This window comes from Amblyomma mixtum, chromosome 5 (genome assembly GCF_055824585.1).
Source record: "Amblyomma mixtum isolate Tamu chromosome 5, ASM5582458v1, whole genome shotgun sequence".
Classification (NCBI taxonomy): Eukaryota; Metazoa; Arthropoda; class Arachnida; order Ixodida; family Ixodidae; genus Amblyomma; species Amblyomma mixtum.
The window spans coordinates 147,131,887-147,264,763 of record NC_143016.1 but is presented as its reverse complement, the minus strand read 5'-3'; the positions used below and the strand labels follow the sequence as shown (position 1 = coordinate 147,264,763).

At 49.6% G+C, this 132,877-nt stretch overlaps 4 protein-coding genes, 24 non-coding genes and 3 pseudogenes across 28 annotated transcripts in view; all 31 read right to left on the bottom strand.

The window, feature by feature from the left end:
- LOC149344061 (uncharacterized) overlaps positions 1–512 on the bottom strand; it is a 13,590-nt gene extending 13,078 nt beyond the window's left edge. The window contains exon 1 of the mRNA XM_089547133.1: positions 1–512. This exon is cut by the window's left edge and continues 500 nt beyond it. Coding sequence (XP_089403259.1) covers positions 1–461 — 461 coding nt within the window. The 5' untranslated portion in view covers positions 462–512.
- A 136-nt stretch (positions 513–648) lies between these two features.
- TRNAL-AAG (transfer RNA leucine (anticodon AAG)) lies at positions 649–730 on the bottom strand. Its single transcript has one exon. It is a non-coding gene; the product is annotated as a tRNA-Leu (tRNA).
- Positions 731–861: 131 nt separating this feature from the next.
- Positions 862–943, bottom strand: TRNAL-AAG (transfer RNA leucine (anticodon AAG)). Its single transcript has one exon. It is a non-coding gene; the product is annotated as a tRNA-Leu (tRNA).
- Positions 944–1,077: 134 nt separating this feature from the next.
- On the bottom strand, positions 1,078–1,159 carry TRNAL-AAG (transfer RNA leucine (anticodon AAG)). Its single transcript has one exon. It is a non-coding gene; the product is annotated as a tRNA-Leu (tRNA).
- Positions 1,160–1,290: 131 nt separating this feature from the next.
- Positions 1,291–1,372, bottom strand: TRNAL-AAG (transfer RNA leucine (anticodon AAG)). Its single transcript has one exon. It is a non-coding gene; the product is annotated as a tRNA-Leu (tRNA).
- A 7,217-nt stretch (positions 1,373–8,589) lies between these two features.
- TRNAL-AAG (transfer RNA leucine (anticodon AAG)) lies at positions 8,590–8,671 on the bottom strand. The gene has a single exon. It is a non-coding gene; the product is annotated as a tRNA-Leu (tRNA).
- Positions 8,672–8,768: 97 nt separating this feature from the next.
- LOC149344055 (uncharacterized) lies at positions 8,769–9,776 on the bottom strand (annotated as a pseudogene).
- A 5,678-nt stretch (positions 9,777–15,454) lies between these two features.
- On the bottom strand, positions 15,455–21,569 carry LOC149344052 (uncharacterized). The gene is made up of 2 exons (XM_089547132.1): positions 20,457–21,569; positions 15,455–15,463 (listed from the first exon to the last, which is right to left on the bottom strand). Exons 1-2 carry the CDS (start codon positions 21,516–21,518, stop codon positions 15,455–15,457), a joined length of 1,071 nt encoding a protein of 356 aa, XP_089403258.1. The 5' UTR covers positions 21,519–21,569.
- Positions 16,429–16,510, bottom strand: TRNAL-AAG (transfer RNA leucine (anticodon AAG)). Its single transcript has one exon. It is a non-coding gene; the product is annotated as a tRNA-Leu (tRNA).
- TRNAL-AAG (transfer RNA leucine (anticodon AAG)) lies at positions 16,642–16,723 on the bottom strand. The gene has a single exon. It is a non-coding gene; the product is annotated as a tRNA-Leu (tRNA).
- A 135-nt stretch (positions 21,570–21,704) lies between the features above and the next one.
- On the bottom strand, positions 21,705–21,786 carry TRNAL-AAG (transfer RNA leucine (anticodon AAG)). Its single transcript has one exon. It is a non-coding gene; the product is annotated as a tRNA-Leu (tRNA).
- Positions 21,787–21,914: 128 nt separating this feature from the next.
- TRNAL-AAG (transfer RNA leucine (anticodon AAG)) lies at positions 21,915–21,996 on the bottom strand. The gene has a single exon. It is a non-coding gene; the product is annotated as a tRNA-Leu (tRNA).
- Positions 21,997–32,106: 10,110 nt separating this feature from the next.
- On the bottom strand, positions 32,107–32,188 carry TRNAL-AAG (transfer RNA leucine (anticodon AAG)). Its single transcript has one exon. It is a non-coding gene; the product is annotated as a tRNA-Leu (tRNA).
- A 14,766-nt stretch (positions 32,189–46,954) lies between these two features.
- On the bottom strand, positions 46,955–47,036 carry TRNAL-AAG (transfer RNA leucine (anticodon AAG)). The gene has a single exon. It is a non-coding gene; the product is annotated as a tRNA-Leu (tRNA).
- Positions 47,037–55,567: 8,531 nt separating this feature from the next.
- On the bottom strand, positions 55,568–63,218 carry LOC149344047 (uncharacterized; annotated as a pseudogene).
- Positions 63,219–70,845: 7,627 nt separating this feature from the next.
- LOC149344046 (uncharacterized) lies at positions 70,846–72,036 on the bottom strand. The gene has a single exon (XM_089542544.1). The coding sequence runs from the start codon at positions 72,034–72,036 to the stop codon at positions 70,846–70,848; it is 1,191 nt and encodes a 396-aa protein (XP_089398670.1).
- Positions 72,037–72,228: 192 nt separating this feature from the next.
- On the bottom strand, positions 72,229–72,310 carry TRNAL-AAG (transfer RNA leucine (anticodon AAG)). The gene has a single exon. It is a non-coding gene; the product is annotated as a tRNA-Leu (tRNA).
- Positions 72,311–77,844: 5,534 nt separating this feature from the next.
- TRNAQ-UUG (transfer RNA glutamine (anticodon UUG)) lies at positions 77,845–77,926 on the bottom strand. The gene has a single exon. It is a non-coding gene; the product is annotated as a tRNA-Gln (tRNA).
- Positions 77,927–88,456: 10,530 nt separating this feature from the next.
- TRNAL-AAG (transfer RNA leucine (anticodon AAG)) lies at positions 88,457–88,538 on the bottom strand. Its single transcript has one exon. It is a non-coding gene; the product is annotated as a tRNA-Leu (tRNA).
- Positions 88,539–88,669: 131 nt separating this feature from the next.
- Positions 88,670–88,751, bottom strand: TRNAL-AAG (transfer RNA leucine (anticodon AAG)). Its single transcript has one exon. It is a non-coding gene; the product is annotated as a tRNA-Leu (tRNA).
- A 5,012-nt stretch (positions 88,752–93,763) lies between these two features.
- TRNAL-AAG (transfer RNA leucine (anticodon AAG)) lies at positions 93,764–93,845 on the bottom strand. Its single transcript has one exon. It is a non-coding gene; the product is annotated as a tRNA-Leu (tRNA).
- A 125-nt stretch (positions 93,846–93,970) lies between these two features.
- TRNAL-AAG (transfer RNA leucine (anticodon AAG)) lies at positions 93,971–94,052 on the bottom strand. Its single transcript has one exon. It is a non-coding gene; the product is annotated as a tRNA-Leu (tRNA).
- A 128-nt stretch (positions 94,053–94,180) lies between these two features.
- On the bottom strand, positions 94,181–94,262 carry TRNAL-AAG (transfer RNA leucine (anticodon AAG)). Its single transcript has one exon. It is a non-coding gene; the product is annotated as a tRNA-Leu (tRNA).
- A 131-nt stretch (positions 94,263–94,393) lies between these two features.
- TRNAL-AAG (transfer RNA leucine (anticodon AAG)) lies at positions 94,394–94,475 on the bottom strand. Its single transcript has one exon. It is a non-coding gene; the product is annotated as a tRNA-Leu (tRNA).
- Positions 94,476–94,605: 130 nt separating this feature from the next.
- On the bottom strand, positions 94,606–94,687 carry TRNAL-AAG (transfer RNA leucine (anticodon AAG)). The gene has a single exon. It is a non-coding gene; the product is annotated as a tRNA-Leu (tRNA).
- A 5,031-nt stretch (positions 94,688–99,718) lies between these two features.
- Positions 99,719–99,801, bottom strand: TRNAL-AAG (transfer RNA leucine (anticodon AAG)). The gene has a single exon. It is a non-coding gene; the product is annotated as a tRNA-Leu (tRNA).
- Positions 99,802–99,926: 125 nt separating this feature from the next.
- On the bottom strand, positions 99,927–100,008 carry TRNAL-AAG (transfer RNA leucine (anticodon AAG)). Its single transcript has one exon. It is a non-coding gene; the product is annotated as a tRNA-Leu (tRNA).
- A 3,804-nt stretch (positions 100,009–103,812) lies between these two features.
- On the bottom strand, positions 103,813–105,096 carry LOC149344034 (uncharacterized). The gene has a single exon (XM_089547131.1). The coding sequence runs from the start codon at positions 105,094–105,096 to the stop codon at positions 103,906–103,908; it is 1,191 nt and encodes a 396-aa protein (XP_089403257.1). The 3' UTR covers positions 103,813–103,905.
- Positions 105,097–105,278: 182 nt separating this feature from the next.
- On the bottom strand, positions 105,279–105,360 carry TRNAL-AAG (transfer RNA leucine (anticodon AAG)). Its single transcript has one exon. It is a non-coding gene; the product is annotated as a tRNA-Leu (tRNA).
- A 131-nt stretch (positions 105,361–105,491) lies between these two features.
- On the bottom strand, positions 105,492–105,573 carry TRNAL-AAG (transfer RNA leucine (anticodon AAG)). Its single transcript has one exon. It is a non-coding gene; the product is annotated as a tRNA-Leu (tRNA).
- A 4,041-nt stretch (positions 105,574–109,614) lies between these two features.
- LOC149344031 (uncharacterized) lies at positions 109,615–110,524 on the bottom strand (annotated as a pseudogene).
- Between the last annotated feature and the right edge of the window lie 22,353 nt (positions 110,525–132,877).

The following is a 132,877-nucleotide window of genomic DNA, read 5'->3' as shown; positions in this document are numbered from 1 at the left end:
CACTGCTCGCGGTTGACGTCTGCCACCTCTCCAAATTCTTCAAAAGCCTTCTGCACAGATTCATTCGACACGTAGAAGGGCACCCAGTGCACCCTGAAGGCCAACTCACGTTTGTTGGGGTCTATGACCGCACAATAGCGTTTTTTCACTTCAAGTGCTCCTTCTTTCAGCAGTCGTTCCTTCGCTTCCGCAGTTTTCAGCTTCAACATCCACACATGCGACATTTGAAAGGCCCCAATGCCAGCCACGAAAGGTAGAACACCGGCAGTTTCCAAAGGCTCACGAAAATCCTGTATGCGATAAGGCCGCCCGGCAATATCGCAGTGAAGGAAAACCGCTGTCTTCATTGCGTCTCCCGAAGGCAGCGTAGGCAAAACTAAGCGATAGCCCACTGGTGGGCGTCGCTCACCGAAACCTCGGCCAGACATGACCGATAACGAAGCGCGCTCAGAGCTTCCCATCACACGACCGTCTCCCACGGAAGCCGGAAGTGGAATGACCGCTCGGCCACGCTACCGATACTCCGGCTGCTAACTTCCTCTCCGCGCAATTGCTCTTCTGCGCTGGGACTACAAGAAGAAGGAGGAGGAGGGTGCGCACCTGGCCACTCAACAGGGCAGGGACACAAAAAGCATAAGGAAAAAATCATGGCAGCGGTGGGATTCGAACCCACGCCCCCGAAGAGACTGGTGCCTTAAACCAGCGCCTTAGACCGCTCGGCCACGCTACCGATACTCCGGCTGCTAACTTCCTCTCCGCGCAATTGCTCTTCTGCGCTCTGATTACAAGAAGAAGGAGAAGGAGGGTGCGCAGCTGGCCACTCAACAGGGCAGGGACACAAAAAGCATAAGGAAAAAATCATGGCAGCGGTGGGATTCGAACCCACGCCCCCGAAGAGACTGGTGCCTTAAACCAGCGCCTTAGACCGCTCGGCCACGCTACCGATACTCCGGCTGCTAACTTCCTCTCCGCGCAATTGCTCTTCTGCGCTGGGACTACAAGAAGAAGGAGGAGGAGGAGGGTGCGCACCTGGCCACACAACAGGGCAGGGACACAAAAAGCATAAGGAAAAAATCATGGCAGCGGTGGGATTCGAACCCACGCCCCCGAAGAGACTGGTGCCTTAAACCAGCGCCTTAGACCGCTCGGCCACGCTACCGATACTCCGGCTGCTAACTTCCTCTCCGCGCAATTGCTCTTCTGCGCTGGGACTACAAGAAGAAGGAGGAGGAGGGTGCGCACCTGGCCACTGAACAGGGCAGGGACACAAAAAGCATAAGGAAAAAATCATGGCAGCGGTGGGATTCGAACCCACGCCCCCGAAGAGACTGGTGCCTTAAACCAGCGCCTTAGACAGCTCGGCCACGCTACTTTTTTTTTCTTTATTGCCGATTTTGACGTACAAATCAAGAGGTTACAAGAAATAAAACATGGCGGCCACACTTCGGCCCACACGACTTTGAAATGTTTTGAGCGACATTAATCCATCTTGTACAGTTATCCATTGTGGTGGATCAGGCAGTGCGTTGTACACATTTCTTAAGCGCACAACGCTCTCAATGAAATGTTCGCGAACCGGGCGAACAACCAAGTCCGCGTGTTCGAACTGCATTCGTGTTTTCCACACCGCGTGCAGGCCCAGGACCATAATGAGGTCATAAGGTATTTCCTCTGAGGTATTCACAGGCAAGAAACGTATGCCGTACGGATCCAGGGGTAACTGTTTTTTTAAAGTTCTTTGGAGTACATCGCAATGAAAGATCGGGTCCCAGCAGTCTAGAAATACGTGTTCTATTGTTTCGGGTTTCTTGCATGAAAAGCAGTCAGTGTTCCAGGGAATGAAGAGTCCTTTATCGTGAAGCCAGGTCTTAACTGGGAAGGTGTTTGTATGTAACTTGAAAAAGAACGATTTGGCGGAGGGTAGTATAGGCATTTTCTTCACTCTTTTTAGGACGTCCTGTCCTGGGCCACCGCGATGTGGAGAACGGTACAAAGGTACAGGGAGCATGACATCTACAAGGTCACTGTAGAGTTTTTTCTTTGTAACGGTTGACAGGTACTGCTGGGAAAAACGTACATTCAACAGCCTATACGATGAGACAACTTCATGCAGGTATCCAGTCACCCTTCCGCACATATTTTGAACAGACGAGACTACGAATCCAGGCAGAAGTCTATAGAGTCTTACTTGTATAACTGTGCGCAGAAAGATATCATTCTGATCCCGTAAAAAAACAAAGCGGGCCACAATTTGTCGCAGAAACAAGTGAGCCAGGCCAAGACCTGCTTTCTTTACCGGCAAAAACAAATTCGTTCGACTGCACCGCTCCCAAGTCGAGGCCCAAATAAAAATAGTGTGACGAAGACGAAGCTGGCAGTGGCGCGGGACGGAGCGCTCGCGCTAGGCCAGCGGCCATTAAATCATCTCATAGCCATCGTTCACCACGCCTCATTCTTCGGCTGGCCGCCACGTTACATTTGGTGGAGGTGCTGGGGTCTCTTCATCGCCATCCTGGTCACGGAGCTTCGGCGTCCTGGGCCTGCCGTGGACGTCGGCCGTGAGTACCTGGTCAGCGCCGCACGGCCGCGCCCCAGCCCGCCCGACCTGAACCGCCCTCGACACTCACCCCTGCTCCGTCCCGCGCCACTGCCAGCTTCGTCGCTGGCAGTGGCTGGCATCGCACGTCTCCTCACCGACCTCCTTAAGAAAGACAGCCCTTTTACCTGGGGCCCTGCCCAAGGAGAGGCCTTTTCTTCCTTAATCCAATTGCTCACTTCCCCTCCTATATTGGCCCATTTCGACCCGTCGGCACCAACTGAAGTTCGCACAGACGCCAGCGGATATGGTATCGGTGCTGTGCTCGCCCAACGTCACCAAGGTCAAGACTGTGTCATTGCATACGCCAGCCGTCTTCTTTCCACCGCCGAGCGCAATTACTCCATAATGGAGCGCGAGTGCCTCGCCCTTGTTTGGGCGGTCGCTAAATTTCGACCCTACCTGTTTGGCCGCCTTTTCTCAGTTGTGACGGACCACCACGCTCTTTGCTGGCTTTCTTCGCTGAAGGACCCCACAGGCCGGCTTGGTCGTTGGGCATTGCGCCTGCAAGAGTACTCTTACACCGTTGTTTACAAGTCCGGGCGCCTACATCAAGACGCTGACTGCCTGTCTCGTCACCCTGTGGAGCCGCCAGATCCTGGAGACAATGACCTCGGCCCGTGCTTATTCGCTATCTCTGATCTGCTTAACATCGCGGCCGAGCAACGGCAAGATTCCTCCTTGCGTCCCCTTATTGACCGCCTCACCTGTGCCAACCCCGATCCTTCGCTCCAACTCTTTGTCCTTCAGGATGACATCCTCTACCGCCGCAACCTTCGCCCTGACGGCCCTCCGCTCCTGCTCGTCGTTCCTCAGCGTCTCCGCTCGTCTGTCCTCGCGGAACTACACGACCTGCCCACCGCGGGACACCTCGGTGTCTCCCGCACGTACGATCGGGTCCGACGCCGCTTCTTTTGGCCCGGCCTTTACCGTAGTGTTCGCCGTTACGTTGCCAGCTGTGACCTCTGTCAACGAAGGAAGCGGCCCTCCACTTTGCCTGCCGGCCTTCTGCAGCCTATCGACGTACCTCTGGAACCCTTTCATCGTGTCGGACTAGACCTCCTCGGACCTTTTCCTACGTCCAGTTCCGGCAACCGTTGGATCGCCGTCGCTACTCACTACGCCACTCGGTACGCTATCACACGTGCCTTACCAACCAGTTGCGCCACCGATGTCGCCGATTTCCTGTTGCAAAATGTCATCCTTCATCACGGTGCCCCACGCCAATTGCTGACGGACCGCGGCCGCTACTTTTTGTCCCGGGTAGTTGACGACATACTCCGGTCCTGTTCCACGCAGCATAAACTCACTACAGCGTACCATCCTCAAACGAACGGGCTTACCGAGCGCCTGAATAGGACCCTCACTGACATGCTATCCATGTACGTCGCACCCACCATCGTGATTGGGACATTGCCTTGCCCTATGTAACATTTGCTTATAATTCATCGCGGCATGACACCACGGGCTATTCGCCTTTCTATCTTTTGTATGGCCGGCATCCTGCGTTGCCACTGGATACACTCCTGCCGCTTTCTTCGGCCTCGACCACGGAGTACGCACGTGACGCCATCGCTCAAGCAACCTCGGCCCGCGAAATCGCCCGCGACCGTCTCACCGCCTCCCAGGCCTACCAGAAGTCAGTTTACGACCGCCGACATCGCCCAGTCCACTACACGCCAGGATCACTCGTCCTCGTTTGGTATCCCTCTCGCCGTCGGGACGATCGCTCGGAGGCCCCGGGTAGTGTGACGAAGACGAAGCTGGCAGTGGCGCGGGACGGAGCGCTCGCGCTAGGCCAGCGGCCATTAAATCATCTCATAGCCATCGTTCACCACGCCTCATTCTTCGGCTGGCCGCCACGTTACAATAGCAAGAACCCGGTGCATTTTTTTAATGCTCATCCTCGCCGCACACAACACATTCATGACGTACCAGATTTTTGATATCAAAAAAAGGTTGCAGACAGTGGCTCTATAAAACATCGACAGTTGCTTGCCTCGCCACCCGTTCGCCTTTTCTTTAGCCATCAAGGCTTGATCCCTCCAGTACGGTTCAGGGTCGCGATAATTTCCGAGGGGCACACCAAGGTACTGCGTTGGCACCATTGACCAGGTGAGCCGACAAAAGGCTTCTGGTGTGTCCACCCAATCGCCATGCCAGAAGCCATGACTTTTATCCCAGTTTATCTGGGCTCCAGTCGCCTCACAGAACTTTTCGACGAAATTAGTTGCCTCTCTAATGCTATCTTTGCTGGCGCAGAACACCGCGATGTCATCCGCGTACGCCAGAATTTTGACTTCGGCAGCCTGTAGTCTGTAACCTGTTATGCGCGCATTATGTTTCATCGCAAGACAGAGTGGCTCGAGATAAGCGGCAAACAGCAGTGGTGAAAGGGGGCATCCCTGTCTCACCGACGAGAGCACGCACAAGCTATCAGTGAGCTCACCGTTAACAATAATACGCGTTGTACATTTTTTGTACGCCATCGTGACGCCTTCCGTAATCACACTGCCCACATTCGTGTGGTCAAGTAGGCAGAGCAATGCCTTGTGCGAGACACGGTTGAAGGCTTTTGCCAGGTCAAGCTGCATCATCGCGACGTGATCGCCCAGCGCATCGCAACACTCGAGCACGCTTCGAGCCACGTGCACATTCGTCGCGATAGTGCGGCCTTTAATGCCACAAGTCTGGTGTAGTCCAACCAACTTCTTAATAACGCCGTGCAGTCGCTTTGCTAGAACTTTGGTGAATATTTTATAGTCGACGTTAGCAAGAGTTATTGGGCGATATGAGCCTGGCAACAAACGTTTCTGAGCATCAGCACTCTTCGGGATTAGCACGATATGCGAGGTTGTGAAGGACAAGGGTAGTCTTTTGCGGTCATACGCTTCGCTAACAACGTGATAAAGAACTTGGGCAACCTCAGGCCGGAAGGTTTTATAGAAAATGGCCCCTAAGCCATCCGGCCCAGGTGCTTTCCTGACTGCCAGCTCATTTATTGCGCATTGTATCTCACTTGGTGTGATTGGTTGTTCTAGCTGTGTCTTTACTTCTTCGTCAAGCTTTGGCATCAACGGAAGGAATTATTTTTGGAAACAATCTTAAAGGTCCCGTGGATGGCTTAGAATTTCCTTAAAGTGCTCGGCAATCGCTTGCTTAATTTCATTTCTGTTAGACGTGATGTTTTCACCTATAGCTAGTTGGCGGATTTCTTTTTGACATGCGTATCTTTTTTCATCTGAGAGAGCCCGCTTGGTTGGCATTTCTCCCGCCCACAGCTTCTCGGACCATGATCTCCCTACTGCCGCCTTGTACTTCTCCGAATCTATCCGTTCAAGTTCAGTTTTCACTTCCTTTATTCCTCTAACACACAGACCAGGTTCGACATTCTCCATACTAACAAAGAACTGCAGTTGCTGGCGAAGCTTTGTCTCTGCTTCTTTCTGATTGCGTCGAATGACACTACTTCTTTCAATAGCCATTGTTTTTACTTTCTGCTTAAAATCTTCCCAACGAATGGCGTAACTTTCTGGCTCGCTTGCAGTCAAATTTTTCAGTTCTTTCGTTACAGCGTCGACAAAAGCTTCGTCATCCAACAGCTGCGCATTCATTTTCCACAAGTTCCAGCTAAAGATTCGTTTTCTCTGCGTCTTTCCAAAGGGTGCCGTTACCAAGCAGTGATCGCTGTATGCGATGGGTTTCACTTCGTACTCGCTACACAAGGGTATCAATTCGGCAGAGACATATAATCTGTCTAACCTTGCATGGCTGTCTTGCTGGAAGTGTGTAAACTGCGGACGAGTACCGCTGGCGAAAACGCTACCAATGTCTTCAAGGTCATATTCGTGCACAAGTGTATTAAGAAATTCTGCACTCTTGTCACGAACACGCGAATGTTTTGCGCGGTCATGAACATTGCAAACACAGTTAAAATCGCCTAGCAGTATTATCACTTTCTGACAATTTAGGTACGCCTCAAGGCTTTCAAAGAATGCCCGCCGTTCCATGTCAACATTCGGCGCGTATACACAGATGACGCGACACTCCAATTCGCCAAAGACGATATCAGCGATTAAGAGGCGTCCACTGTCACATGAAAATACTGACTGCACGCAGATTTCAAAGTTGTTGCGTATGAATATGGCGCAACCACCTGATCCACCAATCGCGTGAGAAATACACACATCGAAATGAGCACGAAAATTGGACACCATTCGGTCGGTGAGCTCCTGGCTCTCAATTTTTGTCTCTTGGACTCCCACTATATGTAAGTCATTATCTAAGAGAAGGCGACTAAGCTGACATTGTCGTCATCTTGCTCCAAGGCCCCGTACGTTTAACGTCGCTACGCGGCGTAGCGCTCTTTCGATATTAACCGCCATGGCTACACGGTAGAATGGTGCCCATTACAATAGCCCAAGGGTCTGTGCTCATGATAATGTGGCGATAAGCGCGTTGAAGGCCAGGAGAAAAAAAATAAAACTCTAACCAACAAAAAAGGACACTCCAAGTAAACTTGGCACCTCTTTATAAGCCCGAACACGAAAAACGAACCGCTCAGGATGAGGGCCATGGCGTTTACGGAAACCCCTCCCAACCCACCTTAGCTAGACAAACTAAATTTACGGGGGCGGTTTACCCGCCTGCCGCGAATCGACCGGAATGGTCGGTCGCGGCTTCAAGGTAGACCTCCGCATACCTGGGGCATTGGTGGGTGGCTCGTCTCCGCCCCCGCCGTCCTCCTTCGTCCCAACGCTAAGGGTCTTGTCGTGTGGTCGTTTCCCCGCCAGCAGGCTGGCTGAAGCGCTAAGGATGTCCATAACCTCGGGTTCTAAGGTGCTGGGAGCCGCATCATAATCAACTGAGGTTTTCAGCTCGGCGCTCGGAGCTGTCGAAGAATCCTGCGAAGGCGGTTGCTGCTGCTCTGCAGTAACCGCTTCGGTTCCGGGTTGCTCCTGCTGCGGCAGTGGAATCGCCGTATTTTCGGCTACCTCCGTTCTTGCACTTGCCACCGATGCTGCATCCTCCATGTCCGCCTCGTCCATGAGCAGGTTTGAGGCGTCGTCGGTGGTTGTCAGTCCTGTTACGCTGGCATACGTCCGCTCGCACTGGCTGCTCTCATGACCAAAGCGTCGGCATGCACTGCACTTAGGGATGCGGCAGTCGCGACGAATGTGGCCCGTGCCACGGCACCGAAGGCAGAGTGGAGCCCTGCCTGGCACGACCACGAGGGCCAACTCTCCGGCGACGCTCACCTGGTGCGGCAGGTCGTCCAGCTTTACGCCCGGCTTCAACTTCAAGGTGACCAGTCTGGTAGTTGAGCCCTTGTCTGCTAGGCCATGCACCCGCCACCGCTCTCGGCCGACGTCTTTGACCTTCCCGTACAGCTCGAAGGCAAACCGTACGTCGTCGTCGGGCACGCTGTGCAGCAACCAATGCACTTTCATGCGAACGTTGGCAGGATCAATTACGATACAGCGGCACTTTTTCACCAGCAGCTCACCCATGCCGACAATCTTTTTCACCGCATCTTCGTCCTTGAAAGTCACCGCCCACACATGCCTCATGCGGTAGGCTCCGAGGGCAATCACTTCCGGCAGGAGCGATAACTCGGCGAGCGCATCGCGAAAATCTTCTGCCCGATACGGGCGGGCCCTAACATCACAGTGTAGAAAAACGGTGTTCAAAACAAAACGCCCTCTTGGCAAACTAGGCAAAACAACTTGGTAATCATTCTCTGAAGCAATATTCCTGTTACCGCGGCCCTGCTGGGCCGCTGAAGCCGCTCCTACGGAGCCCATGACACACACGTCCGTCACGCTCGGTGGCCGGAAATGGAATCCCCTCGGCCACGCTACCGATACTTCGGCTGCTAACTTCCTCTCCGCGCAATCGCTCTTCTGCGCTCGGACTACAAGAAGAAGGAGGAGGAGGGTGCGCAGCTGGCCACTTAACAGGGCAGGGACACAAAAAGCACAAGGAAAAAATCATGGCAGCGGTGGGATTCGAACCCACGCCCCCGAAGAGACTGGTGCCTTAAACCAGCGCCTTAGACCGCTCGGCCACGCTACCTTTTTTTTTCTTTATTGCCTGTTTTGACAACGATAACAAACAAGCACACCAACAAACCGCTAAAACACGTGAACCGGCCTACGGTCAACGTGGTTGTTTAAAACTTCTTAAGGGCTGCAAGCTCATCCAGCACGCCAAGCCATTCGGGTAACTCCCATTGGGCTCGGTAACATTCCCGCACACGCACAACACTTTCAATGAAATTTTCTCTCACAGGTCGAATGTTTACATCGGCATTTCGCACTGACATCCTGGTTTTCCATATGCTGTGGAGGCCCAGTAGCATGATGAGATCATAAGGAACATCTCGGTCATCGTCTACCGCTAAGAACCGGATTCCGTACGGCGTGATTGGCAGGTCTTTCTTTATTGTTCTTTGTAGAATGTCCCAATGGAATACCGGATCCCAACATTATATAAACACATGCTCGACTGTCTCAGGCTTTTTGCAGAGCATACAGTTAACCGTCCATGGTACAAAAATGCCTTTTTGTTCTAGCCAGGTTTTAACTGGCAGAGTGTTAGTATGGAGTTTGAAGAAAAAACTTTTCACGTTAGGATTTACTGGCATACGTTTCACCCTTTTCAGAACATCTTGCCCTGGGCCTCCGCAACCAAGCAGTCGATACACTGGTGCAGGCAGCATGACATCCAACAAATCTTTATGCAGTTTCTTTCTCGACACATAACTTAAATAATCTAAAGAAAAGCGCACTTTCAGCATGTTAAAAGCCGTGACAACTTCGCGCCAAAATCCTCTTACGGCTGTCGTTCTTTTATCAGAACAGGACACCAAAAACTCAGGCAAAGCATTGCGCAGGCGCACTTGCACAAAAGTACACAAAAAGGGATCATTCTGGTCTCGCAGAAAAATAAAACGCGACACAATCTGTCTGATAAACAAATGCACAAGCCCCACTCCCCCTTTTCGAACCGAAAGAAACAGATTTGCCCGACTCGTACGTTCCCATGTGCTTCCCCACACGAAAACAGCAAAGATTCGATGTATTTTTTGTATGGTTACGCGCGACATGAACAATACCTGCAAGACATACCACACTTTTGCAACCAAGAAAAGGCTGCAAACAGTTGCTCGTGTGAACATAGATAGGTTTCGGCCGTTCCATGCTTGCGTTTTCCTTCTGAGATTCTCTATTTCCCTATTCCAGTATTCTTCAGTGTCATTGTATTGGTCAAGTGGTACACCCAAGTACTTTGAGGGCAGCGCTGTCCATCGCACATTGGCAAACACTTCAGGCTTTTGATCCCACTCCCCGTGCCAGAATCCAGATGAGTTCTCCCAGTTAACACGGCACCCAGTTTTAGCGCAGAAATCAGCCACCACTCTAACAGTTTCTTGAACGCTTTCTTTGTCTCTACAAAAAATAGCGACATCATCTGCGTACGCAAGCATTTTTACCTCCGTTGCTTCCAGCGCGAAACCGCGTATCGTTTCGTTCTGTATCATTCTCAAGCATAACGGCTCTAGGTATAAAGCAAAAAGCAACGGGGACAATGGACAGCCCTGCCTCACAGACGATTTCACTGGCACTCTTTCGGTGAGATTCTTATTTATAATAATTCGCACTGCACAATCAGAGTAAGCCATTTTGACTCCCTCTGTAATAACACTTCCTATGTTCACAAATTCTAGGAGATTAAAAAGCACTTCATGGCACACTCGATCAAAAGCTTTTGCTAGGTCGAGCTGCATCATCGCAACTCGTCCATCAAAAGTATCGCAACACTCGAAAACACTTCTGGCCACATGTATATTGGTCGTAATACTTCGTCCTTGTATTCCACAAGTTTGGTGTGGTCCCACTAGGTCTTTAATGACGCTCTGTGTCCTTCTCGCTAAAACTTTCATAAGGATTTTGTAATCTACATTGGTGAGGCTTATCGGCCGATAAGACCCCACCAAAAGCAGCCTTGCTGAGTCCTCATACTTCGGAATCAATACAACGTGGGCAGCTTTGAAAGATGGCGGCAATCGTTTTGTTTCATAGCCTTCTTCGATTACTCTATGCAGGACCTGACTTAGTTCATCTTTAAAGGCTTTATAGAAAGCTGCACCCAGGCCGTCAGGCCCAGGGGACTTCCCGGCATTTAACTGGTCAATTGCTTTCTCTATTTCTGTTATACTGATTGGAGCTTCAAGTCTTTCCTTCTCACTCTCATCTAATTTGGGCATTAATCGCAAATAGTCACGTTCAAAGCCGTCCTTCTTCACTTGCTCCTGTCCTAGCAAAGCTTGATATTGCTCAAAAAAGGCGCGTTTTATCTTCTCTGGATCAGTGGTTTCTTCATTTCTGTGCATTCTTTTTTGTATTTCTTTTTTCGAGGCATAGCTCTTTTCACCGCTCAGTGACCGCTTAGTGGGCGCCTCACCCATCCATAATCGCTCAGTGCGTGCCCGCACAACGGCCCCTCGGTACTTATCTTCATTGGCCTGCTCTAGCTTTCTTTTAACTTCCTTTATCTGGTTCATGCATAAACCAGGCTGCGCAGATTCTATGTTCAGCAATAGTTTCAACTGGCTGTGCAATTCCTTTTCTTTCTGTTTTTCTTCGCATCTTAGTTTGCTTGCTCTCTCAATAGCTTTCATTTTTACGTCATTTTTTAAACCGTCCCACCTTTCCAACCAGCTTTCGGCTCCAGACACATGCAATGACTTCAGTAAATTATTTACCTCGCAAACGAAGCTGTTGTCCAGAAGTTTGGCATTAAATTTCCATAAATCCCAATTAAATTTCACTTCCTTTAATTTTGATCCTAAGGTGAAGGAAACCATGCAGTGGTCAGAGAAGGATACTGGAATGACTTCGTAGTTTTCGCAGAGCGGCGCCAGATGCACCGATATGTATATGCGATCGAGCCTGGCATGGCTTCCAACCTGGAAATGAGTAAACTGTTCCTGACTGCCGGGTGATAACATGCAGCCAACATCTATTAAGTCGTACTCCTCTACGAGCTCATCCAGAACCTGCACACTTTGATCCTTTAGAGTACGGACTTTAGCTCGGTCCTCTGCCCTGCAAACACAATTGAAGTCTCCCATAAATATAACATGTCGCTCTGTTTTCAAATACTGCTCGAGGTTTTCAAAAAAAATTCTGCGATCGGTTTCTTTGTTAGGCGCATAAAGACGCACAACACGCCACAATAAATCACAGAATGAAAAATCCAGGATAACAAAACGGCCACTTTCGCAAACAATGACTTGTTCCTCCAAAATCCCAATACTGTTACGTACAAAGAGCGCGCATCCCGCCTAAGTTCCAACCGCATGAGCTACACAAACATTGAAATGAGTTCTAAAGGGATGCACCATGCGGTCCGTTTGGTCCTCGCTGCTGACCTTCGTTTCTTGGACAGCAACGATGTCCAGCTCATTTTCGATAAGTAGCCTACTAACCTGGCACTGCCTTCGCCTACTTGCCAAGCCCCAAACATTCAACTTTGCTACACGGAGGGATTTTTTAAAGTTTGCTGCCATATTTACGCTAGGACACAAGGACCGCACGGGGCTTACCTCAACAATCTGAGGTACGGCGCTGGCGTTGAAAACCGCGGCTCTCGACTTTTCCGCCCCCGCAGCAAGATAGTAGTCCTCGTCGTTGTTTTGGCCCTTGATACAGCTCCATGATGCACGCTAATTGCAGTTTCGTGGGCAGGAACAAGACTGGCCCACGCTGCTACGAGGGCTCCGTGCCGCCCCCTCTGCGGTCGGGCGGAATGTTCGGCTTGGGCTTGAAACTCGGCCGCCGAGTAGCAGACGTCTTGGGAGGCGGTTCCACGTCGGCGTTGTCGCCCGCGACGACTGTTTCCTCGTGCACTCTTTTTCCTGGCACTGAACTTGTGGTGTCCATGGTTTGCTCACAATCCCACCAGCCTCCCGTCGACACTACTTCCAACTCCTTGCCGGAGTCTTCTTTCGCAGTCCCCGCCCCCGAGGGGGTGGTGTTGCCTTGATCTTGTTGGTCGCCTTTGCTGGCGGCGCCTTGAGTGTCCTCGGCGGCTTCAGCCTTGTCGCCCGTTGGAGACTGCACGGGCACATTCCCAGCCCCTCTTGAAGCCTCTTCAGCGTCTTCGTCATCCATAACGAGCTCGGTCACATCGTTCTTTTTCGGCTGACCGGTGATGGTTGCGTAGGTTTTAACGCAGTCCGTATCATTGTGACCAAAGCGCCGGCATCGGGAACCGCGCGGGACTTTGCAGTCACGCCGTATATGGCCCTTACTGTTGCAGCGCAAACACAAGAGTGCCCGATTCGGTACCACAACTAAGGTCAGCTCACCGCCCACACGCACCTGATGGGGCAGGTCTTCCACACTGACACCGGCCTTCAACTTCAGGGCGACGAGGCGCGTCGTCGACAACCTATCGGTAATGCCGTAGATACGCCACTTCTCCCTGGTCACATCGGTTACCTTGCCATAATTTGCCAGCGCAGCCTGCACATCATCGTCGCTGACTCCATGAAGGAGCCAGTGAAGCTTGAGCCTGACGTCTTGGTTTTTCGGGTTTATAACCAGACACCGACGCTCCTTCACCAGCATGTCGCCTTTAGCGAGCATGCTCTTCACCGCTTCCGCTGTCTTGAAAGTTACCGCCCATACATGGTTCATTTGGTACGCCCCCAGGGCGATAACAACTGGGAGTGCTCCCAGATTAGCAAGGGCGTCTCTGAAATCTTCGACGCGGAAAGGCCGCGCTCTCACATCGCCGTGCAAAAAAACTGTGTTCAAAACAATCTGACCTGATGGCAGTTGCGGCAGTATCACTTGATAACCCTGGTCAGCAGTGTCCAAAATCCTGTTACCGCGGCCCGACTGGGCCGCTGAACCCGCTCCAACGGAGCCCGTCATCACACGTCCGTTCGCTTCGGCGCCCGGAAGTGGAATACTCTCGGCCACGCTACCGATACTCCGGCTGCTAACTTCCTCTCCACGCAATTGCTCTTCTGCGCTCGGATTACAAGAAGGAGGAGGGTGCGCAGCTGGCCACTCAACAGGGCAGGGACACAAAAAGCATAAGGAAAAAATCATGGCAGTGGTGGGACTCGAACCCACGCCCCCGAAGAGACTGGTGCCTTAAACCAGCGCCTTAGACCGCTCGGCCACGTTTCCTTTTTTTTTCTTTATTGCCTGGCTTTGGCTCATGACATTGCACAAAAAATACACATAACGCTATATACATACGACACTGGCGTGGTCAGCCAGCACGAGACTGGCTTCGTGAGCTTAAAATTCCCGCAACGTACACAACGGCTCTAGTCTTGAAAGCCACTCGGGAGGCTCCGCAGCTGCTTTTTGGATTGCAAGAAACCAGTCCATGCTTTCCCGAAAATAAATTCGGGCTGGTCGTGCGTCTTTGTCACAATGGTAGCCTGCCATTCTGGAGCGCCATATACAGTGGAGGCCTAAGAGCATTATGAGATCAAAAGGTGCCACATCCTCATTATCAGTGCTTAAATAGCGAATTCCGTGCGCGTCAACTGGTAGCTCTTTCTTTATGGTCCTTTGTAACACGTCCCAAAAATAAACCCCTTCCCAGCAATGCAAAAAAACATGGTCTATTGTTTCAGGCTGTTTACAAATTAAGCAGTTCGATCCCCACGGTAAAAAGAAATCCTTTCCCTCTAGAAACTTTTTAACTGGTAACGTCCCGGTGTGTAACTTAAAAAAGAAAAGTCTTTACTCCTGGTGGCACCTGCATTTTCTTCACCCTTTTTAAAACATCCCCTCCCGGGCCTCCTCTGTACAAGGCCCTGTACATGGGCTCTGGGAAAACAATATCACAAATATCATTGTACAACTTTTTCCTTTTCCACAAATAATCGGTGGAAAAACGTGCCGAAAGAAACCGAACGCTTGCTACAATCTCTTTGTAGTAACGAAAAGCTCCACCAGAGAGCTCTTCTGTGGATACCACAAACTCCGGCAGCAATCGCCGCAGCTTCACTTGGCACACGGTGCGCAAGAACGGGTCTATGACGTCGCGAAAAAACAAAAAACGGTTCACCAGCTGCCTTAAAGAGAGGTGCCCCAGCCCTAGCCCCCCGTCTTTTACCCGCCGAAACAGGTTCGTTCTGCTACAACGTTCCCATTCGGACGCCCATATGAAAACTGCAAAAATCCTGTGAAGCTTCTGAACGTTCACGCGCGAGCAATGCAAAACCTGCATCACATACCAGAGTTTGCTAATAAAAAAAAAGATTGCAGACCGTAGCTCTGGCGAAAATTGAAAGGCTGGTGCCTTTCCATTCCCCAGCTCGGTCACGTGCGTCTTTAGTTTGCTCTTTCCAATACTCCTCGCTATCGCGATAAGCATCGAGCGGAACGCCCAAATACTTGCCCGGGGTCGTCGCCCACGGTACGTTGGCGAAATGGTCCGGGTGGGATGGCCACCATCCATGCCAGAGCCCAAGGCGCTTGGACCAGTTAACCCCGCTTACTGTGACTTCGCTGAACGCGCGTACACACCCGACAGCTTCACGTATGCTCCCCTGATCAACCGTAAATACTGCAACGTCATCTGCATAGGCCAGCAGCTTAACTTCAGCTGCTTGTAACCTATAGCCATTAATACTATTGTTTTCTAAGATTTTCATGCACAGCGTTTCGATGTTAATACAAAACAAGAGAGGGCTGAGGGGGCAGCCCTGACGCACCGAACGCTGCACGCTAATGGGGGCCCGCAGACTCTTGTTAACAATCAGTCTCGTCGTGCAGTTTCGATACGCCAGGGCTACACCCTTACGGATAACTGAACCGACGTTCAGATGGTCTAAAATGGTAAACGAAATTTCATGGGAAACACAATCAAATGCCTTTTCGAGATCAATCTGAAGCATCGCTACTCGCCCATTGATGTCGTCACAGCTTTCAAGCACACTGGAAAACAAAACAAAAGATAGAGCTTATGGAAGAACGGCGTTATCGCGGAGCACTAGTGAGGGCAAGGGCGGAAGACACAGCTGCTGGCGAAGCGCCATCGAAACGTGCTCTTGGTCTAGAAAAATCGCGCGCTGAAAGAAATCACATGGATAAAATAGAATGGGGGGGTATCTTATCGGCAGACACTGACCACATCAAAGAAGCCTTTAATGAATACTACCAGAGGCTTTTTTCATCGACTGCTGTAGACGCAGTAGCGTTTACGCATCAGTTTCTTGGTGCAATGCCACGGCTTGATGAAGAAAGCAAAAAGAAAATGGAACTAGCAATAACTCACAGCGAGGTAGAGCACGCGATAGATCACTTAAACCTAGGAAAATCACCAGGACCAGATGGATTCAGTGCGGCATTTTGTAAAGAATTTAAGCACGAAATTGCCCCAGTGCTGTGTACAATTTTCAATGAAGCCTATGAAATAAACGTATTGCCTCCGTCTGTTGGGATCTCCCATACAGTGCTCATACCTAAAACGGATGATATAGAGAAATTACAACTGGTTACAGCGTATCGACCCATAGCACTCACTAATGTGGACTACAAAATTTTTATGAAGGTATTGGCGCGTAGACTGCACACAGTGATATCGGATATTGTTGGACACCACCAGACATGTGGAATCAAAGGGCGCTCAATTTTTTTCCAACATTCGCTCGGCCACGCTACCGATACTCCGGCTACTAACTTCCTCTCCACGCAATTGCTCTTCTGCACTCGGATTACAAGAAGGAGGAGGAGGAGGGTGCGCAGCTGGCCACTCAACAGGGCAGGGACACAAAAAGCATAAGGAAAAAATCATGGCAGCGGTGGGATTCGAACCCACGCCCCCGAAGAGACTGGTGCCTTAAACCAGCGCCTTAGACCGCTCGGCCACGCTACCGATACTCCAGGTGCTAACTTCCTCTCCACGCAATTGCTCTTCTGCACTCTGATTACAAGAAGGAGGAGGAGGAGGGTGCGCAGCTGGCCACTCAACAGAGCAGGGACACAAAAAGCACAAGGAAAAAATAATGGCAGCGGTGGGATTCGAACCCACGCCCCCGAAGATACTGGTACCTTAAACCAGCGCCTTAGACCGCTCGGCCACGCTACTTTTTTTTTTTTTTTCTTTATTGCCTTCAAGAAAACAACACAAAAATACAGACACCAAACTTTGAAAACCAGCAACCTGCCAGATCTTCCTGGCTGGCCATGTCAAGTTTAAAATTCTCTCAACAGAGTCAAATTTTCCATCCTGGGTAGCCAATCGGGTACACATGCTTGCAGTTTCATCACTTCCACAAATCTACGTACATTTTCCCGAAAATACATGCGGGCTGGTCTAGCGTCAGAGTCGCAGTAATACCCCGCCATTCTGGAGCGCCATATACTATGGAGGCCCCAGAGCATTACCTGATCAAACGGGAACCCGTCCAGGTTTTCAATTGCCAAATATCTGATACCGTGGGGATGAAGCGGCAGTTCTCTTTTAAGTGTTCGTTGCAAAACGTCCCAAAAAAACACACCCTCCCAACAGTGAAGAAACACATGGTCTATTGTTTCGGGGCACTTGCATATTAGGCAATGCGAACCCCACGGTAGGAATAAACCCCTTCCCTCCAAAAACCCTTTAACTGATAGTGTCTCGGTATGCAACTTGAAGAAGAAAGTTTTGGTTCCTGGCTGTACTTGCATTCTTTTTACTCTTTTCAGAACATCCCCTCCGTGGCCTCCATCGTACAAAGCTCTGTACATGGGCACTGGAAAAACAACATCACACAGATCTGCGTATAGCTTTTTCCGCTTCACGTCACTTAAATATTCTCTCGAAAAACGCACAACAAGAAATTTAACGCTATCAGCAACTTCTCTGAAGTAACCTAAAGTTCTTCCGGAAAAATAATTTGTTCCCACAACAAAATCAGGCAAAACACGGGTCAACCTTAGTTGACACATAGTTCTCAAAAAAGGGTCACGCACATCTCGAAAAAAGAAAAACCTGTTTACAAGCTGGCGCAGAAACAGATGTCCTAGCCCAAGGCCACCATCTTTCACACGTCTAAACAAATTCGTCCGTCTGAACCGTTCCCAGGTCGAGGACCAAACAAAAACAGCTAAAATGCGATGTATCTTCTGTACATTTGCCCGGGAACAGTGCAACACTTGCATGACGTACCACAGTTTGCTTAAAAAGAACAAGTTACACACCGTCGCTCTCGCCAAGATTGATAAATGTGCCCCCTTCCATCTATCTGATTTTTCCCGTAGTTCGTTCGCTTGTTCTTTCCAATATGCATCACTGTCCCGGTAGCAATTTAGTGGCACTCCTAGGTATTTTGGGGGGATAGTTACCCAAGTCACATTTGCAAAAAGATCTGGGGTTGATGGCCAACCCCCATGCCAAAGTCCCTGGCACTTTGCCCAGTTCACTTTACTTCCGGTTGCCTTCCGGAAACTGTCAACTGACACAACAGCCTCCCGTATGCTCTGCTGATTCACAGCAAACACCGCTAGGTCATCCGCGTACGCAAGCAACTTGACTTCAGCTGCCTGCAACCTAAAACCTTGAACAGCCTCGTTCTTAATAATGTTCAAACATAGTGTCTCTATGTAAATGGCAAACAAAAGTGGACTGAGGGGGCAGCCCTGGCGTACCGAACGTTGCACCCGAATGGGGGCCCCCAGACTCTTGTTTATAATTAATCTCGTAGTGCAGCTGCGGTACGCCATGGCCACGCCCTCTCGAATTACGGAACCTACATTCGCGTGGTCCAGAATACTGAGCAAAATTTCGTGGGCGACACAGTCAAATGCTTTTTCGAGGTCTAGTTGGAGGATGGCCACACATTCATTAGTCAGATCACAACACTCCAGAACCGATCTTGCCGTGTGTATGTTAGTCATAATTGATCTCCCCTTTATCCCGCACGTTTGATGAGGGCCGACAATATCCTGAATTACTGACTGCAGCCTCCTTGCTAGCACTTTCATTAAAATTTTATAATCGACATTAGTCAAGGAAATTGGCCTGTAAGCTGTGACCTGCTGGAGCTTTTCCTCGTTATTTGTCTTGGGAATTAGAATAGTGTGAGATAACCCGTATGACAGCGGCAATCTGTTTATTTCGTAGGCTTCTTGGAACAACGCAGTCAATATTGGCGCTATTTCGTTCTTAAACCCCTTATAGAAAGCTGCACTTAAGCCGTCTGGCCCAGGCGACTTTCCCATATTTAAACTATCGATTGCTTTTTCGACCTCGAGTTCTGTGATTGGCATCTCTAATCTTTTCTTCGTGTCCTCGTCTAGTCGTGGCATAGCCTTAAGAAACTTTTCTTTGAACAAGTTTATGTCGACGTCCTGTTTGTTAAAAAGCTGCTGATAATATTGGAAGAAGCCTTGTCTGATATGTTCGTCATCTGACGATAACATGCCACCCCATGCAATCTTATCAATATGATTTTTCTCTGCATGAGCCTTTTCTAATGCCAGTGCTCTTTTCGAGGGCGTCTCGCCCATGCTCCAGCTTTCCGCCCTTGCCCTCACTAACGCTCCTTGGTATCTGTCTTCTTCCATCAACGCAAGCTGTTCTTTTATTTTCCTAATATCTTCTATCCATTTGCCGGGTGCCTTACATTCTTGCTCATGTAGTTTTTCCAGCAAAGCCTTTAGCTGGGTTTCTTTAATTTTCTCCTGATACCGCAGGCAACTGGACCTATCAATGGCCTTTATTTTAATCTGTTCTTTGCACATCTCCCATTGCTTCCAGATTTCGTACAATGTGCCCGGCCTTACTTTAATGAGTTCATTTAGTACAACCTGTCTAAAGGCTTCATCACTGAGCAATTTGTTGTTAAATTTCCATAACTCCCAGCTAAATGCATTCCTTCGTTTTCTGGTGCCGAATACGCATTTCACTAAGCAGTGATCCGTGAATGTCATGGGTACAACTTGGTATTCATTACATACGGGAATCAAATCCAGCGACACATAAATTCTGTCAAGGCGCGCGTGGCTCGCACCTTGGAAGTGCGTGTACTGTACGGCGCGCGCTCCCCCCAGGTACTCAGCCACATCTTCCATATTCCACTCGCTAGTTAACTGGCACAACACATCAGTACTCTTGTCTCTGAAGCCGCGTGTGCTGGTTTTGTCCCGAGCATTCAGTACACAGTTGAAATCGCCCAGCATTAGAACCTGCCTCTCCGTACTTAACTGCTGCATAACATTCTCGAAAAACACTGCTCTTTCCTCAACAATGTTAGGGGCATACACACAAATAATGCGCCACTCAGCATTGGAATATGCAAAATCGGCTACAACACACCGTCCTGACAGACATGAGTAGTGAGCCTGTACAATCAGTCCGGGCAGCTTTTTGACAAACAATACACACCCAGCCGATGTCCCTACCGCGTGGCTCACAATGGCGTAAAATCTAGCCGTGAAACGTTGCACCATGCTCCCGGTCTCTTCCTCCCCATCAACCTTTGTTTCTTGTACGGCAAGCACGTCGATATCATGGTCACTTAGCAGGCGGTGTACTTGGCTCTGCTTCTTTTTGGCTGCCAATCCCCTGACATTTAACGTGGCTACACTCAAAGGGGTTTCAGGCGCCATTTCCATAAAGGGTGAATAGACCGAGAGCGTGGTGCTTACCTTCCTCGTCTAGCGCGCGGCTAGACGCCGTCGTTGGAACCGCCTCCGTCTGGTGCGAGCGGCTGAACTGGCAGCGGGGGCGCTTTATCCGCTGCACGCCTCTCCGAAGAAAGGTTTGGCCGCGGACGTAGTGTGGACCGCCGGGGTTGGACTGCTTTTGCTGGCGGCTCGTCGACACCGGGGATTGTTGCCTTGTCACCTTCGAGATCGGTCTGTGTGTGGGGTCGCTTGGCTGGGGCTGTGACGCTTGGCGAACGAGTACCGCTGGTGTCCGGGTGCTCCTCACCGTTATCCTGCTCCATGTCGTCTGCCGGCTGAGGTGACGTCTCTTCCTCTGACCTAGGGAGGTCAGGTGTAGCGTCACTCCTCCCCGCACCGCTGGCAGCATTGATGTCTCGAGGGGAGTCTCCCGACGAGTCTGTCTCCTGTGCCTGCGTACGCTCTTCTCCGGTTCCCTTTGCCGCCTCCTCTGCCTCGACTACGTCCATAGTGAGCTCTGCCGACCGCTCCCTCGTTCCAGGTCCCGCGGCCGAAGCGTACGTGAGCACACAGTCAGCCTCCTCATGTCCGTAGCGCCTACATTTCGAACATCGGGGCACCTTACATTCGCGGCGGACGTGTCCCGTGCCTCGACAGCGTAAGCACTGCATCGCCCGCCCAGGCACAACGACAAGGGCTAATTCCCCGGCGACTCGCAGCTGGTGCGGTAAGTCATCTACCTTGATGCCCGGCTTCAATTTCAGGAGCACCGCCCTCGTGGTGGACCCCTTCTCCTTGACGCCTTGAACTCGCCACCTCTCCCGGGTCACTTCGGTCACGTTCCCAAAAGCCGCAAAGGCCGTCCGGATGTCATCATCTGCCACGCCGTGCAACATCCAGTGGAGTCGCAGCTTCACTTGTTGGTCTTCGGGATCGATGATGAGGCAGCGGCGACCTTTAACTTCCAGTTCCTTGAACGCCGCCAGCTTCTTTGTTGCTTCTGTGCTGGTTAAGGTGACAGCCCACACATGGTTGATCTGATACGCCCCCAACGCCAACACGTCGGGGAGCGCACCAACGTTGGCAAGGGCGTCGCGGAAATCCTCGACCCTGTATGGCCTAACCCGCACATCGCCGTGCAAAAAAAGCGTGTTAAAAACAACGCGTCCGGTGGGCAAAGTTGGCAGAATAATCTGATAGTCGCTATCTTCATTGTCCTCGAGCCTGTTTCCGCGGCTGGAAAGGGCCGCTATCGCCGCTCCGCTGGAGCTCATGATCCTGCGTCCGTCACGCTCGGTGGCCGGAAGTAGAATGATCGGCCACGCTACCGATACTCCGGCTGCTAACTTCCTCTCCACGCAATTGCTCTTCTGCACTCTGATTACAAGAAGGAGGAGGAGGAGGGTGCGCAGCTGGCCACTCAACAGGGCAGGGACACAAAAAGCATAAGGAAAAAATCATGGCAGCGGTGGGATTCGAACCCACGCCCCCGAAGAGACTGGTGCCTTAAACCAGCGCCTTAGACCGCTCGGCCACGCTACCGATACTCCGGCTGCTAACTTCCTTTCCACGCAATTGCTCTTCTGCACTCTGATTACAAGAAGGAGGAGGAGGGTGCGCAGCTGGCCACTCAACAGGGCAGGGACAGAAAAAGCATAAGGAAAAAATCATGGCAGCGGTGGGATTCGAACCCACGCCCCCGAAGAGACTGGTGCCTTAAACCAGCGCCTTAGACCGCTCGGCCACGCTACCCTTTTTTTTTTTATTACAAAACAGAACAAAACAGAACATTACATTACAAAACAGTACATAATAATATGTACATACAGTATACACAGTTAGTCAGGATCCCAAAGAGTGGGCCTGACTTAGGTTAAAATTATCTTAAAGTTACGAGGGGTTCCAGCCTTGGTAACCACTCAGGAACCTCCACTATTAGCTTTTGTTCTTCCAGAAACTTGTGCATACTTTCTCTAAAATACATACGGGCTGGCCGTGCGTCAGGGTCACAATGATACCCTGCCATGCGGGAGCGCCATATACTGTGGAGGCCCACCAGCATGACTAAGTCTAACGGTACCCCATCCTCGTTCTTGGTTGGCAAAAACCTTATTCCGTATGAGTGGATTGGAAGCTGTTTCTTTAATGTCCTCTGCAGCACGTCCCAGAAATAGACCCCTTCCCAACAGTGCAAAAAGACGTGATCAATTGTCTCCGGCTGTTTGCATATGAGACAGTGCGACCCCCAAGGAAGGAATATCTGTTTTGCCTCAAGAAAAGTTTTCACAGGTAAAGTTCCAGAGTGCAACTTAAGAAGAAACTCTTGACTCCCGGTGGAACCTTCATTTTCTTTACTCTTTTTAAAACGTTGTAGCCCGGCCCTCCACAGTACATGGCCCTGTACAAGGGCACCGGAAAGAGGATGTCACACAAATCCTTGTACAAATCTTTCCGGCTCACATCACTCAAATATTGTTTTGAAAATCTAGAATTCAAAAATCGGACGCTGGCGACTATCTCCTTGAAAAAACCAAACATGGCACCCGTCATACACTCAGTTGAAATCACAAAGTCTGGCAAAGCCCTACCGAGCCTTACTTGGCACACTGTGCGCAGAAAAGGATCATTAACATCGCGCAAAAACAAGAATCTATTGACCAATTGCTTCGCAAATAAATGTCCAAGCCCGAGTCCTCCATCCCTCATTCTGAACAAATTGGTTCGCGTACACCTCTCCCATTTCGAGGCCCACACAAAAACAGCAAAAATACGATGAAACTTTTGTACATTAATTCGCGAACAATGCATCACTTGCATCACATACCACAGTTTGCTGATGAAAAACAGATTGCACACTGTGGCTCTCGCAAAAATAGATAAATAGGACGCTTTCCACTTTTCAGCCTTATCGCGTGTTTCTTGCACCTGTCGTGTCCAATACGGTTCGCTGTCGCGGTAATTTTCCAGCGGGACACCCAAGTATTTCACAGGGGTCGTGTGCCAGGTCACGTTAGCAAAATTCTTTGGGGTCACTGGCCACTGTCCATGCCAGAACCCCTTCACACTTCCCCCAGTTAACCCTGCTCCCCGTCACAGTGCTGAAACGCTTGACCCCGTCGGCCGCGTTACGAATGCTATCGTGACTCACGCCAAAAACAGCAACATCATCTGCATATGCTAGGATCTTGACTTCAGCCGTCTGTAGTTGAAATCCTTGAACAGCATTATTTCTAATAATGTGCTTACACAAAGTTTCTATATAGAAACAAAACAAAAGAGGACTGAGGGGGCAACCCTGGCGAACAGAACGCTGAACGTTAATGGGGGCCCCCAACGATTTATTAACAATTAACCTGGTAGTGCAATTTCAGTACGCCAAGGCCACACCCTCAGTGATAACAGTGCCTAAATTAACATGATGAAGCATAGAAAACAATATGTCATGCGCAACACAGTCAAAAGCTTTTTCTAAATCTAGTTGGAGAACTGCCACACGAGCGCCAATGGCGTCACAGCACTCCAACACACTTCTTGCTTTGTGAATATTATAAGCAATAGACCGCCCCTTTATGCCACACGTTTGATGAGGGCCAACGATTTCTTTAATTACCATCTGAAGTCTGGCAGCTAGCACCTTCATAAAAATTTTGTAATCGACGTTCGTCAGCGAGATGGGCCTATATGCTGTAACCAGTTTAAGTTTTTGCGCGTCATCTGTTTTAGGAATGAGTACTGTATGGGACGTACCGTAGGATGGAGGCAGAGCATTACGATTGTAGGCTTCGTTAAATAAAGAAGTCAGCAAAGGGGTTAATTCACTCTTAAACACTTTATAAAAAACAGCACTTAAACCATCCGGGCCTGGAGATTTTCCAGGGTTTAAGCTTTCTATAGCGCGTTCGACTTCTTGCGGCGTAATCTGCTGCTCTAAAATTTCTTTTTGCTCGTCATCCAGCCGTGGCATATCTTTCAAAAACTCGTCTCTAAATGCATTCGAGTCGACTTCATGTTGCACGAAGATTGTCCGAAAGTGCTCAAAGAAGGCCAGCTGTATGCTATCGTTATCAGAGACTGAAGTTCCTGCCCATTCTACCTCTTGAATCTGGTTTCGTCGAGCGTGCGCCTTTTCCATTCCAAGCGCCCGCTTAGTGGGCGTTTCTCCCGCGACCAAATCTGCCGCTCGCGCCCGAACTAGCGCTCCCTGATACCGTTTTTCTTCGATAATTTCCAGCTTTTGCTTTGTTTTCTTGATGTCTTCCATAAATATGCCCGGTTGTTTGCATTCTTGAGCTAACAATTTTTCTAGCATAACTTTCAGCTGCCTCTCTTGTAATCGTTCTTCGTGCCTTAGAACGGTGGACCGTTCTATAGCCTTCATTTTAATGTCTTGTTTCGCTAGTTCCCACTGCAACCCGACTTCGTTTTTTCCCTCCCTCTCTATTTTATTAATCTTTTCTACCACGGCATCAGTGAAAGTTTTGTCACTTAGCAGGTTAGAGTTTAGTTTCTATAGGTCCCACGAAAAGCTGTCATTTCGCTTCTTCGATCCTACAGAGCACTCGACTACACAGTGATCAGAGTAGGACACAGGCAAAACATTGTACTTATGACATTTCGGCAATAAATCAAGTGACATATATATGCGGTCGAGGCGCGCGTGACTGACACGTTGAAAGTGCGTGTACTGCACATCGCGTGCGCCCTCTAAGCATTCGGCAACATCTTCCAAGGCGTATTCGTCTATCATTTGATTTAAAACCTCAGTACTTCTGTCCCTGAAGGCTCGGGTGCTACTCTTATCGCGAGCGCTCAAAACACAGTTAAAGTCACCCATGAGAACTATTTATTTGTCGGAAAGAAGATACTGTTGCAGGTTCTCAAAAAACGTTGCCCTGTCTTCCACTACGTTTGGCGCATAAATGCACAGCACACGCCACTCAACGTTGCAGTACAAAAAATCGCATACTACGTAGCGGCCCGATTGAGAAGAAAAATACGCCTGTATTTCGAGTCCAGGCAACTTTTTCACAAACACAGCACACCCAGCAGAGTTGCCAATTGCATGGCTCACAATTGCATAGTACCTCGACGTGAATCGTTGCACCATGCCTCCAGTCTCCACCTCCCCTTCCACTTTGGTTTCTTGTACGGTTAGAACATCTATGTCTCTGTCCGTCAAAAGGCGGAGCACTTGACTCTGTTTTCGCTTCCCGCTCATGCCCCTTACGTTAAGCGTGGCGAAAATAAGGCACGACTCCGGATACATTTTGATAGCGAAAAAAGAGGCCGGAAGCATGGTGCTTACCTTTCACGCCTAGCACCAAGCTAGACGCCGTCTTTTGCCTCTGAGTCATCGGGTGGACCAGGGTCACTCTGCTGCGGTGCCGGCTTATCGGCCGGCCGTCTTTCCGTCGCGACATTTGGCCGCGGCTTGAAAGGTGGTCGTCGTACTGGATGTGCTTTTGGAGGCGGCTCCTCTGCGTTAGTCGCGGCCGCCTGGTCTTCTTCACTGTCGGTCTGTGCGTGGGAGCGTTTTGCGGGGCAGGAGACACTGGCCACGATAGTGTTGTCCTTACGCGTCGCGGCCTCACAGTCCATTTGTTTCAGCGACTCGTCAAGCTGAGGGCTCCCACCCTCAGTTGACGCTCTTTCAGCTGTCTCGGGTGATACCGCTGCCGCAGTCTGCGTCTCCGCGCTGTCGGTCATCTTGCTCTCTTCCCCCGTAGACACCGATGAATGCTTCGTCGCTGCCAGCCCTTCGTCACCTCCGGCACCCTTCGCAGCAGCTTCAGCCTCGTCTACATCCATCAGCAGGTCTACCGACTCGTCCCTGGCCGTCGACCCTGTCGCCGCTGCATAGGTCCGCACGCAGTCCGCCGCAACATGACCGTACCGTCTACATTGGGTGCATCGCGGTACCTTGCAATCCCTGCGGACGTGGTCCTTGCCTCCACAGCGCAGACATTGCATTGGCCTTCCGGGCACGACAACGAGAGCCAGCTCTCCCGCGACTCGGATTTGGTGCGGGAGGTCGTCCACTTTCATGCCAGCTTTCAGCTTCATGAGCACGGCTCTTGTAGTCGACCATTTCTGGTGGAAACCTTGAACCCGCCAGCGCTCCCGAGTGACTTCGGTAACAGTTCCGAATGCAGCGAGGGCCGTCCTTATGTCTTCGTCTGCCACGCCATGCAACATCCAATGCAGTCGCAGTCTCACCTGTTGGTCTTCTGGGTTGATAATGATGCACCGGCGGTCTTTCACCTGAACCTCCTTAAAAGCGAGAAGGCGCTTCGTTGCCTCCGCGCTACTGAGAGTCACCGCCCAGACGTGCTTCACCTGATACGCCCCCAAAGCCACCACGTCGGGGAGCGTACCAGTCTCGACCAAGGCTTCACGAAAATCTTCGACCCGAAAGGGCCTCGCACGCACGTCACCATGCAAGAAAACCGTGTTTAACACGACACGCCCGGTGGGCAGCTGCGGCAAAATAATCTGGTAGTCGTTATCATCTTTTACATCTAGCCTGTTTCCGCGGCCGGCAAGGGCCGCTGTCGCAGCTCCGTGGGAGCTCATGATCCTGCGTCCGTCACGCTCGGTGGCCGGAAGTAGAATGATCGGCCGCGCTACCGATACTCCAGCTGCTAACTTCCTCTCCTCGCAATTGCTCTTCTGCACTCGGATTACAAGAAGGAGGAGGAGGAGGGTGCGCAGCTGGCCACTCAACAGGGCAGGAACACAAAAAGCATAAGGAAAAAATCATTGCACCGTTGGGATTCAAACCCACGCCCCCGAAGAGACTGGTGCCTTAAACCAGCGCCTTAGACCGCTCGGCCACGCTACCTTTTTTTTTCTTTATTTCCGGATACTTACACAGTACAAAATCGTACACGGAAAAATTAAGCGAACTCACAGCCAAAAGTTCACGTGGAAATGATAGTAATAAGGAAGCTGTCATCCTTAGGTGGGATGACGTTGTCGTTTTAAAATTCTCTCAAATGGATCAAGGGCTCTAATCTTGGCAGCCATTCTGGAACTGTACACTTCAATTTGTGCATTTCAACAAAGGCATGCATACTTTCACGAAAGTAGAGCCTTGCAGGGCGAGCATCGGGGTCTAAATGATACCCAGCCATCCGGGACCGCCAGAGGCTGTGCAGACGGATTAACATGACGGTATCAAAAGGTATGCCGTCTTCGTTATCTGTTGATAGGAACCTGATGCTATGTGTATCTAACGGTAAGTCTTTTTTAAGGGTTCTTTGCAGCACGTCCCAAAAATAAACCCCCTCCCAACAGTGTAGAAAAACATGATCTATTGTCTCAGGCTGTTTGCATATTAAACAAAGTGACCCCCATGGCAGAAAAAAGCCCCTGTCCTCAAGAAATGTTTTTACCGACAACGTTCCAGTATGCAGCTAAAAGAAAAACATTTTTACTCCTGGGGAAACTGGCATCCTTTTGAGCCGCTTCAATACATCTTGACCCGGATAGCCGTTGTACAAGGCTCTGTACACAGGAACGGAGAAAAAGTCATCGCACACATCCTTATACAATTTTTTCCTATTTACTGAACACAAATATTGAATCGAAAAACGAGTTGTCAAAATTCTGACGCTGTTTACGACTTCTCTTAAAAAACCAAAAAGGCGCCCTGGCATACTTTCTGTGGCAACAACAAAATTTGGCAACGCCCGCACGAGCCTTACTTGGCAAACAGTGCGCAGAAATGGATCATTTACGTCGCGGAAGAAAATGAATCTGTTTACAAGCTGTCGGGCGAATAAGTGTGCTAGCCCAAGACCCCCGTCTTTGACACGCCGAAACAAGTTATCCCGTCTACACCGTTCCCAATTCGACGCCCAAACAAAAGCGGCAAATACCCGATGCAGCCTCTGAATGTTTAACCTGGAACAGTGAAGCGTTTGCATTACATACCACAACTTGGCAACAAAAAACAGATTACACACCGTTGCGCGTGCAAAGATAGACAGCGCCACACCGCTCCATTTGTCAGCCTTCTCACGGATTTCTTGGGCTTGATCGCGCCAAAATGGCTCACTGTCTTCATAGCATTCTAGAGGCACACCCAAGCACTTAACCGGTGTTGTGGCCCAAGTCACGTTGGCAAACGTGTAAGGCGTCGATGGCCACTCTCCGTGCCAAAACCCTAGACACTTTCCCCAATTCACCGGACTTCCAGTGGTCGTGCTGAAATCTTTCACGGCTTCGACTGCCACGCTAACGCTCTCTCTGTTCGTACAGAAGACGGCTACGTCATCAGCATACGCCAAAAGTTTGACCTCCGTCATGTGGACTTGAAAGCCCTGTACAGATTCATTCTCAAGGATTGACAAGCACAAAGTTTCAATATAAATGCAGAACAGAAGCGGGCTGAGGGGGCAACCCTGACGCACCGAACGTCGCACGTTCACGGGTGCACCAAGTTCCTTGTTGACAATTAATCTTGTAGTGCAGTTTCGGTACGCCAAGGCTACGCCCTCGCTGATAACAGAACCCACATTGATGTAATCTAGAACTGCAAACAAGGCATCATGTGAAACACAATCAAACGCTTTTTCAAGGTCGAGTTGCAGAACCGCAACGCTACCGCATGTTGCATCACAACACTCCAGTACGCATCTCGCCTTATGTATGTTCGTAGCAATGGTCCTTCCCTTGATCCCGCAAGTCTGGTGAGGCCCAACAATCTCCTTAATAACGGTCTGTAATCTGGCTGCTAGTACTTTCATAAGTATCGTGTAATCAACATTTGTTAGGGCTATTGGCCTGTATGACGTCACCAATCTCGATTTCTCAGTTCGTTCTGTTTTAGGGATTAATACAGTATGTGACGACGCAAAAGAAGGCGGCAACAAGTTAAGATCGTAGCCTTCGTTAAATACTGCAGCTAACAATGGGGACAACACTTTTTTAAATGCTTTATAAAAAGCCGCGCTCAAGCCATCAGGCCCTGGCGACTTCCCTGGATTTAGATTATCAATGGCACGCTCAACTTCATGTTCGGAAATCGGCAGCTCCAACCTTTCTGTTGTGTCAGCATCTAGTCGTGGCAAGGAAGAAAGAAACACGCGCTTAAACCTGTCGATGTTCATGTCGCGAAATGCAAACAGTTGCTGATAGTATTCGTAAAACTCACGTGCAATGCCGTCTTTATCTGTCACGAGGTTGCCGTTCCACTCTATCTCTTCTATGTCGTTTCGACGACCATGAGCTTTCTCGAGACCGAGAGCCCGTTTAGTGGGCGTCTCGCCTGCTGCACATCTTTCGGCCCTGGCGCGAGCGAGCGCTCCTCGATATCGATCTTCATCTAATAACTCAATTTTCTTTTTCAGTTTTCTGATATCGTCATTATAGACCCCTGGCTCTTTGCACTCGTGCGCTATTAACTGATTTAGTGTCGCCCTTAAATAAGCTTCTTCTCGCTTTTCGTCATGTCGAATACAACTGCCTCTTTCTATAGCTTTCATCTTAATTTCTTGTTTGCACCATTCCCACTGCTCTCCAATGGTGGTGCAAGGCCGTTGTTCTATCTCTTTAAGCTTCCCTGCAATTATTTCAACTAAAGCTTCATCTTCTAAGAGTTTGGAGTTTAGCTTCCACAGTCCCCACACAAATTTTTTCCTTCGGTTTCTAGGGCCGATTGTACATTTCACAAGACAGTGATCCGAAAAAGACACTGGCATAACGACATAATTTTGGCATTTCGCAATCGCATCCAACGATAAATAAATACGGTCGAGCCGGGCATGACTAGAACCTTGGAAATGCGTGTATTTCACGCTGCGCGCTCCCTCCAAACACTCCGCTACATCATCTAGAGCAAATTCGCCAACTAGCTGCGACAAAACATCCGTGCTTGCGTCTCTAAAGGCGCGGCTACTTGTCTTATCTCGAGCACTTAAGACACAATTGAAATCGCCCATAACGACGAGTTGTCGCCCACTATTTAGATATCGCTGGATGCTCACGAAAAATTTTAACCTTTCATCAGCCGCATTCGGTGCATAAACACAAAGAACGCGCCATTCGCTGTTATGAAAAACGAAGTCACAAACAATAAGGCGACCTTGCATACATGAAATCACTTCTTGCACTGTCAGTCCTGGCAACTTCTTAACGAACAGAAGGTCCCCGCCCGATGTGCCAGCCGCGTGACTAACAGCCACATCGTACCTCGACGTGAAACGCTGCACCATGCTCCCCGTGTCCTCTTCCCCTTCTATTTTGGTTTCCTGAACCGCCAACACGTCCACGTCCTGGTCCGTTAAAATACGGTATACTTGACTTTGCTTTCTTTTCGATGCAAACCCACGGACGTTAAGCGTTGCTACGCTCAGTGACTTTTGCATCGCCATTTTCGTACTTTAGAAGGACGCTGGGAGCATGGTGCTTACCTTTCGCGCCTAGCACGTCGCTAGACGCTTCCAGAAGTCCCGCCGCCATCGTAATTATCGGGCTGGACGAGCTGCGAGAGCGGCTTTCCGGCTGCCCTCCGGCCCGTCGCGACGTTAGGTTGCGGTCTGAAGGAAGGTCGTCGTCCCTGCACAGTTTTCGCTGGTGGTTCCTCGGCGTTGCCAGGGAGCTGCTTATCCGCTCCGTCACCGGCGTCGGCGTGCGGGCGCTTCGGCGCACTGCCAGCGCTCGTTGACCGGCCGACGTTCTCCGCATTGGTGTTCTCATCCGCCGATGCCGCCGGAGCACTTGTCCCTTGAAGGGGCGCTTCCTCGCTCACAGGCACCTCCGAAACAGCGGATGACAGTACCTGTTTCTTGTCCACGCCCTCCCCGCCTCTTTTTCAGTGGTCGTCGGAGTTGTCACGCTGGGGGCCACCGCAGAGCTTTCCACACCATCGGTCCCCTTGGCTGCTTCCTCAGCCTCGACGACGTCCATAACGTCTTCCGGTGTCTCCTCTCTAAGCGCTGGCACCGTTGCGGCAGCGTATGTGCGGACACACCCATCTTCCGAATGTCCGAAGCGTCGGCAGCGTGAGCAGCGAGGTATCTTGCAGTCACGTCGGACATGTCCGCTTCCCTGACAACGCAAACACTGCATGGGCCGCCCAGGCACGACCACAAGGGCAAGCTCGCCGGCGACTCTTATCTGGCAGGGGAGGTCGTCCGCCTTCATTCCAGGCTTCAGCTTGAGCAGAACTATCCTTGTGGTGGAGCCCTTTTCTTTCACTCCTTGCACTCGCCAACGCTCACGGGTTACCTCCGTCACGTTCCCGAAGGCCGCAAACGCAGTCCGGATATCTTCGTCGGCGACGACGTGCAGCATCCAGTGTAGCCGCAGTTTCAGCACGTGGTCCTCGGGGTCGAATATAAGACACCGACGTCCTTTAACTGGAAGCTCCTTGAAAGCCGCCAATCGCTTCGTTGCTTCAGCGCTGTTGAGTGTCATCGCCCAAACATGGTTGATTTGGTACGCCCCCAACGCCACAACGTCGGGGAGCGCACCCGCTTGGGCGAGGGCGTCACGAAAGTCTTCGACTTTGTAAGGCCGCGCTCGCACGTCGCCATGCAAAAACACCGTGTTGAGAACAACACGTCCTGTTGGCAGAGTAGGCAAAATAATCTCGTAATCCTTATCTGCTTCAATGTCGGACCTGTTTCCGCGGCCAGCAAGGGCCGCTATCGCCGCTCCACCGGAGCTCATGATTCTGCGACCGTTCACTGGCGTGGCCGGAAGTAGAACGCTCGGCCACGCTACCGATACTCCAGCTTCTAACTTCCTCTCCACGCAATTGCTCTTCTGCACTCGGATTACAAGAAGGAGGAGGAGGAGGGTGCGCAGCTGGCCACTCAACAGGGCAGGGACACAAAAAGCATAAGGAAAAAATCATGGCAGCGGTGGGATTCGAACCCACGCCCCCGAAGAGACTGGTGCCTTAAACCAGCGCCTTAGACCGCTCGGCCACGCTACCCTTTTTTTTCTTTTGTCGTGTTCGTCGACCTTTGCGACTCAAGGCCGCTCCAGCAGCCCTTGCCTCCTCCGCGCATACCCGCCGCCCGCTACCAAGAAACAAGCGCGGGCCGGCCATTCCCCACAAAAGCAGGCAGGCGTCTGTCTCCCCCGACGACGTCTGATCCCCACGGCCCCGTCGACTGGCGCATTCCCCATTTCCTTGCTGTGACCGTCTGCATTCCCACAGCAGCGAAAGTGCATTCTTGTACACTCGCCCTCCCCCTCCCTCTCTCTCTCTCTTTCTCTCTCTCCCTCTAAAAGCAATAAACCCCCAGTCTCCACCCAGCAACTGCCTTGAGAGGTTCCTCGCATGCGGGGCTCCCACGCCCCGAACTAACACGCCATTAACACTGGCGACGAGAAGTAGGCTCTAGAACGCACGCAGTTCGAAGTGTCACCGATGGCTACTGGAGGACTACACGGTGGCATCGAGTCTTTTAACGGCAAGAATTGGTCATCATGGATACAGCGCCTCGCCTTCTACTTCGTGGCAAATGACGTATCCAACGAAGCAAAGAAGCGCGCGCTCCTCCTGACGCTATGCGGAGCCGACACCTTCGAGACTGCCTGCGCGCTGGTCGCACCGAAGACTCCTGGAGAAGTCAGCTATGAAGATCTGGTCACACTTCTCCAGAAGCACTTCGATCCCAGACCATCTGAGCTGTACAGCTGGTAAGTTTTTCAGCGACGTGACCAGCTGCCGGAGGAATCGATCAGCAGCTACGTCGCAGCCCTCAGAGGTTTGACAGCCGATTGCAACTTTGGGGTGCTAACGACAACGTCTACAACATCGACGCCTCCGACAGAAGCGATACAGCCGTCGTAACGAACCCCACCATGCTGCCCCAGGACGTCATGTTTCGCGACAGGTTCGTGTGCGGGATCCGCGACGAGCACCTGCAACAGAGACTGTTCGCGGAGAAAGATTTGACGTTCCAACGTGCTTTGGACCTATCTCTGTCATCAGAAAGTGCATCAAGGCAGCAGCGAGGACTCAAGGGAGCGACGAGCTCCGCAGAAGTGCACAAGACTTCTCAACCCACAAAGGAATGCAAGAACGCACCGCAGCAACGGCGTTGCTACCGATGTGACGGCTTGCACGACGCTGCTACCTGCAAGTTCAGGACAGCTCAATGCCGCTTTTGTTCCAAGAAGGGTAACATCGAGAACGCTTGCATCACTCTGAAGAAGAAAAGCAAGGGAGACAATTCTAACATCAGGCAAGGAACGCACAGTGTGAGCGCTCAGTCCGCGAGCAACGACACTACGCACAGCGATCCATGCTACGAGCTTCACGCAGTAAGTGGGCGAAAACCCTGCCCCAAATACCTTGTTGTCGTTGAAGTCGAGGGAAGGCACCTAACGTTCGAAGTCGACACGGGTGCATCATGTTCTCTGATCAGCGAGGCTGTTTACCACCAAACATGGCCAACGAACGCCCCGAAGCTTTCGAGAGAACCCCTTGACGGCTGATCCCGGGCTGGCGTTGCATATGTCTCCTCGCCCAACGCCGCCTCTCCTCCTCCTCTTCTCCGTTCCTTCTTTCACCACCTCCTCTACTTCTCTCCTCCCCCACATCGTTTCCCCTTACCACCACCCTCTTTCCTCGAGAGCCTCATCGCATCTCCAGCGCTGCGTGCTACCACGGCGCCATCGCGGGCTTGCTGCCGCCGGCCTGGCGTTGCATAAGTCAATGCTCTCGCGCGCTTCAACGAAACGGAGAGGAGAGGAACTTCGCACCCTCGGATCAGCACAAGTTCGTGTGCGATTTAAATCAAAGGAATGTGTGCTACCCCTGCTGGTGATGAAAGGAACTGGCTGCAACTTGCTAGGACGTCACTGGTTTTCGGCGCTGCACATCTGCGTGCAGGGAATTAACCAGGTAGCTGAGCCAAGTGAAAAGCTCCGGGAGGTTCTCGCACGCCATCCCGATGTATTCAAGCAAGACATCGACGGCTACGTGGGACCTTTGGTTCATTTGGACTTGCAAGAAGGTGCAAAGCCAAAGTTCTGTAAGGCACGTCCAGTACCTCTAGCCTACCAAGAGCCAATGGAGGAAGAGCTCGACCGTCTGCAAAAGCAAGGCATCCTGGAGCCGACGCAACATGCCGTGATGGCCACACCTTTAGTGTGGGTGCGCAAAGGGGACGGCACATTTCGCGTTTGCGGCGACTACAGGAGCACGGTAAACGCAGTGGTCAAGAAGACGGCATACCCGCTACCGACAACCGGAGAGGTATTCGCAAAGTTGCTTGGCGGCACCATCTTCTCAACGCTTGGCCTCTACCAGGCCTATCAGCAGCTAAAGGTTGACTACGAGACAGCCGCATTGCTCACCGTCAACACCACCAAGGGATTGTTCAGGGTGAACCGGCTGCCTTTCGGAATATCTGCTGCTCCTGCCATCTTCCAGCGTATGATGGAGACAACACTAGCAGGAATTCCAGGGGTGAGTGTTTACCTTGACGACATTATTGTCAGTGGGAAAGACACTACGGAACATGCGCAACGTCTGGACCAAGTCCTGTCGAGGCTAAGCGAGAAAGGGTTGCGCCTCAAGCAAGAGAAATGCCGCTTCGGCATAAGCTCAGTCGAGTTTCTGGGACACAAGATTGACGCTAAGGGTGTCCACACAACCGAGGAAAAGGTTCAGGCAATCCTTCACGCGCCGAAACCGACTGACAAGACCTCTCTGCAGGCCTTCCTAGGGCTCCTAGCATTCTATGATCGGTTTTTGAAGAACAGAGCTACGGTTGCTCAGATCTATACAAGCTCCTTGAGAAGAACAGGCCCTGGGCGTGGGAGAAAAAGCACCAGACTGCGTTCGATGCGCTTAAGAGGTTGATACGATCTTCAACAGTGCTTGCGCATTATGACGAGACAAAGCCTCTCCTTCTGTCCGTGGATGCGTCACCATATGGCGTCGGCGCAATTCTCGCTCAGAAAGATGCGTCCGGCAGAGAGGCTCCCATTGCTTTCGCGTCGCGAACTTTGGGAAGCGCGGAGAAAAACTACTCCCAGCTGGACAAGGAGGGTCTCGCGGTGGTTTATGGCGTGAGCCACTTTCACCAGTATATCGCTGGCCGGCACGTGACCGTATTAACGGATCACCAACCGCTCCTGGGCATCATGGGAGAAAAGAAGCAGTTACCTCCGGTGCTCTCCCCTAGGATGACCCGATGGTGCTTAAAGCTAGCCACGTACGACTACGATTTGGTGTACAGGCCTGGACGCCTGCACCAAAATGCTGACGCACTCAGCAGGCTGCCACTGCCCGCCCAGGTAGATGAACCATGCCCACCTGGAGATGTGCTCATGCTGGCTTCCACGCCAAGTTTCGAATTGTCCCCACGTCAACTCGCGGAAATGACCCAGGATGACCCGTTACTGTCCCGCGTAGTGAGAGCTGTCGCTATTGGAGAGCTGCACAGGTTGCCAAAACAGGAATTTTCGGTGTTCACTAAGCTTGGACCTGAGCTTTCGCTACAAGAAGGTTGCCTTCTTAGAGGTATCAGACTGGTCGTCCCGGCGAAAGCGAGGAAAGACGTGCTCGGCGCCGCACACTCTGGTCACAGGGGCATAGTTGCTATGAAGGCATGCGCTCGAAGCTATTTCTGGTGGCCCGGTGTCGACAAAGACATCGAGAACCTGGTCAAAAGGTGTTCGGCTTGCTGTCAGCATCAAAGAGCGCCACCCAAGGCACCACCTCCTGATTGGAAGCGCGCGACAGCACCATGGCACACAATCCACGCTGACTTCGCGGGCCCCGTGGAAGGAAGGATGCTGCTAATTGTTGTCGACGCGTACATCAAATGGCTCGAAGTGCGCTGCATGCGAAACATACAGTCATCGACTTTGATCGAGGAACAACGAAACCTGTTCGCGACGTTCGGCCTTCCCGAAAGGCTGGTAACAGACAACGGCCCGTCCTTTGTTTCTACGGAAATGGAAAATTTCCTAAAGAAGAACGGGGTGACGCACATTACGAGTGCACCCTATTATCCAGCCACTAATGGGCAAGCCGAAAGAATGGTTTTCGAGACGAAGCAGGCTTTGGCCAAGGACCAGTCTGGAACATTCGCGTGCAGACTGGCTCGATTTCTGCTCAAGCGCACACGACGATTTCAGCGACGACGGGCAGAACGCCAGCCGCACTCATGTTCGGTCGCGAGCTCACAACCGCACTCACACGCATTCATCCACGACCTGCTGAGAAAGCGACCTCTGACCACAGCGTGACTAAGTCGCCGAGAAGAGTGCACGTAGGACAACCAGTCTTTATCCGCAACTTCACAGGAAGCCCTGCTTGGACTGAAGGAACCGTATTGAAGAGGCTCGGACATCGATCTTGGCTAATCAAGTCTAAAAGCGGAGCGGTTCGTCGGCACCTGGATCACATTAAGCCAGGTGCAGCAGCCTACCCGACGGATGATCCGCCGCCAGACCATCGGACGAACGGACCAGCAGCAAGCGAACAATACACTGTGCCGGCTCCGTACGTGATCACACTGCCAGCGGAGACTTCGCCTGTCCGCGATCTGTCTACAGCGCCCCCCTCCGAGCATGGAGAACCGGCGGCCAGTCTGGACGACAGTGCGACAGAACCTGGCGGAGACCAACCCAACGGGTCCACGCAACAGCAAGCGCTACGCCCCCAGCGTGAACGGCGCCCGCCCGACCGATACGGTAACCCCAACTAAGGAGGAAGGGATGTCGTGTTCGTCGACCTTTGCGACTCAAGGCCGCTCCAGCAGCCCTTGCCTCCTCCGCGCATACCCGCCGCCCGCTTCCAAGAAACAAGCGCCGGCCGGCCATTCCCCACAAAAGCAGGCAGGCGTCTGTCTCCCCCGACGACGTCTGATCCCCACGGCCCCGTCGACTGGCGCATTCCCCATTTCCTTGCCGTGACCGTCTGCATTCCCACAGCAGCGAAAGTGCATTCTTGTACACTCGCCCTCTCTCTCTCTCTCTCTTTCTCTCTCTCCCTCTAAAAGCAATAAACCCCCAGTCTCCACCCAGCAACTGCCTTGAGAGGTTCCTCGCATGCGGGGCTCCCACGCCCCGAACTAACACGCCATTAACATCTTTATTACCGACTTGGCCGGAAAAACGAAACACAAAAATACAATGACATGACAATAAAAGCACTGGTCAGTTTCTAGCTAGTGCACGATGATAAAATGGGTTAAATGATTTTAGTTGGTCGAGGACAGGCAACCACTCAGGTTGTGGAGCTCGCTGTCCGAAAACTTCCTGTGCGAACATGATGCTTTTAATGAAATACTGATGTGCAGGATGCACAACAGCATGTTCATGCCTGACATCCATTCGCGTGCGCCATAGGCTATGCATGCAGAGCAACATTAGCAGATCGTAAGGCACTTCACCTGTTTCTGCACATGGTAGGAAGCGTATTCCAAAAGGCGTCAAAGGTAACTCTTTTTTCAGGGTGCGTTTCAAGACATCCCAAAGAAAGACAGCGTCATGACAATCGAGAAGGATATGCTCTATAGTTTCCACTTTTTGGCAAATTAGACATTCCACTGACCAAGGTACAAAAAGGCCTTTGCTCTGCAACCATGGCTTCACTGGGAGGGTTCCAGTATGCAAATGAAAAAAGAAAGAACGCACTGAAGGCTTCACCGGCATTCTTTTGACCCTTTTTAGCACATCGCGTTCGCGACCCAAAAGATATACACTGCGATAAACAGGCACTGGCAGAAACTCATCGAGCAGGTCCTTGTACATATTTTCCTTGTTACAATGGCTAGATACTCATCGGAAAATTTTGACCGAAGAATACGCACTGCTGCAACAACTTCTTGCAAGAAAGCACTTAACCCACTCCGACCTGCAGACACGGATGACACAACATAATCAGGCAGTGATTCTGACAATCGCACTTGTATAATAGTTCGCAGAAAATCATTATCTTGACGCAAGAAAAAGAATCTAGTCACTATCTGCCTCAGAAATAAATTTGATAATCCTAGCCCCCCGTTCCGCACCGTATGGAACAGATTGCATCGGCTGGTACGTTCCCATGTTGACGACCAAATAAACGTTGCAAACACTCTGTGCAACCTTTGCACTGAAGTCCTTGGCAAAGTTAACGCTTGCAGAACATAGAAAATCCTCGCTATTAAAAACATGTTGCACACCGTAGCTCTTGCAAACAAGGAAAAGTTGTGACCGCCTCATTTGCCTGTCTGAGCTTTGACTCGTTCGGTTTCATGGACCCAATATTCTTTGCTTTCTGTGTAGTTGGTTAGCGGATGCCTAGGTACTTTCCTGGCGTGTCTACCCACTTCATTCGACAGAATACTTCTGGCGTGGCCTGCCACTTTCCATGCCAAAAACCAAAATATTTCTGCCAGCTTATCGCACAGCGACTTGCATCACAAAAATTTACGGCTTCTCTCACCACTTCTTGCACGCTTTCCTGGTCTCTGCAGAACACTGCTATATCATCTGCATATGCCAATACCTTCACTTCATTATGACAAAAGGCGTAACCTCGAATGTTTTCCGTAGTTAACAGCTTTAAACAAAAGTGCTCCAGGTAAAGTGCAAAAAGCAGTGGAGAAAGAGGGCAACCCTGCCTCACTGACGACAACACAGGAATACTATTACTCAGGCGCATATTAATTAGGAACCTTGATGTACAGCCATTGTAACCCATTTTCACGCCATCAGTGATGATACACCCTACATTCACGTGTTCCAACAGCGCGAATAAAATTTCATGTACAACTTTATCAAACGCCTTATGCAGGTCTAGTTGGATCATGGCGACACGACCCTCCGTTGCATCACAGCATTCAAGGACACTCCTAGCTACGTGTATGTTAGTAAAAATGGTTCTGTCTTTTATGCCACAGGTCTGGTGTGGGCCAACAAGGGTTTTAATTACTGTTTGGAGTCGTCCGGCTAGCACTTTCATATAAATTTTGTAGTCTACGTTAGTTAAGCTTATTGGGCGGTAACGCTCAACTGACTGCAACCTACTCGGGTCGTCCGATTTTGGGATCAACACCACGTGGGAGGTTCGGAAAGACGGCGGAGTTAACTTTCTTTCATAACACTCGCTTATTACGCGTTGTAATGCTATTGCCATTTCTGTTTTCATAGCCTTGTAAAGTGCGGCACCGAGGCCGTCCGGCCCAGGCGACTTGTTTAAGCTCAGCTGCTGTATTGCAGCTTCGATTTCTGCTGCCGTTATGGGCTCCTCAAGTACCTGCGCCAGGTCATCCTCGACTCTTGGCATTAGCGACAGGAATGCAGTTTTATAGTGTTCAACATCGGGCGTTTTAAGGCTGAACAAGTCTTGGTAATATTCCAGAAACGCCCTTTCAATCATCTGAGATTCGGAAGTTACGTCATTGCGATAACAAATTTCCTTTATCTCTTTCGAAACTGCATACTGTTTTTCGTCGCTGAGCGCCCTTTTTGCGGGCGTCTCCCCAAGCCAAAATCTTTCGCTGCGCGCCCTTATCACTGCACCTCGATATTTCGTTTCATCTGTTAGTTCAAGCTTAGTTTTGGTCGATTTTATTTCTTGTCTGTACAATCCCGGCTTGACGCCTTCCATGCTGAGCATGAAATTAAGCTCGGTACGAAGTTCCTTTTCTTGCTGTTTTTCTTTACGCTTTAAAACACATGCTCTTTCTATAGCGGCCACTTTCACGTCGCATTTAAATTATTCCCATGTTTGTATAAAGTCTGACTCTTTTTCTAACAAGCTTTTGACTGAGTCTTTTAGTTTCTTGCTAAACTCCTCATCCTCCAACAATGTGTCATTAAATTTCCATAATTCCCAACTAAACTTGACAGTCCTTTTCCTCTCCACAAGTGTGACCACGACTAAAGAATGATCACTGAAGCTGACGTGCACAGTCTGGTACTGGGAACACAAGGGCACAACCTCAGAAGAAACATAAATTCTCTCCAGCCTTGCGTGACTAACGCCTTGGAAATGGTTTGGTTTATGGTTTGGTTTATGGGGTTTAACGTCCCAAAGCGACTGAGGCTGTGAGAGACGCCGTAGTGAAGGGCTCCGGAAATTTCGACCACCTGGGGTTCTTTTAACGTGCACTGACATCGCTCAGTACACGGGCCTCTAGAATTTCTCCTCCAAAGAAATTCCAGCCGCTGCGGCCGGGATCGAACCCGCGTCTTTCGGGTCAGCAGCCGAGCACCATAACCGCTGAGCCACCGCGGCGGCCCCTTGGAAATGCGTGTACTGCGCTTGTTCTGAACCTTGCATTATAATGCCAATGTCTTCCAATTCTGCTGCATTAATCATCTCAAACAGCAGCTCGGCACTCGTGTCCTGCAGGGTTTTGTTCGTTGTTCTATCTTCAGGTCTACACACACAGTTAAAATCTCCAAGCAATAGTTCATGCTTTTCTGTCAGCAGGAAAGGTTGAACACGGCGAAAAAAGGCGTCTCGTTCGGGAATTCTATTAGGTGCATATACACACACAGCTCTCCACTCTACACCAGAAAAGTAAAAATGGCATGCTACAATCCGGCCACTTTCACATGAAAATACAGTTTCCACAGCGACTTTGCAGTTTCTAGTTAAAATCAGACACCCTCCCGACTTTCCTTTTGCATGGCGCACGCGAACACTGAACTGTGCACGGTAAATTTCAGCCATCGCATCTGCCAACTCTTCGCTTTCAATTTTTGTCTCTTGAATAGCCAACAGATCGATTTCGTTTTCGAACAAGAGACGCTTAAGCTGATTTTGCCTCCTTCGCGCAGAACAGCGAGCGATCTAGGCAGAAGCGCAGGAGCCACAAGCCCTAATCGTCTTTCACCTACCTTGCAGTGGACGGCCTTGGGTGACATTTCGTGAAGCTGACCCATGTCTGCTGCTTACCCCGTGCCCTAAAGAAGCAACACCCCCTGACAGAACCCGCCGCATCATCGAATCACCACCTCCGCGCCTGCGCAGAGGATCTTCAACCCATTCCGGCAGCCATAAATTTGACAGCACCGGCCAACAGCCCACCAGAACAGCGAGCGATCTAGGCAGAAGCGCAGGAGCCACAAGCCCTAATCGTCTTTCACCTACCTTGCAGTGGACGGCCTTGGGTGACATTTCGTGAAGCTGACCCATGTCTGCTGCTTACCCCGTGCCCTAAAGAAGCAACACCCCCTGACAGAACCCGCCGCATCATCGAATCACCACCTCCGCGCCTGCGCAGAGGATCTTCAACCCATTCCGGCAGCCATAAATTTGACAGCACCGGCCAACAGCCCACCAGAACAGCGAGCGATCTAGGCAGAAGCGCAGGAGCCACAAGCCCTAATCGTCTTTCACCTATCTTGCAGGTGTGTAAAAGCCTTCGCGGCCTTTTTTACAAAGCCTAATTTTTGAAAGCTTGGATCGCTCGCTGTTCGACATGGGTGACAAAGCACCGTCATCTATCAAAGAGCTGTTCAAATTTGTAACAGAAGCAAATGTGGCACTGAAAAAAGAACTAGATGAGATGAAAGAGAGCTTAACTTATATGAATGATACATTTGAAGAACTTCGCACAACTAAGCAAGAATTAGACGCCCTAAAGCTAGAGCATGCTGCTTTGAAGGAAGAGAAGGAACAGATGGCAAAGACGTTATCTGATACCCAAAAGGAACTGACTGAACTCAAGCAGTATAGCAGAAACAACAACATAGAAATTAAAGGCATCCCGCAAGAACCAAACGAATCACTGGTGGAAATCGTGACGAAAATTGGTGACCAGATCGGACAGGAAGTGTCACCATCTGATATTGACACAATGCATCGCGTGCCCACAAAAGACAAGGAAAAAACTAACATTGTCGTCAGGTTTGTGTCTCGAGCAAAAAGGGATCAGGTCTTGCAGGCGGCAAAAAAGAAAAGGTTTGCCGCAGATTGCATCGGGTTCTCCGACAAAGAATCGGTGTTCATTAATGAACATCTCTGCCCAGAATATAAGATGTTGCTCGGAAAGGCTATCGCCAAAAAGAAGGAAAAGAACTGGAAGTTTGTGTGGGTGTCCCATTCAAAAATTCTTGCCAGAAAAGCGGAGAACACGAAAATCATTCACATCGCAACAGCTGCCGACCTTTCTAAAATTGTGTAACTGCGTAGTGTCATGCGCCAGCCATTTGAGTTTGTTCCAACATGTGCAACAAACCAACCACCCCGAAATCTAACAATTTATCATTTCTGCACTGTAACATCCGGAGTCTCAACAGAAATCTTGATTCACTTTTAGCAATGATAACTCGAAGGCATGTTCATTATGATATTATGGCACTGTCAGAAACCTGGCTGAAAGAAAATGAATTCACGAACATACCTAATTATAAATTTTTATCACTTTCAAGAAAAGATGGTAGGAGAGGCGGAGGTGTGATGCTCTACATATCATCGTCACTAGAATACCGAAAAATAGAACGACATACAGTAACAAAGGAAGGAGAATATGATATGCTTTTTGTCGAATTAGAAGGTGGCGTCATAATTGGAGTATTATATAGACCACCGAACTCACATCTACCAACATTCATGCAAAAATTGGAAGAAGTCTTAGACGATTTTTCGAACACACAGAAGAGGGTAATAATAGGTGGTGATTTCAATATTAACTTAGGTGATCCAGCGAGTAGTGAGTACCTAAACCTACTGTCGTCCTATGGCTTCAAAAATCATATCGATCATCCGACAAGGGTAACATCCACGTCTTCTTCCATTATCGACCATTTTCTCTCCAATTGCGATGAGAATCTAGTGAAGGCTGATGTAATAACTGAGTCTATAGCTGATCATTTTCCCATAACTATATCTGTAGATCTTGGTGCTCGGGGCTTCGCTAACACGAACAACAGAAAACGACTCAGATGGGATCACGAAAAAACCAGAGCATTGCTTCGAGAAAAGAACTTTTCACAGGCTCAAGACGATGATGTTAATGTAGCATATGAAAAGTTTTCCTCGCTGCTAAAATCAAGCTGTGTCAGCCTTAACTGCAATACTCGGCGGTCAAAATACTTTACCATCCCGATCTGTCCCTGGATGATTGAATCAATACTGCAAGTTATCAAACATAAAGAACACTGGCACAATAAAGTAAAGCAAAATAGAGACAACGCCTACTATAAAGAGCAATACAGAATTTCCCGCAACCTATCGGTCTCAATGATGCGCAAACGCAAAAAGCAATACTACAGCACACTCGTTCAAAAAGCACAAGGTAATTCTAAAGAGATCTGGCGTATAATCAACTCGATAATAAAATCGTCGCCCCAAAACGCCATTTTACCACATGTTAGCAATGATCACGCATATCTGGCTGAAACGTTTAACGATTTTTTTATTCAAATCGGCCACCATTTTTCGTCCACACCTAACGTGTCATACGAAACTGCGCTTCCAAAAGCGGTAGATAACACGTTTGTGTTCAAAGAAAGTACCGCGCAAGAAATTGTTGATGTCACTCGCCAGATGAAAGCAAATAAGGCAATGGGCTATGATGAAATATCAGTCAATATATTAAAAGAAAGCATTGATGTCTTGTGTAATGTTCTAGAAAGCATATTCAATCAATCATTCTTAACCGGGGTGTATCCCGAACAGCTCAAAATTGGAAGGGTAACACCAATATACAAAGGGGATGACCAGAACGTCATAGCAAATTACAGACCAATTACGATATTATCTTGCATAAACACACTCTTTGAAAAGTTAATAGCTAAGAGAATGACAGATTTCATGGAGAAATATAACATACTTACGCCTAGCCAACATGGTTTCCGTAAGCATTATTCCACCTCTACAGCAGTACTTTCAGTAGCAGAGATTGATAACAGTGCGTTAAACAATAATCAGGTTGCCATAGGTGTATTTCTAGACATAAAAAAAGCTTTTGACTCCGTAGATCATAATATTCTTTTACTAAAATTAGAACGTTGTGGTTTTCGTGGGATAGCCATTGAGTTGTTCAGAAGTTATCTAACAAATCGTACTCAGTATGTAGAAATTAATGGTGTCCAATCTTCATTAGGAAAAGTTACAATTGGAGTGCCGCAGGGCTCGGTCCTCGGCCCTATCTTCTTTTCGTTATTTATAAATGACTACCCCAGTTTCCTACAGAGCGCGCAGCCAGTGTTATACGCCGATGATACAGTTCTTATTATAACGCACAAGTGTTTAAAAGAAGCAGAAACAATCGCAAATAATGAACTGGAGACTACAATGCAGTGGTTTAGAATGAACAAGCTTCTACTTAACACCAAAAAAACTAAATTTGTAGTTTTCGCCTCTAGCAGAAGACAGGGGCCTAAAACATGTGCAATACAGGTCGGGGGAATACCCATTGAAAAAGTGAAAACCTTCAAGTACTTAGGAATAACATTAGATGAATCTCTAAATTGGGCTGAGCACATAGAAACATTATGTAAAAAATTAACCTTTGCATGCGCCACATTAATTAAAGCTAGAAAGCATTTCAGCATTGATACATTGCGTGTGGTCTATTTCAGTATATTCCATTGTCATCTTACATACTGCATCCAGTCATGGGGCTACACTTATTCATCGTACCTCGCGCCGCTTATTACTCTCCAGAAAAGAGCATTAAGGATCATAGCGTCAGCACCTTGGCACTCATCATCAGATCCACTCTTCAGAGACCTCAACATCATGCGTTTTCATATAATTCGCGATTACAAAACAGCGCTCTTGGTGAGCACTATTACTAAAACGAATATACCGTACAATTCTTCCATCCTGAAGCTTCCTTCAAGTCACACTAGACACGCTGACAACAATAACCTCAATTTACCCACAACACACAATGTATACGGACGTAGAAGCATAGCATTTGTCAGCGCTAAAGTTTGGAATATCATCCCATTCAGCATTAAGTCCATCTCGAACATTGCACCTGCTCTAAAAAAGTACATGCTATCAGAACAATACACCTCCCCTTATTGTTGAATTGATTATTTTTATTGCATTATATTAGTTGTATCTTTTGTATGTTTCAGCCTTGTTCAACTGCCTAGATTTGTAACATGTTTGTAATGGATCCGAAACTAACCACTGGCTAAGGATCCAGATGCCTCATTCACCGAGAACTTTGTATATTTTTCTGTGTAATAAACTTGAATTGAAGACCTCTCACGTTCAGTGTGGCAATACGCAAGCAAGATGTTATTTGAGACGCCATCTAAATGGTTGGGATTCGCCGCTCTCGAAGTGACATCGGTTTGCAGCTCATCTCATCAAAAATCCTTCCAGTTTGCAAAGTACGGCGGTGTCAGCACTGAACCCGATCGAAGACCGGGTTACCAACACGAAGACCCTGCAAGGCACCTCCGCTAAGGCGGAGGGACACCCGACGAAGTCCTACGATCAGGAGGGATGTTCGGCTTGGGCTTGTAGGCCGCACGTCGAACAGGAGGCGCTTTGGGAAGAGGTTCCTCATGGTCCGTCCCGTCGTAGCTCGTCGCCTTGTCATCAGCTTCGTCGTGCGTCCTCTTCGCTGGCAAAGTTGACGCCGCGGGCATCTCCGTGTCAACGTCCTTCTCGTCGGTCGATTCCAAAACCGTCTCAGCTGCACCTACCGCAGCATCATCTGCTTTTCCCGCGTCCGCCTCAGTTCTGGTGTCAGGCACAGGTGGTTCTTCTGAGTTGGCAGCCTCATGTTCCGTGGGAAGCGTTGCTTTTTCTGAGGCTATGCTTTTCGGCACTGCGTCTTTCCGACTCTCACGGGTCGCCTCTACTGCGTCGACTTCGTCATAATATGCTCCTCAGTAGCATCCCTACGACCAGGACCAGCTACGGTAGCATATGTTCGCACGCACTGGGCGTCGTCGTGGCCGAAGCGACGACAGAGCCCGCAACGTGGCACACGGCACTACCGACGTATGTGTCCGGTGCCGCGGCACCGGAGGCAGAGCGGAGCTCTGCCAGGAACGTGGACGAGTGCGACGTCCTCTCCAACACGCAGCTGGTGCGGTAAGTCCTCATTGGTAACGCCCACCTTCAGCTTCAATGTCACTGATCGCGTAGTAGGCGACTTGTCGACGCAGCCTTTGACTCTCCACTTGTCCCGAGTTATGTCGGTCACTTTTCCAAAAGCCGCCAGAGCTGCCTTCACGTGGTCATCTTTCACGCCGTGTAGCAGCCAGAACAGCTTCAGCCTGACGCCCTGGTTGCATGGGTCAATGACCACTCAGCGGTGGTCCTTGACGTTGAACGCCTCCGCCTGTAGCATTTTGTTTTTTCCTTCTTCATTGCAGAATGTCACGGCCCAAACATAATTCATCTGATATGCCCCGAGGGCAACCACTTCCGGCAGCAATGACAGACGCTCAAGAGCGTCACGAAAGTTTTCAACACGGTATGGCCTGGCTTGGACGTCGCCATGCAAAAAAACAGTATGCAAAACGCTCGAACCTGTTGGCAAATGGGGCAAAATCAGCTGTAGTCCTCGTTCGCTTTGATCGTACTCCTGATACCGCGGCCCGGCTGGGCCGCTGAATCCGCTCCTTGGGAGCCCATGATACACACGTCCGTCACGCTTGGTGGCCGGAAGTAGAATCCCGGCCACGCTACCGATACTCCGGCTGCTAACTTCCTCACCACGTAATTGCTCTTCTGCACTCGGATTAAAAGAAGGAGGAGGGTGCGCAGCTGGCCACTCAACAGGGCTGGGACACAAAAAGCATAAGGAAAAAATCATGGCAGTGGTGGGATTCGAACCCACGCCCCCGAAGAGACGGGTGCCTTAAACCAGCGCCTTAGACCGCTCGGCCACGCTACCGATACTCCGGCTGCAAACTTCCTCTCCACGCAATTGCTCTTCTGCAGTCGGATTACAAGAAGGAGGAGGAGGAGGGTGCGCAGCTGGCCACTCAACAGGGCAGGGACACAAAAGGCATAAGGAAAAAATCATGGCAGCGGTGGGATTCGAACCCACGCCCCCGAAGAGACTGGTGCCTTAAACCAGCGCCTTAGACCGCTCGGCCACTTTTTTTTTCCTTTATTGCATGGAAGAACATCCGTAGAAAGGAGGAAAACTTCAATCAGACTGGATCGCGTCTCAAATTGCCGGGCTGCTTAATAGCAGCCCGCCATTGCCCTGACTCAACACTGCATCCCCATCAAAACATCAAAATTCAGGGAGGCACACACATGCATCTAGGCTCGGCAGCCAGCTTGGAGGTTCTTCGCGTGCAGCATATTGCCACGTATCATTGTAGTGTTTGTTCGTTCACGCTCAAGGCTGCAGGAAAGGGTTGTTATCACTTTTGTTCGTGGCGCGAGAAGCGACCAGACTAATCTCGATTGATCGCAGCCATTAAGGGCTGCATCTAGGTTTTTCTAGATTACTGTAGATGATCTTGTCCTGTTATGTGGAAGTTTCCTTGCCGCCTTTAAATTGAGCGATGCCGCGAGCGGCGGACATTCGTAGTTCGACGACCGACGAGCACGCCTGTTGCTGCCCGAGCTCGTCCAGACCCAGCGAAGTTTCTTTTTTTCGGCGCTGGCTTCCTGAGAAGTTTCATCGACAAGTGCAGGCGGGCCCCGGATCCACTGCGACCCGGAGGTTCCGCAACCAGCCTCCCCCGCCCAGGCGCCGTGCCTTTGCCGGTGCTCGGGCAAACTGCGTGAAGTTCGTGCAAGCAGCAGCCCAGCCGGCCACCCGTGACGTCATGGGAGGCCCGGGACCTGCTGCCCCTCCCGTGTTCCGTGCGCCGCCCCCAAAGGCGCACTGTTTTTCATTTACAGTTACTTCCGACGCGACAGCTGACGACATCGTCGACGGCATCGAGTTGGTTGTCGGCCCGAAAGGGCTAGAGAGCCTCCAGCACCATGGAGGCATGAAGTTCTGCGTCGCCATGGCCTCGGCTGCGGCGGCGGAGAAGATGCTCGTGGAAGGCGCCTTCAACGTGAACGGCACTTCCGTCCCAGTAGCCTGCGTGGGTCCTGCCGTGGTCCACGTGACGGCTTTTCGTGTGCCGCTGTTCGTGGGAGACGCGGCGCTGGCAGCGGCACTGAGCTCCTACGGCAAGGTGCTTGACATCACCCATCCCGTCCTCAAGGGCCGTCGTCACGTCGGCAACGGGACGCGCGTGGTCCGGATCGAGATGAAGCAGGCGGTGCCGAACTTCTTGACCGTCCAGGGCCACCGCGTCATGTTTGACTACCGAGGCGTCCGGAAGGTGTGTTCCCGCTGCGGGCAGGACGGCCACATCGGCGCGGCGTGTCGAACGCCGCGGTGCGCTCGCTGCGAGGTGTTCGGCCACGACACGGCCGGATGCGGAGCGGCTTGCAGGCGCTGCGGTGGAAGCCACGCCACAGCGGACTGCCTGCGACCACGGTCCTATGCGGCGGCCGCCGCCTCGACAACGGAACCGAGCAAGGACAACGTGGTCGCAGAAACGCGGAGCACACCAACTGTCCGGACTCCTGTTGCCGACGCGGACCCTACGACCAGCAGCCCGAGGGAGCCCGAGCCCACCCCCGCGACGGAGGTGCCTGTAAAGGAGCAGCTCGAGGGGACGCCTTCAAACGAGGTGGAGCCGTTCGGTGCTGTTTTTGCGGAACCCTTGCCGCCGCTACCCCGCACAGCTTCCTTCAACACCGAGAGCAGCAGCGGCGATGAGTCGAGCGTGGCGTCGGGCGACCTGGTGGACGTACCGGACAAAGTCACGCCGCTTCGCCTGACAGGCGACTTGACGTGCGGCCAGGTGTCAGGAACGACGACTCCTGGAGGTGCGGACGACGCGCGCTTCCCGTCACCAGCCAGCCACACCCTCCCATCGGCGACCCTGGCGTCGGCATCGGCTTCAGCTGCGAGCGTCGCCAAGACCACGCAGCAACCGGTGAGCGAGGCCACAAGCGCCGACGGCCCCGAAAACATGGACTTTTCCCGACCAGACTTCAAACGTGCCCACCCCCAATCATCGGAATCCGAAGGGACTGTTAACGAACGTTCTAGCAAAAAAGTGCCGCGCGCGCCAAGCGCCGCCCATGGCAGCGCTCTTTAGGTTGTATGCTATGCCGTCGGTGCTCTTGGCAGTCATGGCGGTTGTGCATCTCCTCTCCCTGAATGTTCGGGGATTTCAATCCGTAGACAGACAGAGAGAGGTGATGCACTTTGCCAGGGCTAGGGGCGTCGACATCCTGTTTTTACAGGAATGCAACTTCCGTACTTCACTTGATGTGCTGAATTTCACCACCCGGTTTTCTGTTTTTGCTTATTTTTCGTTGACTGATTTTCATATGTGCGGTGTTGGTGTCGTTTTTGTAAACCCCTGCCTGCGCGCGGGTGCTCATTGCACTTTCGGGCTGGACGGCCGCACTCTTGCGGTCGACTTCACACTAAACCAGCGGCGGATACGTGCGTTGGTTGTATATGCGCCAGCACGGCGGACTAGTAGTTCTGAATTTTTTGAGCGCCTCGACTCATTCCTCCTTGATCCCTACCCCACTTTCATCGTCGGTGACTTCAATTGTGTACTTAATATCGACCGTGACGTCCGCGGACAGGGTCACGGTCGCCGTTATTGCGGTGCCCCCGCGCTCCGCGATCTCGTGACTCAGTTCCGCTTGTCTGACGCGTGGGTGCAGCTTCACGGGGATGCCTTTGGAGCGACGTTTGAGAGAGCACAGTCAGCGAGTCGGATAGACAAATTCTATTTTCCACCAGAGCTCGCTTCTTTTGTCGTTAGCTGCGAAGTTCTCGCGTTCCCTGCAGGCACGCCGGTGATTTCTGATCACCATCCCTTGTCAGTCAGGCTCGACTTTGGTGAGGACACCCCACGTACTGTTACGTGGCGCATGGACACGAGCCTACTGGCGGACCCGGAAAGCGTGGCGTCGCTGCGTACGGCGTTGGCAGCATCGTGCAAGAGCTTCGTTGCGACTGATTCATGGGACACACTCAAGGCTCGTTGGCAGGAAACTCTGGTGGCGGCCGGTCAAGACCGCAGACGCCGGGTAACTCATGCACTGAATGACACCCTCAAGCGCATCCGTATAGTGCAAAGGGGAGCACCCTTAACCTTTGCCATGAGCGATTACCTGAGTCTACTTAAAGCACGTTACCACGTGTTGCTCTGCCAGTCATCACGGGCAGCTAGTCGTGCACACCAGCTCGGGCGGCCGATATCAGACCCGGCTGTGCTACGACACGTACGCGCAGGCACGGCAGAGGAATTCGCTCCCGCTACTGTGCCTTTCGTGACACTCCCAGACGGCACCCAAAGCAAAACCACGGCCGATATCTGCACGATCTTCGCAAGCCACTTTTCGAACCTGTTCTCTACGGACAGTTGGCTACATCTTCAAGATGGTTATGACGGGCTTCTACAAAGTTTTTTTGGAAACTTGCCACGAGTAGCTGAAGAGTTGCATGAAAACCTTTGCGCACCAGCCACAAGCCAAGAGCTGCACGCCATCCTGCAGAGTATGAATGCAGCCTCTGCCCCCGGTCCAGACGGCATTCCAACAAGTTTTTATTCAAACTTTTTTTACGAGATCCAAGGAGCGCTCCTGAAGATGGTCAACGGCTTCCTCGCGGATGGGTTACGTCCAAACTCTTTCCGCGAATGTCGCATCATACTCATTCCGAAAGCGGGCGGTGACCCCTCCGACCCGCAAGCATGGCGGCCCATAAGCCTCTTAAACGCAGATTACAAAATAGTCACATCTTTACTGAACACAAGAATGCGGACGATCCTACCTCACCTAATCCACCGGGCTCAAACCAGCAGCGTCCCTGACCGCTCTGTGTTTGATGCATTGGCACTCACTAGAGACCTGTTCACATTTGCCAGCAGGACGGGCTTCAGCGGGTGCTTTGTTTCACTAGACCAGGCGAAAGCATTCGATCGGGTGGAACACTCGTATCTGTTCGGAGTCCTTGAAGCCTTCGGATTCCCTCCGCAAATTGTCAGCAGGCTGCGCTTACTTTACGCAGACCTGAATGCTCGTCTCTCCGTAAACGGCCACCAGAGCGCTCCCTTCTCAGTCACCAGGGGCATAAGGCAAGGATGCCCTCTCTCCCCAACATTCTTCGTGTTGTGCCTGGATCCACTCATCCGGCGCATTAACGACAGCCCATCCATACGCGGCTTCCCTCTGCCTGGCCAGGGCCAAATCAAGGTATCAGCCTACGCCGATGACGTGTCGCTTTTCCTCAAGGACGAGGATAGCTACGCCGCTTTTTCGCGGCTGTTTCTCGAGTACAGCGAGATATCTGGGGCCCTATTGAACAGGGGAAAAAGCAAGGCACTAAGGTTTGGCACCTTCACACCGAACCTTGCGGGCGAGGTGGAGTGGGTGCAGGGAGTGAAAGTCCTGGGAGTAGTATTCCTCGCCAGCGGAGAAGTAGCCCGCGAAACCTGGACTAACCTCCGCACGAACGCTGAGAAACGCCTCTCGGTGGCGTCAACTTTCCGCCTTTCAATGGCAGAGCGCTGCTATATAGTTAAGTCCACAATCCTAGCCGCATGTTTTTTTGTCGCCCGCGTCGCAAACCCACCGCGCACGTTTGCGCGCAGGCTAACCTCGGCCTGTGGCTCTTTCGTTTGGGCGGGCAAAACCGAACCTGTGTCACGAATGTTCATGCGCCTTCCATCGTACATGGGTGGGTTTGGTATACCTTGTATACGCACCATGTGCAATGTGCTCGCCTTGCGAGGAGTACGAGATCTTGTACGCAACCCAGACTATCCCGGGAGAACACTCCTCACATATTTTCTGGGTACAGCGCGTAACGTGTTTTTTTCACAACACGTGGTTGGCCCTACAGCCGAGCAGCCGCCGGCATTTTTCGTTAATGTGCGTCGCACACTGACGTCGTTGACTGCCAGCGTTCCCGATCTGGATGTTGATGAAACCCCGCCCTCCAGAATGTGTGAAGCACTAACGGTCGCTGCGCTAACCCGCGAACAACTCCAGAAAACGAGACGGGCACGCTGGCGCCAACTGACCTCAGCTACGCTTCCTGCAGATGTCAGGGACTTCGGCTGGCTGCGAGGCTGGCGGGTCGTGCCCACAAGAGACCGCCTTGCGGCGTGGGGCGTGGCGCCCTCCGCCCGATGCCCGCAGTGCGGTCTGCTTGAAACTTTGCAGCACGCAATGTTTGAGTGTGTAGTTGCGCGCACCTTTTGGACATTAGTGTCACGCATGTTTTTAACCCGCCTGGAAGCGCGCACCAGTTCTCCCGAAGTGTTTCAAAATATGCTCTTGTGTGTCGGCATGTTCGTTTTGTGGCGGCAGCGTGGAGTAGCATCCTTAAATGGGCGTCCGCAAAGAACAATGTTCCCAATGTTGCAGCGCCTGCGCACGCGCCTCTTTGAACAAGCATGCATGGACGCTCTGTCAATGAGCGAGGCTGAGTTCTTGCGCAAATGGTCGACATACTTTATCGTCCTGCGCGGCGGTCGAGTATCGGCATTTTTACTGCATTACTGACGTGCTCAGTGCTGCGTCACTGCGCATGTGCTTGACTGATCAGAGAATTAAGTTCATCTGTTTTGTTTTGTATTTTCTATGTTAAAACAGAAAAAATAAACTTCTCTTTCTACGCCGCCACCGAGTGATTCAGTTCTTTTGCGGGCGCAAGTCAGCCCAAATAAAGAGCTTCGTTTACAAGACTTGTTGGTGTCTTCCTGACCGCTGGACGGCCGTCACTATAACGTGACAATATACACGTTCGTTGTAGTATGTCCCAAAAGAACATGGCATCACGGCACAGGATGAAGCAATGATCAATTGTCTCAGGCACGTTACACAGACGGCAATTCACATTCCAGGGTACAAACATCCCCTTGTCATTAAGAAATGTCTTGACAGGCAGCGTCGCTGTGTGTAGTTTGCAAAAGAACGTTTTAGCGGCTGCCTAAATGCACATCCGCCTAACACGCTTTAGAACACTGATGTCCAAAGACTCGAGATAAGGCTGCCGATACAATGGTGTAGGGAACAAAGACTCAGTGAGAGCCTGGGTCATCTGTTTTCTCGAGAGGCTATACAGGTAATCTAAAGAGAAGCGCACAGTGAGGAAATTGAAAGTGTCAGCAACCTCCTTGAGGAATCCCCACAAAGTCCCCTCACGAGCCTGCACAGACGGTGCGAATAAGTAAGGCAAATGAAAACTAAGCCGCCTAATGAGCACAGCTACCAGAAACGGGTGGTTTGCCGATTTTAAAAAGAAAAAACGGGAAACAAGTTGATGCACGAACAGGTGAACAAGACCCACTCCACCACCCTCTAAGGGAAGAAACAAGTTGTCACGCCTCATGGGCTCCCATTGAGAGCGCCAAACGAATGTTGCAAATATTCTGTGTATTGCTTGCACCTTCCTCCTCGCACAATGCAGGACTTGAAGGACATACGCGAGCTTTGCAAACAAAAATATGTTACAGACCGCTCGGCCACGCTACCGATACTCCGGCTGCTAACTTCCTCTCCACGCAATTGCTCTTCTGCACTCGGATTACAAGAAGGAGGAGGAGGAGGGTGCGCAGCTAGCCACTCAACAGGGCAGGGACACAAAAAGCATAAGGAAAAAATCATGGCCGCGGTGGGATTCGAACCCACACCCCTGAAGAGACTGGTGCCTTAAACCAGCGCCTTAGACCGCTCGGCCACTTTTTTTTTCTTTTAATTTCCGGACACTGACACATTACAAAATTGTACACGGAACAAATCAGCCAGCTCACAGCCAAATGTTCACGTAGAAATGATAGTAATAAGTAAGCTGTCATCCTTAGGTCGGATGACGTTGTCGTGTTAAAATTCTCTCAAATGGATCAAGGGTTCTAATCTTGGCAGCCATTCGGGAACTGTACGCTTCAATTTGTGCATTTCAACAAACGCATGCATACTTTCACGAAAGTAGAGCCTTGCAGGGCGAGCATCGGGGTCTAAATGAAACCCAGCCATCCGGGACCGCCAGAGGCTGTGCAGACCGATTAACATGACGGTATCCAAAGGCACGCCATCTTCGTTATCTGTTGACAGGAACCTGATGCTACGTGTATCTAACGGTAAATCTTTTTTAAGGGTTCTTTGCAGCACGTCCCAAAAATAAACCCCCTCCCAACAGTGTAGAAAAACATGATCTATTGTCTCAGGCTGTTTGCATATTAAACAAAGTGACCCCCATGGCAGAAAAAAGCCCCTGTCCTCAAGAAATGTTTTTACCGATAACGTACCAGTATGCAGCTTAAAGAAAAACGTTTTTACTCCGGGGGAAACTGGCATCCTTTTGACCCGCTTCAATACATCTTGACCCGGATAGCCGCTGTACAAGGCTCTGTACACAGGAACGGAGAAAAAGTCATCGCATACATCCTTATACAATTTTTTCCTATTGACTGAGCACAAATATTCAACCGAAAAACGAGTTGTCAAAATTCTGACACTGTTTACGACCTCTCTTAAAAAACCAAAGAGGCGCCCTGGCATACTTTCTGTGGCAACAACAAAATTTGGCAACGCCCGCACGAGCCTTACTTGGCAAACAGTGCGCAGAAATGGATCAGTGACGTCGCGGAAGAAAAGGAATCTGTTTACGAGCTGTCGTGCGAATACGTGTGCTAGACCAAGACCCCCGTCTTTGACACTCCGAAACAAGTTATCCCGTCTACACCTTTCCCAATTCGACGCCCAAACAAAAGTGGCAAACACCCGATGCAGCCTCTGAATGTCTAACCTGGAACAGTGAAGCGTTTGCATTACATACCACAACTTGGCCACAAAAAACAGATTACAGACCGTTGCGCGTGCAAAGATAGACAGCGGCACACCGCTCAATTTGTCAGCCTTCTCACGTATTTCTTGGGCTGGGTCGCGCCAAAATGGCTCACTGTCTGCATAAGTCTAAAGGCACACCCAAATACTTAACCGGTGTTGTGACCCAAGCCACGTTGGCAAACGTGCAAGGCGTCGATGGCCACTCTCCGTGCCAAAACCCTAGACACTTTCCCCAATGCACTGGACTTCCAGTTGTCGTGCTGAAATCTTTCACGGCATCGACTGCCACGCTAACGCTCTCTCTGTTCGCACAGAAGGCGGCTACGTCATCGGCATACGCCAAAAGTTTGACCTCCGTCATGTGGACTTGGAAGCCCTGTACATCTTCATTCTCAAGGATTGACAAGCACAAAGTTTCAATATAAATGCAGAACAGAAGCGGGCTGAGGGGGCAACCCTGACGCACCGAACGTCGCACGTTTACGGGTGCACCGAGTTCCTTGTTGACAATTAATCTTGTAGTGCAGTTTCGGTACGCCAAGGCCACGCCCCCACTGATAACAGAACCCACATTAATGTAATCTAGAACTGCAAACAAGGCATCATGTGAAACACAATCAAACGCTTTTTCAAGGTCGAGCTGTAGAACCGCGACGCTACCGCATGTTGCGTCACAACACTCCAGTACGCATCTGGCCTTATGTATGTTGGTAGCAATGGCCCTTCCCTTGATGCCGCAAGTCTGGTGAGGCCCAACAATCTCCTTAATAAGGGTCTGTAATCTGGCTGCTAGTACTTTCATTAGTATTTTGTAATCAACATTTGTTAGGGCTATTGGCCTGTATGACGTCACCAATCTCAATTTCTCAGTTTGTTCTGTTTTGGGGATTAGTATAGTATGTGACGACGCAAAAGAAGGCGGCAACATGTTAAGATCATAGCCTTCGTTAAATACTGCAGCTAACAATGGGGACAACACTTTTTTAAATGCTTTATAAAAAGCCGCGCTCAAGCCGTCAGGCCCTGGCGACTTTCCTGGATTTAGATTATCAATGGCACGCTCAACTTCATGCTCGGAAATCGGCAGCTCCAACCTTTCTGTGGTGTCAGCATCTAGTCGTGGCAAGGAAGAAAGAAACACGCGCTTAAACCTGTCCATGTTCATGTCGCGAAAAGCAAACAGTTGCTGATAGTATTCGTAAAACGCACGTGCAATGCCGTCTTTATCTGTCACGAGGTTGCCGTTCCACTCTATTTCTTCCATGTCGTTTCGACGAGCATGCGCTTTCTCGAGACCGAGAGCCCGTTTAGTGGGCGTCTCGCCTGCTGCGCATCTTTCGGCCCTGGCGCGAACGAGCGCTCCTCGATAACGATCCTCTTCTAATAACTCAATTCTCTTTTTCAGTTTTCTAATATCCTCATTATAGACCCCTGGCTCTTTGCACTCGTGCGCTATTAACTGATTTAGTGTCGCCCTTAAACATGCTTCTTCTTGCTTTTCATCATGTCGAATACAACTGGCTCTTTCTATAGCTTTCATCTTAATTTCTTGTTTGCACCATTCCCACTGCTCTCCAATGGTGGTGCACGGCCGTTGTTCTATCTCTTTAAGCTTCCCTGCAATTATTTCAACTAAAGCTTCATCTTCTAAGAGTTTGGAGTTTAGCTTCCACAGTCCCCACACAAATTTTTTCCTTCGGTTTCTAGGGCCCATTGTACATTTCACAAGACAGTGATCCGAAAAAGACACTGGAATAACGACATAATTTTGGCATTTCGGAATCGCATCCAACGATAAATAAATACGGTCGAGCCGGGCATGACTAGAACCTTGGAAATGCGTGTATTTCACGCTGCGCGCTCCCTCCAAACACTCCGCTTCATCATCTAGAGCAAATTCGCCAACTAGCTGCGACAAAACATCCGTGCTTGCGTCTCTAAAGGCGCGGCTACTTGTCTTATCTCGAGCACTTAAGACACAATTGAAATCGCCCATAACGACGAGTTGTCGCCCACTATTTAGATATCGCTGGATGCTCACGAAAAAATTTAACCTTTCATCAGCCGCATTCGGTGCATAAACACAAAGAACGCGCCATTCACTGTTATGAAAAACGAAGTCACAAACAATAAAGCGACCTTGCATACATGAAATCACTTCTTGCACTGTCAGTCCTGGCAACTTCTTAACGAACAGAAGGCCCCGCCCGATGTGCCAACCGCGTGACTAACAGCCACATCGTACCTCGACGTGAAACGCTGCACCATGCTCCCCGTGTCCTCTTCCCCTTCTATTTTGGTTTCCTGAACCGCCAACACGTCCACGTCCTGGTCCGTTAAAATACGGTATACTTGACTTTGCTTTCTTTTCGATGCAAACCCACGGACGTTAAGCGTTGCTACGCTCAGTGACTGTTGCATCGCCATTTTCGTACTTTAGAAGGACGCTGGGAGCATGGTGCTTACTTTTCGCGCCTAGCAAGTCGCTAGACGCTGTTGAGAACGGAGGGGTCCTGGAGATGACTAACTCGTTTAGCCCCACAGGTACCGGCTCCGAATGACGTTGTCGGACTGCGCAATCGAGGAAACTGTACAAAAGGGTTTATTCTACATATTTACAGATGAGAATGGAATCGAATGCTCCGATCACAAACAACGTCCCGTTATATACGGTTCGTATTCCCCAGATCCCTGACTGGGGAATTTAGTTTGAAGAATGTTGTCCAATCGGATGGTCAGTTGATGATGCTGGCGGTACCACCCACGGCAGGGCGGTGCTGATGCCCTCTCGCTCTCTCACAGCTCGGGGGATGAGAAGGGGAAGACAGTCATCAAACACAGATGCGTCACCTTGACCACTGCCGCAAGTTTTCTGTGCGTTGCCTCCGTGGGAAAGCAGAATCCCGCAGTCTTCTCGCACGTGGTTGAACCTCCTCGAACTCCCCCGCCGGATGGCCGAAGCACGAGACCCCTTCGACACAGCGTCTTTCAATTAGGAGCCTCGCTCTGCGTGACCCTGCGTAGCATCATCCCGTCCGGTGACCCGAAGGCCGACTCGGCCAACGTATACCGCTGCTTCCGCCGTGCTGCTGCTGTCGCAAGCTCTCGCCGCATCTTTGCCTAACGACGACACTCGTCTGACAGTAATTTCTCCCAGGCCCGTGGGAGACAGCCTCCTTCGATCGGTTCGGAGGTTCGGTGATTTGGAGTGCAACAGCCCCGGCCGTCTTCGTCTATGCTTCTGCCGCCGGCGCCAGGCCTCGTCATATCCCTTGCTTTGCGATGAGTCACACCCGGCTCCCAGGACCACGTTGTCCACTCTTAACAGCTCGTCCGCGGCCCGAAAAATCTCGAATGGCCAGCGTTCACGACCGCTGGGCAGGAAGAGATGAGGCCGGAGTTGGGTAGGGCTGGTTTCCAGAAATGGCGTTCAAGCTCGAACATTCAACAAAGAATGGCATCAGTGGACTGTTCCACGAGACAGGGCACTGACCCACAAGCAAGCGCTCGGAATTTGCCAAAGACCCACCAGGCTTTCCACAATGACAATAAATGTTTACTAAAACATGGCTGAATTTTGGCGTAATTTTGGTACCAAGAAAGCGCAAAATATCCCCTTTGAAATCGCCCAAGACGGACCGCTTGGACCAAGGTTAAAGAAAAAAACACGCACACACACACAGTAGGTTGTCCTACTAATTTCTCCCGCTTAAAATAGTCGGCTTAAACCATCAGCATTTCCGTGCAGTTTTCCCTTCTTGTAACGCACCGAGAAATTGTACTGTTGGAGAGCTAGACTCCATCTGAGCAAGCGACCATTTTTGGGAGACATTTGTCGCAGCCAGGTTAGAGGGCAATGGTCAGTCTCAAAGATGAACTTTGCGCCGTACAGGTAACACGACAACTTCTGTGCCGCCCAAACTAAACACGCGCACTCTTTTTCTGAAGCGCTGTACGCTTCTTCTCTACAGGTTAGCTTGCGGCTGACGTACAGAATCGGGTGTTCTTCGTGGTCGTCGCCCACTTGGCTTAAAACAGCACCCAGTCCTCTATCACTGGCGTCACACTGGACTATAAACTCCCTACCATAGTCAGGGGTCCGAAGCAAAGGTCGGGACACGAGCGCTTCCTTCAGGCTCCGGAAGGAGTTTTCTTTTAGGTCATCCCAGTGTACGTCACTGGGTGCTCCCTTTCGTAAGGCGTCAGTTAAGGGACTTGCCCGCTGTTAGTAGCTCGGTATATACCGCTGGTAGTATCCAACCAATCCCAAAAAGGAGCGAATGTCTGTCTTCGTCCGTGGCTGCGGAAATGCCGCTATCGGGGCAATTTTTAACTCGGATGGGCTCCTAGTTCCCTGGCCTACAACGTGGCCCAAGTAGGACACATGAGCGCAACCAAACCTACACTTTTCCCCTTTCAACGTCAATCCGGCCTGTCGCAAACTAGAAAGCACGCTCGTTAGGTGCTCTAGATGCTCTTCCCAGGTGTCCGAAAAAATAGCGACATCGTCTAAATAAGGGAGCGCAAAGCCCTGCATATCCCTTAGTACGATGTCCATGAGTTTCGAGAAGCTGAAGGGGGCATTCTTCAACCCAAAACTAAGCATTAAGTGTCGAAAGGTGCCTGCTGGCGATATGAAAGCAGCATACCGGCTCGCGCTTTCCGAGAGGGGAACCTGCCAATATCCGCGCACGAGATCGAGGGTGGAAATGAATTTTGCGCCGCTCACCCTTTCTATCCTTTCCTCTATGTTGGGAATCGGATAAAGCTGATCCTTGGTAATCGCATTCAGCTTTCTGTAATCCACGCATGGGCGAGGATCCTTGCCTGGGGTTTCAACCAGGATCAGCGGTGAGGTATAGTCACTTTCCGCGGGCTCTATAACCCCTAACATTAACATGCGCTGAATTTCAGCTTCCATTACCTCTTTTTGCCGTGGTGATACCCTGTAGGGCTTCGACCGAATCGGCTCATCAGACGTGAGCTCTATTTCATGCGTCAGGAGATGTGTCTTTCCTGGGCGGCTGCTAAATAGATCGGCGAATTCGCTCAACAACTGCTTTAGCGCGTCGATCTGGGCCGAGCTTAGAAATTCTGCACCTACGGAAAGAGCCAAGATGTTCTCTATGTGGCCACTAGCGTCAGCGCTTTCCTTCCAATCTGGACTCTCGCCGTCCGGCTCTTCCGGTTCATTTAGCGTCAGATTGACGATCCCGCTACGTTCCACGAACGGCTTCATCAGATTGCAGTGATAGATTTTCACCTGCTTTCCTCTGCCTGGAACCTTTAGCGCATAATTAGTGTCTGAAAGTTTCTGCAAAACTTCCACTGGACCATCCCAGTGAACTTCTAGCTTGTTCTTTCTCGATGGCCGGAGTATCATCACGCGATCGCCCACGGTGAAAGCTCGAAGGCGGGTGTTTTTGTCATAATAGACCTTGGCGGCCTCCTGGGAAGTTTTCATATTTTGGTTTACTAACTCCCTTGTATCGTTAAGGCGGTCCAGTAGCTGAAGCACGTACTCAACCACTGTCTGGTTCTCTCCTATCCCTTCCCACATTTCTCTCAGCATTCGGAGGGGAGAGCGGAGGGTTCTTCCGTATACAAGTTCTGCTGGGGTGAACCCCGTGGCTTCGTGGGGCACTGTTCGTAAAGCGAACAGTGTGGCCGGCAGACAGTCCTTCCAGTCGGCTTTGTGCTCGTAACAAAGAGCACGTAACACCCGCTTCAGCACCGAATGCCACTTTTCTACACTGTTAGACTACGGATGATACACCGAGCTGTGCAGCATTTTTACTCCGCACCCTTCTAGGAACGTGGTCGTCAAAGCGCTTGTAAAGACTGTCGCCTGATCGGCCTGGATTTCGGCCGGAAATCCTATGCGCGCGAACACCGACAAAAGAGCGTCAACTATTTCTGCGGAGCTCAAATCCTTCAATGGAACTGCTTCGGGAAATTTTGTGGCGGGACAAAGCATAGTGAGCAAGTACTTATAGCCTGACTTTGTTTTAGGCAACGGGCCTACTGTGTCTATTACAAACCGGCGGAAAGGTTCCGAGATCAATGGCACAATTTTTAGTGGAGCCTTCCATGTCTCTCCCGGCTTGCCCACGCGCTGGCAGGCATCGCACGATTTCACGTAGCGTTCTGCATCTTTGAAACATCCTGGCCAGTAATATTCCATTAACAGCCGCTCCTTTGTTTTATTGATTCCGAGATGTCCTGACCAGCCATTACCGTGGCAGAGACTCAGAATATCCGCTCGGTACCTTTCAGGCACGACCAACTGATCAAGTGTTTTGCCTTTTCTGTCCTGATAGTGTCGGTACAGTAAGCCTCCTTTCTCATGCATCGTTATGTTGCGTCTCGCGATTCCCTCTTCGGCTGTTAGGCGCAATCTTTCCAATGTAGGGTCCTGTTTTTGTTCTTTTATTAGGGACTCCCTGTTCACCTGCAGAAGGCGATCAAAGTTACGCGAAGCTGGAGATAAAACGGACCCTTCAGCCCTCTCTGCCTCATTTACCGACTCAGTGATCGAAGTGTCTGGTCGCTCATCTGCTCGGTCATCCGTCTGCCTTTTATGCCCTGGTGGCTCTTCACCCTCCTGATTGGCTTCCAACGATAAGTTGGCTGGTGCATCTCTAGATACCTGAAGTTCGGGAATCTGGCTCAATTAAGAAGTGAGCTGGAGAGTTTTAGACCTTGTCAAAGCTTGTACCACCCCACTTCCGAGTTTCTGGCATCTCTCGCGTAGCAATTGGTCGGATCGATTCGAGAAAAGGTATGGGAATTGAAGTGGCACGGCCTTCGAAACTGCGGCCTCAGCTAACAGCTCTCCAAACGGCCCGCAAATCCTCACTCTAGCCATCGGCAGGCATACACTGTGTTCTTCTACCGCCTGTTTTATCCACGACACTTCCCCCATGAAATCGTCCGCTGTAACATAGGACGGATGGACAACGTCCATCGTCGCGGCGCTATCACGAAGCACATTGCAAGGTTTCCCGTTAACCTGCATTTCGTGCAAGTACGGCCTAAGGAGCTCTAAATTCTCGTCGCTATCATCGATGCACGAGAACACAACACGCTGCTTTGGACATTTGGCTGCAAAGTGCCCGACACGATTGCAGTTGTAGCAACGCTGTGGCCTACTAGCCTCGAACTTTCTTTTCCCGGCTTTGTCTGCTCCCTCTCTCTTTGACTGTTCTTCTTGCTTTTCTGGCGCTTTCTTTGACGCCTCCGACTGTGCAGAACTTCTAGCAAGCTGCTTCTTTCTGCTAGGTCCTTGATCGCGCATTGTGTTTCGAGCGTGTGACGCACCCCCTTCAGTGCTCAACCTTCTGCGCGAAACGTACTCCTCTGCCAGCTCAGCGGCTCTTTCAACTGTGTCGACCTTTTCCCTGTCTTGAACCCACAGTTTTACTGCTTGTGGAATGCTTCGGTAAAATTGCTCAAGGCAAAAACACTCGATGATTTTGTCTCGGCTTTCGTAAACCTCAGCTCCTTTTAGCCATTCTAGCAGGTTAGTCTTAAGGCCATACGCGAAATCCGGATAGCCCTCGCTATCGTTTTTGATTGTGCTCCTGAAGCGCTGTAGGAAAGCTACGGCTGAAAGCCGGTATCTTTTCAGCAGGCTGGCTTTTACCTTCTCATAATCTGCTGCGTCTTTCGTGCTAAGTCTCGCCATGACTTCAGCTACTTCACATGGCAAGAGGGTCAGAAGCCGTTGTGGCCATGTACTGCGAGCAAAGTTCTCCCTTTCACAAGTTCTCTCAAAATTGCCCAGGTACAGTCCTATGTCCCGACCAATTTCATACGAATGCATGTACCTGTTCATTCGATACGATTCTGCATCGCTTGCTCTTTCAGGAGTTCCGGCTCTCGCACCAACGCCCTCTTTTTGTTTTTCGTTTTCAAGCTGTATACGCTTTAGATCCCTTTCGGCCTATTCAGCTTCCCATTTTTTTCTTTCTTTCTCTTTTTCCCACTCCCGATCAGCTTCCTCTTTACGCGCTTTTTCCTCTGTGCGCGCTTTTTCCTCCTGTTCGGCTTTTTCTTTACGGGTTTTTTTCTCCTGTATCAAGTTCCATGTAACTGCTAGGTGATCATTATCCCTGACGTGTTTAAGAATGATTTCGCCCAGTTCAATTTTGGTTATTTTGTTCTGCACTTCCACTGACAGTTCCTCGCATATCAACAGCAAGTCCGACTTCAACAATTTCATTAGGTCCATTGTGACGCTTTCTCCGCTTTGGCTCTGCTAACTCAAAAAAATGCCTTGAGAATAACCCTTCTCAAATGACAAACCCTTGATTCCCAGTCAAGATTTTTCTCTGAATCTAAAGCCTGGCGAATCCCATAGCAAAAGCCAAAACGCTCACCCGTGGAGAAAGCACGATGTCGCACGGTCCATCCCAGCTGCTGCCAACCAGTGTTGAGAACGGAGGGGTCCTGGAGATGACTAACTCGTTTAGCCCCACAGGTACCGGCTCCGAATGACGTTGTCGGACTGCGCAATCGAGGAAACTGTACAAAAGGGTTTATTCTACATATTTACAGATGAGAATGGAATCGAATGCTCCGATCACAAACAACGTCCCGTTATATACGGTTCGTATTCCCCAGATCCCTGACTGGGGAATTTAGTTTGAAGAATGTTGTCCAATCGGATGGTCAGTTGATGATGCTGGCGGTACCACCCACGGCAGGGCGGTGCTGATGCCCTCTCGCTCTCTCACAGCTCGGGGGATGAGAAGGGGAAGACAGTCATCAAACACAGATGCGTCACCTTGACCACTGCCGCAAGTTTTCTGTGCGTTGCCTCCGTGGGAAAGCAGAATCCCGCAGTCTTCTCGCACGTGGTTGAACCTCCTCGAACTCCCCCGCCGGATGGCCGAAGCACGAGACCCCTTCGACACAGCGTCTTTCAATTAGGAGCCTCGCTCTGCGTGACCCTGCGTAGCATCATCCCGTCCGGTGACCCGAAGGCCGACTCGGCCAACGTATACCGCTGCTTCCGCCGTGCTGCTGCTGTCGCAAGCTCTCGCCGCATCCTTGCCTAACGACGACACTCGTCTGACAGTAATTTCTCCCAGGCCCGTGGGAGACAGCCTCCTTCGATCGGTTCGGAGGTTCGGTGATTTGGAGTGCAACAGCCCCGGCCGTCGTCGTTTATGCTTCTGCCGCCGGCGCCAGGCCTCGTCATATCCCTTGCTTTGCGATGAGTCACACCCGGCTCCCAGGACCACGTTGTCCACTCTTAACAACGCTTCCAGAAGTTTCAAGTTTCAAGTTTATTTAATACGCACATAGTAATACAAATACAATAAAATCAGTACAGAAGGAGGTCCCATAGTACACGACTGTCGGGGGGACCTCCTAGAACAAATCAAGTGGGGTAAAATTGCAAAGAATGGAAGGCAGTGTATCAATTAGCATAAATAAACAATCTACAAAAAAATTTACAATGTTATGTGTGAAAAACGGAACAAAAAGTATATACAGCAACAACTTTGTAACATAATGCAAAGAAAATGAGACTTTAAACAAGGATTACTACTGTTTAGGCATGTGAACTACACAGGAAATTAATTAAGTACTCTTTAATGCGGTGATGAAATGAGTGAACAGTAAACGACGCTTTAATTTCACATGGCAAAGTATTCCAACAGGATATGCCGGCAAATATTGTGGTAAATTTTCCATAATTAGTCCTCACTTTAGGTAGAAGAAGATTATTACGCTGTTGAAACCTAGTAGAATTAGTATTTATAAGCTGATCAGGAAAGCCATCAATATGATCATGATGATTAATTACCTTGTAGATAATGATGGATAATTTCACAGTGAATAACTGTTGAAGTGGAAGTACGCGCAAGCTATGATAAAGTGGTAAAGAGTGTGTTAGGAATGAACTGAATGACATGAGCCTGATGGCCTGATTCTGAAGGCGCTGAAGTCTTTCAATGTGAGTGAAATATGTATTTCCCCAGCAGGACAAACAGTAGCTAAGGTGACTGTGGATATATGCATAATATAATGAACGTAAGATGTGCGGTTGAAAGTATGCACGTGTTTTGATTATGATATGAATGCCGAAGGAAACCTTATGCATGAGCGATTGGACATGGAGATGAAACTTCAAGTGCTTATCTAAAGTGACCCCAAGGAATCTGAAAGATTCGGAAATATGCAGTGCATGGTTATCAAGCGTTAGTGATGGTGGAATATTTATGATTCTGAGAGGAGAGTGAAATAGCATGAAAGTTGTTTTTTTGAGGTTCATTTGCAGCATGTTATTTTTGCACCACTGGCTGATATTATTTAGGTCTATGTTAAGTTTATGCTGAAGTGTGGTGGTGGATTTGTCTGAAGCGTAAATGGTTGTATCGTCCGCATATAATACGCATTTTGTGTGGTTTAGTGCTATAGGTAGATCATTAATGAGTAGCAAGAACAGTAACGGTCCCAGGATTGATCCCTGCGGAACACCTTGGTTTATAGTCTGAGAGGTAGAAAAAGTGTCGTTTATAGCAATAACTTGTGATCGATTACTTAAATAACTGCATATGAACTGAAGAGGTGGACCGGAAATACCAAAAGATTATAGCTTATGAACAAGTATGCGGTGGTTAATTGAGTCAAAAGCTTTTGTTAGATCGATGAAGATTGCTCCTACAATTAAGCCATTATCAATGGCTTGTTTGGCATTTTCAATGAAATTTATCAGTGCTAGTTCGGTAGAATAACCCTGTCTGAAGCCAAACTGTTGAGGAGATAAAAGTTTAAATGTAGTAAGGTAGTTCATTATACGCGTGCAAAAAAGCACGCGTATAATGTCCCGCCGCCATCGTAATTATCGGGCTCGACGAGCTTCGAGAGCGGCTTTTCGGCTGCCCTCCGGCCCGTCCCGATTTTAGGTCGCGGTCTGAAGGAAGGTCGTCGCCCCTGCACAGTTTTCGTAGGTGGTTCCTCGGCGTTGCCAGGGGCCTGCTTATCCGCCCCGTCACCGGCGTTCGGCGCACTGCCAGCGCTCGTTGACCGGCCGCCGTTTTCCGCATTCGTGTTCTCAGCCGCCGATGTTTCCGGAGTACTTGTCCCTTGAAGGGGCGCTTCCTCGCTCACAGGCGCCTCCGAAACAACGGATGGCAGTGCCTGTGTCTTGTCCACGCCCTCGCACGCCTCCTTTTCCGTGGTCGTCGGAGTTGTCACGCTGGGGGCCACCGCAGAGCTCTCCACACCATCGGTCCCTTTGGCTGCCTCCTCAGCCTCGACGACGTCCATAATGTCTTCCGGTGTCTCCTCTCTGAGCGCTGGCACCGTTGCGGCAGCGTATGTGCGGACACACCCATCTTCGGAATGTCCGAAACGTCGGCAGCGTGAGCAGCGAGGTACCTTGCATTCACGTCGGACATGTCCGCTGCCCTGACAACGCAGACACAGCATGGGCCGCCCAGGCACGACCACAAGGGCCAGCTCACCGGTGACTCGTATCTGGTGGGGGAGGTCGTCCGCTTTCATTCCAGGCTTCAGCTTGAGCAGCACTATCCTTGTGGTGGAGCCCTTTTCTTTCACACCTTGCACACGCCAACGCTCACGGGTTACCTCTGTCACGTTCCCGAAGGCCGCAAACGCAGTCCGGATAACTTCGTCGGCGACGCCGTGCAGCATCCAGTGTAGCCGCAGTTTCAGCACCTGGTCCTCGGGGTCGAATATAACACACCGGCGTCCTTTAACTGGAAGCTCCTTGAAAGCCGCCAATCGCTTTGTTGCTTCAGCGCTGTTGAGAGTCACCGCCCAAACATGGTTGATTTGGTACGCCCCCAACGCCACTACGTCGGGGAGCGCACCCGCTTGGGCGAGGGCGTCACGAAAATCTTCGACCTTGTAAGGCCGCGCTCGCACGTCGCCGTGCAAAAACACGGTGTTGAGAACAACACGTCCTGTTGGCAGGTTCGGCAAAATAATCTCGTAATCCTTATCGGCTTCCATGTCGGACCTGTTTCCGCGGCCAGCAAGGGCCGCTATCGCCGCTCCACCGGAGCTCATGATTCTGCGACCGTTCACGACAGTGGCCGAAAGTAGAATGGCCACTTTTTTCTTTATTGCCGACTTCGACGCTTACAAGAATATACAATTGATAAAACGTGTCAACCAGGCTTTGGCTGACATGGCATGTTAAAATTTTTTCAGTTGCGTCAAACCGTCAAGCACATCAACCCATTCTGGCGGTTCAGGTAGTCCTCGATACACTTCTCTGAAACGTACAACACTTTGAATGAAGTGTTCCCGTACAGAACGAACTTCTACATCAGCATGGTTGAACTGCATTCTTGTTTTCCACAAGCTGTGCAGGCCCAGGAGCATAATCGCATCCAATGGAATGCCATCTGCGTCGTGGAACGGTAAAAATCTTATGCCATAGGAATCTAAGGGTAAGTCTTTTTTTAAAGTCCTTCGAAGAACATCCCAGAAGAAGATGGGGTCCCAACAGTCCAAAAAAACGTGTTCTATGGTTTCAGCTCTTTTGCGTAGAAAACAGTTAGTTGACCAGGGAATGAAGATGCCTTTATCTTGCATCCATGTTTTGACTGATAATGTGTTAGTGTGAAGTTTAAAGAAAAAGGATTTGACTGATGGCGATACTGGCATCTTCTTTACTCTCTTAAGAACATCTGCTCCTGGGCCTCCACGATGTGGGAAACGGTACATCGGTACAGGTAGCATTATGTCCACTAAATCCTTATACAATTTTTTTCTCCCTACGCCACACAAATATTCAATAGAAAATCGCACATGCAACATCCTTTACGCCAGTACGACCTCTCGCAGATACCCTCTCACGGCCCCACCCATGCTTTGGCACGAACACACAAGAAACTCTGGAAGAAATCGACCTAGCCGAGTTTGCACTACGGTGCGTAGGAACATATCGTTTTGATCTCGGAGGTACATAAAACACGAGACCACTTGTCTCAAAAATAAATGTGCAAGTCCAAGCCCACCTTTCTTCACGGACAAAAACAAATTTGTTCGACTGGTCCTCTCCCAAGTCGAAGACCAAATAAAAACGGCAAAAACACGATGGATTTTTTGAATGTTGACCCGCGCTGCGCTCAGCACACTCATCACATACCATATCTTTGCGGCAAGGAAAATATTACAAACAGTGGCACGTGAGAACATGGACAATTGTCGTCCTTGCCAAGCATCGGTTTTTTCCTTGACTTTCGCTGCTTGCTCATTCCAGTACCGATCAGGCTCTCGGTGACAATCAAGTGGTACTCCTAGATATACTGTTGGAATGGTAGACCAGCGCATTCGAGAATAGTAGTCGGGCGTGACTTCCCAACTGCCATGCCAGTACCCGTAGCTTTTTCCCAGTTGATCTGAGCCCGAGTGGATCTACAGAATTTGTGTACTACATCTGTGGCTTCACAAACACTCTCTCTATTTGAACAGAAAACTGCAATGTCATCGGCATATGCCAAGATTTTCACTTCCACTGACTGCAGCCTGAAGCCCATTATGCGGTCGTTATTCTGAATAGCCAGGCAAAGTGGCTCAAGGTAGGCCGCAAATAGCAAGGGTGACAAAGGACAACCCTGCCTCACAGAAGACCGCACTTGCAGGCTCTCTGTGAGGTCTCCGTTGACAATAATTCGAGTTGTACAATTTGCGTAGGCCATTTTCACGCCCTCTGTTATTATCTCGCCCACATTCGAGTAATCTAATATGGCCAAGAGTACTTCATGGGAAACACGATCAAAGGCTTTTGCCAGATCCAGCTGCATCATCGCCACTTGGTCGTCAAGAGTCGCAGCATTCTAGCACGGATCGCGCTACGTGTATGTTAGTGGCGATGCTTCGCCCCTTTATGCCACATGTCTGATGTTCACCTGCCAGCATGGTTATGACTCCCTGCAATCTTTTTGCAAGCACCTTCATGAATATTTTGTAGTCAACGTTGGTGAGGCTTATCGGACGATAAGAGCTCACCAACAGGCGTTTTTCCGGATCATCAGTTTTTGGTATGAGCACAATGTGTGAAGTTGTGAAGGACATGGGAACACGTTTTGCTTCGTAACACTCGGCAAATACTTTCAGCAGGACAGGAGCTATCATAGCTCTAAATGCTTTGTAGAAAGCAGCCCCAAGGCCGTCTGGACCAGGAGCTTTAAGGCCGATTCACACGACGGACCGTTCGCCCGCGACCCGCGCACTACGTGTGCATACGTCAGCACTTTGAGAGGCGCGCTGGATGCATGGATGGATGGCGGCCGACAGCGCACCCCTCAAAGTGCTGACGTATGCACACGTAGTGCGCGGGCCGCGGGCGAACGGTCTGTCGTGTGAATCGGCCTTTACCAATTGGTAATGTGTCTATCGCGTGCTCTATTTCGCTCACAGAAATCGGTTGCTCAAGACGTGTTTTCACTTCTTCGTCAAGTTTCGGCATGAACGGTAGAAATTCACTGTAAAAGTTTTCTTCAGCTTTTCGCGAATGACCCAGTACGTCTTTGAAGTGGTCACAGATTACGCGCTTGATAACACTGTTGTCTGCCGAAATATCTGCGCCGGTGCTTATTTGTCGTATTTCCTTCCGACATGCGTATCGTTTCTCATCAGACATAGCACGCTTTGTTGGCGTTTCCCCTGCCCACAGCTTCTCGGACCGTGCACGAATAACTGCCGCTCTGTACTTATCAGCGTCTATTCTTTCAAGCTGTGTTTTTACATCCCTTATTTCATTCAAACATGTTCCTGGTTCAGCGCTTTCTATACAGATCAGGAATTCAAGCTGATCGCGAAGCTGTGTTTCGGTTTGTTTCTCTGCGTACCTTCAAGGTGCTAGATTTTTCAATCGCTCTTATTTTGACAAGCTGCTTAAACTCTTCCCATTCGGTAGCGTAGTTTATCCGTTGCGCTGTAAGTAGCTTCTTTAGCTCTTGCGTTACTCCATTATTAAATCCTTCGTCTTCCAATAATTTAGAATTAAATTTCCACAAGTGCCAGTTGAAACGAGTTTTCTCTTGTTTATTTCCAAAAGTTGCTATTACTAGGGAATGGTCACTAAAGGGCACAGGTTTTACTTCGTACATTGTACATAGAGGTACCAGCTCTGCTGACACATACAGTCTGTCTAGCCGTGAATGGCTATTTCCTTGAAAATGAGTATACTGCGGACGGGTATCATATAAGAATACATTCCCAATATCCTCTAAATAGTGGTCGTAGACCATTTTTTTCAAGACATCCACGCTTTTGTCTCGCACCGAAGCACCATTTGCACGATCTGAGGCATGACAAACAATTGAAATCGCCCGCTAATACCAGCACCCTGTCACAGTTTAAATATGTCTGGAAGCGCTCAACAAACATTTTCCGGTCGGTCTCTACATTTGGCACATACGCACAAATAACCCTGAAATTCTGGCCGCAATGCACAAAATCAACGACAAGAAGTCGGCCGCTTTCACAGGAGAACAAAGACTGCACAGTGATACCAAGGTTATTCCGAATGAAGAGAACACAGCCACATGAGGCGCCAACAGAGTGACGCACGCATACATCGAAATGCGTACGGAAAACAGACACCATTCGATCCGTCGCCTCCTCACTTTCAATCTTAGTTTCCTGAATTGCTACTACGTGTAGATCGTTCTCTAGAAGAAGGCGACTCAACTGGCATTGTCGCCTTCTTGCCCCGAGGCCTCGTACATTCAGAGTTGCTACACGCAGTGCTTCCGTGAGATTGATCGGCATATCGAGTGAAAAAAAAAGACCGTGTCGCATGGTGTCTACCATCACGCCCGCACCACAAACCACCCACGCCCCAGCTCGGGTTCTACACTGCAAAACTACGGAGGCGGTTTCCCCGCCTGCCGTGAGTCGGCCGGAATGTTCGGCCGCGGCTTGTAGGGCGCTCGCCTCATACCTGGCGTTTTAGGAGGAGGCTCATCGCCCCCACTGGCATCCTGCTGCGGCTCCTTGCTTGCGCTGTCATCATGCGCCCGCTTTCCGGCCGTGACACTGGTTGTTGGTGGAATGTCCATGGGCTCAGCCACATTACAGGCGGCGCTCACCGGAGAGTCTCCAGGCTTTGCAGTCGCATCTCTCGTCACGACATCGTCAGCCTGTGCAGGAGCTGGAGGCCACTGCGACGGAGTGTCGACCGGGCAAAGTTGCGCTTCCAACTGATCCGCCCGAGGAGCAGCCGACGCGGTCTCGCTCGCCACTGGCCCTCTCGCCGCTCTCGATGCGTCCTCCGCATCGGCCTCATCCATGAGCAGCTCTGTCGTCTCCTCACTGGTCGATGGTCCGGTGACGCTGGCGTACGTCCGAGCGCACTGGCTTTCCTCGTGCCCGAAGCGACGGCAAGCACCGCAACGTGGGATTTTGCACTCACGCCGAATATGGCCTGTGCCGCGGCAGCGCAGGCAAAGGGGAGGCCTGCCCGACACGACCACAAGCGCAAGCTCTCCGGCTACGCTCACCTGGTGGGGCAAGTCGTCCATCTTGACGCCGGCGTTCAACTTAAGGGTCACCAGCCTCGTAGTTGAACCCTTGTCCGACGCGCCTTGTGCACGCCATCGCTCCCTTGTGACGTCCGTCACCTTCCCGAACGGAGCGAGGGCAAGCCGCACGTCTCCGTCCGGTACGCTGTGTAAAAGCCAATGTAGCTTCATTCGGACGTCCCTGTTTGCAGGATCTATCACAAGACATCGGGCACCTTTCACTTTGAGCTCACCGATGTTGATAATCTTCTTCGCAGCGTCGGCGTCCTTGAAGGTTACGGCCCACACATGACTCATGCGATACGCCCCCAGGGCGATAACTTCCGGCAGGAGCGACAGTGGAGCGAGCGCATCTCGAAAATCTTCAACCCTGTAGGGGCGAGCACTGATGTCCCCGTGCAGGAAAACTGTGTTCAAAACAAAACGCCCTGTAGGCAAACTAGGCAGTACAGCCTGGTACTCGCTGTCCGAGCCAAAATTCCTGTTTCCGCGGCCAGACATGGCCGCTGTAGCCGCTCCAACGGAGCTAGTCATTGCACGTCCGTCACGCTCGGCGGCCGGAAGTGGAATCCCCAGACCGTTCGGCCACGCTACCGATACTCCAGCTGCTAACTTCCTCTCCACGCAATTGCTCTTCTGCACTCGGATTACAAGAAGGAGGAGGAGGAGGGTGCGCAGCTGGCCACTCAACAGGGCAGGGACACAAAAAGCATAAGGAAAAAATCATGGCAGCGGTGGGATTCGAATCCACGCCCCCGAAGAGACTGGTGCCTTAAACCAGCGCCTTAGACCGCTCGGCCACGCTACTTTTTTTTTCTTTATTGCCGATTTTGACACAGAACCAAAATTACAAAAAATTGTAAAACACCTCAGCCCAGTGCGGCTGATACAAGGGTGATTAAAATCTTTTCAATACAGCCAAGTCATCTAGTACAGAGAGCCAGTCAGGCTGTTCAGCTCGTGCCCGGTATACTTCTCTCAGGCACACGACACTTGCAATGAAGTTTTCTTGCAGAGACCGCACGTTTACATCTGCATGCCGCACCTGCATTCTGGTTTTCCACAAGCTGTGGAGGCTGACCAGCATCGGTAAGTCATAGGGCACTTCTGTTTCATTTTGGATGGGCAAAAATCTAATACCGTAGGGGTCCAGGGGTAGATCTTTCTTGATAGTTCTTTGAAGGACGTCCCAGTGAAAGATGGGATCCCAACAATCCAGGAATACGTGTTCTATTGTCTCGGCTTTCTTGCATAGGATACAGTTAGTTGTCCAGGGGACGAAAATCCCCTTTTCGTTCAGCCTTGTTTTAACAGGGAGCGTATTTGAATGTAACTGGTAGAAAAACGTTTTCATAGATGGGTTAACTGGCATGCTTTTAACTCTTTTTAAAACATCCTGCCCTGGACTCCCACGGTGCAGGCTTCGCTAAAGAGAAATTGGCATCATTACATCCACTAATTCCTTATACAGCTTTTTCTTTGAAACTTTACTCAAGTAGTCAAGAGAAAACCGTACTTGGAGAAGCTTGAACGAGAGTACAACCTCTCTCATGTACCCCACGACGGAACCACGCATATTCTCACTCGAATACACCACAATTTCAGGAAGCAGCCTTTGCAATCGCAACTGAATAACAGTCCGCAAAAAACTGTCCGACTGGTCACGTAGGAACATAAATCGTGATACAACCTGGCGTAAAAACAAATGAACAAGACCAAGGCCACCACCTTTGACAGGAATAAACAAATTGGTGCGACTGGTTCGCTCCCATGTCGACGCCTAGACAAAAACAGCAAAGACACGGTGAATCCTTTGAATATTGGCTCGGGATGCACTCAATACATTCATTAGGTACCATATCTTTGACACAAGGAAAATGTTACAGACAGAGGCGCGCGAAAACATTGATAGCTGCCTCCCTTGCCACGAGTCGGCCTTCTCCTTCGCCCTTGACGCTTCATCGTTCCAGCAGTCATTGGGATCCCGATAACATTCGAGAGGCACGCCAAGATACCGCGTTGGCAGTTTTGACCACTGCAACCGACAGAAGTGTTCCGGTGCATCATCCCAATTACCGTGCCAAAACCCACAGCTCTTGTCCCAGTTTATCAGGCAGCCAGTTTGTTGACAGTACTTTTCGACTAGGCTGGTAACTTCAGTAACACTGTCCTTGTTTGAGCAAAAAATGGCAACATCATCTGCATAGGCGAGGACTTTCATATGGGATGACTGCAGTTGAAAGCCGGAAATACGGTTACTGTTAATTATGGCCAAGCAGAGTGGCTCTATGTAAGTCGCGAACAGTTGGGGCGAAAGAGGGCATCCCTGCCTCACTGAAGATTTAACTTCTATTCGGTCGGTCAACTCCCTATTTACGATTACTCGCGTGCTGCAGTTCGCATAAGCCATTCTCACGCCTTCCGCTACAACGCGCCCTACGTTCAAATGGTCAAGAATGCAAAAAAGAACGTCATGTGAAACCCGATCGAAGGCATTCGCAAGATCCAACTGAATCATTGCAATGCGCACCCCAAGGGCGTCACAGCATTCCAGTATGCTACGTGCAACGTGTATGTTTGTCGCGATGCTCCGTCCTTTGATGCCACAAGTCTGGTGTGGTCCAACCAATGTTTTGATTACGCCCTGTAATCTCTTTGCTAGAACTTTCATATATATCTTGTAATCTACGTTGGTGAGGCTTATCGGCCGATAAGAGCCCACCAACAAGCGCTTCTCCGGGTCATCTGTTTTGGGAATCAGGACAATGTGTGATGTAGTAAAAGATAGTGGAACTTTTTTGCGCTCGTACGCCTCAGAGAGCACATTGAGCAGAAACGGAGCTATCATGCATTTGAATTCTTTGTAGAAACTGGCGCTTAGTCCATCTGGGCCAGGTGCTTTTCCGTTTTGCAATTCATCTATCGCGGATTCAATTTCTCCGACACTAATTGGCATCTCAAGGCGAACCTTCACTTCATCCTCAAGCCTTGGCAATAGGGGCAGAAAATGAACCAGAAATGTTTCATCCATCTCCCGCTTATTTCCGAGAAGGCCGTTAAAGTGGTCCATTATAACCTTCCGGATAACTTTCGTGTCGCTAGAAACTTCAGCCCCGTGTCTTATCTGCGCGATTTCTTTCTGGCGAATGTAACGCTTTTCGTCGGACAAAGCCCGTTTGGTAGGCGTTTCACCAGTCCAAAATTTCTCAGACCTAGAGCGAATGATGGCTGCTTTGTACCTGTCTGTGTCTATTTGTTCAAGCTGGCTTTTTACTTCTCTCAATTCTTTCAAAAAAAGGCCGGGCTCAGAACTTTCCATGTAGGTCAGGAATGTTAACTGCTCAATCAATTCAGTTTCCTTTTCTTTCTCTTTATGCTTATTAAGACAACTCTTTTCTATTGCTTTACGTTTCACCCATTCTTTGAAATCTTCCCACTGAACAGCCAAGCTGTCAGTCTGCATCTCTAGTAAGCTGTGCAGTTCATTTGTAGTTTCATTTATGAAATCTTCGTCTTACAACAGCTTAGCATTAAATTTCCACAAGTGCCAGTTAAAGGACGTATGTTTCTTTTTTTCACCAAAGGTTGCGATTACGAGGCAGTGGTCGCTGAATGCATTGGGCTGAACATCATAGTCCATGCAGAGATGCACGAGTTCTGCAGACACATACAGCCTATCCAACCAAGCATGGCTGTCACGCTGGAAATGTGTATATTGAGGGCTATTACCGTAAGTAAACTTTTCGCCGATGTCTTCTAAGCAATGGTCACGTACAATACTATTCAATAATTGAGCACTTTTTTCGCGCACCGGCAGGCGCTTCATACGGTCCGCCGCTACACAAACACAGTTGAAATCACCCAACACCAGCAGGGTTCTGTCACAAACAAAATAATATTCAAGGCGATTGAAAAACTCTTGGCATTCGGCTTCAACGTTTGGTGCATACACACAGATAACTCGCCAACACACATTAGAAAAAGTAAAATCAACGACAAGAAGACGTCCACTGGTACAAGCGAAAACAGACTACAATAATGCCTAGATTGTTGCGCATAAAAATAACGCACCCACCCGAGGTGCCAACAGAATGACAAACACAAACATTGAAAACTGGACGAAAGTGGGACACCATACGATCAGTAGATTCCTCACTTTCTATTTTCGTCTCCTGTACAGCTACTATATCAAGCGCGTTGTCAGCAAGTAGACGATTCAGCTGACATTGGCGCCTCCTTGCACAAAGGCCTCTGACGTTCAAAGTTGCTACGCGCAGAGCTGTATCTATTTTCATCGCCATGCACTTGGAATAGAATGCCATTGAGGTACAGCGCCCACTCTACAAAACTGTGCAACATTTTCTAACTCACAGTGTGCAGTGTACATGGTAGTTGATCCAGGAATCCGAGTGCTGACGTCGGGAAACCACACGAATGTCCCTCGCCAGCCTTTCCGGACCAAGGCACACTGTCTGCTGGGTACTTCCCACCACAACAAAGGAAAAAACAAAAACAAAACACGAAACCTCATTGAACAGCTACGGAGGCGGTTTTCCCGCCTGCCGGCGTTCGGCCGAGATGTTCGGCGGGGACTTCAGCGTGGAGCGTCGAATCCCCGATGTTTTAGGCGGCGGCTCATCACCACCCACACAAGGCAGCGGCTTCTCTCCGACGCTCTCATCATGATTTAACAAAACTTTTGTTTGGGCTAGATGGTGCATAGCTTATATTGAAATGAATTCAAGCGCACAGGAACACGCACACAAGAGGAGGAACACACAGGACAGGCGCTAACTTCATCTGATTTATTTGCAGGTAAGAGAGCGAAAATATATACATAAAACGAGACATGCGCAGTAAAGAAACAGATCGTCATATCACAATGCGTGCTCAAGGTATCTGTATTCTGCCTGCAAAAGATTAACTGACGTGTCACTCACACAGTCACGCCCCCTCTTCCTGATGTGAAATGCTTCTAATAATTCACGTGCCGTCTTATCACCACCTCTGCCAAGAATCTTTATCTCCTTCAGCCGCGGCTCGCACGCTCTGCAGTTCGCACAATGGTCTGCCAAATGTGTCCCTCCACCCCTTAATGCCCGCAAATCATCATGGGAGCGTTTCCCGGCTGGAAGACCGGCAGCTTCCTGGCTGAAGTCCATGGCATCGGTGCTGATAGCCTCCACATTCTCCGGAGATTCGGCCGCGGCTTTCGTCACGTCTTCCGCCTTGTCAACACTTCCTTGCTTCGGTTCAAGGCCCACATCTCCACTAGGCTTTACAGTACTGCTCGTCGTCGAACTCTTTTTCGATAGAGGCGTCAGCGAAGGCGCCTTTTGAGTTAAAACTTGGCCAGTTGCCCTGGCTGCCTCCTCTGCATCCGCCTCGTCCATCAGCAACTCAGATGAGTCTTCACTGTTCCCGGGACCGGCAATGCTCGCGTAACTGCGAGCACACTGGCCGTCTTCATGCCCGAACCGTCGGCAGGCACCGCACCGAGGGACCCGACATTCTTTGCGGATATGGCCTCTACCTCGACAGCGGAGGCACAACGGAGGCCTGCCCGGGACGACAAGCAGCGCTAGCTCCCCGCCGACGTTGAGCTGATGCGGCAAGTCGTCAAGCTTCACGGCAGCTTTTAACTTCAGTGTGATGAGTCTGGTGGTTGAGCCCTTCTCCGACACGCCTTGTACTCGCCAGCGCTCTCGGGCCACTTCAGCGACTTTTCCGTACGGCGCGAAGGCGACACGCACGTCCTCGTCAGGCACGTTGTAGAGCAGCCAGTGCAGCTTCAAACGCACGTCCTGGTTCGCAGGGTCAATCACCAGGCAGCGCCGTTCTTTCACACGAAGTTCACCGATGCTGGCAATCTTCTTCACTGTTTCGGCTTCTTTGAATGTGACGGCCCAGACATGGCTCATCCGATACGCCCCCAGGGCGATAACGTCCGGGAGCAAAGAATGCTGAGCCAACGCGTCCCGGAAATCTTCCACCCGATACTGGCGGGCCGAGATATCCGCGTGAAAAAACTGTATTCAAAACGTAACGCCCTGTAGGCAGCCCTGGTAAAACAACCTGATACATACTTTCTTGTTCAGCAGACCTGTTACCGCGGCCAGACACGGCCGCCGAAGCCGCTCCAACGGAGCCCTCCATCCTGCGTCCGTTCACTGGCGTGGCCGGAAGCAGAAATCACCTCGGCCACGCTACCGATACTCCGGCTGCTAACTTCCTCTCCACGCAATTGCTCTTCTGCGCTCTGATTACAAGAAGGAAGAGGAGGAGGGTGCGCAGCTGGCCACTCAACAGGGCAGGGACACAAAAAGCATAAGGAAAAAATCATGGCAGCGGTGGGATTCGAATCCACGCCCCCGAAGAGACTGGTGCCAAAAACCAGCGCCTTAGACCGCTCGGCCACGCTACCTTTTTTGTTCTTTATTACCGACTTGGCCGGAAAAACGAAACACAAAAATACAATGACATGACAATAAAAGCACTGGTCAGTTTCTAGCTAGTGCACGATGATAAAATGGGTTAAATGATTTTAGTTTGTCGAGGACAGGCAACCACTCAGGTTGTGGAGCTCGCTGTCCGAAAACTTCCTGTGTGTACATGATGCTTTCAATGAAATACTGATGTGCAGGATGCACAACAGCATGTTCATGCCTGACATCCATTCGCGTGCGCCATAGGCTATGCATGCAGAGCAACATTAGCAGATCGTAAGGCACTTCACCTGTTTCTGCACATGGTAGGAAACGTATTCCAAAAGGCGTCAAAGGTAACTCTTTTTTCAGGGTGCGTTTCAAGACATCCCAAAGAAAGACAGCGTCATGACAATCGAGAAGGATATGCTCTATAGTTTCCACTTTTTGGCAAATTAGACATTCCACTGACCAAGGTACAAAAAGGCCTTTGCTCTGCAACCATGGCTTCACTGGGAGGGTTCCAGTATGCAAATGAAAAAAGAAAGAACGCACTGAAGGCTTCACCGGCATTCTTTTGACCCTTTTTAGCACATCGCGTTCGCGACCCAAAAGATATACACTGCGATAAACAGGCACTGGCAGAAACACATCGAGCAGGTCGTTGTACATCTTTTTCCTTATTACAATGGTTAGATACTCATCGGAAAATTTTGACCGAAGAATACGCACTGCTGCAACAACTTCTTGCAAGAAAGCACTTAACCCACTCCGACCTGCAGACATGGATGACACAACATAATCAGGCAGTGATTCTCACAATCGCACTTGTATAATAGTTCGCAGAAAATCATCATCATGACGCAAGAAAAAGAATCTAGTCACTATCTGCCTCAGAAATAAATTTGATAATCCTAGCCCCCCGTTCCGCACCTCATGGAACAGATTGCATCGGCTGGTACGTTCCCATGTTGACGACCAAATAAACGTTGCAAACACTCTGTGCAACCTTTGCACTGAAGTCCTTGGCAAAGTTAACGCTTGCAGAACATAGAAAATCCTCGCTATTAAAAACATGTTGCACACCGTAGCTCTTGCAAACATGGAAAAGTTGTGACCGCCCCATTTGCCTGTCTGAGCTTTGACTAGTTCGGTTTCATGGGCCCAATATTCTTTGCTTTCTGTGTAGTTGGTTAGCGGCACGCCGAGGTACTTTCCTGGCGTGTCTACCCACTTCATTCGACAGAATACTTCTGGCGTGGCCTGCCACTTTCCATGCCAAAAACCAAAACATTTCTGCCAGCTTATCGCACAGCCACTTGCATCACAAAAATTTACGGCTTCTCTCACCACTTCTTGCACGCTTTCCTGGTCTCTGCAGAACACTGCTATGTCATCTGCATATGCCAATACCTTCACTTCATTATGACAAAAGGCGCAACCTCGAATGTTTTGCGTAGTTAACAGCTTTAAACAAAAGGGCTCCAGGTAAAGTGCAAAGAGCAGTGGAGAAAGAGGGCAACCCTGCCTCACTGACGACAAGACAGGAATACTATTACTCAGGCGCTTATTAATTATGAACCCTGATGTACAGCCATTGTAAACCATTTTCACGCCATCAGTGATGATACACCCTACATTCACTTGTTCCAACAGCGCGAACAAAATTTCATGTACAACTTTATCAAACGCCTTATGCAGGTCTAGTTGGATCATGGCGACACGACCCTCCGTTGCATCACAGCATTCAAGGACACTCCTAGCTACGTGTATGTTAGTAAAAATGGTTCTGGCTTTTATGCCAAAGGTCTGGTGTGGGCCAACAAAGGTTTTAATTACTGTTTGGAGTCGCCCGGCTAGCACTTTCATATAAATTTTGTAGTCTACGTTAGTTAAGCTTATTGGGCGGTAACACTCAACTGACTGCAACCTACTCGGGTCGTCCGATTTTGGGATCAACACCACGTGGGAGGCTAGGAAAGACGGCGGAGTTAACTTTCTTTCATAAGACTCGCTTATTACGCGTTGTAATGCTATTGCCATTTCTGTTTTCCTAGCCTTGTAAAGTGCGGCACCGAGGCCGTCCGGCCCAGGCGACTTGTTTAAGCTCAGCTGCTGTATTGCAGCTTCGATTTCTGCTGCCGTTATGGGCTCCTCAAGTACCTGCGCCAGGTCATCCTCGACTCTTGGCATTAGCGACAGGAATGCAGTTTTATAGTGTTCAACATCGGGCGTTTTAAGGCTGAACAAGTTTTGGTAATATTCCAGAAACGCCCTTTCAATCATCTCAGATTCGGAAGTTACGTCATTGCGATAACAAATTTCCTTTATCTCTTTCGAAACTGCATACTGTTTTTCGTCGCTGAGCGCCCTTTTTTTGGGCGTCTCCCCAAGCCAAAATCTTTCGCTGCGCGCCCTTATCACTGCACCTCGATATTTCGTTTCATCAATTAGTTCAAGCTTAGTTTTGGTCTCTCATTTCTTCTCTGTACAACCCCGGCTTGACGCCTTCCATGCTGAGCATAAAATCAAGCTCGGTACGAAGTTCCTTTTCTTGCTGTTTTTCCTTGCGCTTTAAAACACATGCTCTTTCTATAGCGGCCACTTTCACGTCGCATTTAAATTGTTCCCATGTTTGTATACAGTCTGACTCTTTTTCTAACAAGCTTTTGACTGAGTCTTTTAGTTTCTTGCTAAACTCCTCATCCTCCAACAATGTGTCATTAACTTTCCATAATTCCCAATTAAACTTGACAGTCCTTTCCCTCTCCCCAAGTGTGACCACGACTAAAGAATGATCACTGAAGCTGACGTGCACAGTCTGGTACTGGGAACACAAGGGCACAACCTCAGAAGAAACATAAATTCTGTCCAGCCTTGCGTGACTAACGCCTTGAAAATGCGTGTACTGCGCTTGTTCAGAACCTTGCATTATAATGCCAATGTCTTCCAATTCTGCTTCATTAATCATCTCAAACAGCAGCTCGGCACTCCTGTCCTGCACGGTTTTGTTCGTTGTTCTATCTTCAGGTCTACACACACAGTTAAAATCTCCAAGCAATAGTACACACTTTTCTGTCAGCAGGAAAGGTTGAACACGGCGAAAAAAGGCATCTCGTTCGGGAATTCTATTAGGTGCATATACACACACAGCTCTCCACTCTACACCAGAAAAGTAAATATCGCATGCTACAATCCAGCCACTTTCACATGAAAATACAGTTTCCACAGCGACTTTGCAGTTTCTAGTTAAAATCAGACACCCTCCCGACTTTCAATTTGCAGGCCACACGCAAACACTGAACTGTGCACGGTAAATTTCAGCCATCGCATCTGTCAACTCTTCGCTTTCAATTTTTGTCTCTTGAATAGCCAACAGATCGATTTCGTTTTCGAACAAGAGACGCTTAAGCTGATTTTGCCTCCTTCGCGCAGAAAGACCTCTCACGTTCAGTGTGGCAATACGCAAGCAAGATGTTATTCGAAACGCCATCTAAATGGTTGGGATTCGCCGCTCTCTAAGTGACATCGGTTTGCAGCTCACCTCATCAAAAATCCTTCCAGTTTGCAAAGTACGGTGGTGTCAGCACTGAACCCGATCGAAGACCGGGTTACCAACACGAAGACCCTGCAAGGCACCTCCGCTAAGGCGGAGGGACACCCGACGAAGTCCTACGATCAGGAGGGATGTTCGGCTCGAGCTTGTAGGCCGCACGTCGAACAGGAGGCGCTTTGGGAAGAGGTTTCTCATGGTCCGTCCCGTCGTAGGTCGTCGCCTTGTCATCAGCTTGGTCGTGCGTCCTCTTAGCTGGCAAAGTTGACGCCGCGGGCATCTCCGTGTCAACGTCCTTCTCGTCGGTCGATTCCAAAACCGTCTCAGCTGCACCTACCGCAGCATCATCTGCTTTTCCCGCGTCCGCCTCAGTTCTGGTGTCAGGCACAGGTGGTTCTTCTTTGTTGGCAGCCTCATGTTCCGTGGGAAGCGTTGCTTTTTCTGAGGCTATGCTTTTCGGCACTGCGTCTTCCCGACTCTCACGGGTCGCCTCTACCGCGTCGACTTCGTCCATAATATGCTCCTCAGTAGTACCCCTACGACCAGGACCAGCTACGGTAGCATATGTTCGCACGCACTGGGCGTCGTCGTGGCCAAAGCGACGACAGAGCCCGCAACGTGGCCTGCGGCACTCCCGACGTATGTGTCCGGTGCCGCGGCACCGGAGGCAGAGCGGAGCTCTGCCAGGAACATGGACGAGTGCGACGTCCTCTCCAACACGCAGCTGGTGCGGTAAGTCCTCGATGGTAACGCCCACCTTCAGCTTCAATGTCACTGAGCGCGTAGTAGACGACTTGTCGACGCAGCCTTTGACTCTCCACTTGTCCCGAGTTATGTCGGTCACTTTTCCAAAAGCCGCCAGAGCTGCCTTCACGTCGTCATCTTTCACGCCGTGTAGCAGCCAGAACAGCTTCATCCTGACGCCCTGGTTGCATGGGTCAATGACCACACAGCGGTGGTCCTTGACGTTGAACGCCTCCGCCTGTAGCATTTTGTTTTTTCCTTCTTCATTGCAGAATGTCACGTCCCAAACATGATTCATCTGATATGCCCCGAGGGCAACCACTTTCGGCAGCAATGACAGACGCTCAAGAGCGTCACGAAAGTTTTTAACACGGTATGGCCTGGCTTGGACGTCGCCATGCAAAAAAACAGTATGCAAAACGCTCGAACCTGTTGGCAAATGCGGCAAAATCAGCTGGTAGTCCTCGTTCGGTTTGATCGTACTCCTGATACCGCGGCCCGGCTGGGCCGCTAAATCCGCTCCTTGGGAGCCCATGATGCACACGTCCGTCACGCTCGGTGGCCGGAAGTCGAATCCCCCTCGGCCACGCTACCGATACTCCGGCTGCTAACTTCCTCTCCACGCAATTGCTCTTCTGCGCTCTGGTTACAAGAAGGAGGAGGAGGAGGGTGCGCAGCTGGCCACTCAACAGTGCAGGGACGCAAAAAGCATAAGGAAAAAATCATGGCAGTGGTGGGATTCGAATCCACGCCCCCGAAGAGACTGGTGCCTTAAACCAGCGCCTTAGACCGCTGGGCCACGCTACCGATACTCCGGCTGCTTACTTCCTCTCCACGCAATTGCTCTTCTGCGCTCTGAATACAAGAAGGAGGAGGAGGAGGGTGCGCAGCTGGCAACTCAACAGGGCAGGGACACAAAAAGCATAAGGAAAAAATAATGGCAGCGGTGGAATTCGAATCCACGCCCCCGAAGAGACTGGTGCCTTAAACCAGCGCCTTAGATCGCTCGGCCACGCTACCGATACTCCGGCTGATAACTTCCTCTCCACGCAATTGCTCTTCTGCGCTCTGATTACAAGAAGGAGGAGGAGGAGGGTGCGCAGCTGGCCACTCAACAGGGCAGGGACACAAAAAGCATAATGAAAAAATCCATGGAAGCGGTGTGATTCGAATCCACGCCCCCGAAGAGACTGCTGGTTTAAACCAGAGCCTTAGACCGCACGGCCACGCTACCTTTTTTTTTCTTTATTGCCGGGCTTCGACATTACAAAACAGATCATAATAATATGTACATACACTATACAGAGTTAGCCAGGATCCCAAAGAGTGGGCCTGACTTGGGTTAAAATTCTCTTAAAGTTACGAGGCGTTCCAGCCTTGGTAACCACTCAGGAACCTCCACTATTAGCTTTTGTTCTGCCAGAAACTTGTGCATACTTTCTCTAAAATACATACGGGCTGGCCGTGCGTCAGGGTCACAATGATACCCTGCCATGCGGGAGCGCCATATACTGTGGAGGCCCACCAGTATGATTAAGTCTAACGGAACCCCATCCTCGTTTCTGGTTGGCAAAAACCTTATTCCGTATCAGTGGATTGGAAGCTGTTTCTTTAAAGTCCTCTGCAGCACGTCCCAAAAATAGACCCCTTCCCAACAGTGCAAAAAGACGTGATCAGTTGTCTCCGGCTCTTTGCATATGACACAATGCGAACCCCAAGGAAGAAATATCTGTTTTGCCTCAAGAAAAGTTTTCACAGGTAAAGTTCCAGAGTGTAACTTAAAGAAGAAACTCTTGACTCCCGGTGGCACCTTCATTTTCTTTACCCTTTTCAATACGTTGTAGCCCGACCCTCCACAGTACATGACCCTGTACAAGGGCACCGGAAAGAGGATGTCACACAAATCCTTGTACAAATCTTTCCGGCTCGCATCACTCAAATATTGTTTTCAAAATCTAGCATTCAAAAATCGGACGCTGGCAACTATCTCCTTGAAAAACCCAAAAATGCCACCCGTCATACACTCAGTTGAAATCACAAAGTCTGGCAAAGCCCTACCGAGCCTTACTTGGCACACTGTGCGCAGAAAAGGATCATTCACATCACGCAAAAACAAGAATCTATTGACCAATTGCTTCGCAAATAAATGTCCAAGCCCGAGTCCTCCATCCATTACTTTTCTGAACAAATGGTTTTGCGTACACCTCTCCCATTTCGAGGCCCACACAAAAACAGCAAAAATACGATGTAAATTTTGTACATTTATTCGCGAACAATGCATCACTTGCATCACATACCACAGTTTGCTGATGAAAAACAGATTGCACACTGTGGCTCTCGCAAATATAGATAGATAGGACGTTGTCCACTTTTCAGCCTTTTCGCGTGTTTCTTGCACCTGCCGTGTCCAATACAGTTCGCTGTCGCGGTAATTTTCCAGTGGGACACCCAAGTATTTCACAGGGGTCGTGTGCCAGGTCACGTTAGCAAAATTTTTCGGGGTCACTGGCCACTGTCCATGCCAGAACCCCACACACTTCCCCCAGTTAACCCTGCTCCCCGTCACTGTGCTGAATAGCTTTACCCCGTCGACCGCGTTACGAATGCTATCGTAACTCACGCCAAAAACAGCAACATCATCTGCATATGCTAGGATCTTGACTTCAGCCGTCTGTAGCCGAAATCCTTGGACAGCATTATTTCTTATAATGTGCTTACACAAAGTTTCTATATAAATACAAAATAAAAGAGGACTGAGGGGGCAACCGTGGCGAACAGAACGCTGAACGTTAATGGGGGCGCCCAACGATTTATTAAAAATTATCCTGGTTGTGCAATTTCTGTACGCCAAGGCCACACCCTCAGTGATAATAGTGCCTAAATTAACATGATGAATGATAGAAAACAATATGTCATGCGCAACACAGTCAAAAGCTTTTTCTAAATCTAGTTGGAGAACTGCCACATGAGCGCCAATGGCGTCACAGTACTCCAACACACTTCTTGCTTTGTGAATATTATAAGCAATAGACCGCCCCTTGATGCCACACGTTTGATGAGGGCCAACAATTTCTTTAATTACCATCTGAAGTCTGGCAGCCAGCACCTTCATAAAAATTTTGTAATCGACGTTCATCAGCGAGATGGGCCTATATGCTGTAACCAGTTTAAGTTTCTGCGCGTCATCTGTTTTAGGAGTAAGTACTGTGTGGGACGTACCATAGGATGGAGGCAGAGCATTATGATTGTAGGCTTCGTTAAATAAAGAAGTCAGCAAAGGGGTTAATTCACTCTTAAACACTTTATAAAAAACAGCACTTAAACCATCCGGGCCTGGAGATTTTCCAGGGTTTAAGCTTTCTATAGCGCGTTCGACTTCTTGCGGCGTAATCTGCTGCTCTAAAATTTCTTTTTGCTAGTCATCCAGCCGTGGCACATCTTTCAAAAACTCGTCTCTAAATGCATTCGAGTCGACTTCATGTTGCGCGAAGATTGTCTGAAAGTGCTCAAGGAAGGCCAGCTGTATGCTATCGTTATCGGAGACTGAAGTGCCTGCCCATTCTACCTCGTGAATCTGGTTTCGTCGAGCGTGCGCCTTTTCCATTCCAAGCGCCCGCTTAGTGGGCGTTTCTCCCGCGACCAAATCTGCCGCTCGCGCCCGAACTAGCGCTCCCTGATACCGTTTTTCTTCGATCATTTCCAGCTTTTGCTTTGTTTTCTTGATGTCTTCCATAAATATGCTCGGTTGTTTGCATTCTTGAGCTAATAATTTTTCTAGCATAACTTTCAGCTGCCTTTCTTGTAATCGTTCTTCGTGCCTTAGAACGGTGGACCGTTCTATAGCCTTCATTTTAATGTCTTGTTTCGCTAGTTCCCACTGCAACCCGACTTCGTTTTTTCCCTCCCTTTCTATTTTATTAATCTTTTCTACCACGGCATCAGTGAAAGTTTTGTCACTTAGCAGGTTAGAGTTTAGTTTCCATAGGTCCCACGAAAAGCTGTTATTTCGCTTCTTCGATCCCACATAGCACTCGACAACACAGTGATTAGAGTAGGGCACAGGCAAGACATTGTACTTGTGACATTTCGGCAATAAATCAAGTGACATATAGATGCGGTCGAGGCGCGCGTCACTAAGACACGTTGAAAGTGCGTGTACTGCACACCGCGTGCGCCCTCTAAGCATTCGGCAACATCTTCCAAGGCGTATTCGTCTATCATTTGATTTAAAACCTCTGTACTTCTGTACCCTGAAGGCACGGGTGCTACTCTTATCGCGAGCGCTCAAAACACAGTTAAAGTTACCCATGAAAACTATTTGTCTGTCGGAAAGAAGATACTGTTGCAGGTTCTCAAAAAACGTTGCCCTGTCTTCCACTACGTTTAGCGCATAAATGCATAGCACACGTCACTCAACGTTGCAGTACAAAAAATCGCATACTACGTAGCGGCGCGATTGACAAGAAAGATACGCTTGTATTTCGAGTCCCGGCAACTTTTTCACAAACACAGCACACCCAGCAGAGTTGCCAATCGCATGGCTCACAATTGCATAAAACCTCGACGTGAATCGTTGCACCATGCCTCCAGTCTCCACCTCCCCTTCCACTTTAGTTTCTTGAACGGTTAGAACATCTATGTCTCTGTCCGTCAAAAGGCGGAGCACTTGACTCTGCTTTCGCTTCCCGCTCATGCCCCTTACGTTAAGCGTGGCGAAATTAAGGCACGACTCCGGGTACATTTTGGTAGCGAAAGAAGAGGCCGGAAGCATGGTGCTTACCTTTCACGCCTAGCACTAAGCTAGACGCCGTCTTTTGCCCCTGAGTCATCGGGTGGACCAGGGACACTCTGCTGCGGTGCCGGCTTATCGGCCGGCTGTCTTTCCGTCGCGACATTTGGCCGCGGCTTGAAAGGTGGTCGTCGTACTGGAGGTGCTTTTGCAGGCGGCTCCTCTGCGTTAGTCGCGGCCGCCTTGTCTTCTTCACTGTCGGTCTGTGTATGGGAGCGTTTTGCGGGGCCGGAGACGCTGGCCACGGTAGTGTTGTCCTTTCGCATCGCGGCCTCACAGTCCATTGGTTTCAGTGACTCGTCAAGCTGAGGGCTCCCACCCTCAGTTGACGCTCTTTCAGCTGTCTCAGGTGATACCGCTGCCGCAGTCTACGTCTCCGCGCTGTCGGTCACCTTGCTCTCTTGCCCCGTAGACACCGATGAATGCGTCGTCGCTGCTAGCCCTTCGGCACCTCCGGCACCCTTCGCAGCAGCTTCAGCTTCGTCTACGTCCATCAGCAGGTCTACCGACTCGTCCCTCGCCGTCGACCTGTCGCCGCTGCGTAGGTCCGCACACAGTCCGCCGCAACATGACCGTACCGTCCACATTGTGTACATCGCGGTACCTTGAAATCCCTGCGGACGTGGCCCTTGCCTCCACAGCGCAGACATTGCATTGGCCTTCCGGGCACGACAACGAGAGCCAGCTCTCCCGCGACTCGGAGTTGGTGCGGGAGGTCGTCCACTTTCATGCCAGCTTTCAGCTTCATGAGCACGGCTCTTGTAGTCGACCCTATCTGGTGGAAACCTTGAACCCGCCAGCGCTCCCGAGTGACTTCGATAACTGTTCCGAATGCCGCGAGGGCCGTCCTTATGTCTTCGTCTGCCACGCCATGCCACATCCAATGCAGTCGCAGTCTCACCTGTTGGTCTTCTGGGCTGATAATGATACACCGACGGTCTTTCACTGAACCTCCTTAAAAGCGAGAAGGCGCTTCGTTGCCTCCGCGCTACTGAGAGTCACCGCCCAGACGTGGTTCACCTGATACGCCCCCAAAGCCACCACGTCGGGGAGCGTACCAGTCTCCACCAAGGCTTCACGAAAATCTTCGACCCGAAAGGGCCTCCCACGCACGTCACCATGCAAGAAAACCGTGTTCAACACAACACGCCCGGTGGGCAGCTACGGCAAAATAATCTGGTAGTCGTTATCATCCTTTACATCTAGCCTGTTTCCGCGAAATGCAAGGGCCGCTGTCGCCGCTCCGTGGGAGCTCATGATCCTGCGTCCGTCACGCTCGGTGGCCGGAAGTAGAATGATCGGCCACGCTACCGATACTCCAGGTGCTAACTTCCTCTCCACGCAATTGCTCTTCTGCGCTCGGATTACAAGAAGGAGGAGGAGGAGGGTGCGCAGCTGGCCACTCAACAGGGCAGGGACACAAAAAGCATAAGGAAAAATTCATGGCAGCGGTGGGATTCGAACCCACGCCCCCGAAGAGACTGGTGCCTTAAACCAGCGCCTTAGACCGCTCGGCCACACTACCGATACTCCAGGTGCTAACTTCCTTTCCACGCAATTGCTCTTCTGCGCTCTGATTACAAGAAGGAGGAGGAGGAGGGTGCGCAGCTGGCCACTCAACAGGGCAGGGACACAAAAAGCATAAGGAAAAATTCATGGCAGCGGTGGGACTCGAACCCACGCCCCCGAAGATACTGGTGCCTTAAACCAGCGCCTTAGACCGCTCGGCCACGCTACCTTTTTTTTTTCTTTATTACCGGACACTGACACAGTACAAAATTGTACACGGAACAAATCAGCCAGCTTACAGCCAAATGTTCACGTAGAAATGACAGTAATAAGTAAGCTGTCATCCTTAGGTGGGATGACGTTGTCGTTTTAAAATTCTCTCAAATGGATCAAGGGTTCTAATCTTGGCAGCCATTCGGGAACTGTACGCTTCAATTTGTGCATTTCAACAAAGGCATGCATACCTTCCCGAAAGTAGAGCCTTGCAGGGGCGAGCATCGGGGTCTAAATGCAACCCAGCCATCCGGGGCCGCCAGAGTCTGTGCAGACCAATTAACATGACGGTATCGAAAGGTACGCCATCTTCGTTATCTGTTGACAGGAACCTGATGCTACGTGTATCTAACGGTAAGTCTTTTTTAAGGGTTCTTTGCAGCACGTCCCAAAATAAACCCCCTCCCAACAGTGTAGAAAAACATGATCTATTGTCTCAGGCTGTTTGCATATTAAACAAAGTGACCCCCATGGCAGAAAAAAACCCCTGTCCTCAAGAAATGTTTTAACCGATAACGTTCCAGTATGCAGCTTAAAGAAAAACGTTTTTACTCCGGGGGAAACTGGCATCCTTTTTACCCGCTTCAATACATCTTGACCCGGATAGCCGCTGCACAAGGCTCTGTACACCGGAATGGAGAAAAAATCATCGCATACATCCTTATACAATTTTTTCCTATTGACTGAGCACAAATATTCAACCGAAAAACGAGTTGTCAAAATTCTGACACTGTTTACGCCCTCTCTTAAAAAACCAAAGAGGCGCCCTGGCATACTTTCTGTGGCAACAACAAAATTTGGCAACGCCCGCACGAGCCTTACTTGGCAAACAGTGCGCAGAAATGGGTCTGTGACGTCGCGGAAGAAAAGGAATCTGTTTACGAGCTGTCGTGCGAATAAGTGTGCTAGCCCAAGACCCCCGTCTTTGACACTCCGAAACAAGTTATCCCGTCTACACCTTTCCCAATTCGACGCCCAAACAAAAGCGGCAAATACCCGATGCAGCCTCTGAATGTTTAACCTGGAGCTGTGAAGCGTTTGCATTACATACCACAACTTGGCCACAAAAAACAGATTACAGACCGTTGCGCGTGCAAAGATAGACAGCGGCACACCGCTCCATTTGTCTCACGTATTTCTTGGGCTTGGTCGCGCCAAAATGGCTCACTGTCTTCATAGCATTCTAGAGGCACACCCAAGTACTTAACCGGTGTTGTGGTCCAAGTCACGTTGGCAAACATGTAAGGCGTCGATGGCCACTCTCCGTGCCAAAACCCTAGACACTTTCCCCTATTCACCGGACTTCCAGTGGTCGTGCTGAAATCTTTCACGGCTTCGACTGCCACGCTAACGCTCTCTCTGTTCGTACAGAAGACGGCTACGTCATCAGCATACGACAAAGGTTTGACCTCCGTCATGTGGACTTGGAAGCCCTGTACAGATTCATTCTCAAGGATTGACAAGCACAAAGTTTCAATATAGATGCAGGAGAGAAGCGGGCTGAGGGGGCAACCCTGACGCACCGAACGTCGCACGTTCACGGGTGCACCAAGTTCCTTGTTTACAATTAATCTTGTAGTGCAGTTTCGGTACGCCAAGGCTACGCCCTCGCTGATAACAGAACCCACATTAATGTAATCTAGAACTGCAAACAAGGCATCATGTGAAACACAATCAAACGCTTTTTCAAGGTCGAGTTGCAGAACCGCAACGCTACCGCATGTTGCAACACAACACTCCAGTACGCATCTCGCCTTATGTATGTTCGTAGCAATGGTCCTTCCCTTGATCCCGCAAGTCTGGTGAGGCCCAACAATCTCCTTAATAACGGTCTGTAATCTGGCTGCTAGTACTTTCATTAGTATTTTGTAATCAACATTTGTTAGGGCTATTGGCCTGTATGACGTCACCAATCTCAATTTCTCAGTTTGTTCTGTTTTAGGGATTAGTACAGTGTGTGACGACGCAAAAGAAGGCGGCAACAAGTCAAGATCGTAGCCTTCGTTAAATACTGCAGCTAACAATGGGGACAACACTTTTTTAAATGCTTTATAAAAAGCCGCGCTCAAGCCATCAGGCCCTGGCGACTTCCCTGGATTTAGATTATCAATGGCACGCTCAACTTCATGTTCGGAAATCGGCAGCTCCAACTTTTCTGTTGTGTCAGCATCTAGTCGTGGCAAGGAAGAAAGAAACACGCGCTTAAACCTGTCCATGTTAATGTCGCGATATGCAAACAGTTGCTGATAGTATTCGTAAAACGCACGTGCAATGCCGTCTTTATCTGTCACGAGGTTGCCGTTCCACTCTATTTCTTCTATGTCGTTTCGACGAGCATGAGCTTTCTCGAGGCCGAGAGCCCGTTTAGTGGGCGTCTCGCCTGCTGCGCATCTTTCGGCCCTGGCGCGAACGAGCGCTCCTCGATATCGATCTTCATCTAATAACTCAATTTTCTTTTTCAGTTTTCTGATATCGTCATTATAGACCCCTGGCGCTTTGCACTCGTGCGCTATTAACTGATTTAGTGTCGCCCTTAAACAAGCTTCTTCTCGCTTTTCGTCATGTCGAATACAACTGGCTCTTTCTATAGCTTTCATCTTAATTTCTTGTTTGCACCATTCCCGCTGCTCTCCAATGGTGGTGCAAGGCCGTTGTTCTCTCTTTAAGCTTCCCTGCAATTATTTCAACTGAAGCTTCATCTTCTAAGAGTTTGGAGTTTAGCTTCCACAGTCCCCACACAAATTTTTTCCTTGTGTTTCTAGGGCCGATTGTACATTTCACAAGACAGTGATCCGAAAAAGACACTGGCATAACGACATAATTTTGGCACTTCGGAATCGCATCCAACGATAAATAAATACGGTCGAGCCGGGCATGACTAGAACCTTGGAAATGCGTGTATTTCACGCTGCGCGCTCCCTCCAAACACTCCGCTACATCATCTAGAGCAAATTCGCCAACTAGCTGCGACAAAACATCCGTGCTTGCGTCTCTAAACGCGCGGCTACTTGTCTTATCTCGAGCACTTGAGACACAATTGAAATCGCCCATAACGACGAGTTGTCGCCCACTATTTAGATATCGCCGGATGCTCACGAAAAAAATTAACCTTTCATCAGCCGCATTCGGTGCATAAACACAAAGAACGCGCCATTCGCTGTTATGAAAAACGAAGTCGCAAACAATAAAACGACCTTGCATACATGAAATCACTTCTTGTACTGTCAGTCCTGGCAACTTCTTAACGAACAGAAGGCACCCGGCCGATGTGCCAACCGCGTGACTAACAGCCACATCGTACCTCGACGTGAAACGCTGCACCATGCTCCCCGTGTCATCTTCCCCTTCTATTTTGGTTTCCTGAACCGCCAACACGTCCACGTCCTGGTCCGTTAAAATACGGTATACTTGACTTTGCTTTCTTTTCGATGCAAACCCACGGACGTTAAGCGTTGCTACGCTCAGTGACTGTTGCATCGCCATTTTCGTACTTTAAGAGGACGCTGGGAGCATGGTGCTTACCTTTCGCGCCTAGCACGTCGCTAGACGCTTCCAGAAGTCCCGCCGCCATCGTAATTATCGGGCTGGACGTGCTGCGAGAGCGGCTTTTCGGCTGCCCTCCGGCCCGTCGCGATATTAGGTTGGGGTCTGAAGGAAGGTCGTCGTCCCTGCACAGTTTTCGCTGGTGGGTCCTCGGCGTTGCCAGGGAGCTGCTTATCCGCTCCGTCACCAGCGTCGGCGTGCGAGCGCTTCGGCGCACTGCCAGCGCTCGTTGACCGGCCGCCGTTCTCCGCATTGGTGTTCTCATCCGCCGATGCCGCCGGAACACTTGTCCCTTCAAGGGGCGCTTCCTCGCTCACAGGCACCTCCGAAACAACGGATGGCAGTACCTGTTTCTTGTCCACGCCCTCGCCCGCCTCTTTTTCAGTGGTCGTCGGAGTTGTCACGCTTGGGGCCACCACAGAGCTTTCCACACCATCGGTCCCCTTGGCTGCTTCCTCAGCCTCGACGACGTCCATAACGGTTTCCGGTGATTCCTCTCTAAGCGCTGGCACCGTTGCGGCAGCGTATGTGCGGACACACCCATCTTCCGAATGTCCGAAGCGTCGGCAGCGTGAGCAGCGAGGTATCTTGCAGTCACGTCGGACATGTCCGCTTCCCTGACAACGCAAACACTGCATGGGCCGCCCAGGCACGACCACAAGGGCAAGCTCGCCGGCGACTCTTATATGGTAGGGGAGGTCGTCCGCCTTCATTCCAGGCTTCAGCTTGAGCAGAACTATCCTTGTGGTGGAGCCCTTTTCTTTCACTCCCTGCACTCGCCAACGCTCACGGGTTACCTCCGTCACGTTCCCGAAGGCCGCAAACGCAGTCCGGATATCTTCGTCGGCGACGCCGTGCAGCATCCAGTGTAGCCGCAGTTTCAGCACGTGGTCCTCGGGGTCGAATATAAGACACCGGCGACCTTTAACTGGAAGGTCCTTGAAAGCCGCAAATCGCTTCGTTGCTTCAGCGCTGTTGAGTGTGACCGCCCAAACATGGTTGATTTGGTACGCCCCCAACGCTACAACGTCGGGGAGCGCACCCGCTTGGGCGAGGGCGTCACGAAAGTCTTCGACCTTGTAAGGCCGCGCTCACACGTCGCCGTGCAAAAACACCGTGTTGAGAACAACACGTCCTGTTGGCAGAGTAGGCAAAATAATCTCGTAATGCTTATCTGCTTCAAAGTCGGACCTGTTTCCGCGGCCAGCAAAGGCCGCTATCGCCGCTCCACCGGAGCTCATGATTCTGCGACCGTTCACTAGCGTGGCCGGAAACAGAACCTCGGCCACGCTACCGATACTCCAGCTGCTAACTTCCTCTCCACGCAATTGCTCTTCTGCGCTCTGATTACAAGAAGGAGGAGGAGGAGGCTGCGCAGCTGGCCACTCAACACGGCAGGGACACAAAACGCATAAGAAAAATTCATGGCAGCGGTGGGATTCGAACCCACGCCCCCGAAGAGACTCCTGCCTTAAACCAGCGCCTTAGACCGCTCGGCCACGCTACCGATACTCCAGGTGCTAACTTCCTCTCCACGAAATTGCTCTTCTGCGCTCTGATTACAAGAAGGAGGAGGGTGCGCAGCTGGCCACTCAACAGGGCAGGCACACAAAACGCATAAGGAAAAATTCATGGCAGCGGTGAGATTCGAACCCACGCCCCCGAAGAGACTGGTGCCTTAAACCAGCGCCTTAGACCGCTCGGCCACGCTACCGATACTCCAGGTGCTAACTTCCTCTCCACGCAATTGCTCTTCTGCGCTCTGATTACAAGAAGGAGGAGGACGGTGAGCAGCTGGCCACTCAACAGGGCAGGGACACAAAAAGCATAAGGAAAAATTCATGGCAGCGGTGGGATTCGAACCCACGCCCCCGAAGAGACCGGTACCTTAAACCAGCGCCTTAGACCCCTCGGCCACGCTACCGATACTCCAGGTGCTAACTTCCTCTACACGCAATTGCTCTTCCGCGCTCTGATTACAAGAAGGAGGAGGAGGAGTGTGCGCAGCTGGCCACTCAACAGGGCAGGGACACAAAAAGCATAAGGAAAAGTTCATGGCAGCGGTGGGATTCGAACCCACGCCCCCGAAGAGACTGGTGCCTTAAACCAGCGACTTAGACCGCTCGGCCACGCTACCGATACTCAAGGTGCTAACTTCCTCTCCACGCAATTGCTCTTCTGCGCTCTGATTACAAGAAGGAGGAAGAGGAGGGTGCGCAGCTGGCCACTCAACAGGGCAGGGACACAAAAAGCATAAGAAAAAATCATGGCAGCGGTGGGATTCGAACCCACGCCCCCGAAGAGACTGGTGCCTTAAATCAGCGCCTTAGACCGCTCGGCCACGCTACCTTTTTTTTTCTTCTTCTTTATTACCGACTTGGCCGGAAAAACGAAACACAAAAACACAATGACATGACAATAAAAGCACTGGTCAGTTTCTAGCTAGTGCACGATGATAAAATGGGTTAAATGATTTTAGTTGGTCGAGGACAGGCAACCACTCAGGTTGTGGAGCTCGCTGTCCGAAAACTTCCTGTGTGTACATGATGCTTTCAATGAAATACTGATGTGCAGGATGCACAACCGCATGCTCATGCCTGACATCCATTCGCGTGCGCCATAGGCTATGCATGCAGAGCAACATTAGCAGGTCGTAAGGCACTTCACCTGTTTCTGCACATGGTAGGAAGCGTATTCCAAAAGGCGTCAAAGGTAACTCTTTTTTCAGGGTGCGTTTCAAGACATCCCAAAGAAAGACAGCGTCATGACAATCGAGAAGGATATGCTCTATAGTTTCCACTTTTTTGCAAATTAGACATTCCACTGACCAAGGTACAAAAAGGCCTTTGCTCTGCAACCATGGCTTCACTGGGAGGGTTCCAGTATGCAATTGAAAAAAGAAAGAACGCACTGAAGGCTTCACTGGCATTCTTTTGACCCTTTTTTTTAGCCCATCGCGTTCGCGTCCAAAAAGATATGCACTGCGATAAACAGGCACTGGCAGAAACACATCGAGCAGGTCCTTGTACATCTTTTTCCTTGTTACAATGGCTAGATACTCATCGGAAAATTTTGACCGAAGAATAGGCACTGCTGCAACAACTTCTTGCAAGAAAGCACTTAACCCACTCCGACCTGCAGACATGAATGACACCACATAATCAGGCAGTGATTCTGACAATCGCACTTGTATAATAGTTCGCAGAAAATCTTTATCTTGACGCAAGAAAAAGAATCTAGTCACTATCTGCCTCAGAAATAAATTTGATAATCCTAGCCCCCCGTTCCGCACCTTATGGAACAGATTGCATCGGCTGGTACGTTCCCATGTTGACGACCAAATAAACGTTGCAAACACTCTGTGCAACCTTTGCACTGAAGTCCTTGGCAAAGTTAACGCTTGCAGAACATAGAAAATCCTTGCTATTAAAAACATGTTGCACACCGTAGCTCTTGCAAACATGGAAAAGTTGTGACCCCCCCATTTGCCTGTCTGAGCTTTGACTCGTTCGGTTTCATGGGCCCAATATTCTTTGCTTTCTGTGTAGTTGGTTAGCGGCACGCCGAGGTACTTTCCTGGCGTGTCTACCCACTTCATTCGACAGAATACTTCTGGCGTGGCCTGCCACTTTCCATGCCAAAAACCAAAACATTTCTGCCAGCTTATCGCACAGCCACTTGCATCGCAAAATTTTACGGCTTCTCTCACCACTTCTTGCACGCTTTCCTGGTCTCTGCAGAACACTGCTATATCATCTGCATATGCCAATACCTTCACTTCATTATGACAAAAGGCATAACCTCGAATGTTTTGCGTAGTTAACAGCTTTAAACAAAAGGGCTCCAGGTAAAGTGCAAAAAGCAGTGGAGAAAGAGGGCAACCCTGCCTCACTGACGACAAGACAGCAATACTATTACTCAGGCGCTTATTAAATATGAACCATGATGTACAGCCATTGTAAACCATCTTCACGCCATCAGTGATGATACATCCTACATTCACATGTTCCAACAGCGCGAACAAAATTTCATGTACAACTTTATCAAACGCCTTATGCAGGTCTAGTTGCATCATGGCGACACGACCCCCCGTTGCATCACAGCATTCAAGGACACACCTAGCTACGTGTATGTTAGTAAAAATGGTTCTGGCTTTTATGCCAAAGGTCTGGTGTGGGCCAACAAGGGTTTTAATTACTGTTTGGAGTCGTCCGGCTAGCACTTTCATATAAATTTTGTAGTCTACGTTAGTTAAGCTTATTGGGCGGTAACACTGAACTGACTGCAACCTACTCGGGTCGTCCGATTTTGGGATCAACACCACGTGGGAGGTTCGGAAAGACGGCGGAGTTAACTTTCTTTCATAACACTCGCTTATTACGCGTTGTAATGCTATTGCCATTTCTGTTTTCTGTTTTCATAGCCTTGTAAAGTGCGGCACCGAGACCGTCCGGCCCAGGCGACTTGTTTAAGCTCAGCTGGTGTATTGCAGCTTCGATTTCAGCTGCCGTTATGGGCTCCTCAAGTACATGCGCCAGGTCATCCTCGACTCTTGGCATTAGCGACAGGAATGCAGTTTTATAGTGTTCAACATCGGGCGTTTTAAGGCTGAACAAGTTTTCGTAATATTCCAGAAACGCCCTTTCAATCATCTCAGATTCGGAAGTTACGTCATTGCGATAACAAATTTCCTTTATCTCTTTCGAAACTGCATACTGTTTTTCGTCGCTGAGCGCCCTTTTTGTGGGCGTCTCCCCAAGCCAAAATCTTTCGCTGCGCGCCCTTATCACTGCACCTCGATATTTCGTTTCATCTATTAGTTCAAGCTTAGTTTTGGTCTCTTATTTCTTGTCTGTACAACCCCGGCTTGACGCCTTCCATGCTGAGCATGAAATCAAGCTCGGTACGAAGTTCCTTTTCTTGCTGTTTTTCCTTACGCTTTAAAACACATGCTCTTTCTATAGCGGCCACTTTCACGTCGCATTTAAATTGTTCCCATGTTTGTATGAAGTCTGACTCTTTTTCTAACAAGCTTTTGACTGAGTCTTTTAGTTTCTTGCTAAACTCCTCATCCTCCAAAAATGTGTCATTAAATTTCCATAATTCCCAACTAAACTTGACAGTCCTTTTCCTCTCCCCAAGTGTGACCACGACTAAAGAATGATCACTGAAGCTGACGTGCACAGTCTGGTACTGGGAACACAAGGGCGCAACCTCAGAAGAAACAAATTCTGTCCAGCCTTGCGTGACTAACGCCTTGAAAATGCGTGTACTGCGCTTGTTCAGAACCTTGCGTTATAATGCCAATGTCTTCCAATTCTGCTTCATTAATTATCTCAAACAGCAGCTCGGCACTCGTATCCTGCAGGGTTTTGTTCGTTGTTCTATTTTCAGGTCTACACGCACAGTTAAAATCTCCAAGCAATAGTACACACTTTTCTGTCAGCAGGAAAGGTTGAACACGGCGAAAAAAGCATCTCGTTCGGGAATTCTATTAGGTGCATACACACACACAGATCTCCACTCTACACCAGAAAAGTAAAAATCGCATGCTACAATCCAGCCACTTTCACATGAAAATACAGTTTCCACAGTGACTTTGCAGTTTCTAGTTAAAATCAGACACCCTCCCGACTTTCCTTTTGCATGGCACACGCAAACACTGAACTGTGCACGGTAAATTTCAGCCATCGCATCTGTCAACTCTTCGCTTTCATTTTTTGTCTCTTGAATAGCCAACAGATCGATTTCGTTTTCGAACAAGAGACGCTTAAGCTGATTTTGCCTCCTTCGCGCAGAAAGACCTCTCACGTTCAGTGTGGCAATACGCAAGCAACATGTTATTTGAGACGCCATCTAAATGGTTGGGATTCGCCGCTCTCGAAGTGACATCGGTTTGCAGCTCACCTCATCAAAGATCCTTCCAGTTTGCAAAGTACGGCGGTGTCAGCACTGAACCCGATCGAGAACCGGGTTACCAACACGAAGACCCTGCAAGGCACCTCCGCTAAGGCGGAGGGACACCCGACGAAGTCCTACGATCAGGAGGAATGTTCGGCTTGGGCTTGTAGGCCGCACGTCGAACATGAGGCGCTTTGGGAAGAGCTTCCTCATGGTCCGTCCCGTCGTAGCTCGTCGCCTTGTCATCAGCTTGGTCGTGCGTCCTCTTCGCTGGCAAAGTTGACGCCGCGGGCATCTCCGTGTCAACGTCCTTCTCGTCGGTCGATTCCAAAACCGTCTCAGCTGCACGTACCGCAGCATCATCTGCTTTTCCCGTGTCCGCCTCAGTTCTGGTGTCAGGCACAGGTGGTTCTTCTGAGTTGGCAGCCTCATGTTCCGTGGGAAGCGTTGCTTTTTCTGAGGCTATGCTTTTCGGTACTGCGTCTTCCCGACTCTCACGGGTCGCCTCTACTGCGTTGACTTCGACCATAATATGCTCCTCAGTAGTATCCCTACGACCAGGACCAGCTACGGTAGCATATGTTCGCACGCACTGGGCGTCGTCGTGGCCGAAGCGATGACAGAGCCCGCAACGTGGCACACGGCACTCCCGACGTATGTGTCCGGTGCCGCGGCACCTCAGGCAGAGCGGAGCTCTGCCAGGAACGTGGACGTGTGCGACGTCCTCTCCAACACGCAGCTGGTGCGGTAAGTCCTCGATGGTAACGCCCACCTTCCGCTTCAATGTCACTGAGCGCGTTGTAGACGACTTGTCGACGCAGCCTTTGACTCTCCACTTGTCCCGAGTTATGTCGGTCACTTTTCCAAAAGCCGCCAGAGCTGCCTTCACGTCGTCATCTTTCACGCCGTGTAGCAGCCAGAACAGCTTCAGCCTGACGCCCTGGTTGCATGGGTCAATGACCACACAGCGGTGGTCCTTGACGTTGAACGCTTCCGCCTGTAGCATTTTGTTTTTTCCTTCTTCATTGCAGAATGTCACGGCCCAAACATGATTCATCTGATAGGCCCCGAGGAAAACCACTTCCGGCAGCAATGACAGACGCTCAAGAGCGTCACGAAAGTTTTCAACACGGTATGGCCTGGCTTGGACGTCCCCGTGCAAAAAAAACAGTATGCAAAACGCTCGAACCTGTTGGCAAATGCGGCAAAATCAGCTGGTAGTCCTCGTTCGGTTTGATTGTACTCCTGATACCGCGGCCCGGCTGGGCCGCTAAATCCGCTCCTTGGGAGCCCATGATACACACTTCCGTCACGCTCGGTGGCCGGAAGTAGAATCCCTCTCGGCCACGCTACCGATACTCCAGGTGCTAACTTCCGCTCCACGCAATTGCTCTTCTGCGCTCTGATTACAAGAAGGAGGAGGGTGCGCAGCTGGCCACTCAACAGGACAGGGACACAAAAAGCATAAGGAAAAATTCATGGCAGCGGTGGGATTCCGAACCCACGCCCCCGAAGAGACTGGTGCCTTAAACCAGCGCCTTAGACCGCTCGGCCACGCTACCGATACTCCACGTGCTAACTTCCTCTCCACGCAATTGCTGTTCTGCGCTCTGATTACAAGAAGGAGGAGGGTGCGCAGCTGGCCACTCAACAGGGCAGGGACACAAAAAGCATAATGAAAAATTCATGGCAGCGGTGGGATCCGAACCCACGCCCCCGAAGAGACTGGTGCCTTAAACCAGCGCCTTAGACCGCTCGGCCACGCTACCGATACTCCAGCTGCTAACTTCCTCTCCACGCAATTGCTCTTCTGCGCTCTGATTACAAGAAGGAGGAGGAGGGGGTGCGCAGCTGGCCACTCAACAGGGCAGGGACACAAAAAGCATAAGGAAAAAATCATGGCAGCGGTGGGATTCGAACCCACGCCCCCGAAGAGACTGGTGCCTTAAACCAGCGCCTTAGACCGCTCGGCCACGCTTTTTTTTTTCTTTATTGCCTGTTAATACAGTGACAGGTCACACAAATGAATACATACATATATACTGAATAAGCACGTTAGCATGCGATGCGGGTATTTCAAAATTTCTTCAGACACACCAAGTCATCAAGGATGGTAACCCACTCAGGGGGTTCATTTTGTGCACGATACACTTCTCTAATATATGAAACACTTTCGATTAGGTTATCGCGCGTAGATCGCACATTGGCATCTGCGTGCCGAAAAGCCATTCTCGTCCTCCACAAGCTGTGGAGGCCCAGGACCATGAACATATCAAAAGGTATCCCTTGATCGCTTTCAACTGGCAGAAATCGTATTCCATATGGTGTTATGGGGAGATCTTTTTTTAGAGTGCGCTGCAAAATATCCCAGTGGAAGACTGCGTCCCAGCATTCAATGAAGGCATCTTCAATTGTTTCCGGCTTTTTACACAGTAAGCAATCGGTTGTCCAAGGCACGAATATTCCTTTCTGTTCCAGCCATACTTTAACGGGGAGTGTGTTTGTGTGCAACTGGAAGAAAAACGTTTTGGCCGCCGGTCTTAAAGGCATCCTTCTGACTCGCTTCAGTACATCTTTACCTGACCCTCCAGAGTACACCGTCCTATACAATGGGGTGGGCAGCATGCTGTCAACTAAGTCCGCGTACAGTTGTTTCTTTGTCACTGAGGACAAATGCTCCAAAGAAAAACGTGCACAAAGTATTCTAAAGGAAGCAACTACTTCTCGGTAGTAGCCGGTCACTCTTATACTGGCAACATTGGATGTGGAAACAGCAAACTCAGGCAGTGTTTTCGCCAATCTCGCCTGGATGACTGTACGGAGAAAATCGTTACTTTCATCTCGCAGGAAGAAGAATCGCGATACGATCTGTCGTATAAACAAGTGTGAGAGCCCTAGTCCACCATCGCGAACTTTGCGAAAAAGGTTTGTACGGCTGGTCCGCTCCCAAGTGGAGTTCCAGATAAAGACGGCAAACACTCGGTGCATCTTTTGCACATTTATACGAGGCATGAACAACACTTGCATCATATACCACACTTTGGCAATCAAAAAAACATTGCACGCTGCCGCGCGCGCGAACACCGATAATTCGCGACCCTGCCATCCTTTTGTTTTTTCCCTCAACTCTTCTGTTTGTTCACTCCAGAACTGCGTCGAGTCCCTATAGTGCTGAAGGGGCACCCCGAGATACCGTGCAGGCACTGAAGTCCACTCTATACCCGCGAAATTGGCGGGTGTCGTATTCCAGCTCCCATGCCATATTCCCACACTTTTTTCAAAGTTAATCTGGGCCCCAGTATAGCAACAGAAATTTCTGGCAATGCGCACAGCCTCTAGCACGCTTTCTCTGTCCTCGCAGAAGACTGCAACGTCATCTGCATAAGCCAGCATTTTAACTTCAGCGGCGTGCAGCCTAAAACCACGTATGTTTGCATCAAGGATGACTGCCCTACAGAAAGGTTCGAGGTATATGGCAAAAAGGAGAGGAGACAAGGGACATCCTTGCCTCACAGAGGAGCGGACTAGCACCTTTGAACTAAGGCACTTGTTGATGATAATCTGCATTGAACATTCTTCATAAGCCATTTTGACACCGTCTAAAATTATGCTCCCAACATTACAGTGCTGTAGTATACTGAAAAGCACCTGATGCGAGACCCGGTCAAAGGCCTTCGCAAGGTCAAGCTGTAACATGGCCACTCGACCCTCAAGGGCATCACAACATTCTAGTACACTTCTTGCGATGTGGGTGTTCGTTGAAATTGTGCGCTCTCTAATGCCGCACGTCTGATGTGGCCCTACTAGCTCTTTAATTACCACTTGTAATCGTCCAGCTAAGACTTTCATAAAAATTTTGTAGTCTGTATTGGTGAGAGATATCGGTCTATATGAGCCTACAAGAAGGAGCTTTTCCGGATCATCGGTTTTTGGAATCAGCACTGCGTGTGATGTACGAAATGAAGGAGGGACTTTTCTAAATTCATACGCTTCTGACAGAAGTTTATGCAAAATGCACGCCAATTCTTCACTGAAAGCTTTGTAAAAAGCTGCGCCTAGGCCATCCGGCCCTGGCGATTTGCCCGACGGCAGCTTCTCTATCGCTGTTTTGATCTCGCTCACACTTATTGGCATTTCTAGGCTGTCCTTAACATCGTCATCCAGTCTTGGCATTCCGATCATGAAATCGCTGTCGAAGCCTGGCTCGAGGCGTGTGACATTGCCGAACACATCGCGATAATGGTCAACAAAAGCATTCTCGATCACCGCGGGATCTGACGTCACTTCATTTTGGAAACGTATCTACTTGATCTCGTTTCTTGACGCCTGCCGTTTTCATCGCTCATTGCGCGCTTGTTTGGCACCTCACCCATCCATATCTTTTCACTCCGAGAACGTATGACTGCAGCCTTGTATCGCTCTGTATCGATAACTTCTAGTTCATGTCTCACTTTCTTCACGTTCTCAGCCAATTGATCGTGGTCAAAGTTTTGTACGTTTAAAAGAAATTCCAGTTCCCTTTGCAGCTCTTTTTGCTTCTGCAGTTCTTCGTGCTTCCGGCTGCTTCCTCTTTCGATTGCAATGAGCTTAACTTGGCTCTTAAATTCCTCCCATGCAGTCCGAAAGTTTTCATGCTTCATTGTCAGCATCTCTGTTAATTTTCCCTTAACTCTGCTTGAGAACAGTTCATCATCAAGAAGCTTTTCATTGAATTTCCACATGTCCCAGTTAAATCGTGTCGTCTTAGTTTTTTTCCCGAGTGCGAAGCTCACCAAGCTATGATCTGTGAATGATAGTGGTGTGACACTGTAACTGTTACATAGGGGCATCAAGTCTAGTGAAATATACACTCTGTCCAACCTTGCTCGGCTCTCTCTCTGATTGTGTGTGTACTGCGGAAGCATACCGCCAGTGAAGACTCGGCCCACATCTTCTAGGTTGTGCTCCTCAATTAGTGAGCTCAAAAGGAGAGCACTTTTGTCACGAACATGTGCACCTCTGAATCGATCCTCCGCAAAACACACACAGTTAAAATCACCGAGAAATATGACAAAGCGATCACACTTTAAGTACTGCTCCATGTACTCAAAAAATACCATTCGGTCATTCACATTGTTAGGAGCATAAACGCATATGATCCGCCACAAGGATTCAGAAAAAGAAAAATCTACAATAAGCATGCGGCCAGTTTGGCAAACAGTCATACTCTCTTCAATAATGCCAGCACTCTTCCGTATCATCAGTGCGCACCCGCCTGACATGCCATTAGCATGGCATACACACACACTATAATGCGCGGTAAAAGGCATCACCATGCGATCGGTCTGCTCTTGAGTCTCGACCTTAGTTTCTTGTATCGCGATGACATCGAGTTCCTTCTCCATACAGAGGCGACTAAGTTGATACTGTCGCCTACGTGCTCCAAGGCCACGAACATTCAAGGTGGCAACTCTTAATGCTGTCTCTAGTCTCAGAGCCATGTATCTTATAGAGCACACCGTTCGCACAGTACCTCTGGGTAACTACTGATATTAGCGCTTTGCAACAAGTAAGCAATTGGCAGCACAATTCCCACGCGTACCTTTGCGGTGTACGCAGCGGCTACTTCTGAAAAGGCGTCCATCTTTTGACGACGCTGGCCTGGACGCCCCAGTAGGCGCCACGTCCTACGGAGGCGGTGTTGCCGCCGGCCGTCTGTCCGGCGGAATGTTCGGTTTCGGACGGAAGGGCGCCCGACGGCCCACCGGTGCTTTCGGCGGGGGTTCATCGTTGCTCTCGTTGCCAAGGTTCTCGTGCTGGTTGTTGGCTGAGTCCCGTGACCTTTTTGTCGCCGCGTTGCTTACACCCGATTCTGCGACGTCCATCAAATCGCTTCCAGGTGCGTGTTTTGCTGCATCCACCTCGGTAGCGGCTGGTTCGGTGGCCAACTCCTTCACATTTTCATCGCTTGGCTTTTCCTCTTGAGTTTTCTGCTGAGTAAGTTGCACTGTAGCCGCGTTCGGTAGGCCAGCGCTATGCTCAGTCGGCATTACGGCCGTGTCCGACGGCCGACTCTCCGTGCGGGAGGCCTCAGCGACGTCAGCCTCGTCCATGAAAAGGTCCGCCACGTCTTCCTTGGGCGCCGGTCCTGTTACCGACGCGTACGTCCTTTCACACTGCGCTTCGTCATGGCCGTAGCGACGACAAAGCGTACATTTCGGGACGCGGCAGTCACGTCGAACATGACCGGTGTTTCGGCATTTCAAGCACAACGGTGCTCTGCCAGGGACAACAACCAAGGTCTGCTCACCGGCGATACGAAGTTGGTGGGGCAGGTCTTCCACGGTGAGACCCGTCCGCAGAACCAAGGACACCACTCGCGTTGACGATTTTTCTTGCACGCCGTGAACACGCCATTTCTCCCGGCAAACGTCAATCACCTTTCCGTAAGGTGAGAGGGCTGTCCGTATGTCGTCGTCAGGCATGTTGTACAGCATCCAATGCAGCTTCAATTGCACCGCCTGGTTGGCTGGGTCGACCACAATACAGCGATGCTCCTTCACTTTCATGTTCTTGACGCTTGCCAGCCTCTTGACGCCTTCGTCGCTCTTGAAGGTGATTGCCCAAACGTGGCTCATCTGATACGCCCCAAGGGCGATAACATCGGGCAGTAGGCCTAAGCCCGCCAGCGCATCGCGGAAGTGCTCCACGCGATACGGCCTGGCCCGCACATCAGCATGCAAAAACAACGTATTTAAAACAATACGGCCTGTCGGCAGTTGAGGCAGCAACACTTCATATTCCGGGTCTTCAGTATCAAAAATCCTGTTACCGCGGCCCTGCTGGGCCGCTGAAGCCGCTCCTACGGAGCCCTGCATCCTGCGTCCGTTCACGAGCGTGGCCGGAAGCAGAATCCTCGGCCGCGCTACCGATACTCCAGCTGCTAACTTCCTTTCCACGCAATTGCTCTTCTGCGCTCTGATTACAAGAAGGAGGAGGAGGGGGTGCGCAGCTGGCCACTCAACAGGGCAGGGACACAAAAAGCATAAGGAAAAAATCATGGCAGCGGTGGGATTCGAACCCACGCCCCCGAAGAGACTGGTGCCTTAAACCAGCGCCTTAGACCGCTCGGCCACGCTACCGATACTCCAGCTGCTAACTTCCTCTCCACGCAATTGCTCTTCTGCGCTCTGATTACAAGAAAGAGGAGGAGGAGGGTGCGCAGCTGGCCACTCAACAGGGCAAGGACACAAAAAGCATAAGGAAAAATTCATGGCAGCGGTGGGATTTGAACCCACGCCCCCGAAGAGACTGGTGCCTTAAACCAGCGCCTTAGACCGCTCGGCCACGCTACCTTTTAGAGCGCAGCTCTTTGGCGTCCGTTCCTGGGTTTTGCGTCGTCGTCGTCGTTGTCGTCGGCCTCGTAACCAGCTCCGCCCCCCTTTCATCCCCCCAGCGCTAGCAGCGACCGACTGATACCGCTGGATGCCGCTGACGCCGCTAGAGAGTCAAGATAACGTGACTGCATAGAACACCGTCGCCGCCATGCAGAAAGAGGAGGAAAGGGTCCCCCCCCCCCCCTGTTCTTGTGTGGCGGATAGGGTGCTCTTCAGTTGCCGACGCGCCGGTTATTTCACGTAGGCCCCGGCACGTCGACGAATACGTGACCACCTTCCCACGGCTAGACCTGGTTCTTAGCGCTGCGGAAGCGAGGGTATCATATTGTTTGTGTCGTCATCGGCGGCGTTGTCCCTGAAACCAACTCCGCAGCTGGGGTTGACTCACTATCGAAAAGGTGAAACAGCTTATTTGCTGCGCTCAAATTTCGCATTAGGAAGTAACGTAATCGTCGGTAATTTTTTTTTCTTTATTGCCGGGCTCCGACACGGTACACAAACACAAAAGGAAATTTACATTGTACCCCTTTCAGGTGGTACTCACACTCAACCGTCTGCTGCAGGCATTGTCATGCTAAAAGTCCTTTAAGGACACCAAGGGCTCTACCCTCGAGAGCCACTCAGGAACGTGAGCACCCGTTTTCTGTATTTCAACAAACCAGTGCACACTCTCGCGGAAGTAAATTCGTGCAGGCCTCGCATCCGGTTCACAGTGGTATCCAGCCATTCGTGAGCGCCAAATAGCGTGGAGGCCCAGCAGCAGTATTGCATCATAAGGCACTCCCTCTTCGTTCTGTAGAGGGAGATACCGTATTCCATACGTGTCTAGAGGCAAGTCTTTCTTCAGCGTGCTTTGCAAGACGTCCCAGAAGTAGACGCCTTCCCAGCAGTGCAAGAATGCATGATCAATTGTCTCTGGCTTCTTACATATCAGAGAATCTGAACCCCAAGGAAGAAACATTCCCTTTTTCTCCATAAATGCTTTGACGGCCAGTGTTTCTGTGTGTAATCTGAAAAAGAAGCTTTTGGCTGCTGCTGGTACCTGCATTTTCTTCACCCTCTTCAACACATTACCGCCCTGGCCTCCACGGTATGTGGCCCTGTACAATGGTTCAGGCAGAACAACATCTCGTAAATCCCGATAGAGTGTTTCCTTTTTTACAGTCGAGAGGTACTGCTGCGAAAAACGAGCAGCTAGAAATCTAACACTCATAACCACTTCTCTGGTGTATCCAAAAATACGACCTTGAATGTTATCTGTTCCAACAATCCATTCCGGTAATGCATGGCCCAGCCTTACTTGACAGATTGTGCGCAAGAACAGGTCACTCGCGTCTCGAAAGAATAAAAATCTGCTGACAATTTGGCGCAAAAACAGATGGCCGAGCCCTAGTCCTCCGTCTTTTACACTTCTGAACAAATTTGTCCGGCTGCATCGTTCCCAGCTCGAGGCCCAGACAAACACTGCAAAGATGCGGTGCAGTTTCTGCACGTTAACTCGAGAACAGTGCAGTACCTGCATCACGTACCACAACTTGCTGATGAAGAATAAGTTGCACACTGTAGCTCTGGCAAATGTAGATAACCTAGCCCCTTTCCACTTGTCAGTTTTTGCACGTGTGTCTTCCAGCTGCCTTTTCCAATGCGGTTCGCTATCTCGATAACATTCCAGTGGGACACCTAAATACTTCACTGAGGTTGTTACCCAGGACACATTCGCAAAGTTAACAGGAGTGGTTGGCCACTCACCATGCCAGAAGCCAATACATTTGGCCCAGTTGACTCGACTTCCTGTCGATTGACTATGCTCTCATAATCAGTAGCGAAAACAGCTACGTTATCCGCATAAGCCAGCAACTTAATTTCTGTCGCTTGTAACTTAAAACCTTGAATACCGTCATTCTGTATTATGCTCAAACACAGGGATTCTATGTATACCCCAAACAAAAGAGGGCTTAGGGGGCAGCCTTGGCGCACCGAACGCTTCACGCTTATGGGGGCCCCCAAACTCTTATTTACTATTAGTCTCGTTGTGCAGTTTCGGTACGCCATGGCCACTCCCTTCCTGATGACTGACCCGACATTCACGTGATCCAAAATTAAAAACAAAAGTTCATGTGCCACGCAGTCAAACGCTTTTTCCAGGTCTAACTGAAGGATAGCAACAGGACTGTTCGTAATATGACAACACTCAAGAACACATCTTGCTTTATGAATATTAGACACAATAGAACGACCTTTGATGCCGCACGTCTGATGAGAACCAACTATCACATTCATTACGCTTTGTAACCGCCTTGCTAGCACCTTCATGAATATCTTGTAGTCCACGTTCGTAAGTGAAATCGGCCTGTAGGCTGTAACATGCTTTAACTTTTCACTATCTTCCGTTTTCGGAATTAGGACAGTGTAAGATACGCCAAAGGAAGGAGGTAGGGCTTTTAATTCATATGCGTCATTAAAGAGTACCGTTAACAAAGGGGAAATGTCTTGCTTAAAGGCTTTATAGAAAGCCGCACTTAAACCGTCTGGTCCAGGCGACTTACCCGAGTTTAAATTTCCTATTGCTGTTTGCACTTCGGATTCAGTAATTGGTGCCTCTAATCTCTGTTTCTGTTCGTTATCTAACCTTGGCATCGCTCCTAGAAACCTTCCCTTGAATGTGTCGATGTCTACGTCGTGTTTTGCGAAAAGCGCCTGATAGAATTCAGCAAAAGCTTGCTTTATATGCGTTTCGTCATCTGCTACGACACCTCCCCATTCAATTTTATCAATCCTATTGCGCTCAGCCCGTACTTTTTCCATGCCCAATGCTCGTTTTGTTGGTGTTTCACCGAAAACCGCCTCTTCGGCTCTCGCACGCACCGGCCCACCGCGATAACGCTCTTGTTCCATAACTTCAAGCTTTTGTTTAATTTTCTTTACGTCCTCAATCCACTTACCAGGAGCTTTACTCTCCTGCTCAATTAGTTTCCGCAGCAGTTCTCTTAAATCCTTTTCCTTTATTTTTTCCTCTTTTTTCAAGCAGCTAGCCTTTTCAATTGCGTATATTTTAATTTGCTGCTTACATAGTTCCCACTGCTCCCATAACTTTTGTCTTGAATTTGGCTCTACTTTGCCAATTTCTTCTTTTATATTGTCACAAAAACGTTCACACTTTAACAGCTTATCACTAAATTTCCACAAGTCCCAATTAAAAGCATTGTCCCGTTTTGCTGTTCCTATCCTACACTGTACCAAACAGTGGTCCGAGAAGGACACAGGTTCAACCTTGTAATTGTTGCATTTTGGCAGCAGGTCTACCGCCATATAAATACGGTCTAGACGTGCGTGACTCGTACGCTGAAAGTGCGTGAATTGCACATCCCGCTCACCCTCTAAACAGTCAGCCACATCTTCAATATTCCATTTTTTCACTAACTCGGACAGTCTTTCGGTACTTATGTCTCTGAATATTCTATCACTTGTTTTGTCACGCGCAGCCAAGACACAGTTGAAATCACCCATGACGATCATTTGCCTTTCGACAGTGAAGTACTCCTCAACTTTTCCAAAAAAGGCTGCAATCTCGTCAACTTTGTTAGGTGCGTAAAGGCAGATCATTCTCCACTCCACATTCATGTAAGCATAATCAAGCACAATAAATCGTCCATGAGAACATGTTGCATAAGCCTGAACAACCAGGCCCGGCAGCTTTTTGACGAAGAGCACACACCCAGCCGACGTTCCAACTGCATGAGCCACTACTGCGTAATACCTACACGTGAAACGCTGCACCATGCTCCCGGTCTCTTCCTCCCCGTCTACTTTAGTTTCTTGTACCGCCAACAGGTCAATGTCACAGTCTGTTATAAGTCGATATACTTGACTCTGTTTTCTTTTCCCCGCCAACCCCCTTGCATTAAGTGTGGCTATTTTCAGACAACATAGCGGAGCCATTTCGACAAAAAGGTGTAGAGACCGATAGCATGGCGCTTACCTCTCCCGTCCAGCGTATCGCTAGACGCTTTGTGTGACGCCAGGGTCCTCAGGTCGGTCGCCGTGGCCTTGCCGCAAAGGTTAACTTGCGGCGACTCGTCTTTCAGATGAAATGTTGGGGCGCGGCTTGAATGCAGGCCTTCGCAGCTTTCGTTGGAGGCTCCTCTGCAGTGGTGGTAGTATCGTTGGTCCCTTCGTTGAGAATCAGATTGTGAGGGCGCTTGACGGGAGCACTAACGGTCGCCATGCGGCTGTCGCCGTCATCCCTGCCCTCGTCGCTGCACATAGGTTCGGGCACCTCGGTTTTTGAAGCACCTGCAGATCCGCCGTCCCCTGCCGTTTCGGTCGCCGCGGCGCCTGGAAGTTCAGGCTCCTTCCCTTGGTCGCTGGGCGTCTCGGTGTCCTCCGCGGAAGCAGGTGAGGAGACGGTGGCTGCTGCTACCTTCTCCGCTCCCCCTGCCCCCTTAGCCGCCTCCTCAGCTTCAGCGGCATCCATTTGCAGCTCCGCCTTTTCGTCCTCCAACGCAGCTCCCGTGGCCGATGCGTAGGTGCGAATGCAATCCGCCTCACCATGACCGAATCGCTTACATTTCTGACAGCGAGGAATTTTGCATTCCCGCCGTACGTGTCCAATGCCGCGACAGCGCAGACATTGCATTGGCCTACCAGGCACAACCACAAGCGCAAGCTCTCCCGCCACCCTCAGCTGATGAGGAATGTCTTCGACTGTTACGCCTGGCTTCATCTTCAATAAAACAGTCCTTGTAGTAGAGGCCTTTTCAGTCATTCCTTGAACTCGCCACCTTTCGCGGGTCACTGCGGGGATCTTTCCGAACGCTGCAAATGCCGTTCTGATGTCCTCGTCATCGACGCCGGGCAGCATCCAATGCAGCCGTAGTTTGACGTGCTGGTCCTCAGGGTCGATGATCATACACCGGCCCCCTTTCACTTGCATTTCCTTCATGGCGAGCAGCCGCTTGGTTGCCTCGGGAGTGCTGAGGGTCACCGCCCATACGTGGTTAACCTGGTACGCCCCCACCGCTATCACGTCAGGGAGAGTTCCGTTCTTGACCAGGGCATCACGGAAGTCTTCGACTTTGAAAGGCCGCCGTCGCACATCGCCATGAAGAAAAACAGTGTTTAACACCAGCCGTCCGGTAGGCAAAGTTGGCAAAAGAACCTGATACTCGTTATCAGCAGTTTCAGCAATCCTGTTTCCGCGGCCGGCACGGGCCGCAATCGCTGCTCCAGTGGAGCCCATTCTACAAGCGTCCGTCACGCTCGGTGGCCGGAAGTAGAATGCTCGGCTACGCTACCGTTGCTCCAGCTGCTAACTTCTTCTCCACGCAATTGCTCTTCTGCGCTCGGATTACAAGAAGGAGGAGGAGGAGGGTGCGCAGCTGGCATTGTGTCACCATGTGCCAACAGTACCCATGGCACATTCCATGGGTATTGCTGCGATGATATTTTGGTAGCTCAAATTCGGGCGCAAATAGGGTTAGCCATTAATGTATTTCATATTTCGTGTTTTTTAGGGTAATTTTCTTCCAGCAAAACACAGTTAAGTATTAACACTTGTGTTGTTTTTAAGTGTGCGAGCAGTTAAAGTGGTCTTTCCCGCATTTCTGTGTTCTGTGTTCGTCTGTTTTTTTTTTTTTTTGTCTCTTTGGCTGTCCGTTTGTCTCAAGCCTGTTTCGTGGCAAACTGCTCGCCCACCCTCCACTCTGTGGGCAGGTGAGCAGCCTGCCAATTGTGTTAGGCGGCAGCTCAGTCCTAAGAGGCTGCTCGGAAAGAGCAACCAGAGTCACAACCCAACCCAAGCAACCCAAGTCCTCCCGGTGGGACACTTGCCATAGAAGTTTAGTGGTGCATGTCTCGAGCGCTTCGCAACTGCGCCAAGAGTTGTAGAAGACTACCGGGGATCTAGGAATGTAGACAATGACCAATTCCGTATATATGGACATTAACTCATTATCGCTATCCGAACAGCTGCTATCCGTGAACAGTGGATCTGAACACCGGAAACGAAGTGAAAACAGAACTGCTAGCAGACCTAACTCGCATTTGGCCTAAGTACTCAAATCGACCAAAATTATTATTTTTTTTAACATAGAATACACCATGCCTAGATCATTATTTTCTTAACTGTATTGGCGTGGACGATGCACAGAAAGATTCGTTATGAAGATCACATATTTGTTTCTTTTTTTTTCTCACATGTGTTGGAATTATTTCACCGCGTGCATATGTCCACCGCAGCACTTTGTACGGTGTGAAGGTATTCATCCCGTAACAGTGATCATTTTAAAACACAATAGCTTTAGAGCAGGACGTCGTTAGCTACGAATGATTTGACACTATGATGCCTATAAGACACACGGTCAGTACCCGTCTTCTCGCCCCCATATTAAGCCGCTGAACGAATAAAAAGCGTAAAAAGAGATTTTTAAAAAGCATTAAGGTACAAACAGTACCGAAATGTGCTCAGGATATACGCCAGTTTGAGTGCAGTGAAGCTTTATGTACTGGCAAACTACATACCTTAGGAGGTGCATTTTAGGTAAAAATCGGTACAACTCGATTGTCAGGAAATCTATTCGAGGAGCAAAAAAATTAATTGTTCTTGTGCTTATTTCTGTTTAAATTGTGTTTATTTTTACGTTTGTAGATTGTTTCTGTTTCTCAATAGGCCCCCGTTCTTAATAATTATCTTTTACATAATCTTGATCTTTCAAAATATTGGCTGAAGGCTTAGCTTGCTTAAGCCTGGCTGATTGCGAAAGCAATAACACCTGGCTGCGCTTGGTTCTGCTGGTAGTTTCGTTTCTCGAATTGACGCGTAGCAGACTCGAACTCGCCAACTCTTATCTCTTGTTCTTCACGTCGCTGAGCCACGATGTCACCGTCTCGAATCACCACAATGCCCTGCTCTTTCTTCTTGGCTGTATACTGCAATCTTCTTTTAGCAAGCCGCTCTGCTTTCTGTTCCGGCGTTTCTTCCGCACGCCGTTTTCTTCTCTTGCGATTATATCGTTCCGCACTACTCATAGATTCTTCTTCGGCATTCAGTAAAATTAATTTAATTAGGAATTAATTTGATTATTAATTAGTTGAATTTTATTTAATTAAATAACTATTGAATTAATTAAATTAATGAACTAATCCTTTCCCAGCGAGCGCCCTCATGCGGCGGGCCGAGGAGGCCGTCACGTGGTAGCCGCCGCGCCGAGCGAAGGAACGACTACGGCCGAAGAGACGAGTTGGGGCCCCTGCTCTCCACTGGTCGTGACGTCACGCTGTCACGTGGTCGTGCGCCGGAGCGAAGGAACGACCTCCACCGACGGCAGAAAAGTGCTAGCAGTATTGCTTTCGCAATAAAAATTGGCAGTGGTTAGCTCTGGTTAAGCCTGGAGGATTGCGAAAGCAACGAGGTGAGATAGAGAGGCGATGGAGAGCGCGCGGCAGCGGCCCCGGTGCGCCAGCTATGCGCCGCTACTGCGCATGCGCAACTGGTGAGCGCGGTGGCGGGACCTCTGAGTCACCCGCGCCGCGACGGCGGCGGCGCGCTAGCTGTGCGCCGTGTGACGTCACTGCTCCTCGCGCATGCCCAGTATGGCCTTTCGTCAGCTCCGCGAAATGGCTCGGCGACTAGCGTAGTGCTGGTTTCGCAACAAAAAGGGACATCAAAGACTTGAAAGATTTCAGACCTATCAATTTTGCTGTCCGTTGTCTGCAAGTTATTTACTGTGGTAATCGCTAACAGGATAACAGAACCTGAGGCTTCAGGCAACCAAACAACTAGGCTGGATTCCTAAAGCTAGTCGACAATGGACCATATTCAGACCATCTATCAGGTGTAAGACAGATGCGCGCAGAATATACGCCCTTTTGTACAGCCTTCATTGATGAAGAGAATGCATTTGACTCAATCAAAGCTTCAACAGCAACGCAAGCGATACGGAACCACGGTGCTAAGCCAGCATATGCGAAGCTACTGGAAAATGTCTGGAGCAATTGCCCAGTCACCGTAGTCCTCCAGAGAGAAAGAATAAAATCCCAGTAAGGAAAGGTGTTAGGCATGGAGACATGATCTCCCCATTACCGCCTGCTTACACCGCGTGTTTGCAGGAGGTATTCAGAGGCCTTGTTTGGAGAACAGCTGTCTTAACTGACGTTGCACAGCACACGCATAGAAGTTACGAAGTGCCTAAAGATACGTCTGATAGACCCAATTTTTACTAATTTAAGGTACGGCGGACGTCGCTGTATGCCCATGGCTTTTGTCACGTCCAAAGTATGCCCGTCACGTGGCTTTCTGCGTGCTCTCCAACGAAGCCCGTATGCAAATACGTTACACGCTTATATTCGCTACTCTCGAGAAGCTGCAAAGATAAGTTCGATCGCCCATTCTTACATCTCCATCGGCGACTTGATCGCCGGCTGCGCGCGGCGAGCGGTTGCATGCGGTTGCGGCAGGCGACGCGACGTACGCCAGCAAAGAGACGCATTCGCGCGGTGCCTCCGCTTCGCACCTGTAATAAACAGTCTGTGATCGGTCATTTCTACGTGCTCATAATTTAAAAGCATTTGCGCTGTCTGCAATTCTGCACCGAACCCTTAAGTGCACGGATACGTGCTGGGGATCCAGCATCCGTAGACATACCATACCCAACATGCATCTCACCGTGCAGAATACCCATCAGTAATACGTGGTGACTAGAGATGTGAAGGCCTGAAAAAAACACTCCAATTTTGGAAAAAAAACCGGCTTTTTGGTTTTTTTAAGACGACAAAAAACGGAAAGAAACATCGAAAATTTCACAATGCAATTTCAAGGTTTTATGATTGCTTGCTTTTATTTCACGTTTTTGTTTTTGCTTGGAAAACCATTACAGCGCGCATCGTTGAACGATTGGAGAGCAGTCGTCATCGCCGGTGTCAGGTAGTGCTTTTAAAGCGTTCGTGCTACGAGTACGCGGGTTGAAGGCCAAGGCACATATAAGGTCCAGGTTTGACTTAAAAACACACTAATACTTGAACTAACGGCTGAAGTAGAACAAAGTGGCTGCGAATTCTACAGCGCTACACACGTGGCATAAATAGCATAGACTGCTGTGCACGTAAGCGGTTTTAGCCGAATACAAGCCTAGCTTCTTGTTTTACTATGTAGCAGAGTACAAGACATCCGCAGGGATTTGGTCCAGGACAGGGGTCTTCAGCGAAGCACGTGGCCCAATCTACCTGGTGGCAAGGCCTTTGCAAAATCCAGCCGCTAACTCGTCTGGGTTGCCGACTGCTGCAGATACCACCATCATCCGCCAGCTGCGAACGAAACTGGTCCCGTTTAGGAAACGTCCATACAAAGATTCGCTACAGGCTTTCAGGGGAACGCGTTCGAAGCTTGTGTATGTGCAGTCAAACCTAGCTGTGGAAGCTTCAATCCATGCTGCTGCGCGTAGTGCCGCATCCAGCGACAGTGACTCTGAGTCCGTTATGAAGTGACTTATAGATCAGTTTTCGTGTTCCCTTTCTCGGTGCAACAGAACAAGAAGTTCGTTCCACAAATATGATATTCGTATCTTCATATTCGCCTGAAGTGCAAATCGTTATTTATCTTCTCAGTGCAATAGAACAAGAAGTTCGTTTCACAATATGACATCTATAACTGCATATTCGACTGAACATCAGAGCATTATTATTGATCGTTGTGCTGTTGCAAATAAATCTGTTTTTGTCACGTTTTGGAAAATTTGCAATTATTCATGAAAGAAACCCTGAAAAAAAAAAACGGTTTTTTTTTTCATGCCATTCAAAACTTCTTGAAATTTTACATCTCTAGTGGTGACCGAAAAGATATGTAGTGCTAGCCCGTCTTCACCGGCAAATAGAGCAAATAGGATGCTTATCATTAAATATTTTGCATTGGAACTCACACCCATGGCAAAAAAAAAGCATATAACGCAGTTAAACGTAGTATAAAAACGTATAAAACGGAAAAATGGATAAACGTATGAAACGGATAAAGTGCAGTATAACGCAGTTAAGCACAGTAGACGTGCGACAGCATATGTTTAACCTGATTGGCTCAAGGTATTGCTTTGTTGAGTAGTCGGCACGTCTGGCGACGATATTAGTTCGATGGCAGTATTAGTTGATCCCGACGGCGACGTGCAGTGCACAGAGCGAGTGTGTGTATTAATTCAGTGCTAGTATTAGTTGAAGAAGACGGCGATATGCAATGCACAGCGCATGAGTGTGTTGCAGCTTAACACGGAGCGCCCGCTGCAGCGATAGCATAGTGCTGATGATGATGATGGATTTTTATGGCTCAAGGGCATAGTGGCCAAAGCAAGCCATGGCACAAGGTATTTTTCTGTTACTCACGGTGGGGTCGAACACCCGTTTAGTGCTCTCGTGCAGTGGCCGGCGAAGCTGATCTGTTCGCGCCGCCACGGGTTCGAATCCCAGTCGCGGAAATATTTATGTATTCATATATCTGTTGTGTGGCAAAGGCCACCTTCAAGGTCAAGCTTCACACAAACTCGGTAAGACGGTTAGACCTCGTGAAGTATTGCTTTCGCACTCAAAACAATGTCGAATTTATTCGATGCCTACGCTTGTCCAGAAGCGACAACCAGGGAGGCGGACCTGCAGTGGCGAAGACGTGCTCCGCTGCAGCACACGGAAGAGCAGCAGGAAAGCAGAAAGGACGAACGATCGGCTTCCGGGTCGACGTTGTTTTTGGAAGACCAGGCAAGCGCCCAGCCCGCAGCTTTGTCTTGTCAAGAAAGTTCGCGTACATAGAGTTTAAACCTCCGCGGGTTCGAGTTAGGGTGAGCCGAAGAGCCTCCGTTAAAGCCGTCGCCACATGCGAGGAGAGATGCGCCGAGCACCGAACTACGACTGGAGAAAACAGATCGCCGCCAAATAAGGCTCAGCGTTCGTGCAGTGGACTTCGGCGCACGACAGAAAATCACATATGTGTCTCGTGGTCACATGGAAATAGCCAGGAGTAATTTTACAATTTGCGCGATGCAACCAAACCGCACGTTCGGCAAAGGGTGCTACCGGGGACGTGCGCGTAGCATACCAAGCACTTATTTATTTATTTCTTTATTTATTTATTTATTTATTTATTTATTTATTTATTAGAACTTTTTATTTATTCATTTATTTACTTAGATATCCTAAGGGATCTTGCGGGCGTTACAAAGCGAGTATTCGTCAAAGAAAACATAACCGATTTAGATGCAAAAGACAAAGGGCTGAAAACAGGAATGTACAAATTAATAAGACGAAAAAAAATGGCTGGGAACAGATGTTCAGAGGTTAAGGAAAAATACACATATAGCAAGATAGCCAAATAAAGTAGTGCGGAAAGAATGAGAAAAATTCTACATGTGGAAGTTACGAAACATGGCAGTTTCTCCGAACGTAAGAGCTGCCAAACACATAGAATAAAAATAGTGAACGAAAGAGATAAAACGCATATCACTCTATGTTGCAATTCTCTCAATATGACAAAAGACCTGCTTGAAATGATGATGGTCCAGCAACAACCGCACAACCAGAAGCAAGCGAATTACACTCTTGAATAGCCAGGCTCTTTAATAGTCAGGGCCAGAGGTGAGTATTTGTATCGTTCTGTTAGAGTGAAAATGGGTGTAATCCTCTTGGTATTATCTATGTCAGCTGAGAAGTGCGGCGCCGAAAGAATATGTGAACTGATGAACTGAAAATTGCGTGTTTTTTTTTTTTTTGGTGGAGTGCCTGGAAAATACGTAAATGGCTGAATTTTCTGCACATGACCACTGGCGGGAGATTGAGCGATATTTTCAGTGCTTTTACACTTTGATGCCTAGATTACTGTGTAGGAATAAATCGGGCAGCTTTCCTTCGAATAGATTCCAACATGTGATTAAGAGAGGCGTGATGAGGATTCCAAGCGACTGACACATATTTAATGCAGGTCTGATTAGCGTGTTGAATGCGCTTAGTCTGGTGTCCTGGGCGTCTTGATGCACTCGGCGCTTAAGAAGGCCAAGTTGTTTTTAATGCTTTGGAAGTGATGAATCACTATGAGTGTTCCAATGTGAATTTCAGCTGAACTTCACACCGAGTTATTTTACCGACACAGTACTTTCAATTACAGCGTTATTAACTGCGTAGGCATTAGGACTCATGTTAGTAACGGACGTAAATTTAAAGTATTTAGCTTTGTCTGCGTTATGACCACTTTCCACATGGCACACCAATGAGTTCGCTCATAGAGGTCAGTCTGTAGAACAGCAAGGTCAGAAAAGCCATACAGTTCACTGCAAATTACAAATCATCTGCAAATAATCTTAGTGTTGATGTTATGTTAGACGTAATGCCATCGCTGGACTTTCGAAGTACGCGCACCGAATGGCAATCGCCCCATTCCGGGCAGTGAATAAACGCTGTGTCACCAAAACTATACTATAGGCGTAGTTTGCAGGGATAAGTGGCCGCCGTTTGGCACAGGAAAGGGTTAATGAACAGACAGACAAAGGAGAGGATTTTGTCCTGTAGTGCGAGTAGTTAGGCTGTTGATGACGACAATGACAAGATCGCCAGTAACTGTTTTTTGTTGATCCCCTCTCCATCGTGGATGTCTCCCGCTTGACCTTGCCTAATATTCATGCTCTCACAAAACTCTACCCGCGGGGCCACGAGCACTACTGGTAGCGTTTTCGGCGCCGCTGTCCACAGCTCCTAAAGAGCATTGCGCGATTTATGACGCTCAAGGGGGAGGGACCAATCGAAGTAAAATCTAAATCATGTTTTCCAAAGGACCAGTTACGAACATATAGACCAACGTGATCATTTGAAGCGCAGTTAAGGTGCGCGAAAGAAAAATCTTGTCACATGTCTCGGAGGCTGCGCTATGTACTTACCGCAAGCAAGCGTAGATGGCGCTGTCCTCCTACCGCATTTAAAGTCACTGGAACTCGGAAAGTACCGCAGCTGTTGGATGGATGGACGGATGGACGGATGGACGGATGGATGGATGGATGGATGGATGGATGGATGGATGGATGGATGGATGGACGGACGGACGGACGGACGGACGGACGGACGGACGGATGCAATTCTCATTAAGATTCTCCATCACCTTTGCCTACGGTTTCCTACAATTCTAACCTTATGCCACATCTCTGCTTTTCAGCCACCAATCCTCCAATCGCTTTTTGCTGACTTCCACTGCAGATTTATTTACATGACCATTGTTATCTTTAAACCCTAGGGCCTCAGAAAGAGTGACTGTGCCTGCATCGACATCCGGATGGATACCATCACATTTGATTATGAGGTGTTCAATTGTTTCCACAGATCTACCACACACTGCACATGTGTCATCATCTTCGTTAAATTTCTTTTTGTAGCTGCGCGTTCTAAGACACCCTGATCTAGCTGCAAAAAGTAGGGCACTGCCTCTTGAGTTATCATAGAAAAATTCTTTCCTGATCTGCCTTTTCCAGAATCGATATAGTTCTACACTATGTTTCTTTTCCATTGAATTCATCCAATTTCTAACTTCCGCGTTTTTAACCTGTCGTTTAATGGTCTTTCTTTCTCCGTCCTCATGACCGGCATACTTACTGGTTAGTTTTCTAGTTCTTTCCCGCCACTGTGAGTCAACGTTCTTTCTGTATAAATATTTAAATACCTTAGCTGCCCATCTGTTATCGTCCAATTTCCTCAGGCGTTCTTCATATAGTATTTTACTCTTAGCTTCCCGTGCCTCGAACGATGCCCAGCCCATATCCCCTTGTACTGCCTCGTTTGTGGTTTTGCCGTGGGCACCTAGTGCTAATCTTCCAACAGCTCTCTGATTTACGTCTAATCTCGACTGAACTTCTGCCCTTAAGCACAGAACCGCATTGCCGAAAGTAAGTGTTTTCTCTTCGCCGCCGCGCCGCCTATTGGCCAGTTGCGATCACGTGATTAGGCGCCTCCGTAGATGGTCCACTCGCTCTAGGAGCCGACAGGGCGCAGTGCTTCCGAGGTGGTTGGACGGTGCGTTTTATGAAGTAGCACGTTCAGTGTAGCATCTGTGTGCGTGTGGGTGTGTGTCTGTGCGCATCTGCGCGCGTGTCTGTGCCTCTATCTGAGCGTATGTCTGTGTGCGTGTCTCTGTGCGCGCGCCTGTCTCCGTGTGCGCGCATGTGTGCTGCGCGCGCGCCCGTGTCTGTGTGCGTGCATGTGTTTGCCAGTGCGTGCGTCTGCGTGCGTGTCTGTGTGCGCGCGTCTTTGTGCACCGCGTGTGTCTGCGTGCGTATCTGTGTCCGCGCGTGTCTGTGCACCGCGTGTGTCTGTGTATACGTGGGTCTGCGTGCGTATCTGTGTGCGCGCGTGTCTTTGTGCATCCCGTGTGTCTGTGTATGCGTGTCTGTCAGTGTGTGTGTCTGCGAGCGTATCTGTGTGCGCATATGTCTTTGTGCACCGCGTGTGTCTCTGTATGCGCGTCTCTGTCAGTGTGCGTATCTGTGTGCGCGTGTGTCTTTGTGCACCGCGTGTGTCTGTGTGCGTCCGTGTGCGTCGTGTGTCTGTGTTTGTGTTAGTGTGACAGCAATAAATGTCTTGGAAGACGTTGCTTTACGAGATTTTTTTTCCCTGGTGGTCATCGATATTGGCTAATGAGGCTTAAATAAAAAATAATAAATTGCACAGTTTAACGTCCCAAAGTGACACGATAGCTATGAAGGGTGCCGAAGTGGAGCGCAGTGGGAGAATTTATGCCACCTGGAGTTATTTAACGCGTACTTACATCGCACTGTGCACGGGAGTTTTTTGTATTTCGCCTCCATCGAAATACAGCCACAGCGCGTCCGCATGCTATCTGGCTATCTGGCCGCACAGTTAGAGCGTTGGTCCCGTCGTCGACCTTGGGGTCGCCCAACTACCTCCCACAAGCCTCCGACCGGCGACTGACCACACGGAGGGAAGAACAGGCAACAGGAAACAGCAAGCGCACAGGGAACGTTTTATACGCATTAGACTTCTAAGTGAACCGATTTACTAAACGTTTTGCTATATCCCGCTCGCATGTACGAGGTCTGTTAGAAAAGTATCCGACCTTTTGCCAAAGAAAAAAAAGTGGCATAACTGGAGCGTTGGAAACCTAATCACCTACAAAGTAGTCTCCTTGGGACTCCACATACTTCTCCCAGTGGTGCTGCCATTGTTGGAAGTATTCCGAAAAGGCCCTTTTCGGAATGGAGTTTAGCTCAGCTGTCGTTGCAGCCATAATGTCCTCTCTTGTCTGAAATCGCGCTCCTTTCAATGGCCTCTTGATTTTGATAAACAGCCAGAAGTCACAGGAGGCCATATCAGGAGACTAAGGAGTCTGTTGTACTACAGCAGTCTGGTTTTTCGCGAAAAAAGTGTGAATTTAGCGCGAGGAATGTGCAGGAGCATTGTCATGATGGATGCGCCAATTTCCTGTTGACCTCAACTTCGGCCTCTTGCGCCGCAAAGCACCACGCAGGCGACGGAGGACATCCCTGTAGTATTCTTTTGGTCAATGTTTACTTTGTGGGGTGTGTACGCGTGGTGTGCCACACAGAGGGAGTCAAAGAAAGCAGTCAGCACCACTCTGACATTGCTGCGCACTTGGCGGGCCTTCTTTGGTCTTGGCGACGTGGAATGCTGCCATTGTGACGACTGAGATTTGGTTTCCGGGTCGTACCTGTACACCCAAGTCTCGTCACCAGCGATTATGGTGTTGGTGAAATCGGGGTCACTGTTTGTGGAATCCAGCATATCCTGTGAGACTCCACCCGAAGCTGCTTTTACTCCACCGTGAGCAGCTTCGGCGCGAATTTCGTCGCATCTTTCTCCATGGCCAAATTTTCGGTGATAATGGAATGTTCAGAAAAATTGGTGATGACCACCTCTTCCACAATTTCTCGGATAGTCACACAATGGTCCCGCGTCACCACAGCGTTCACTTCGGCAATGACCTGGTCATTTCAGCATGTTGATGGCCGACCGGAGCGTGGCTCTCTCTGCACCGATGTGTGGCCGTCTTTAAACCAATTGTACCATTGATTAATCTGTGTGCTGCTCGTAGCATTGTCACCGAAAGTCGTCTGAATATTCCGAATGGTTTCCACTTGGCTGTCGCCTAGTTTCTGGCAAAATTTGATGCAGTAGCGCTACTCCTGTCGCACCGCCATTTTCCTTGATATGAAAAACCGATGAGAGCACTGCGCACTGCCTCACTCAAACGCTGCGTACCAGTGACTGACGCTATCGGCAGACGAGAAAAAATTTGTGCATGGGCACGAAGGTTCAAGGTAGGCTGGTGCAAGCGTGCTTGTGTCAATTCCATCAGGTGTTCGTAAAAAAAAAATAAAGTCGGATACTTTTCTAACAGACCTCGTACGCAGCCTGCCGGCTTTAAAGTTTTCCGGGCCCCGAAAACATGCATTTGTGTGTGTGTGTGTGTGTGTGTGTGTGTGTGTGTGTGTGTGTGTGTGTGTGTGTGTGTGTGTGTGTGTGTGTGTGTGTGTGTGTGTGTGTGTGTGTGTGTGTGTGTGTGTGTGTGTGTGTGTGTGTGTGTGTGTGTGTGTGTGTGTGTGTGTGTGTGTGTGTGTGTGTGTGTGACAGAGAGAGAGAGAGAGAGGGGAGGAAATCAGTATTGCTTTAGAAAACGAGAGATAGTAGCTTAGCTCAGGCAAGGAAAAATTGACACAGTGGTTGGATGAAGGCAATTGAGGAATTCTTAATGGCTGGCAGTCATCACATTCTCTACATAAATGGTGTGCTATACTACTTATCTTTCTGAAGGAGACAGCGCCTTGTGGTCTTCAAATAGCTCCGGTATGAAAGATCATAGTTAATAACACAAGAACGAATTGAGTTGCTAGGTTACGTTTGCACTTATGTTGAATAGAGACATTTAGCATAGCGATGACGTTCTAGCGTAGGCGTATGCTGCTTTAGTAGGATGAAATTTTGAGCTAGTTGGGTTACGTTCATTTTAAAAGAAAAATACATAGTGTAGAACTATATCGATGCTGGAAAAGGCAGATCAGGAAAGAATGTTTCTATGATAACTCAAGAGGCAGTGCCCTACTTTTTGAAGCTAGGTCAGGGTGTCTTAGAACGCGCAGCTACAAAAAGAAATTTAACGAAGAAGATGACATATGTGCGGTATGTGGTAGATCTGTGGAAACAATTGAACACCTCATAATCCAATGTGACGGTATCCATCCGTATGTCGATGCAGGCGCAGTCACTCTTCCTGAGGCCTTAGGGTTTAAAGATAACAATGGTCACGTAAATAAATCTGCAGTGGAAGTCAGTAAAAAGCGATTGGAGGATTGGTGGCTGAAAAGCAGAGATGTGGCATAAGGTTAGAATTGTAGGAAACCGTAGGTAAAGATGGTGGCGATTCTTAATAAGAATTGCCAACACAGTAAACAAAAAAAATAAAGAAGAAGCTGAGCATGGTGGCAATTGCCACCACCCCGTTTCAAAGGGGGCGCTCCTATCCATCCATCCATCCATCCATCCGTCCGTCCGTCCGTCCGTCCGTCCAGCGACCTCTCGAATGCCAACGCGTTTATACTCAGAACAAAATTAAAACTGCGTCTTTCAATTATATTTACAGAGTAATCATCGCTCGAATACAATTAATGTGTTTCCTTTTGAAACTGTAGCCACCTGTAGCCTCCACAGCCCGTTTCAAAGGGGGCGCTTTTGTCGTCCGCTTAACCAGCCATACCTACTGCATGTGAGAGCGGCGCCGGATTACGAAGCAAGCTTGAAATAGAAAATAAATAATAGGCATAATATTACCAGATAAGTAAATGCTTAGGTTACGCGACCGTCACAACGGTACACGACGAATAAAAACTGAACACAGAAAGGCTAAAGTGTAGAAATATTTAATTTTAGTACTGCAGATATATTGTCACGTAGTGGTGACTGCAGTACGGCGAACAGGAAAGCAGCGAGAACGTCTTGGAAACGAAACTCTTTATTTGCGCTGACTTGCGCCCGCAAAGAACTGAGTCAAACGGCGGCGGCGTAGCAACAAGCGTGCTCGGCGGTCGTCGAACAGAATGCCCGCCGCTGTCCGCCGTGCTCTTTTTAAAGCTGATAGCGAACATTCGAGATAAAGCTTGGGAAGTTACTAGAACATTCTGGCACAAAGTAGAATCGGCTCCGCCTGGATGCGATTTCTCAAGGTAAATCTAGGCGCGTCTTGCGTCACAAAGGAAGCGATAAAGCGGCGTGCCGGCAGCCTTGAAGCATGAACAAATAAACACAACAAACAAACGCTACAAAGATTCGCGGCAATATCTTGCGCGCTCATTCTCTTGCAGCTGAAAGATTTGGTTTAGATTTATATTTAGATCTTGCAGCTGCGCGCGATACTTACCTGCCATGACGCACCTAGTGTGGCTCGAAATTTTCGAACGTCAAAAATACGCCCTTAAAAGCTCAAAGATTTGTCTTTCCCTCATTACATGTTCACAAAATGGCTTCAATGCGCCTCAAGTTAATTTCTCATCAAGTTAATTTCTTCTACCTCATCAAATACATAAACTGCGTCCGTATTTGACGCTTAAGAAAAGTGTAAGAATCGACATTTTGTAAGTATACAATGCGGGACAACCAACTCAAAGGCTTTGAAACGCATATTTTTGGCGTTCGATATTTCGAACCACGTTTTTCGAACCACGAACCACCAAAAATTTTACACAAGCGCATTTTTCAACGGGAAGTAGTTAAGAACACTTTTTTTTTCATTTACCCTAATATTTCACTATAGCAATCAATATATCCGCAGATCTCCGCTCGGCAGTCTTGGATTTTTTTGCTGTTAATGCTTTTGTTATCGCCAGAAAGATTCCCCTATGGTTTTTATGGCAGTCTTAGCTACTCGATGTGAAAAATGGTCAAACTTTAGCAGAACGATTTCGCTATGCATCACTAGAATATCGACCGTACTTGAATGTTTCCATAACAGTACCTTACAATATCACAATATTGAAAATTTTCCGCCAAGAATCCTGGACTTGAAACCTTAAGAAAACGGCTCACCTTCGATGTTCAAAGACTTCAGTTTCGCGATGCAACATTGGCCCGTAAAATAAAGATACTTAGTTTCTGTTAATCATGTAAATGTTGACTAAATGTTGACCCATATCAGGCACATTTTTCATTTTTTTCATTTATTTATTGCTCTTTGTTGCTATACAAATATACGCAAACACTGCTCGGACCCATAGCCAACGGCTAGTAATGGGTCCAATAGAAAAAGGTAGTACAAGCATGCAGGCAACAATATACCAAAATAAAGACAGAGTAAATTAGTATACAGAAAGCTATACATCACTCTAAACACTTGTAAGAGCGTCAACAAAAGAAACATATATTACAGATTGTATAAACTAAAAACTTACAGATCAAGCAAAACGAGTAGAACTTACACACTTACACAAGAATTAAGGCATCACAAAAAGCTAGGGGAAAATAGCTAGTAAGTCTTTTCAAAGCATCACAAGGGCACAGCATACGAGAAGAGGATGAGTTCGGTACACATTTTTTAATTACAAAGCTTTTTTACAATAGAGGCAAATGTATAAATCTATATATAAATCAAGGCATCAGTATTCGGCTACATGCAAATAATATCAGGCAGATATCTAAGAAGTGTAGTAATAAATGAAAGTATGAACTCAAAGTGTGTGATTCTTGTTAAGGTGATAATTTTTTAGTCCAGAGGAAAAGTTGCAGGCAGTCTTTAAGCCATGCGGTAGGTCATATAATGTCCGCCTTGCTCTATGTAAAATCCAGCTCAACAGACCGCACCGACGCATCTCTCGCAGTTTTTTAAATTAAAAAAAAACTGTAAACATTTTTAAAATTATCCGCTATATTGCTCCTGACGCTACCCGTCACCGCATTTATATGGAGGCGAAACGCAAATGGCGTCCTTGTGCTGTGCGATGTCAGTGCACGTTAAAGGTCCGCAGGTGGACGAAATAGTTAATGCGAAAGCATCATAAGGCTCATCAGTCAGAGATTCCGCTGTGTACCGACCGCCCATGAGAAACGGACCGAAGCACCCACGTTACCTCATGACGTCTTCGGCAGTGCCTACATCATCAGGAAAGAAAGAAAAGTAAAATTTCTTCCGAAGTGGATTTCGACCCAGGCCACTGCGAACAGATCAGCTCCGCTGGCCAGTGAAGTAGTACGCCATCGCCGCAGCCGAACAGCCGGCGTGCATACTTTCACATTCGCAGCGGGTAAGTAGTCTCAAGTGCCCTGCGTAATTTTCAGTTCCCTTTTTCTCTTTTTCCTCTTTCATTCCCACCTACCTTCCCTGAAGGCAGTGTGAGGCAGTTGCCGCTAAAGTCGCTAGTTACCGCGCCTTTTATTTCCTGATAAACCAATCAATCAATCGCCCTCGCGCTGGAGCCCTCTACTGTGGCGCCTCTTCTTTTCTTTCTTTCACTACCTCCTTCAATCAATCGTACACGGCCCGGTTGAGGTGTCTAACGGGAGTGTGATAGTCACTACGCGTCTCCTTTCTTTATAACATTTTTTTTAGTTTCGGTGGGACTAAACTATTCTTTCTCTCCCACCTTCCTCCCTTTCCTTACGGCGTGGTTGAGTTGTCCACCGAGAAGTGAAACAGAACCGTGTCTTTCTTTTCTCATAAAAAGTCATTTAACCAATCATTTTAGTGCATTTATCACGGCGCCGCTGCAGTGCGATGTACAGTCAGGGACAAAAGTCTCCGGACCATGTGTTCCTCTAACGAAGCCGATAGCTCTGCTATTAGTCGGCGGCTGGAGACCACACTTGTGGAGGTAAAAGTTAAATTTTTGTTCTTTCATCTCCACAAGTGCGGTCTCCAGCCGCTGTCTGATAGTAGAGCTATAAGCTTCGTTTGAGGAACACGTGGTCCGGAGACTTTTGTCCCCGACTGTACTGTACCAGTCCCGTGTTGGTGGTTCAGAGCTTTCATTCAACGACCTATACGACATCCCAAACTCAACAATATTTTTTTTCAGTTCTCGAAGTTAGGAGGACCATGTGACAGAACGGCCAATTTGGGAGCAAATGCGATAGTCATGTTCAGCTGACACTGTAGTTTGGATTGAAACAGGAACTTGTGCGAGGTACAAGTTCATACTAGTAATATACGCGCTTGTTTGTTTTTTTTTTGCATGCGTCAAGAAGGGCATTCTGACAGAATAAAGCTTCATAACTCGATTGTTGAACCCTTGTTCATTTAACACACAACCTTAAGTGGTGATCTATATTAAAGAAGAACTCTGGTTTGGGCTAGTTGGTTCATGATTCGCTGGTCCTGTCGTGAATGTTTCTCTCTTGTCCACGTATTTCGCGTCGTTTTCTTTGTGAATTAACTGATGGTGGCCAACTTTTCTCACGGGTCACCCTTTCTTAATTGGTGCACGAGGTGGAGCGACGAAACACAAACACGCGAAATGGGTACAGCAATTGATTAATTCATTCGTCTCGATCTTCATTAACCGTGGCGAACGGCTACGATTAATGAAAAGGTACAGGGTCCGTCAAAAGTTCCCAGGCCACATGGTCCGCTTTTCATCGGTATATCCTGGCACTTAAGATTACGATAGAGCTATCGAGGTTCTCAGATGGTAGAACGATCCTTCTCCTATTCTCTACAGATATTTTGAGCTTCGAGGGTATCTCAACAGCCCGACTATGCTGCTCAAAAGCAAACCCTGTGGCCTTGGAACTTTTGACGGACCCTGTACTATGAAATAGCACTAGGGAAAATGCTAGAATGTTTCCCTATACTGCTGCACGAAAAAGTGCCCAGAAAAGGGATTTTTGAGCTGTGAGTAAGTGAACATTTTTCTCACAGAGTGAAACATCACTGAACACTGCGCTGTTGCTCTTTCGTGTACCCTCCAACGACACGAAACGGAGATAAATTCGACGGTCGACGGATGATACACAGTGTTCGCTCCGCTGAAGCCCAGTGATGCAGAACTCCTTCAGTGTGGGGACATCTCGCGCGAGATTGCAAGACATTCTGCGAAACGCTGCGCTTCGCGTGAGTATTGCGCATAATTGCGCCCCTCAGCCGGGATGCTGAGAGCTCTGCTTTCGACGCCAGCCCTTGAGAATAAAGAATAGCCATCCCATTTACCTCTGCGATATATTTAGAGATTTGGGGGAATGGCGGTGAGGGAGTCCACCCCCATATTCCGGACTTCGCGTAAGGTTGGCCGCTCATTCTTTTGTGCCAATTTTTTCGTTCAAGAAAACTCGCGAATCAGTGCTCAGTTCCGAAGTTACGAAACCCTTGTTATTTTTTGCAGACGTGGTTATATCTACTCAGCGACAACGATGAAATAGATGTTAGAGCATCGTCACTGCGAGCGATTGCATGTGCCTGAGAGATATTTGTGTTCGGAGCAGACAAAACACGCAAGTAGTCAAGTACCCCCCCCCTCCCCCCTCCTCAGCATAAGTCCTTGCACTAACCATAGTAAGTAGAGACTAGTAATGCCGATGCGAGGTAGTTTACCGCATTCTGATGGAAATAATTAACTAATAATAATGATGAGACGAACGAAATGATTTTTGTGAAGCTAATTAGAATATGCCATTCCATCACTCAGTTCCCGTCACTACACGGCCCGTTTCGATGGGACAAACGACAAAGGCGGCCGTGTGGCCTGCGTTGTCAGTGCACGTTAAAGGTGGTCGAAATAATTCCGGAGCCCTCCACTACGGCACCTCTTTCTCTCTTTCCTCTTTCACTCCCACCTTCCTCCCTTCCCTTACGGTGAGAGTGAGGAGTCCACCGCGAAGTGAGACAGTTACAGCGCCATTTCCTTTCCTTAAAACCAATTTTTCCCCAAATTTTCATTTCTTGACGCTCGGATGCCTCCTCTTCGGTACCTCTGTCATTTCGCAGACTCGTCGTGAAATACAAAGCCGAGACACGCTGAGCATCCGTTATGGTCGTCGCAAGGAAGGGAAGGCAGGCCTCCATGGATGGCATCGCGCTGTCGATTATTCGCTTGTCGGCTCATCGGAGTTGCACCGACGTGGCAACCAGCACGCTGCTGAAAATTCGCAATGTTTTAGGCGCTCGCTTCATGGTCCAGCCGAAGACAGCGCGATAGCACTTGGGAGGTAAAGAAACGAGTGCGTGGATTTCCGGAAATGGGCGCTGCATTTCTTTTTTTGTTTTCGGCAAACGGCCCGGTTGTAGTGGTTTATTTTTTAAAAAGAAAAAATAAAAAAGGTGAAGCAAAAGAGTGTTGCTGGCCGCGGCCATTGCTATCTAACATCTTAAAGGGCCACGGACCACCCCAGCTCAGCAGACACTCTCTACCTCTCTTTCAGCGAGCCTCCTCTCCTTCCATTCCCTCCTCGAAATTCTTCTCTCCCGCTCCTCGTCGAGTAGGCTCGGCAAGGCAAAATCACCCCTTCCTTCTCCGACGTAAGCCGGAGGCGTGGTGTCTGTGGAGTGCGTCACGGGGCTACGTCATGGCCCCGCCTTCAATAGAATTCTTTTCTTGGTTTTTGCTGCTGGGGCTGAAACAGCGTCGTCGCATTTTCTCCGCACACTGAACGATCGAGAGGCGCGATCGGCTCGACCACCTAGACTTGTTAGCGAGCGCACCCTTTCATACATCTGTTTGTCATTCCCAGTTAGCGAGCCACCTTTTCATTTTTTTTTTAGGCCTCCCCACCGTTTCACGAGCGGATGGGCGGAAGTCGTTTCTGTTCGAAACACACGGCGAAGTGCGGACCCGGCAACCGCCCGTTTGCTTTTCTTCATGTGTGTTTGTGTTCTGTGTGTTTGTGTCTTTTCTCCGCTCCGAAGCCCATGTCGTTCATTGGAGTCAGGGCGTACGCAAGATGCATGGAGGATAAGCGGTGTCTATGCGGAGCGCTCAAGTGGACGAGCGAGGGAAAGGCTCTGCTGCACTACTAATTAAAACCTTGTTTTGGGGGGCTCGCATAGAAGAAAAGAAACTGAGAAGGGAGCGCGCACGCAGAGCTTCTCGTGACGTGATCACGGCGGGGAGGGGGGGGGGGAGGGGGGGAGGGGGGGGCGAACCAACTCCCTCAGTTTTACTATTTTTTACTTTTTATGGCAAGGGTTCAAGGCTGTCGCCGCACGCTCCCTCCGCAGTTTTTTTTTTTTTCCTTCATGCGGGTTTGGAGGCATGAGCCAGAACAGAAGGCGCTGCGGAAAGCCTTGTGCAGACGACGCGACGCCAAGGCTACGCCCAACCTTCTCCCGTCAGTCAGAACGATGCACCAATGGAGTGCCTTTAGCGAAAGTAGCCACCCTTGACGTCAGCGGGGTGCAGAGTAGTGGGCGGGGCCCGTTTTTGAAGGAAGGAAAGAACGAACGGGCTTTGATTTGAATTTTCGCAGCTTTTCGGGGCGCGCATGGCTCTATTTTTTTGCAGAGGTTATCTTCGATGCCTCATCTATGCAGTGGGCTTGTTTTTCAAAAATGTCCGGACCCTGGTCAGTGGCCCTTTAAGCACCCGAGCTGCAGCCGGCGGAAATGAAAAGGAAAGAGTGTGTGAAAATAGTACTTGCGGCAGATGTTTTTTTTTTTTTTTCCCCAAGCTGCAAAAGAAGGCCGAACATTGACAACTGGCTCTGGGCGAACTGGACGGCATTTTGGTCGGCATACGAGAAAGCCGGCAAGCGGGCTGTGCTCCAGCCATTGAGCACCGCCCAGCAGAGCATGTCTTGCCTGGAAGAAAAACGACCCTGCGCATACAGACGGGCTGCTCGGAGCTTGAAGGGGTTGGGGTGTCGCTTCCAGGTATACAGCAGTCCGAAGCAAGCGCAGTGGAAGAGGTGCCGCCGTGTACGACCCGGCAGGAGCCGGTTAATCCCCCTTCGAGGTAGACTAATGGGCCCAGCCATTGTCACTGTACGAGCACCGTCGGCCCTGGCTCTCCCGTTCCCGTCTGCGGGTCCCCTACGCCGCTTTCTTGCCTTTGGGCATGGATAGGCACCTTCGGCTGTCTTGTGTTTTGGGAAGAACCGAAGTGAAAGCTTGGACAGAATGGATGCGCGCGACAGAGAGCTCGGGAAACTGGTTTGCGCCAGCCAGGAATGTCGGTTGTGTACCATGCCGGAGGCAGAGAATCTGGCCGAATCTGGCCAGATTCTGGCCGAATGACAGAGAAACAACAAAGCAGCAGCAATGAGATCCTCTAATACTACCGCATTTCGCTAGTAATGTGCGTTAAGATCCTGTTGGTCATTTTGTTTTCCATTGTCGCTCGTTTTGTTATACCACTAGTATTGTTTCATGTGCAGCGTTTTTTCCACGTTCTTTAGTTTTAGTTTTCCGTTGTCACTTGTCTTGTTTTGTTTACGCACGAAGTTAAGAAATTTAACGTAAAAGTGCCTGCCGTGTTTTCTTTTTTACGCGTGCGCTTCTGCTTTGTGAGGTAGCTTTCACGTTAGGTGGTTTTTGGTTTCTAAGGTGACGCATCTATTGTTCTGAGGTGTTTTCCAGCAAGTCACCTCGTTCGCCTGTAATCGGTGTGCTGATTGTGGATGTTAATTTTGTTCTTTAGTTTTTTCCTGGTATTTGGCTCCTGTGATACGGCTGCGTGTTGCGTATAAATTCGGGGAGTGGTTCAATAAGCCTCAATCGATAGTTGGCGCCTGTCCTGTTGCTTCACGTTCCGTCTTGTCCTCGTCCCATTTGCGCCTTTTCTCTTTCAAACATGGCTACGAACCAACTAGCCCAAACCAGAGTACTTCTAGGTTGTAGAGAGCTGTGGGTTTTGCAGAGAGGTTAAGTTATCCAAAAGCAGTTTGAAGAGATGCGTTGAGCGTAAACCACTTTTAATGCGAAAGCATTGCAGTTTTGATACCAAAAATCCGCCGGTGTCCGAGACGAAATTCCCTTATTGCTCGAGAGTGGTCACATGACCTCGTGACGTCATCATGGCTGGTGTTAATCAGGCCATCGTATTAACAGATCACGTGACCGTGTGGTATCATCTGCTCACTCAGCTATTTGTTCGTAGTGGACTAGTTCAGTGCTGAAGTGTGTGAAGAGAAAGCGCGAAACGCATAAAAAATGACAGAGAAACAACAAAGCAGCACCAATGGGATCCTCTAATGCTTCCGCATTCCGCTCGTAAGGTACCGTCTTTGTCAAAAGTAACCAGGCTGCGTGGTTTGCTTCTAGCTTGTATAGTGGAGCCCTTGTGGCTTTCCTAAAGATCGAAAGGTGTTGGGAGGTATAGAAGACCCCCAGTCCTCACCTTTAACGACTATTTCAGCTTCAGGGAAGCTGTAAGGGCTCCACTGTACGAGCTGGAAGCAAACCATGCAGCCTGGTTACTTTTGACAAAGACTGTACGTCAAGTGTCCCCCCGTGTTTTTGTATGTGCCTTAATGAACAGCTGCTGACCGGCGATAACCTGGAGGACCAACGGGCCCTCATACAACGGGTTCTTAGGGCAGCTCAAGCCAGTGAAGCTCTGGAATGAGGACCCCACCCATAAGCTGAAACAGCTAGCCGTATTTTTAATAAAGTTTCTCCCCTGCCAGCATACTAAATAAATTCGTGGTACAAGCTGGCGGACTGAAGTAACCTACTCTGGCGCACATCTGGCCAGATTATCAGAGCTATGCTCACGTTTACACATACAGATCTGTGTCATCCAAGGTATCGAGCAGCTGTGGAGCCGCCCAGCAGACGACTCGCAGATTCGTTTTAGGACACAGTTAAATATCAAACGTTGCCGAGTTTGTGGCCTTTCGGGACGCGATTCGCCTTATCTGCGGGGAACCACCTCAAGAGTGATGTATACTCACAGACTCAAAAGCTGCGCTACGAATTTTTGGATGTTTCCTACGCCGCACAGCCTACCTGTCTCTGGCACTAGACGTCACACTGAGCTTCTTTTATCTGCTCAAGAAAAATGCCACCGCATAGCGTTTCAGTGGATCTGCGGACACTGCGGGCTCGATGGAAATGAGAGGGCCGATGCTGAAGCAAAGGGCGCCCTCACCAGCGGCCTCCGTACGTCTGTGCCTTCCTCTAGACAGGACCACCACTCGTCTTCTTTCGGACTTTATGAGGAGTGCGGCGGCGAGATACTGGGCCCCGTCATAGAGGCTCGACATATCCGCCTTACAAGGCTAGATCCGGCAATGGCATTTTAAGTTCCGCGTGGAATTCCGCGCTCTAATGCTTGCTAGCTGCATACACTACGCAGACGCCGCTTTC

What these genes read in the sequence shown, in the direction of transcription:
- LOC149344052 (XM_089547132.1), bottom strand. Translation starts at nt 21,518, where the DNA reads ATGAGCTCCAGCGGAGCGGCGATAGCGGCCCTTTCCAGCCGCGGAAAC.
- LOC149344046 (XM_089542544.1), bottom strand. Translation starts at nt 72,036, where the DNA reads ATGACTAGCTCCGTTGGAGCGGCTACAGCGGCCATGTCTGGCCGCGGA.
- LOC149344034 (XM_089547131.1), bottom strand. Translation starts at nt 105,096, where the DNA reads ATGCAGGGCTCCGTAGGAGCGGCTTCAGCGGCCCAGCAGGGCCGCGGT.